Source organism: Onychostoma macrolepis, chromosome 22 (assembly GCF_012432095.1).
Source record: "Onychostoma macrolepis isolate SWU-2019 chromosome 22, ASM1243209v1, whole genome shotgun sequence".
In the NCBI taxonomy this organism is placed as follows: Eukaryota; Metazoa; Chordata; class Actinopteri; order Cypriniformes; family Cyprinidae; genus Onychostoma; species Onychostoma macrolepis.
The window spans coordinates 34,581,655-34,703,550 of NC_081176.1; the positions used below are offsets into that span (position 1 = coordinate 34,581,655).

Genomic DNA, 121,896 nt, shown 5'->3' on the forward strand with positions numbered 1-121,896 from the left:
TTTGGGTTCCTTGAAGACCAGTCGTGCCGCCGCATTCTGAATCATTTGTAGAGGTTTGACTGTGTTTGATGGAAGTCCAGCCAGAAGAGCATTGCAGTAGTCCAGCCTAGAAATGACAAGGGCCTGGACAAGAAGTTGTGCAGCATGCTCCGTCAGAAAGGGCCTGATCTTTCTGATGTTGTGTAGTGCAAACCTGCAAGATCGAGCAGTCTTTGCAATGTGGTCTTTGAAGGTCAGCTGGTCATCAAAGATTACACCAAGATTTCTGACCGAAGTTGATGGGGTAATTGTTGATGAACCTAACTGGATCGTGATGTCATGCTGTAGAGTTGGAGCGGCAGGAAAGACAAGAAGCTCAGTCTTTGCCAGGTTGAGCTGGAGGTGATGTTCTTTCATCCATGCCGAGATGTCTGACAGGCAACCTGAGATCCTTGCAGCTACCGTTGGATCATCTGGTTGAAAAGAGATAGAGCTGTGTGTCATCAGCATAGCAGTGGTAGGAGAATCCATGTGCCTGTATGATGGGACCCAGTGATGTAGTGTATGTGGAGAAGAGGAGAGGTCCAAGAACCGATCCCTGAGGAACCCCAGTGACCAGTGTATGTGCTTTGGATACCTCCTCCCAGGCCACCCTGAAAGACCTACCAGTGAGATAGGATTCAAACCAGCAAGTGGAATTCCAGCGATGCCCAGTGATGAGAGAGTGGAGAGGAGTATCTGATGATTGACAGTGTCAAACGCGGCAGATAGATCCAGCAGAATGAGGACTGATGATTTGAATGGGCTTTTGCACTGCAGGGCTTCAGTGACCGAGAGAAGCGCAGTCTCAGTTGAATGGCCACTCCTGAAACCTGACTGTTTAGCGTCCAGTTTGTTGTTCTGTGAAAGAAACAATGAGACCTGGTTGAAGACAACACGTTCAAGTGTTTTCGCTATGAATGGAAGGAGAGAGACAGGTCTATAGTTTTCTATAAGAGAAGTGTTTAATGTAGGTTTTTTGAGCAGTGGGGTTACCCGAGCCTGCTTGAACGCAGTGGGGAAGATGCCTGTGAGGAGGGATGTGTTGATGATGTGTGTGAGTGTCGGTAAGAGCGTGGGAGAGATTGCTTGCAGAAGGTGCGAGGGATTGGGTCAAGAGGACATGTTGTAGGATGGTTGGAGAGGAGAAGTTTGATACTTCAGCCTCCGTCAGGGGACAGAAGGAGAAAATGGGAGGTTTAGCAGTGGAAGTGGTTGGTTGGGGGTCCTGTGTGCGTGGAGATGAGAACTGATTACTGATCGATCTAGTTTTGTCTGTAAAAAAAAAAACTAATTAAAAACTAATTAAATGATGATTCAAAGTAATTTGCTGCTAAGCAATTGTAATCTTGTTTCACAGCAAACGTGTGCATTGCTGAATCAAAAGCTTGAGGTAGCAGATTAGTTTATGTTTTCTGCTGTTCATCGTGTTACCCATCATGCATTGCAGCATGAATAATTTTGTTGATTGTTGAAATTCATATGCTGGTTCTTGATGTCTGTGTGTGTCTAAATAGTACAAGACTTCAAATATCTATATATATTACTTACAGTAGAGTTAAAATTAATTCACTATAATTAGTAAAGCAACATTTTCCTTGCATGCTGTAATTTTACCGAGTTGATTATTCAAAATCTAAACAGCAACAAAAAGTTATTTTGAACATAATCAAACCAGCTCACGATGACTATCTCATCACATAAAAACAGTTAACAACTGCTCAATGCACAACAAAGACGTCACTGCTTTACAACACCACATGCATTGCTAAAAAGAGAAAAATATAACACAGGCATCAAGGGCCAAAAACCCAACTAAAGCAAACACTGATCTCCATGATGGTGGCATCATTTTAAGCAATAAAACATCAACATCTGATCCTCTGTGATTCTCAATAACTGCAGATGTTCATCACTAATGCACAATCATCATTTAATTAGTCTCTTAATTATCTCATTAACTTTAACTCTTTGAGGACTTGGGATTTGACTCGAGACTCGTTTGTGACTTGAAAGGAATGACTTGGTTCCTCCTCTGGTGAAATCAGCTGCTGAAGCTCATGGGTGGAATAAACACATGGCAGGACTTTTACTTTTTGACCCCTGGACTTTACACCTCTGTCTGTAATATATCTGCTTGTTTTACACTCTTTGGCCACCAGGTGGTATTGTGAGCAAATGAAGCTTCCAGAAATTAACCCTTTTGTGAACCACTTGGCTGAAAAGCTTAAAGCTTCATGAGGCTTCATCTGCCCATCACTACTAAAAAGTCACATAAAACAGCAAAAATAAAAGAAAATAGTAAGAATAAAAGAAATCACAAAAAGAATTCAGCTCATAATTTATTCATGCACGATGGGAGCTGTGGATTAGTTTTGATTGGCTACAACATATTTTTTTGATGGTCAACGTGGTTGTGATTCTTACGCTGATTCTTGATGTTTGAAATTAAAAAAAATATATATATATATTTGTCCGATTATACTGAAAACGTCACTTGCAGTATTGACATGACCAACAAAAAAAACCTAACTCAGTTATGCAGATGTCAAAATATAATCATCACCATCTGATAACTTTTGCCCTTTGTTTGTCTGTCTGTCTGTCCGTTATAATTGAGTTATAGCAACCAAACAAAATGTAATATTAAAAAGTCAAGGGTCAAGAGCCCAACTAAAGTAAACACTGACCACTATAATGGTGACTTTACAATTTTTGATTTTCTTCTTTGGTAATTCTGCTTGTTAACATCAGGTGTCTTCAATAATGGTCAATCATCACTCAATGAATTTCTTAATTACCTCATTAACTTTAACACTGCTTCAGTGTTACTTTTAACACTCTGTAGTGTGGACACATATATACACTCGGCAGTGTTAATTTGACACCACTTCCATGTTACTTTTAACACTCTGTAGTGTCTATAGTACAGTGTTAATTTGACACTGGGGATTTTGCTGTGCAGGAATTCACATATGACAATTATTAATACATTCAACATATACAAAATATGCAATCTACTCAACTTACTGCATATACAGTCCCCTCCATAAGTATTGGAACAGTAAAGACAAAATTGCTCTGTTGGCTGTGGAGTCAAGACATTTGCAAAAAAAGATGAATATGAGACAAAACTACAGAATGTCACATTTTATTATTAGCCGTTTCAACACATAGATGTTTTACCAAATAAAAAGAACAGCACTTTTAGAGTGCATCCCACTCATTAATGTGAGCATAAGTATTGGGACAGTTGAACATAAGGCAGATATAAAAGATTAAAAGACAGTAGATTGTCAGAGCATCACCCCAGCTTTCTGGAAGTTGTTGGTGATTTTACAGACACGTCTTTTAGGGTTAATTTTCACAGCTTTTATGATTTGTCTGTCATCAACTACTGTTGTTTTCTCAGCCGATCAGGTAGTTGTTGGTTGCTGGTGTCGCTGCACAGTAAAACCTCCAGTGTTAAATCAACACTCCCGGTGTATATATAATCCACACTCAGAGTGTTAAAAAAGTAACACTGAAGCAGTGTTAAAGTTAATGAGATAATTAGTTTAGTAATTGAGTGATGATTGAGCATTAATGAAGAACACCTGCTGTTAACAAACTGAACCATTGAAAGAAAGAGAAAGAAGAACAGAAAAAAAGAGACGAGACGAGCAGAAAAACAAGAACTACAACTGACTTCAGCCACAGCCTTAGATGAAATCAACACAAGATAAAAGAAGACATTAAATCTCTCAAGATCTCAGCAGAGGATTATTAAACAACTCCATAAACAGCATCACCAGCTTCACACGTTACTAACCAGATTGACTTTAGATGTTGATGCTTTAGTTTTGTTTAAATTACCATTATCGAGGTCAGTGTTTGCTTTAGTTGGGCTCTCGACCCTTGACTTAAAACATTACAATTTCTTTGGCTGTTATAACTGCGTGTTTGTTTAGACATGTTAGTTATGGCATTCGGGTGTTGATGGTTAGACTTCTATAAAGAAATCACCAGCATTTAGTGATTTCTGTAACTGATTTCATTCAGAGCATGTCATTGATTGATTACTTTTTTTTATTTTGATCGCATAAAATATGAAGCTTCATCCATCAGTTTTAAGATTAATTTGAAAGACTTTTAAAAGTAAATCAGCACTAAAGGTCCAAACTGCATTATCATACAGGCATCAAGACTCAGCGTATGAATCTCAACAATGGTGATAATCAACATATTCAGATAAAAGATCATCTGTGAACATCACAAAACACGCTACTAAAAGTCACAACAAAATAGCAAAACAAAAGGAAATAGTAAGAATAAAAGAAAATACTAAGACAGCTGCATAATTTATTCATGTCGCATTGCATGCTGGGAGCCATGGATGAGTTTTGATTGGTGCTCCCAGAATGCACTGCAACATGGAGCTTTATGTTGATTGTCACCATTGTTGAGATTCATATGCTGATTCTTGAAGTCTGTTTGATGAAGAAAAGTAAACTTTCAGTGCAGAATAAGTTTCAAGTCTTTTAGATTAATATTAAAACTGTCAGGTCTTAAACTACACAATCTCAAAATTAATTAATAAATCTACCAGTGACTATACTCGGAGTAAAACCAGTTATTCAAGCCACTATACACTGATTATGTCTTTAGTAACATAACCAACTCCTGATGACATTTTCGCTTGGCTTTTTTTCTTTGCGCCATAACTAACATGTCTAAACAAACACGCAGTTACAGCAGCCAAAGTAATTGTAAAGTTTTAAGTCAAGTGTCAAGAGCCCAACTAAAGCAAACACTGACCTCGATAATGGTAATTCAAACAAAACTAAAGCATCAAAATCTAAAGTCAATCTAGTTAGTAACGTGTGACGCTGGTGATGCTGTTTATGGAGTTGTTTAATCATCCTCTGCTGAGATCTTGAGAGATTTAATGTCTTCTTTTATCTTGTGTTGATTTCATCTGAGGCTGTGGCTGAAGTCAGCTGTAGTTCTTGTATTTCTGCTCATCTCGTCTCTTTTTTTCTGTTCTTCTTTCTCTTTCTTTCAGTGATTCAGTGATTCAGTTTGTTAACAGCAGGTGTTCTTCATTAATGCTCAATCATCACTCAATTACTACACTAATTATCTCATTAACTTTAACACTGACTCAGTGTTTCTTTTTTAACACTCTGAGTGTGGATTATATATACACTGGGAGTGTTGATTTAACACTGGAGGTTTTACTGTGTGGTGGTTTCCCAACTCTTGATTTCTCCATGTCCTTTGTTTTTGCTATAGCTATAATTGACTTCCTCTTTTAGCATCCAAATTGCTTGCTTTTCTCTCAAGGTCAGCGCCCTCATCTTCATCCTGTTTTGTGAGTGTCATCATTGATTGCAGAATTCAGAATGCAGAAGTAATGGATATAACTGATACAACACATTCCCTGCTTCTAATATCTGAAGAATTAATGCAACAAGACACAGCTGATCACTTAGAAAGACCTGTGAGGCAACTGTTCCAATACTTATGCTCACATCAGATAGGGGGATGAAACTCTAAAAGTGCTGAACTTCTTAGCTGGTAAAACATCTATGTGTAGAATCACCCAATAATAAAATGTGACATTCTGTAGTTTTGTCTTATATTCATCTTTTAATCATATTTGTAAATGTCTTGACTCCACAGCCAACAGAGCAATTTTGTCTTTACTGTTCCAATACTTTTGGAGGGCACCTTATGTGTTCTTTTAATTCAGCCAAGTGTTCATTTCATGGCGCATCGTTCTTCCATTGGTCACAAATCTTCACGTGATAGTTTACCAACTTGAATTAGTCATATTAGTATATCGTTAGAGAGATTGCGGGCAAAGTGTCCACTCAGGTCACTTCCAAATCAAGCAGTTTATGATCAATGTGGCGAATTTGCCTATTCAAATTTATGAACTTGAATCTGATGTGAAATCTGTGTGGGGAACAAATCCCTCTTTCAAATCCCAGATTGCAAAAAAAACTATTGAATTGTTTTCAAAGTTTTACTCGCCAAATTCGCCATTAGATTAGCTTGTGAGCAACGCGATAAGCTGCTGAATAATGGACTTTACATAGGATGTTGTGATAGGCATCATAGTCCTATAGGTGGACTTGCTAGCTTGACTGATGAGACCTGCCAGAACTAATGCTACACTTGATTTAGACTCAACTTTGACTCTTAAGTAACTAGTCTCAGTAATGATGGTTATCTCTTTCTCAGGTGATCAGTGCCGTGGGCCACATGAGCAGTCAGGCACTGTGTGCCATGATGAGTGACAGAAACGTCTCCAGTGCTAAACTGCAGCAGCTGCACACACAGCTAAGAAACGTCATTGAATCAACACTGAATTTCTCTGCAGAGCTGGTCAGTAGCTCACACAACACACAAGTCTAGCTCCATCTATTCTCCGTCTGTCTCTGTTTGACCAAATCACAACTTTCTGTCTTTTCCAGAACCCGCAGACGAAAGTTTGTGTCGCTGCTCTCTATGCTTCTTTGGACGATCTCACTGAAACAACCATCCACAATCTGCCGTTTGTTGAGAACTGGCTGTATTTGAAGTTTCTGCCTGTCCTGTCATACATGAATGAGGAGATTGTGACACAACTGAGCCTGATGAACTTCACATGTGGAGCCTTCCACATGATGTATATGGCATTTTAAACAAGAAAAAAATACATATATTCACATTTAAAAATTCCGCCATAATATAGTATTTTTTTCTGAATTAACAGTGTGAAAGTCTTCAGCAGGGAGAGATTGCTGATCACAGACAGAAAGCAAAAACTGGTCTTCACTCATCTCATTTACTCTTACCTGTCCAGGAAAGATACAGCAGGTACTCAGACATTAACTGACAAATGTACTGGAGGGACTTTATGGAGGATTGCATGTCACAGGTGATAATTGTTCAATTTCAGATCCAGGCTGCCTTTCAAATATCACCAAAAACAATGAATGGCTGCAGAGGAATTTTGGGGTCTTCTCTAAACATGCAACATTCAGACAACTGAAAACGCTCAACAGCCGTTTCACTGAGGTGAGTTGAGTTCTGAAAATTATGATCTTACAGCTGTTATGATGCACATGAGCTTTGGCTAATGACTTGTGTGCTTTGCAGCTGGATTCATTAGAATTAATGAGTCCATTTCTAGTGGCGGAGTACACTGTGACTTCTGGATCATTGAGCAACGTGAATCTGATCAACAACATTTTTGACCATCTAGAGGAAGGTGATCCTTTCCAGAACATTGAAGAGTTTTTCTGGAGACTAATTCAATTTGAGGTAAAATCATCACACTGAAGGCCCTAATTGGACAAATGTGATTAATTCTGTTGAAAGAACTTAACCTGAGTTCAGCCCACAATATTGCCAAATATTCTGAACAATTATTATTTTCACAGCAGTAGTTATTTGAAATATGCTATTTTTATGTCAAAATAAGGTATAATTCAAAACATTTACAAGAAATAAAACTTAAAACTACTATAGTTTTCAACATTAGTATGACTACATGCGGTTATGATGTCCATACAGAACACTTGAAATTAATAAATTCAACATACTTAACCTGTTAGCCTGCACTCCAGCTTTCGAAAAATCACAAGAAATAGGCATACCTAGTGCCTATGAGACTCGGACTCGTAATCCAAAGGTTGTGAGTTCGAGTCTCAGGTCTGGCAGGAATTGTAGGTGGGGGGAGTGAATGTGCAGTGCTCTTTCCACCCTCAATACCTGAGCAAGGCACCGAACCCCCAACTGCTCCCTGGGCAGCGCAGTGTATATGGCTGCCCACTGCTCTGGGTGTGTGTTCACGGTGTGTGTGTGCACTTGGGATGGGTTAAATGCAGAGCATTAATTCTGAGAATGGGTCACCATACTTGGCCATGTCACTTAATTTAATTAAGACATTAACTAAGGTGAGTATGTGATGTTTTCTTTGTTCACAAAAAAACAAGGTCTTTACTATCCATTGTGGATAAAGCTATGCTTATGGTACATGATTCAAAAAAGTATTATTTCGTGCATGACTACTTGAATTATTAAAGGAATATACAAAAATCCACATTACCTCATGCATGCATACAGGCTAGAACAGTATATCAATTAATGTGAGAACTAATGTTTTTCATTAAATATGATATGAGTTATCATCAGGGCCGCTGCCGGCCAAATGGGTGCCCTACACTCAAAAAAATTATTCGGTCTAAATGTACATTTTATGTAATTCAATTGCATAACAATTTTCCATCCATTTAAATTACATAGTTTTAACATAAACAAATCAATAAACTTAATGTGATTCATATCCATCAGTCATACGTGAATGAAACAGGTAAGATTTATGTAATAATTCACAGCAAAGTCCCCACACTGCTCAGTGTTCATGTGTTTCCACACTACAGAGTGTTCAAGTAGAATTGAAGCAGTGCTGGAGTTAAGAAGATAATTATGTGATGATTGATCATTAATGATGAACAGCTGCTGTTATCAAGAAGAATCACCGAAGGAAAGAGAAACACAAGAACTACAACTGACTTCAGCTACAGCCGAAGATGAAATCAACTGAAATAAAAGAAGACATTAAATCTCTCAAGATCTGATTAAACAACTCCACAAACAGCATCAGGTTGACTTTATTTCTGTCAGACTTCTAGAGAAGCTCTTATTGAGAATTAACAGAGGTTTAGATGCTTTATTGTTTTGTTTGAAATCACCATCAAAGAGACCAGTGTTTCCTTTTATTGGACTCTGGGCTCTTGACCCCTTGACACTTTGTTGTTAATATTACGCTGGTTGCTTTAATTGTGTGTTTATATAACACGCACTTAGCTTAGCCAGTAAAGCCAAAAAATAAAATAATTGTGGGCAGATGATCCATTGACCTCATTTCAAGTCCAATATCTGATTATGTGGATGTTGTATTGCTTTAGATTTTTTTTTTTTTTAGTATCTTCAGGTCTAGTAGTATTGTAAAATCAGAAAATTTGTATAATTTACAAATCACTTTGTGCACAAAAAGTTTTCATCTGTACCATTTCAAAGACCACAGACATCAAGAATCAGCGTATGAATCTCAACAATGGTGACAGTCAACAAAATGCTTCATGTTGCAATGCATGCTGGGTACCGGCATAGTACAAGACTCTCCCATGTATCCCAGCATGCATTGTAGCATGAATAAACAATGCAGCTGAATTGTCTGATTATTTTCTTTTATTCTTACTATTTTATTTTACGTTTGCTGTTTTAGTTGTGATTTTTAAGTAGCTTATGTTGTGATGTTCAGAGTTTTATCTGAATATTTTCTCGACTGTCACCATTGTTGAGATTCATACACTGATTCTTGATGTCTGTGGTCTTTGTGCACAAAATTTTCATCTGCAGCAATTCAAAGTGTTTTGAAAATTATTCAAATCATCTGATACAATACTGCAAGATATGAAGCTATGAAAAAACTTAAAGCGGTATAACAGCTATATGATCAGTAATTGGGCTTAAAATGATGTGGGTGGATCATTTGCCCACAACTCTTTTTCACTTGGCTTTGCTGGTTAAGCTAAGTGTGTTTTAAATGATCACACATTTAAGGCAACCAGCGCAATGTTAACACCAAAATGTCAAGGGTCAAGAGCCCAATAAAAGGAAACACTGGTCTCTTTGATGGTGATTTCAAACAAAACAATAAAGCATCTAACCCTCTGTTAATTCTCAATAAGAGCTTTTCTAGAAGTCTGACAGAAATAAAGTCAATCTGATGCTGTTTGTGAAGCTGTTTAATCAGATCTTGACAGATTTAATGTCTTCTTTTATTTCAGTTGATTTCATCTTCGGCTGTGGCTGAAGTCAGTTGTAGTTATTGTGTTTCTCTTTCCTTCGGTGATTCTTCTTGATAACAGCAGCTGTTCATCATTAATGATCAATCATCACATAATTATCTTCTTAACTCCAGCACTGCTTCAATGCTACTTTAACACTCTGTAGTGTGGAAGCACATGAACACTGAGCAGTGTGGGGACTTTGCTGTGAATTATTACGTAAATCTTACCTATTTCATTCACGTATGATTGATGCATATGAATCACATTAAGTTTATTGATTTGTTTATGTTAAAACTATGTAATCTAAATGGATGGAAAATTGTTATGTAATTGAATTACATAAAATGTCAATTTAGACCGAATCATTTTTTTGAGTGTAAGCAGCATTGTATTGTTGTGCCCCCTCCCTCAAATGTTATGGAAGTAAAAAGAAAACTATAGGGGTAAAAACGGAACTGTAATAAAATATAAAAGTATATAAATAAATTGTAATTAAATTGCATTATTTACAAATTTTAATTGTAGCTCTAGACAGTTACCTGTGGCTATGATTTTATTAACACAGTTGTCTGATTGATTTTATAGTCTCAAGCATTCAGATATCATGCAAAAGAAAATTAAGCAGTTTTACTACAATAAATCCATGGTTCATTTTTGTAAGGGTTGTGATTTCCACATGTTTTATGTTGAAGAAATTATAGAGGCTGTGTCATCTATTGCAAAAAGGTGGCCAAAAATGAAAGATTAAGTGGATATTTGGATTAAATGTTTGGTCAATAGCCTATTAAACAAGGATATGATCGTCCTGTAAGTGTAGCAGCAGCAATGACCAGGACTTTGGCTCCCTTTGCAAGCATTTGTAATAACATGTAATGTTAAAAAAAAACAAAAAAAACAACAACAATAGACACCATCACAAAATTTCTAATGGTTTTTATTGGTTATAATGGGACTTGTATTGGTTTTAATGGAAACTGTAAAGGGCCCTGTTGGTCTCTACTGGTAATTGGTCACCTTCTATTGGTGCCTTGTCAAAACCAATAAATCCTAATGGAATATGTCCCAAAACACACTACAGAAAACCTTTTTTTTTTTTTTGGTTAAAAGTTGATGGTTTGTAATGTTTGCAATGGTATTTGTGATTTATTTGTGGTTCATTTGTGATGATATTAGAATTTTCTGTGATGGTACTATTTTTTATTTTTTTTTATTTTTTGCTTTTTTCAGCAGGGTTGCCTCATTGTTTTTATATAATGCATTTTAAGTCATTTTAAAGGCTGTTGTTGGCTTAGGTTTGTTTTTATAACAAAAAATATTATCTTAATACTTCTTTGTAAATTATTATTTGAAGTAACAAAACCATGGTTAATTTGCTGTTCCCATGGCTACAAGAACCAGTATTTTTATTTACATTTTTTTCGCTTGTTTTATTCGTGTTAAAAAAAACAAAAAAAAAACATGGCTAACTTTCTTAAGTGAACATGGAAACTCTGAGAGAATATTAGATGCGTTGGTGGTGGTGAAATTATTACCGACATTAAAACACGTTATTAACCTCAACACCCAAAAAAGTTTCACAGGATTATGAATGTAGCCTACCTGAAAGTGACGCATGGGCTTCGTTTCCATCTTTTTTTATTTTTTTTTTTTCTTTTCTTGGCGGCAGATTGCTGATATCTTTTCACGGGCATAGTTGTCCATCAATTATGATCATTCACATTCACCCACGAACATGATGCGAGCGGTCGCGGGAATGGCTTGTCACTTTTTCTTTTTTTTTTTTGGAGCAACTGGGATGGTGCCCCCCAGGGAGTCAGTGCCCTACGCAAACTGCGTTCTCTGCATATAGGGAGCGGCGGTACTGGTTATCATGCATGTTCATGTCTTCTTCATAGTAGCCTGCAGGTAAATGAACAGACCCCAACATTGGCCAAAGCACATAGTATGTGATTTCTGTTAAAATCCATCTGTGCCCCTGGGTGCCACATAAGTGTTGTGAACTAAGGACTACAATGATGTCATCCCAAAATGGCCGCCCTCAACCTCTGAAACAGCCAATAGTGAGCCTGCTCATGTGAAGTCACACAACAGCAGCACAACACCAATTATTTAATGTAACTATCATAAAATAATTTAAGACACTGAAATATTTTAATATTTAAATGTATTTTAAAAAAATGGTTTGCAATATGCAAAATTATGACAAATTAATACTGATGCTTTGAAATCCTTTTCTATTGGAATGTCTCCTTTTTTTAAAGATGGCACAATGATGTGAACATGAGTTCAGTTATAACAGCCAAACAAAATATAATATTAAATAGTCAAGGATCAAGAGCCACTATAATGGTGACTTAAACAATTGTGATTTTCTTCTTTGGTGATTCTGCTTGTTAACATCAGGTGTCTTCAATAATGGTCAATCATCACTCAATGAATTTCTTAATTACCTCATTAACTTTAACACTGCTTCATTGTTACGTTTAACTCTCTGTAGTGTGGACACGTATAGACACCCAACAGTGTTCATTCGACTTTCATTCGGATTTTTCTGTATACAGTAGGGTACAACAGGGCTAAAGGTCCACCTTAAGAAAAAATGTGCTATTCACTGCACCTAAAATGTATAATTGCAGAACAAATATAGATGTTGTATTGAACATTAATGGAGCAACAGATTTTGTGTGAAAATAAATCAAGTTGTTTATTTTGTTTAAAAATCGTATAAATGTATGAGGTGGCAAGGGGGGGCCTTTTACCCCACACAGGGGGTAAAAGGCCCACCAGCATGGGGTAAAAGGCCCACGGTATTAATACAAATACTTCAGCTAAAATAATGTTTTTTGAATAATGCTAAGTTAATACTTGTTCAAAACAATCACTTTAGAAAAGTTTGTACTATTTTCTGCTTATTTTGAAAAACATTTTTGTTCAATAAATATACTGCCATTAAAATATTTTAATATAAAAATATATATTTTAAAATATAAATATTATAAATAATAAGTAAATATTCTGAAAGCATTGAAGGAGATCCAATAATACTTTAATATATATTTACAGTAGTAACAACAAATTATATTTTATTATATGATATGATTAATATCATGTTTTTAAATATGATGGTTTCATTCTAAACATGGTGATTATCTCTAATATGGACACCCAACATAATATATGACTTACCATCTGAATCTAACCATGTCATGTCAACAAATTGAAAAGTCAGCCTTCTATTAATTATCATGTTAATTACTGTGCGCCTTTAACCCCAACAGCGGGGCGCTTTTTACCCCAAATACCATACTTTTAAATATTCTTTCATTATTTAAAAACTGTTGCTTTAATTATCTTAAACAAAACTGAAAATCATAAAGACCACCTTTGTCTCAAAATCTATGCATTAATTTTAGTGATTCTCATTTGATACTTAAATCTACAACATTTTAAAAAACATAAAATATTAGATCAAGTAAGCACAGAATCAACTTTGCGCTGCTGCGCGCGATCACTTCAAGGATCAGACCGATATACACGTTCATATTGAAAAGCAGATGTTGCTGTTCGAGCATTAACAATATCTGCAAAATTACAACGCTGAAAGTTCAATGCAAACGGAGATATCTTTGAGATGTCTTTTTAAATTCTGGCAGTTTAATGCCTACAAAAACGACTGGTAAGGGACTACAACGAGTTACTTCCCGGGTCCGATGTTACGGACCCAGATAAACCCCGCCCTCGGGAACACGCAACGAAGGGGGCGAGGCCATGCTGCGCTGCTTTAGAGAAGAGGAAGAGAAAACTAGGGATGCACGTAAAAATCTATTCATATGTGAATCACGATTCTGTCTTTTATCGATTCTAATGGATTCACAAGTTTCAAAATCATATGTTTTAAAGCAGTGGTACTTAATACTGTTACTCACGTCGCCCTGCTCTACACACGCTCTGCATCTCTCTCTCTCTCTCTCTCTCTCTCTCTCTCACTCTCTCTCATTCAGATTGTCAGATCAGCTCCAACAAACTGTTCAGTTATACACTTCTTTTCACATAGCTATGAGAAGCGTTATACATGTGCAGTTGCCGTGCTGTATTAAGGCTTTAATTAGGATAAAACCGTGTATTAAAAGCTAACAGAAGCAGTAGCACTTACAAATAACAGAGTACCTAAAATTATGAACCAACAACAAACAAAAAAAAAACATTCCATTAAAAGCTGTGCTTGCACAGGTTCTGCGCAATCCTCTTCACTAATATTCTCCGGGTCTCAATCGGGCTCAAATTGATAAGCAATATAGACGACGCCATTGTTTACAATACAACCGGAGCACATGCGATGAGCTGAGGGGCGGGACGTTCAGACACGCAGTAGAGGCGGTTTAGCCATTCACAACACACCAGATAACCAATCAGAGCCTTTCACGTATTTCTGATGGAGGGGCTTCATAAAACCAGGAAATAATCGGGGCGTTTATCAGAGAGGGGACAGAGAGGTGTGAAATAAAGGTAAATTATGTGAAAAATAATGCGTTTTTAAAAAAAAAACTAAGCATGAACACATGAACACAAAAAAAAAAAAAAAAAAAAAAACATGAGGTAGAAAAATAGTCATAAAATAATAAACTACATAGTCTGAGATGGCACAATACAATTTCTTGTCATTTTACGGTGTCTTCATTTCATAGATATTTAAAAAATGTTGATTAAACTTTTTTTCTTTTCTTTTTTTCTAAGTGGAAAAGGCACCGATTTCGTGGAATGACCCTAATGCACTAAAAAAAATTAAATAAATAAAAATAAACTTTCACATCTAGTGTCTCAAGTCATAATGAAAAAGTAAGTAAAAGTGAGTTAATGTTAAGGAAATGACATTTTGTGATGGAAATATTGCTTTCTGTTTGTCATTTTCTCTAGGCTTTGGACATCAATCTTGTGGCAAAGGACATCATGATGAATCGAACCTTCACTGTCATCAGTCTTCATTTTGCTGACTTTTGTATCTACGACTGGGTTTCCTGGTTCACTGTGAAACTGATTCCAGTCTTGCCCGGTTTGACTGCGAAGATGCTCCAGATAGTGACATTAAACACAGACTGCAACGCCTTCAACGTCATGTACGTAGCACTCCCAAAATGGTCCCGCTGTGCAGCAATTGTTTTTCTCATAACATTGTAAATGAAACTGCAAGGACATTTCTTGTGGCGGTTTTGTGAGTGGTGAAAAACTAGCACCATCCTTAGCTTCATTTTAATTCAGTCTTTACTTTGTAGTGTTGAGGCTCTGAGCAGCGTCTTTAAACAGATGACCTCGCAGAGACGGCAGGAGATCACAACTGTTCTGGAGGACTACATGAAACTGAATCATGGATTGGGTAGGTTTTTTTATTGGTGACATTCCTCATTTGAAAACTATGAAATTTGTATTAAACGAATAGGATTAATGTTTTTAATTTTAGTTAAAAACTTTTATTTGGAAATATTATGGAATATTATGAAAATTTGAAAATGTTATGCAATAGTTAAAAACACCCCCTGACATTTATTGGGACAGAATGTAAAATAACTGTACTATGTAGTCTGAGTTAGAGGTGTGCAGCAGAACGAATATCTGTCTGTAACGCTATAAAAATTATTAATATCTGTACTCAGATAAAACCAGAAATGAGCAGGGCTTTAACCAGAAGTGCATCGAACAAATATATCTTGAATAACTCCTAAAGTAATTGTTTTAATTATTATTATAACATTTATTTAAATCAGGGGCGTCCAGTCCTGCTCCTGGAGGGCCACTCTCCTGCACAGTTTAGCTCCAAACCCAATTAAACACCTGAACCAGCAAATCAAGGTCTTGCTAAGCTTATTAAAAAATTCTAGGTAGGTGTGTTTAGACAAATAGGAGCTAAACTCTGCAGGACAGTTGCCCACCAGGACTGAGTTTGGACACCTCTGGCTTAAATATGTTCTAACTATCGGAGCCGATAGCCTCGTACACTGTTAGACATTTCAAAGGGTTTTTACAGTAACTTACTTAATTAAGTTACTGTAATTAAGATTTTCAGTAGCAAACTGTATTTGATTTACAGTTGCAAACTGTGCTGTTTTATAATAAATTACTGTAAAAAAATCCAATTCATCAGTATACTACTGTAATTCATTCATTTTAATATAGATGTCATTAGATTTGATTATTTGTATATAAAATTCATTTTATTTTTACTCTACATAGGTACTACTGGCATCCAATTAAAAGAGACACAATAATTACAAAATATCAAATTCTTTATTTAAACGCTTAAAAATATAGTCTTCCAATGCTGGAACAGTGCATCTTCATCATTTCTCCTGTCTTAGGACGTTTTGCAGTGCATTATGTTGTGTCCTCTGGATTTATCCTCACAAAAAATCTTTAGGCAACAGAAGCATAATGGGGGAAAAAACACAAACAGCCAAAGACAAACATCTGCAAAACCCAGGTGCAAAACATGGCCACCACCTTTGCTCACCATCCACTTTGTTAGTGACAGAAATGTCTTCTCTGAAAAACAAGAAGTAGAAATAACACACTTTTAAAAGGCAAACTCCATATAGAATACACAAACCTCTCAAAACCATAGTTGTTCTCTTACCATGAATTATGGGTGGCTGGCGCTGCTCCATGTCTTTCTTGATGCTTTATTGCAGTTGCCTTAAGTAAATCTTAAATTCCATTAAAAACTATAACAAACTAATTCTACAACTAGAAAAGGCAGCTAGCCATAAAACTTGATTAACTTAGCTAACATACGATTTTATTTCCTCAATAGGCTACTGGCCAACATTAACAACTAACACATGAAAAAAATGTCACATTAGTTAACCCAGTGGTTCTCAAACTTTTTCTGCCAGGCCCCCCTTCTGCAGAATAAAAAGAAAAAAATTAAGGCCCCCCCACCCCCACACATACACATAAACACACCTCCAGGAGGATTTGTTTGAAACATTGTAATTCATTAATGGTAATTAACACAAATTCAGTGTGTGACACTGACTTTTAGAGTAGAAGCATTACAAGTAAAGCATGCAGCTTCAACGTTTATTTATTATTATTATTATTATTATTAACTATGTAACAGTATTCATTGTTTTCAACAGATTTTCTCAAACTCGCCTCTGCACAAAAATCTAATTCTCATTTATGATTAATCAATTGCACCATCTAGTGGTCTGTTATTTAATGACAACAACCACTAGAACTGATAACAGACCGCTGCAGCAGGTACTGCGAGTCGTCTTGAGGTAATACAATATGATGAAGTTCATATTTTGTGCTCATTTATTTACATATGTGGCAAGAAGCCATAATTACCAATATAATTTCACAGTGGGGTCTTGTATCACCCTGAAAACATTTATTTTTACATAAAAATCTAGGGATGCACAGAAAAGAACATTATTGGCCGAAACCGATACAAACGGATTTTCCAATCATTAGAAGCAATGTAACATGTCCAGTGTAGTCAGTCCGAAGCTGTTGCGGCATTGTAGACACAGTCCAGGGCAAATTGTGTCAATGCAAATGTAAGAAATGAGGAAAATAAAACAACCTCAATAGAATGGCGCCAAAGAGCAATACAGCAAATACAGTAGTATACAGCAATTTAACAAAATACAGTAAGTCTCTGTATGTGGGGTCTGACGTCACAGAAAAATCCCATGATGCAAAGGGTATTACAGTTATTTACTGTAAAGGGAATTTGCAGTATTATACTGGGTGATATACAGTAAATAACTGCAGAAATTACAGAAATGTCTAACAGTGTAGGCAGTGCTTCAAGATTTAGTGCAGTTGTATAATATATATATATATATATATATATATGTGTGACCATGGACCAGTCATAAGGGTCAATTTTTCAAAATTGAGATTTATACATAATCTGAGAGCTGAATAAATAAGCTTTCCATTGATGTATAGTTTGTTGGGATGATATTTGGCCGAGATACAACTATTTGAAAATATGGAATCTGAGGGTGCAAAAAAAGCAAACTATTGAGAAAATCGCATTTAAAATTGTCCAAATGAAGAGTAACACTTCAGAATACTGTTCCTTTGTTAATGAATAACTACACAGGAACAAGTGACTAATGGACCATTAACATTGTAGTAACTACCATTATATAACAAGAAACTCTGATTAATGATTTAGTAAGTAATAGCGCTCAGTTGAAACTGGTACTCAAGTCAAGTCAAGTCACCTTTATTTATATAACGCTTTCAACAATACAGATTGTGTCAAAGCACTTAACAGTATCAAATTGGAGGATAGAGTGTCAGTAATGTATAATGATAAGACTAAACACTCAATTTTCAGTTAAAGACATTTCATTACTGAATTCAGATATGTCATTGTCTAGCTCAGTTTAGTTTAAATAGTATCTGTGCAATCAAATCGGCGATAATCGCTAGAAATTAAGTGTCCCCAACTGAGCAAGCCAGAGGTGACAGCGGCAAGGAACCAAAACTCCCTCTGTGACAGAATGGAGAAAAAAACCTAAGTAACCAGGCTCAGTCGGGGGGCTAGTTCTCCTCTGGCCAGACGAAACCCGCAGTTCAGAAGTTTATATTTCTATTTTTAATTTTGTTGCAATTTCTAACAATAGTAGTATTTTGTAGTTAGGTATTTTATTATATTTTTAGTTCACTATTAGCTAATCAATAACTACTATTTTTTATATATATCCCAGAGAACTTCTAAGAACTACTGTATACAGGTTCATAATTAATGTGAATTATGCATAATGTATAATTAATTCTAAAATGAAGATAATGGAATACACTCTCAGAAATAAAGGTACAGAAGCTGTCACTGGGGCTGTACCCTTTCAAAAAGGTACATGTTTGTACCTAAAGGGTCCATTTTGGTACTTTAAAAGTACATATTAGCAGAGGCGGACAATCCAGGGGTCAGAAAGTAAAAGTCCTGCCATATTTTTGTTCCACCCATGAACTCTGCAGCTGATTTCACCAGAGGAGGAACCAAGTCATTCCTTTCAAGTCACAAGCAAGTCTCAAGTCAAATCCCAAGTCCTCAAAGAGTTAAAGTTAATGAGATAATTAAGTGTCTAATTAAATTATGATTGTGCATTAGTGATGAACACCTGCTGTTATTGAGAATTACAGAGGATCAGATATTGATGTTTTAATGGTTAAAATGATGCCACCATCATGGAGATCAGTGTTTGCTTTAGTTGGGCTCTTGGCCTTTGACTCCTGTGTTAGATCTCTCTTTGCAGCATTACATGTGTTGCTGTAAAGTAAAGAGATCAGGGCTGCACAATGAGAAACCATGCTTTTACAGCTGTACTGATTGTTTGTTTTCTTATTCTTTGTGTTGTATGTTTAGGTTTTGAAAAATCAATCTTGTGAAATAGCGTGCAAGGAACTTGTTGTTCTAATAGTTATGATGAATTCATTTGAAATCGACTGTATTTAATGCATGTAAACACTTAAACTCTTCTGGTATTTAGACGCACGCAGACATAATGAACCAGTATATGAATCTCAACAATGGTGACAACCAACAAAATTCTTCATGCATGCTGGGTAAGACCATAGTAAAAACTCCCATCATGCACTGCAGTATGAATTATTATTGTCACCACCGTTGAGGATCATATGATAAGTGTTCATGTCTAAAAGCCTGAGCTGATGCTGTTCTTCCTCATATGTAATCACTACAGTAGCATTTGTTTGGTAGGACTTTTTTTTTCCTGAAATTCAGTAATAGCTGAATATCACTCAATAAACCAAAGCGAGACACCTTCATGATGCTCATTTAAATGATTTAAAAGCAGAAAGTGTAAACTAAACTGCTACATCAAGTTCTTGATTCAGCAATGCACAAATGTTTGTTGTGAAACAATATTGCACTTGCTTAAAAGCAAATTACTTTGATTTACTAAAAGGGTCAAGAGCCCAACTAAAGCAAACACTGCTCTCCATGATGGTGGCATCATTTTAACCAATAAAACATCAACATCTGATCCTCTGTGATTCTCAATAATAGCAGGTGTTCATCATTAATGCACAATCATAATTTAATTAGTCTCTTAATTATCTCATTAACTTTAACTCATTGAGGACTTGGGATTTGACTTGAGACTTGCTTGTGACTTGAAAGGAATGACTTGGTTCCTCCTCTGGTGAAATCAGCTGCAGAGTTCATGGGTGGAATAAAAATATGGCAGGACTTTTACTTTCTGACCCCTGGATTGTCCGCCTCTGCTAATATGTACTTTTAAAGTACCAAAATGGACCCTTTAGGTACAAACATGTACCTTTTTGAAAGGGTACAGCCCCAGTGACAGCTTCTGTACCTTTATTTCTGAGAGTGTAACCCACTAGTAATGACTCAAGAATAACCAAATTCTTCTAAAGGAACTACTAATTACTTGGATCAGTATTCTAAAGTGAAAAGCATCATAACTCCCTAATATTGCCTAACGTCATTGTAAGCTTTTGAGATACATGTAAGGTTTTGGATAGTAATGACTCGTGTGTTACTAAATCCTTCTGAAGAAATTACTAATTATTTGGATCAGTATTCTAAAGTGAAAATCGCGGTAACCCACAAGTAATTATTTAAGTGTTACCAAATCTAGCAAAATGAATTACAAACCAAAACCTTACAAAAACCTCAAAGGTTTACAATAACGTCCATAATTACTAGGGAGTTATCACAATCTTCACTTTAGAATACTGATCCAAAAAAATTGTAATTCTTTTAGAAGGATGTAGTAACACCTGAGTAATTACTATCCAATACTTTACAAAACTCTCAAAAGCTTATAATGATTTCAGTCATTACTAGGGAGTTATCATGATCTTCTCTTTAGAATACTGATCCAAATAATTAGTAATTCCTTCAGAAAAATTTGGTAATACTTGAGTCATTACTAGTGGGTTACCATGACCTTTACTTTAGAATTAATTATGCATTATGTATTATTCATATTAATTATGAACCTGTATACAGTAGTTCTTAGTGGGTCTTAGGGAGATATGAAAAAATAATAGTTACTGATTAGCTAATAGTGAACTACCACATTTGACTAAGCACTATCACTTACTAATTCATTAATCAGAGTTTCTTGTTAGTTACTAGTAGTTACTAAAGTGCTAATATTGTGTTACTTATGTGTTCTTGTGTAGTTATTCATTGATGATGGAACAGTATTCTAAAGTGTTACCAAATGAAGTTCTTAGCCATGCATATTACTAATCAAAAGTTTTGATATATTTACAGTAGGAAATTTACAAAATATCTTCATGGAACATGATCTTTACTTAATGTCCTAATGATTTTTGGCATAAAAGAAAAATCAATAATTTTGACCCATACAATGTATTTTTGAGTATTGCTACAAATATACCCCAGCGACTTAAGACTGGTTTTGTGGTCCAGGGTCACATATATATTTTCTTGAGAAAAATAAAACAAAGAATAAAGAACAAATTATTAAAAAAAATACATACATAAATGCTGTCTCCAAGAGAGACTGAGACAGAGAAATATCATGTAGCCTATCATATCGTATAAGTTTTAAAACATTAAAATGGTGTATGATTCAGAAGTCCAACTTAGTCAATTATTTCAATGGTTCTGAGAGATGCGTACAGAGACGGCAATGCAGCTGTTTGATTTGTGATTGTGCTTATTTCATTTATTCTGGTATCATATCATACAAGGTTTAAATAATTTTAATATACATATAGTAGAATGTGTGTCTAATGTAGTATTTTAGTTGTTATTACTTTTCGGTATAGTTTCACAGACAGGGTTTAGCTTAAGCCAGGACTAGGCTTTAGTTAAATTAGGATATTTCAGTTGCTTTTATAAAAATATCTTATAATAATCTATTACTAGTGTGCATCTTGAGACAAATCAATGGCACTGACACCGATACTGATACTTCAGTGCAAGTTATTTTAAGTTATGACTGCTCCAGCATGTAATTTATTCTGGGACTAGCCTTAAGCGTTGTCTGTGAAACCGAGCAATAAAGACTTATTTTTCAACTGTATGCCTTTATTTTGATAGGACAATATAGAGTAGAAAGGAAGAAAACTTTAATGTAAATTAATGTGTTATATATTTGTACCAAAGGTTGTGCCGTTTTTCCTACTCTATCAAACACAACTATTCCACCTGGTCTCACAACCACTGTTGATGCTACTGATGTATCAAGCGCAGCAGCCACTAACAGTCCTTCAGACACTACGGGCCATGCTCGTGCATCAAGTGCAGCTGCTACTGACAGACCTTCAGGAACCACAAGCCACAACAATGCACCAAGCTCAGGTGCCACTGATGGTTCTTCAGGCACCATGGGCCATGCCCATCCATCAAGCTCAGCTACCACTGACAGTCTTATACGCACCACGGACCATGTCCATCCGTCAAGCACATTTACCACGGCCAGTCCTTCAGACATGACGGGCCATGATGATGCATCAAGTGCAGCTGCTACTGACAGTCCATTAGAAACCACAGGCCACAACAATGCACCAAGCTCAGGTGCCACTGATGGTCCTTCACACATGACAGGCCCTGCCCATTTATCAAGTGCAGCTACCACTGACAGACCTTCAGGCACAACAGGCTATGCCCATTCATCAAGTTCAGCTGCCACTTACAGTCCTTCAGATATCACAGGCCATGCCCGTCTATCAAGCACAGCTGCAACTGACAGCCCTTCAGGCACTACGGACCATGCCCATCCATCAGGCGAAGCTACTACTGCCAGTGCTTCAGACATCACGGGCCATGATGATGCATCAAGTGCAGCTGCTACTGACGGTACTTCACACATGACAGGCCATGCCGATGCATCAAGTGCAGCTGCGAAAGACAGTCCTTCAGGAACCACAACCCACAAAAATGCTCCAAGTACAGGTGCCACTGATGTTCCTTCAGGCACAACAGGCCATGTCCATCCATCAAGTTCTGCTGCCATTGACGGTCCTTCAGACATCACGGTCGATGCTGATGCATCAAGTGCAGCTACTACTGACAGTCCTTCAGAACCGACAAGCCAAAATATTGCACCAAGCTCAGCTTCCACTGACAGTCCTTCAGATATCACAGGCCATGCCGATGCATCAAGTGCAGCTGCTACTGATGGTCCTTCAGAAACCACAACCCACAATAATGCACCAAGATCAGGTGCCACTAATGGTCCTTCAACCACCACGGGCCATGCCCATTCAACAAGCTCAGCTTCCACTGACAGTCCTTCAGATATCACAGGCCATGCTGATGTATCAAGTACAGCTGCCAGTGATGGTCCTTCAGACATCACGGACCATGACGATGCATCAAGTGCAGCTGCTACTGAAAGTCCTTTTGAAACCACAAAACACAACAATGCACCAACCTCAGGTGTCACTGACGGTCTTTCACACATGACAGGCCATGCCAATGCATCAAGTGCAGCTGCCACTGACAGCCCCTCAGGTACAACAACCGACAACAGAGAACCAAGCTCAGGTGCCACTGATGTTCTTTCAGGCACCACAGGCCATGCCCATCTTTCAAGTGCAGCTGCAACTGACAACTCTTCAGGCACTACGGACCATGCCCATCCATCAGGCGAAGCTACTACTGCCAGTGCTTCAGACATCACGGGCCATGATGATGCATCAAGTGCAGCTGCTACTGACGGTACTTCAGGCACAACAGGACATGCCCATCCATCAAGTTCAGCTGCCATTGACGGTCCTTCAGACATCACGTTTGATGCTGATGCATCAAGTGCAGCTACTACTGACAGTCCTTCAGATATCACAGGCCATGCTTATGCATCAAGTGCAGCTGCTACTGATGGTCCTTCAGAAACCACAACCCACAATAATGCACCAAGATCAGGTGCCACTAACGGTCCTTCAGATATCACAGGCCATGCTGATGTATCAAGCGCAACTGGCAGTTATGGTCCTTCAGGCAGCACTGGCCATGCCCATCTATCAAGCGCAGCTGCAACTGACATTCCTTCCGACCTCACTGGCCCTGCCCATCCATCAAGTACAGAAGCCACTGACGCTCCTTTAGAAACGACAGACAGTAACGATGCACCAAGCTCAGATGTCACAGACAGTCCAATAGGCACCACGGGCCACGCCCATCCATCAATCACAGCTACCACTGTCGGTCTTTCACACATGACAGGTCATACCGATGCATCAAGTGCAGCTGCCACTGTCGGTCCTTCAGACATCACAGTCGATGCAACAAGTGCAGCTGCCACTGATAGTCCTTCAGAACCCACAAGCCACAACAATGCAGCAAGCTCAGTTACCACTGACGGTCCTTCAGGCACCAAGGACCATGCCCATCCAACAAAGTCAGCTTACACTGACAGTCCTTCAGATATCACAGGTCATGCCGATGCATCAAGTGCAGCTACTATTGACGGCCCCTTAGGCACTACGGGCCATGCCCATCCATCAAGCTCAGCTACCACTGACAGACCTTTAGACATCACGGTCGAAGCCAATGCATCAAGTAAAGCTGCTACTGATGGTCCTTCACAAACCACAACCCACAAAAATGCACCAAGCTCAGCTTCCACTGACAGTCCTTCAAATATCACAGGCAATGCTGATGTATCAAGCACAGCTGCCAGTGATGGTCCTTCAGGCAGCACTGGCCATGCCCATCTATCAAGCACAGCTGCAACTGACATTCCTTCCGACCTCACTGGCTCTGCCCATCCATCGAGAACAGATGCCACTGACGGTCCTTTAGAAACCACAGACAGTATCGATGCACCAAGCTCAGATGTCACTGACAGTCCTATAGGCACCTCGGGCCAGGCCCATTCATCAAGCGCAGATGCAACTGACAGCCCTTCAGGCACTACGGACCATGCCCATCCATCAATCGCAGCTACCACTGTGAGTCCTTCAGACATCACGGACCATGACGATGCATCAAGTGCAACTGCTACTGACAGTCCTTTTGAAACCACAAACCACAACAATGCACCAACCTCAGGTGCCACTGACGGTCTTTCACACATGACAGTCCATGCCGATGCATCAAGTGCAGCTGCCACTGACAGCCCCTCAGGTACAACAACCCACTACAGAGAACCAAGCTCAGGTGCCACTGATGTTCTTTCAGGCACCACGGGAACCGCCCATCCATCAAGTGCAGCTGCTACTGATGGTCCTTCACAAACCACAACCCACAACAATGCCCCAAGCTCAGGTGCCACTGACAGTACTTCAGGCACCAAGGGCCATGCCCATCCAACAAGCTTAGCTTCCACTGACAGTCCTTCAGATATCACAGGCCATGCCAATGTGTCAAGTGCAGCTGCAACTGACATTCCTTCCGACCTCACTGGCTCTGCCCATCCATCGAGAACAGATGCCACTGATGGTCCTTTAGAAACCACAGACAGTAATGATGCACCAAGCTCAGATGTCACCGACAGTCCTATAGGAACCACGGGCCATGCCCATTTATCAATCGCAGCTACCACTGTGAGTCCTTCAGACATCACGGGCGATGACGATGCATCAAGTACAGCTGCCACTGACAGTTATTCAGGCACCACGGGCCATGACCATCCATCAAGCTCAGCTACGATTGCCAGACCTTCAGCCACCACGGCCCCTGCCCGTCCATCAAGTACAACTGCCACTGACAGACCTTCAGGCACAACAGGCCATGCCCATCCATCAAGTTCAGCTGCCACTGATGGTCCTTCAGACATAACGGGCCTTGCAGATACATCAAGTGCAGCTGCTACTGATGGTCCTTCAGAAACCACAACCCACAACAATGCACCAAGCTCTGCTGCCACTGACAGTCATTCAGGCACCACGGTCCATGCCCATCCATCAAGCTCAGCTACGACTGCCAGACCTTCAGATATTATAGGTCATGCCGATGTGTCAAGCACAGCTGCTAGTGATGGTCCTTCAGGCAGCACTGGCCATGCCCATCTATCAAGTACAGCTGCCACTGACGGTCCTTCAGAAATCACGGTCAATGCCGATGCATCAAGTGCAGCTGCTACTGACAGTCATTCAGAACCCACAATCCATAACAGTGCACCAAGCTCAGGTGCCACTGATGGTCCTTCAGACATAACGGGCCTTGATGATATATCAAGTGCAGCTGCTACTGATGGTCCTTCAGAAACCACAACCCACAACAATGCACCAAGCTCAGGTGCCACTGACGGTCCTTCACACATGACAGGTCATACCAATGCATCATGTACAGCTGCCACTGACAGCCCCTCAGGTACAACAACCCACAACAGAGAACCAAGCTCAGGTGCCACTGATGTTCTTTCAGGCACCACGGGCACCGCCCATCCATCAAGTGCAGCTGCAACTGACAGCCCTTCAGGCATTACGGACCATGCCCATCCATCAATCACAGCTACCACTGTTAGTCCTTCAGACATCACGGGCCATGACGATGCATCAAGTACAGCTGCCACTGACAGTCATGCAGGCACTACAGGCCATGCACATCCATCAAGTTCAGCTGCCACTGACGGTCCTTCAGAAATCACGGTCAATGCCGATGCATCAAGTGCAGCTGCTACTGACAGTCCTTCAGAACCCACAATCCATAACAATGCACCAAGCTCAGGTGCCACTGATGGTCCTTCAGACATAACAGGCCTTGCAGATACATCAAGTGCAGCTACTACTGACAGTCCTTTTGAAACCACAAACCACAATAATGCACCAACCTCAGGTGCCATTGACGGTCCTTCACACATGACGGGTCATACCGATGCATCAAGTATAGCTGCCTCTGACAGTCATTCAGGCACCACGGGCCATGCCCATCCATCAAGCTCAGCTGTCACAGACAGACCTTCAGACATCACGGTCAATGCTGATGCATCAAGTGCAGCTCCTACTGGCAGTCCTTCAGAACCCACAAGTAACAACAATGCACCAAGCTCAGGTGCCACTGACGGTCCTTCAGGCACCACAAACCATGCCCATCCATCAAGCGCATCTTCCACTGAAGGACCTTCAGGCACCATGGGCCATGCCCATCCATCAAGCTCAGCTACCACTGTGAGTCCTTCAGACATCACGGACCATGACGATGCATCAAGTGCAGCTGCTACTGACAATCCTTTTGAAACCACAAAGTACAACAATGCACCAACTTCAGGTGCCACTGACGATCCTTCACACATGACAGGCCATGCCGATGCATCAAGTGCAGCTGCCACTGACAATCCCTCAGGTACAACAACCCACAACAGAGAACCAAGCTCAGGTGCCACTGATGTTCTTTCAGACACCACGGCCACCGCCCATCCATCAAGTGCAGCTGCTAATGATGGTCCTTCACAAACCACAACCCACAACAATGCACCAAGCGCAACTGCCAGTGATGGTCCTTCAGGCAGCACTGGCCATGCCCATCTATCAAGCACAGCTGCAACTGACATTCCTTCCGACCTCACTGGCTCTGCCCATCCATCGAGAACAGATGCCACTGACAGTCCTTTAGAAACCACAGACAGTAACAATGCACCAATCTCAGATGTCACTGACAGTCCAATAGGCACCACGGCCCCTGCCCGTCCATCAAGTGCAGCTGCAACTGACAGCCCTTCAGGCACTACGGACCATGCCCATCCATCAATCACAGCTACTACTGTGAGTCCTTCAGACATCACAGGCCATGACGATGCATCAAGTATTGCTGCCACTGACAGTCATTCAGGCACTACGGGCCATGCACATCCATCAAGTACAGCTGCCACTGACAGTCATTCAGGCACTACGGGCCATGCCCATCCATCAAGTTCAGCTGCGACTGGCGGTCCTTCAGAAATCACGGTCAATGCCGATGCATCAAGTGCAGCAACTACTGACAGTCCTTCAGAACCCACAATCCACAACAATGCACCGAGCTCAGGTGCCACTGATGGTCCTTCAGACATAACGGGCCTTGCAGATACATCAAGTGCAGCTGCTACTGATGGTCCTTCCGAAACCACAACCCACAACAATGCACCAAGCTCAGGTGCCACTGACGGTCCATCACACATGACAGGTCATACCGATGCATCAAGTAAAGCTGCCACTGACAGTCATTCAGGCACCACGGGCCATCCCCATCCATCAAGCTCAGCTACGACTGCCAGACCTTCAGATATCACAGGTCATGCCGATGTATCAAGCACAGCTGCCAGTGATGGTCCTTCAGGCAGTACTGGCCATGCCCATCTATCAAGCACAGCTGCAACTGACATTCCTTATGACCTCACTGGCTCTGCCCATCCATCGAGAACAGATGCCACTGACAGTAATGATGCACCAAGCTCAGATGTCACTGACAGTCCTATAGGCACCACGGGCCACGGTCGTCCATCAAGCACAGCTGCAACTGACAGCCCTTCAGTCACTACAGACCATGCCCATCCATCAATCTCAGCTACCACTGTGAGTCCTTCAGACATCACGGACCATGACGATGCATCAAGTGCAGCTGCTACTGACAGTCCTTTTGAAACCACAAACCACAACAATGCACCAACCTCAGGTGCCACTGACGGTCCTTCACACATGACAGGTCATACCGATGCATCAAGTATAGCTGCCGCTGACAGTCATTCAGGCACCACGGGCCATGCCCATCCATCAAGCTCAGCTGCCACTGACAGACCTTCAGGCACCACGGGCCATGCCCATCCATCAATCTCAGCTACCACTGTGAGTCCTTCAGACATCACGGACCATGACGATGAATCAAGTGCAGCTGCTACTGACAGTCCTTTTGAAACCACAAAGTACAACAATACACCAACTTCAGGTGCCACTGACGGTCCTTCACACATGACAGGCCATGCCGATGCATCAAGTGCAGCTACCACTGACAGTCCCTCAGGTACAACAACCCACAACAGAGAACCAAGCTCAGATGCCACTGATGTTCTTTCAGGCACCACGGCCACCGCCCATCCATCAAGTGCAGCTGCTAATGATGGTCCTTCACAAACCACAACCCACAACAATGCACCAAGCGCAACTGCCAGTGATGGTCCTTCAGGCAGCACTGGCCATGCCCATCTATCAAGCACAGCTGCAACTGACATTCCTTCCGACCTCACTGGCTCTGCTCATCCATCGAGAACAGATGCCACTGACAGTCCTTTAGAAACCACAGACAGTAACGATGCACCAATCTCAGATGTCACTGACAGTCCAATAGGCACCACGGCCCCTGCCCGTCCATCAAGTGCAGCTGCAACTGAAAGCCCTGTAGGCACTACGGACCATGCCCATCCATCAATCACAGCTACTACTGTGAGTCCTTCAGACATCACAGGCCATGACGATGCATCAAGTACTGCTGCCACTGACAGTCATTCAGGCACACGGGCCATGCACATCCATCAAGTACAGCTGCCACTGACAGTCATTCAGGCACTACGGGCCATGCCCATCCATCAAGTTCAGCTGCCACTGGCGGTCCTTCAGAAATCACGGTCAATGCCGATGAATCAAGTGCAGCAACTACTGACAGTCCTTCAGAACCCACAATCCACAACAATGCACCAAGCTCAGGTGCCACTGATGGTCCTTCAGACATAACGGGCCTTGCAGATACATCAAGTGCAGCTGCTACTGATGGTCCTTCAGAAACCACAACCCACAACAATGCACCAAGCTCAGGTGCCACTGACGGTCCTTCACACATGACAGGTCATACCGATGCATCAAGTAAAGCTGCCACTGACAGTCATTCAGGCACCACGGGCCATCCCCATCCATCAAGCTCAGCTACGACTGCCAGACCTTCAAATATCACAGGTCATGCCGATGTATCAAGCACAGCTGCCAGTGATGGTCCTTCAGGCAGTACTGGCCATGCCCATCTATCAAGAACAGCTGCAACTGACATTCCTTATGAGCTCACTGGCTCTGCCCATCCATCGAGAACAGATGCCACTGACAGTGCTTTAGAAACCACAGACAGTAATGATGCACCAAGCTCAGATGTCACTGACAGTCCTATAGGCACCACGGGCCACGGTCATCCATCAAGCACAGCTGCAACTGACAGCCCTTCAGTCACTACAGACCATGCCCATCCATCAATCTCAGCTACCACTGTGAGTCCTTCAGACATCACGGACCATGACGATGCATCAAGTGCAGCTGCTACTGACAGTCCTTTTGAAACCACAAACCACAACAATGCACCAACTTCCGGTGCCACTGACGGTCTTTCACACATGACAGGCCATGCCGATGCATCAAGTGCAGCTGCCACTGACAGTCCCTCAGGTACAACAACCCACAACAGAGAACCAAGCTCAGGTGCCACTGATGTTCTTTCAGGCACCACGGGCACCGCCCATCCATCAAGTGCAGCTGCTACTGATGGTCCTTCACAAACCACAACCCACAACAATGCACCAAGCGCAGCTGCCAGTTATGGTCCTTCAGGCAGCACTGGCCATGCCCATCTATCAAGCACAGCTGCAACTGACATTCCTTCCGACCTCACTGGCTCTGCCCATCCACCAAGCTCAGATGTCACTGACAGTCCTATAGGCACCATGGGCCATGGCCATCCATCAAGCACAGCTACCACTGTGAGTCCTTCAGACATCACGGGCCATGACGATGCATCAAGTGCAGCTGCTACTGACAGTCCTTTTGAAACCACAAACCACAACAATGCACCAACCTCAGGTGCCACTGACGGTCCTTCACACATGACAGGTCATACCGATGCATCAAGTATAGCTGCCGCTGACAGTCATTCAGGCACCACGGGCCATGCCCATCCATCAAGCTCAGCTGCCACTGACAGACCTTCAGGCACCATGGGCCATGCCCATCCATCAATCTCAGCTACCACTGTGAGTCCTTCAGACATCACGGACCATGACGATGAATCAAGTGCAGCTGCTACTGACAGTCCTTTTGAAACCACAAAGTACAACAATGCACCAACTTCAGGTGCCACTGACGGTCCTTCACACATGACAGGCCATGCCGATGCATCAAGTGCAGCTGCCACTGACAGTCCCTCAGGTACAACAACCCACAACAGAGAACCAAGCTCAGATGCCACTGATGTTCTTTCAGGCACCACGGCCACCGCCCATCCATCAAGTGCAGCTGCTAATGATGGTCCTTCACAAACCACAACCCACAACAATGCACCAAGCGCAACTGCCAGTGATGGTCCTTCAGGCAGCACTGGCCATGCCCATCTATCAAGCACAGCTGCAACTGACATTCCTTCCGACCTCACTGGCTCTGCTCATCCATCGAGAACAGATGCCACTGACAGTCCTTTAGAAACCACAGACAGTAACGATGCACCAATCTCAGATGTCACTGACAGTCCAATAGGCACCACGGCCCCTGCCCGTCCATCAAGTGCAGCTGCAACTGAAAGCCCTTTAGGCACTACGGACCATGCCCATCCATCAATCACAGCTACTACTGTGAGTCCTTCAGACATCACAGGCCATGACGATGCATCAAGTACTGCTGCCACTGACAGTCATTCAGGCACTACGGGCCATGCACATCCATCAAGTACAGCTGCCACTGACAGTCATTCAGGCACTACGGGCCATGCCCATCCATCAAGTTCAGCTGCCACTGGCGGTCCTTCAGAAATCACGGTCAATGCCGATGAATCAAGTGCAGCAACTACTGACAGTCCTTCAGAACCCACAATCCACAACAATGCACCAAGCTCAGGTGCCACTGATGGTCCTTCAGACATAACGGGCCTTGCAGATACATCAAGTGCAGCTGCTACTGATGGTCCTTCAGAAACCACAACCCACAACAATGCACCAAGCTCAGGTGCCACTGACGGTCCTTCACACATGACAGGTCATACCGATGCATCAAGTAAAGCTGCCACTGACAGTCATTCAGGCACCACGGGCCATCCCCATCCATCAAGCTCAGCTACGACTGCCAGACCTTCAAATATCACAGGTCATGCCGATGTATCAAGCACAGCTGCCAGTGATGGTCCTTCAGGCAGTACTGGCCATGCCCATCTATCAAGAACAGCTGCAACTGACATTCCTTATGAGCTCACTGGCTCTGCCCATCCATCGAGAACAGATGCCACTGACAGTGCTTTAGAAACCACAGACAGTAATGATGCACCAAGCTCAGATGTCACTGACAGTCCTATAGGCACCACGGGCCACGGTCATCCATCAAGCACAGCTGCAACTGACAGCCCTTCAGTCACTACAGACCATGCCCATCCATCAATCTCAGCTACCACTGTGAGTCCTTCAGACATCACGGACCATGACGATGCATCAAGTGCAGCTGCTACTGACAGTCCTTTTGAAACCACAAACCACAACAATGCACCAACTTCCGGTGCCACTGACGGTCTTTCACATGACAGGCCATGCCGATGCATCAAGTGCAGCTGCCACTGACAGTCCCTCAGGTACAACAACCCACAACAGAGAACCAAGCTCAGGTGCCACTGATGTTCTTTCAGGCACCACGGGCACCGCCCATCCATCAAGTGCAGCTGCTACTGATGGTCCTTCACAAACCACAACCCACAACAATGCACCAGCGCGGCTGCCAGTGATGGTCCTTCAGGCAGCACTGGCCATGCCCATCTATCAAGCACAGCTGCAACTGACATTCCTTCCGACCTCACTGGCTCTGCCCATCCACCAAGCTCAGATGTCACTGACAGTCCTATAGGCACCATGGGCCATGGCCATCCATCAAGCACAGCTACCACTGTGAGTCCTTCAGACATCACGGGCCATGACGATGCATCAAGTGCAGCTGCTACTGACAGTCCTTTTGAAACCACAAACCACAACAATGCACCAACCTCAGGTGCCACTGACGGTCCTTCACACATGACAGGTCATACCGATGCATCAAGTATAGCTGCCGCTGACAGTCATTCAGGCACCACGGGCCATGCCCATCCATCAAGCTCAGCTGCCACTGACAGACCTTCAGACATCACGGTCAATGCTGATGCATCAAGTGCAGCTCCTACTGGCAGCCCTTCAGAACCCACAAGTAACAACAATGCACCAAGCTCAGGTGCCACTGACGGTCCTTCAGGCACCACGGGCCATGCCCATCCATCAAGCACAGCTGTCACTGATGGTCCTTCAGGCACCACAAACCATGCCCATCCATCAAGCGCATCTTCCACTGAAGGACCTTCAGGCACCATGGGCCACGGCCATCCATCAAGCACAGCTGCAACTGACAGCCCTTCAGGCACTACAGACCATGCCCATCCATCAATCTCAGCTACCACTGTGAGTCCTTCAGACATCACGGACCATGACGATGCATCAATTGCAGCTGCTACTGACAGTCCTTTTGAAACCACAAAGTACAACAATGCACCAACTTCAGGTGCCACTGACGGTCCTTCACACATGACAGGCCATGCCGATGCATCAAGTGCAGCTGCCACTGACAGTCCCTCAGGTACAACAACCCACAACAGAGAACCAAGCTCAGGTGCCACTGATGTTCTTTCAGGCACCACGGGCACCGCCCATCCATCAAGTGCAGCTGCTAATGATGGTCCTTCACAAACCACAACCCACAACAATGCACCAAGCGCAACTGCCAGTGATGGTCCTTCAGGCAGCCCTGGCCATGCCCATCTATCAAGCACAGCTGCAACTGACATTCCTTCCGACCTCACTGGCTCTGCCCATCCATCGAGAACAGATGCCACTGACAGTCCTTTAGAAACCACAGACAGTAACGATGCATCAAGTACTGCTGCCACTGACAGTCATTCAGGCACTACGGGCCATGCACATCCATCAAGTACAGCTGCCACTGACAGTCATTCAGGCACTACGGGCCATGCCCATCCATCAAGTTCAGCTGCCACTGGCGGTCCTTCAGAAATCACGGTCAATGCCGATGCATCAAGTGCAGCAACTACTGACAGTCCTTCAGAACCCACAATCCACAACAATGCACCAAGCTCAGGTGCCACTGATGGTCCTTCAGACATAATGGGCCTTGCAGATACATCAAGTGCAGCTGCTACTGATGGTCCTTCAGAAACCACAACCCACAACAATGCACCAAGCTCAGGTGCCACTGACGGTCCTTCATACATGACAGGTCATACCGATGCATCAAGTAAAGCTGCCACTGACAGTCATTCAGGCACCACGGGCCATCCCCATCCATCAAGCTCAGCTACGACTGCCAGACCTTCAGATATCACAGGTCATGCCGATGTATCAAGCACCGCTGCCAGTGATGGTCCTTCAGGCAGTACTGGCCATGCCCATCTATCAAGCACAGCTGCAACTGACATTCCTTATGACCTCACTGGCTCTGCCCATCCATCGAGAACAGATGCCACTGACAGTGCTTTAGAAACCACAGACAGTAATGATGCACCAAGCTCGGATGTCACTGACAGTCCTATAGGCACCACGGGCCACGGTCATCCATCAAGCACAGCTGCAACTGACAGCCCTTCAGGCACTACAGACCATGCCCATCCATCAATCTCAGCTACCACTGTGAGTCCTTCAGACATCACGGACCATGACGATGCATCAAGTGCAGCTGCTACTGACAGTCCTTTTGAAACCACAAACCACAACAATGCACCAACTTCCGGTGCCACTGACAGTCTTTCACACATGACAGGCCATGCCGATGCATCAAGTGCTGCTGCCACTGACAGTCCCTCAGGTACAACAACCCACAACAGAGAACCAAGCTCAGGTGCCACTGATGTTCTTTCAGGCACCACGGGCACCGCCCATCCATCAAGTGCAGCTGCTACTGATGGTCCTTCACAAACCACAACCCACAACAATGCACCAAGCGCAGCTGCCAGTGATGGTCCTTCAGGCAGCACTGGCCATGCCCATCTATCAAGCACAGCTGCAACTGACATTCCTTCCGACCTCACTGGCTCTGCCCATCCACCAAGCTCAGATGTCACTGACAGTCCTATAGGCACCATGGGCCACGGCCATCCATCAAGCACAGCTACCACTGTGAGTCCTTCAGACATCACGGTCGATGCCGATGCATCAAGTGCAGCTCCTACTGGCAGTCCTTCAGAACCCACAAGCCACAACAATGCACCAAGCTCAGCTCCATCCATCAATCCATCAAGCGCATCTTCCACTGACGGTTCTTCAGGCACCCCGAGCCCTGCCCATCCATCAAGCGCTGCTGCCACTGACGGTCCTTCAGGCACCACGGGCCGTGCCCAGCCATCAAGCACAACTGCCCCTGAAGGTTCTCCAGGCACCACAAGCACTGCCCATTCATCAAGTGCATCTTCCACTAACAGCCCTTCAGGCACCACGGGCAGTGCCCAGCCATCAAGCACAGCTGTCACTGATGGTCCTTCAGGCACCACAAACCATGCCCATCCATCAAGCGCATCTTCCACTGATGGGCCTTCAGGCACCACGGGCCATGCCCATCCATCAAGCGCATCTTCCACTGACAGTTCTTCAGGCATCACAGGCCATACCCATGCATTAAGCACAGCTGCCACTGACGGTTCTTCAGGCACCCTGAGCCCTGCCCATCCATCAAGCGCTGCTGCTACTGACGGTTCTTCAGGAACCACAAGCACTGCCCATCCATCAAGCGCAGCTGCCACTGCCGGTCCTTCAGGCACCACAAACCATGCCCATCCATCAAGCACATCTTCCACTGATGGGCCTTCAGGCACCACGGGCCGTGCCCATCCATCAATCGCATCTTCCACTGACGGGCCTTCAGGCACCACAGGCCGTGCCCATGCATTAAGCACAGGTGCCACTGACGGTTCTTCAGGCACCCCGAGCCCTACCCATCCATCAAGCACAGATGCCACTGACGGTCCTTCAGGCACCACGGGCCATGCCCATGTATTAAGCACAGCTGCCACTGACGGTTCTCCAGGCACCACGAGCACTGCCCATTCATCAAGTGCATCTTCCACTAACATCCCTTCAGGCACCATGGGCAATGCCCAGCCATCAAGTGCAGCTGTCACTCATAGTCCTTCAGGCACCACGGACCAGCTATCAACTATTGCCACACGTCCAGCAGGGCCAGGCGAGAAATTCATTATTCTGCAGCTCCGTTTACAGATACTCTTTATTGAAGCTTACAATATCCCTGCTTCTATGGAGTTCCAGACTCTGGCCATCAACATCACTACTGAGGTGCTTTAGGAAATATTTTAGTAATATTAAAAGTTTTTTTTTTAATTTTTTTTTTATTACTATTAATTCAGTTTATACTACATCTATAGAGAATGTAATTCATAGCTTATGTCTGTGTCTTTCTATGTGCTTCTGTAGCTGAATCGATTCTACAGGGAATTGTATCCAACCATCTTCCTCAGATCCTTCATACAGAGATTCTGGTATGTTACAAGGCTGTCATTTATTACCTTTCCTTTCTAGTCTCTTTTTCCCATTTTCTGTCTTAGTTGCTCATCTCTGCATAAAAATGTGATATCTTTGTCCAGTTCTGTGAAGTTTTCATCCAACATTGTCAGTACAGTCAAGTCAATAATAGTAGTTAAAGGATTAGTTCACCCAAAAAAAGAAAATTGTCATTAATTACTCACCCTCATGTCGTTCAAACCTGTGAGACTGTTCATCTTTGGAACACAAGTTAAGATATTTTTGATGGAATCTAAGAGCTCTCTGACCCTCCAGACATCAAGGGTTCTTCCCAGTCAACACGTGAGATCACGCGATGATCACAGTGACATCACACCATTCTCATACGGTGATCCTCACAGTGTGAGTAATATATGAGCTATATTATATTATATTTTTGGGGCTGCTGTAACTGTGTTTGAAAAGCCCATTTGTTATGGCAAGAAAGCCTGAAAAGAGACTGCAACCAGGTGATATTGGTTTGTTACTGATGATAACAACACAGTCATCACCTAGATTCAATATGCAGTCTTGGTCTTGGGAAGTCGTGGCCTAATGGTTAGAGAGTCAGACTTATAATCCAAAGGTTGTGGGTTTGAGTCTTGGGCCGGCAGGGATTGTAGGTGGGGGGAGTGAATGTACAGCGCTCTCAATACCACGACTGAGGTGCCCTTGAGCAAGGCACCAAACCCCCCAACTGCGCTGCAGCATAAATGGCTGCCCTCCGGGTGTGTGTGCATTTTGGATGGGTTAATTGCAGAGTACAAATTCATCATCAAGTCATCATTTATGAAGAATTACAAAAGCATACGACACAAACATTATTAACTATTCTGATTCCTGATGTTTCTCTTTGTGTTTAAACGACAGTGTATGAATCTCAACAATGGTGACAATCAAAAGCTTCATGTTGAAATGCATGCTGGGTACCTAGTGTCTGTGCAGTGAGTGCACTTTGACCTCTCATTAGTATGAGCACACAGTGAGGGCGCTGTGAGGTTACACTTTTAGCTCACTGTTACCTCACATTGTGACCTCATCACGAGTATCCTGTGAGATCATGGTGACATCACTGTGAGATCAAATTGTTGACTGGGTTACGCTATCAAGGTCCAGAAATGTAGCGAGGAGATCGGTAAAATAATCCATGTGACATTAGGGTTTCAACTGTAATTTTATGAAGTTATGTGAATACTTTTTGTATGCAAAGAAAACAAAAATAACGACTTTATTCAACAGTTCAGATCAGTCTCTGGATGAGATCAATAAGTAACCATTGCTTTCTGATCAGTTTGTCTTCTCACAACTTTTGCTATAACAAATTTGAATAAAGTCGTTTTTCTTTTTCTTTTCTTTTCTTTTGTATTCTCGTAGATTTGTAAAATTACGGTTGAACCCAAGATTCTACTTCTACTGGAAACTGTACAGCCACGGCTCATCTGTATGGGCAGATGGGGTAATAATATAGACCTCTATATAAACTGAATCAAATGTGTTTGGCATTTTACATATATATTAGTGCGGTTAAGTTAACGCATTAACGCAAATTAATTTTAATGGCACTAATTTTATTAACGCAGCGCGTATTTTCTGTTTGACCCGTGGCCTAACCCGTAGTTGGAAAAAACGGAGATGCACAGTGTTGCCAACTTAGCGACATTGCAGACCCCTTTAGCAACTTTTTTCCCTTGAAAAAAGCGCCCAAACCTTATTTAGTTTCTGAGAATTGCCGGTACTGCCACACGAGCGCGAGGTCTTGCTTTCCCAGCGCACGCACACACCTCTCTCTCTCTCTCTCTCTCTCTCTCTCTCTGTGCGTCTGCATTGTTCAGCGAGCAGCGGAGAGGAGCAGCGCTTTTAGTTAAACACAGATATTATGTTTCTTCTCTAATTTTACATGCAAGTATAGCCGAAATCACAGCACAGCGATTGTCTTTATTTTATGTGTATTTGATTTCATCAGACAACGGCTCGATGATCAGGATTTTTGTGCAGATTAACATCTTGGAAAGGAGAGCTGGTTATGTAGCCTAGTCTTAATGGGTCGCGTTTCAGTCACTATTTCATATTCATTCAGTTGTCTGACAACAGAAACAGTAAAAAAAAAAGTTTTATTGAGAATTTAGCTGCATCAAAATATAGTATGTGGGCACAGAGAGGGAAACAAATTTAATAATAAATAATATATGTACATTTTGCATGTTCAGAAGAAGAGCTGCCCTGTCGTGCAAAAATGTAAACAGGTTTGTGTAAGTAAATTGCTCAGTACAAAGAAAGAGAAGTAATGGGAACCTGGCTTGTTTTTTTTTTTCATGTGTCTAATAGACATGAACAAGTTCTTTGAAAAACATCTAGGCTATGACCTTTGAAACATGTCTAGTCTTCATGTTCTATTTTGACTATGGTTTCAATAATAATTAAAGCTGCAAGCAACGATGAACGGGCCCTCGCACCCGGGCTCACCGCCACCCCCTGGCCATGGAAAAACAGCAAACAGTGGGCAATATGCTTTTAAAGTGGTAAATATAGGTGGAATATGTAAAAGTCATTTATATATGCCAAATTTCCTGCAGCCAACAGGTGGTGCTATGATTATAACTGAATTTTGGCATGTAGAAGTCTTCAGGCCAGGACTCTTACCAAACATGTGAAGTTTGGGGTAGTTTGGACATTGCATGTTTAAGTTAGTGTAAAAGAAGTAATTTACTGTTGCCAGCAGGTGGTAGTATGATTATAACTGAATATTGGCCATAAGATGTGTTAAGGCCAGGACTCTTATCAAAGATGTGAAGTTTAGGGCAGATTGGACATTGCATGTTTAAGTTAGTGTAAAACAAGTCATTTACTGTTGCCAGCAGGTGGCGCTATAATTTTAACTGAATATTAGCCTTTAGATGTGTTTAGGCCAGGACTATTATAAAAGGTCTGAAGTTTGGGGCAGATAAGACATTGTATGCATGAGTTACAACAACTTCCTGTGTCATGGTATTAATAACATGCTTTAGCACTTAGTAAGTGTTGCTAGCATGTTTGACCATTATTCTAGCATGTTTAGCACACAATGTCATAATTTACAGTGTTGCTAAAAGTGCATCACTGTGTAAAACATGTCACTTCCTGTTGTCAGTTGGTGGCGCTATCACTGTAACCGAATGTGAGCATGTAGATGTATTCAGGCCAGGACTGTAATCAAACATGTGAAGTTTGAGGCAGATTGGACATTGTATGCCTAAGTTACAACAACTTCCTGTTTTATGGAGTTAGTAGCATACTTTAGCACTTAGCTAAGTGTTACTAACATGTTTGAGCATGTTGCTAACATGTTTAGCATACAATGGCATATTTTACTGTGTTCTAATAGTGCATCACAGTCTAAAACATGTCACTTCATGTTGCCAGCAGGTGGCGCTATGACTATAACCAAATACGGGAATGTAGATGTGTTCAGGACAGGCCTCTTATCAAACTTGTTAAATCTGGGGCAGATTGAACACTGCATGCCTGAGTTAAAGCAACTTCCCGTTTCACTGCATTACTAGCATTAATCTAGTAATGTGTTTGTGTTAGTTACATTTGTGATTTTTTCAGTTGCTTATAAACATGTATAAATATTGCATAAAACAATATATTGATTTAAAGATTCTAAATCACTTTTTGAGTAAAAAGGGTCTATGCGAGAAGGCGTCTATGTGAGAAGGCGTCATTCACACCTGAGAAGACAAAGGCCCGCATAATGAGCTGCATAAGGAGCTGCATAATGAGCCATTCAGTCAGGTTTGTGACTGAGAGGAAAGAGTTACAAGATTTCTGGATTTTTATGTCTCTCACAGTGGACATGCACCTACGATGACAATTTCAGACCCCTCTATGATTTCTAAGTGGGAGAACTTGCAAAATAGCAGGGTGTTCAAATACTTATTTTCCTCACTGTATATATAATGTTGAAATATATAAATGAATATCACATGCCTGGCATTTCCAAAGTGTTTGCTTATGCACTGCAAAAAATGCTTTTCTTACTTATGTTTTTAGTCTTGTTTCCAGCCAAAATATCAAAAAATTCTTAAATCAAAAAGGATTTTCTAGAGAAGTAAAAATTATTGTCTTGTTTTCAGAAAAAATATGTAAACATTAAATGAGCTTTTGCTTAAAACAAGCAAAATAATCTGCCAATGGGGTAAGAAATACTTAATTTTGACATGTTTTTTTCTGAAAACAAGACAATAATTTGTACTTCTCTAGAAAATCCTTCTTGATTTAAGAATTTTTTTATATTTTGGCTGGAAACAAGACTAAAAATATAAGAAAAGCATTTTTTGCAGTGTGTGCTCCAAGAAAAAAACCTGCTTCCAGTCAGTCAGTACACCGTATATAACTCTGTAATCTATATAAACCTACACATAGCAAACCTACTGAAAAAGTTGTCTTATATCACTGTAAAAAATTGCTGTAAAAAAAAACGGCCATATTCTGACAGTAACATCCTGTTTTTTCATTACAACAGTAAAATCCCGTAAAAAACAATGAATTCTGGGTAATATTTGTTGTTTTCGAGAAAGTAGCCTTCTGCAGTCCTGTGCATTAACAGCGCTCAGAGTCGACACTCAGAGGCTGTGTTTCAAATCACACCCTACACCCTCATTCACTATTCCCTACATGAGTTTACTAATATAGTCCACCTGACAGAGAGAATGAACACTAATGAGTGAATTCAGCCAATGATGAACAGCTGCTGTGAACAAGCAGAATCACTGGAGAAAAGAGAAAAATGAAACTACAACTGACTTCGGCCACAGCCTTAGATGAAATCAACTGAAATAAAACAGCAGAGGAAGATTAAACAACTCCACAAACAGCATCACCAGCTTCACACATCACAGTCTGACTTTATTTCTGCCATATATCAACAAAATTACTTGAGAATTAATAGACATTTAGATGCTTTATTGAAAAGGTTTCGTTTGACCTCACCATTATGGCGATCAGCATTTGCTTTAGTTGGGCTCTTGACCCTTAGCTTTGTAACGCTAGATTTTTTTCTTGTTGCTATAACGATGTTCGTGAAACACCTTTGTCATAGCAGCAAAAGCCCAAAAAAAAGGTAGTAAGAAATGTTTTTGGCTAGTAGTTATCATGAAGCGGCTTTCGTTGTTAACATTCATTCTTTAAAAAATGGTGTGTTTTTTGTTTGTCTCATGTATTTGATATGTACTATATTGCAAAATAACAATCTATTATGACAAACTGTAATATTTATGCACAAAACCTTCAGTATAATGGCATAATACAGACATCAAAAATCAACATATGCATCTCAACAATGGTGAGTCAAAAGCTTCATGCTGCAATGCATGCTGTGTACCAGTACAGTACAAAACTCATCCATGACTCCCCAGCATGCATTGCGACATGAATAAATTATGCCACTGAATTGTCCGCTTATTTTCTCTAATTCTTTCAATGTGCTTTTATAATTGCTTTTGTTTTTGTGTTGAGTTATATTAGCATGTTTTGTGATGTTGATCTGTTTAAATTATTTTGGTTGAAAGTCACCATTGTTGAGATTCATACACTGATTCCTGATGTGTGTGTTTCATAGCAGTTTAGATGGGGTTTTTTTTCTTTTTAATTGTCAGTACTCTTTTTAACAATCTTACATAAACTAGAGCAAAAGAGTGAGCAGGCTGTTATTAAATCATCACTTTGGTAACAGAAAAGACACTGGAACGTATCAGCGAGTATGGTGCTTAAATAATGGTTATGTCATTAGCAAAACATAATTAACAGTATTACAGCCCTCGCTTTGGTTCCTTTTGCCATAATAAATGTGTTTTAAAACACGTGTACAACAACCAAAGAAAAGTTGATTTTAAAAAGTCAAGGGTCAAGAGCCCAACTAAAGTTAACACTGATCTCCATCATGGTACTTTATATAGTAATAAAAAAACTTGTATTTCTGTGAACGTCTGACAGAAATAGCATCAGTCTGGTTAGTAATGTGTGAAGTAATGCTGATTTAGGAGTTGTTTAATCAGATCTTGAGAGAGTTAATGTCTTCTTTATTTCAGTTGATTTCATCTAAGCTGTGGTTGAAGTCAGATGTAGTTCTTGTGTTTCACTTTCTTCAGTGATTCTGCTTGTTAACAGCAGCTGTGCATCACTAATCCACAATCATCATTTAATTAATCACATAATTATCTCATTAACTTCAGCACTGATTCAGTGTTACTCTATCACTCTGTAGTGTGCACACATTATAAGTGTTAATTTAAAACTGAGGATTTTGTTGTGGGGTTTAAAGGGTTAAATATGTAAGACGAAATAAACAGCATGAAATATAATTTAACAGCAATAAACTGTAATTAATTTACGGCAACAAACTGTAGAAAAACAGTTACTTACTGGCAACAGTGCTGCCAGTAGATTACCGTTAATTCAAAGAAAAAAACAGCAATTTACTGTAAAAATTAACAGTCAGATTAACCAAATGAAAAAAGTTATTTTGACTGAAATATTAGTTATTAGTGAGGGTTCACAGAAAACAGTTATGCAAAGTCATGAACTGATAAGGAGAGTAAATATTAAACTGAACGGTATTAATGTGTTTTTGTACATGAGAGATCTGTTAGTTTAATTTAGTTTTGTGGGTCACCATTGTGCTGGAGAGTAGAGCCTGTGCTTCAGTCAATGATAAGACACAAATACTGACGTTTTGCTGCTTTATTTAAAGTTACTGTGCAGTTGCTTAAGCAGTAATGATCTTTTTGTTAAGTACTCCAGCATATACATGTGTTATAACTGATGATGAACTGCAATGATTTGAGTTAAAGACATGTTTTTTATTATTTAAAGTACTTGCAGTTTTATACTACGAAATATTTATTCTCAGTAGACTCAAATTATATAAGTTCACATTACTAATACCGTATGAATACTAATATTTGAAACTTGAACTGTTTGAAGCAATTGGAGCAGAGTTAATTTCCATGGTAGTATAACAGTAACATGCTGTAAAAATGAAGAGCTGTAAATTAACGGTAGATGGCTGTAAATTAACAGTACATTACTGGCAACTCTGCTGCCAGTAAATTACTGTTATTTAACGGCACAATTTTTTACAGTGTGTATGTGTATACACTTTACATATAACTAAAAGTACAATTTCTATAAACCCATACAGGAAGATTTACTTATTGTGTTATCCCAACCACAAATAATATTACCACATAGGCATAATAGAAGTACAATTACTATACGCTATATTGTGCACTTACTGATTGTGATTTTCCAGCGAACTCAAAACTGAACAACACTCCTTGTTCAGCGTGCCTTTCTTGTGCAAGAAGCCGGTGATGCAGCCACAGTCATAAATGAAAATTGAAACTGTTGTTAGCAATTGCCAGAAGATGCATAACTGATAATAAATCGCATCACTGATAAGAATGGACGCGCGTATATGTCTGTCGATTGGCCACAGATCGAGCGTGTGCATCGAGTTTACTCCAGAGCTTCAACTGCTCACTCCAAACCGCGAGTGTTTCTCTTCAAACTGTTACGCTATACAACTATACAACAATTTGATTCTTAATGAAGCAAGATGTCACAGTCCTGTAAAAAAAATTACGGTGCGATGTTAAGCTTCTTCCCCGACTTCTCTCCCGTGACGACAAAGAAGCGGAACTCCTTCAGTACAATACGAAAGGAATTGAAAGAGGCAGGTCTGCAGAAACAGTACCCAGTCAACAATTTGATCTCACAGTGATGTCACTATGAGCTCACAGGATACTCGTGATGAGGTCACAATGTGAGGTAACAGTGAGCTAAAAGTGTAACCTCACAGCGCCCTCACTGTGTGCTCATACTAATGTGAGGTCAAAGTGCACTCACTGCACAGAGACTAGGTACCCAGCATGCATTGCAGAATGAAGCTTTTGATTGTCACCATTGTTGAGATTCATACACTGATTCTTGATGTCTCTCTTTGTGTTTAAATGACGCAGTAGTTCAACATGTTTGCGTCTTATGATTTTATAATCCTTCATAACTGATTATAAGACTGCTGGGTTCTATACTGTATAATCACAGAGCTATTATTAAAAACTAATAATAATTAATAACTCCTCACAAAGACTGCATACTGAATCTAGGTGATGGTTGCACTGTTATGATCAGTAACAAACCAGTATCACCTAGTTGCAGTCTCTTTTGGTTTTTCTTGCCATAACAAATGTGCTTTACAAACACAGTTACAGCAGCCACAAAAAATATAGTGTTATAAAGTCAAGGGTCAAGAGCCCAACTAAAGCAAACACTACTCACCACGATGGTAACGTCACACAAAACAATAAAACATCATCATCTAAATCTGTTAATTCTCAATAAGCGCTTTTGTAGATGTCTGACAGAAATAAGAACCCCGCTCATCTTTTTGAGTTCACAATGAGCTCATATATTACTCACACTGTGAGGATCACCGTATGAGAATGGTGTGATGTCACTGTGATTATCGCGTGATCTCACGTGTTGACTGGGTAATTAGTTACACTACTAGTTACATTACTTTTTCTTCATGCCCCACAGAAGCTGTAACTGTGTATCTTCCAGATAAAATTCTTCTACAATATTACTAACAACATATTTCTGCCTCATCATTTGACCAAAATTCATATTGGATCGCAGTCAGAAGTTATTACAAACACTCAATAGTGATTGATAGTGACATTCAAGTAGAAGTGTTGTATTCATCTCTTTAATTGTCATGTGTAGCTTGAAGTAATTTTTCTGTTACCCATATGCGATTAAATTTCGTTATGTATTTGATCAAATCACATGAGTTTGTAAGAAACTGTTTAATTTTCAAAAAATATTTTAAATTATATTATATTAATATAATGTACCACATGCCGATAATGCAGTATTTCTATCTGATTTTCCATATTCCAAGCTTGCCTGCTGCACTGGGGACATCACATGCATGTGCGAGTCGTGAAAATTATGAAAATAAATCCAGGAATTATTTGATTGTTGGATTTTAAATCAGCGGGGTTGAGGCATCAAAAGTAACTAAGTAACTAAGCTGTTTTATGGAAAGTAACTGTAATATTATTACTGAAATATTGTTAGTAATTAGTTACACTACTAGTTACTGCAAAAAGTAATATTATTACAGTAACTAATTACTAGTAGCTAGTTACTGCCCAACACTGGTTACTGTCACTGTCCAAGACAGGGGAGGGCTGCAGCCTGGGGTTTGTTTTCACCCCAGTCTGCAAAAGTTCTATGGGGTGGGTTTACTTTATGTTAATGGACTTTTCGGAGAGGGAGGGATGGGTTAAAGGCAGACTTGAGAGAATTCATTTGCAGTGGTATTACTTTCTCTCATTTGTTCAGTTCACTTATTTATTTGATAGTAATGACTGAAACTTAACCAATGCATAGCCTCTTTTTCATTAGTAGATGCATGGCGATTAGTCAACCCCTCCCAAAAATCATATACATTTTTCTCAGCTAGACACAAATCTTATTCACGGATTGACTACATTTTTGCTTCCTCTTCCTTGACCTCAATGCTACTTGAAGTCGACATCTTTCCCCTTTCTCTTTCAGACCATAGCGGTAATGTTTTGAAGCTTTCAATTACCCATCAACCTTCGTGAGCCCCCAGATGGCGCTTTAATTCTAATTTATGAAAAGATTAGTTTTCTTTGTGATTTTTTACTTTCTTTCAGAAGTAAACTATGTGAATTTATTGACATCAATAAAGGCTCGGTAGATGACCCACAGATATTGTGGGAGGTGACAAAGGGCTTCATAAGGAATTTTTCAATATCATTTGCTTCCTTTCAGCAGAAAATTCACTGTAAGAAAATCTCTGACCTGGGGCCCCATTAATAAAGTGTGTGTATGCTCAGATTTGATCTTAGAGTGTGTGTATGCTTAAATCCACGCCAGCGCTCATATTTATAAAGACAGTCTTTGACGTGGAAAAGTGCTTAGTGTCACGTCAGGGTCTGAGCAGACATATGCGCTTTTTATTGCCGGAGTATTGCCGTTTTTTTAAAATGTAAGCTGTTCTTGCAGCTCGCTGTTCTAAATTATGATGATTGGTGATATTTTATATGTTAATGACCAGTGGCGGTTCTACATTGAATTACTCCCCGGGCGAGACCCCTCTGAGCGCCCGTCCCCCATTCGAGAAAATTTTTTTTTTAGTTTTTTTTTGCTAAAAAATTTTGCACAAACAGTTTTACTATAACAATATAAGTGTAAGACAAGCTTATATTTCTCAATTGCACAAATCCTTCAACATGAAAAACACAATTCTGTACAAAACAGTATAAGTTATCAGAACTTAAATAAATATACTCTATATACATAATAAACACTCTGTGTTTATTTGGCACTCGACAATCAACAGATTTCCCATCCCCCAACACTGTCACTCACGACCAGAAGTCAAGACTAAACCACAAAGTGAAAATAGCAGTATTCTTTAGTGATATGTTATTTACACAGTGCAAATAGCTTTAGATTCTATTTATTCTATGTTAAAATAAAATAAAAACATGGCGAAAAACATTATTAGAGAAAAACATTACTTATTGCAAAAATAGTGGTAATTATCTGCACTTCTGCATTGTAATACATTATAAAATAGTATGCAAGAACTTATTGAGTGTAATTTTTAATTTTATTTCTAATTATTAAATGGATGCCACCTTATTGGGACAAAAGCCCTCTACACCTACCCTAACCCTACCCGATACTTTATGTTCAACTCTTTGATTATTTCCTTCATTTTTATTAAAAATAAATGCTTTTCTGATGTGATGTGATTTGAAATTTAAAAAGGGAGAAAAAAAGTTCGCCAAAAGGCAGACTCGAACCCTGGTCGATCGTGTCGAAAGAAGTGTAACGCAAATTTTACCATCTGCATCACTGAATCTGACAGCTAGTAACCGTCTTTTGCATATTTGACTATCCCAATCATACATTTGTGGGTGGAGTTAATCTAAATAGCCTCTGCCAGCAACATAGCTATTTGCACTTAAATAGACACTCCCGATTTTTTTTGTTTTATATTCCCAACAATTAAACAGTTGCCCACATGAAAAAAACACTTCCCGCGCCCCTGGGTGTGACTGACTTTAGCCCACTTGTCCCACTAATTTGGGAGAGGTCAACTGTCCCCCGCGGCTGCACCCCCCTCCCCTTTCCACTTCTCACACAGCTTCTGTGCTCGGTACCTTCTCAACAAGCAGGGGCGCCAATTTGCCAATTCCCCGCACAGTTATATGATAGATAATATGATAGATAATAGAAAACCGCTTAGCGTCGCAGATTATTTTTTTTTTCCCAAGTGCTTGTGCCGCCCCCCACGTGTCATGAAAAAATGCCGCCCCGGGCGGCTGCCCCGTTCGCCCATGCCTAAAACCGCCACTGTTAATGACATTAATTAGGAGTAGTTTACAAGGCAGAGAGCTGAAACCATTAAATTGCGGGCAAGTTCAAGATCATTTGCGATTCATAGATTTCACATCTGAAAGAGACACATACACTCATTTTGATTCCGTAATCTCTCAATATATTTGGAATGGTAAACGCCCCCCAAATTAAATTATCTACTTTACAACGTAACAGATCAGATGGTGGCTAGTCCTTTCCCAATTGTAAATTATACGTTGACTCCTTTATACTCCTTTAAATTATACTCCTGACTCTTTGTGCACTGTCAGCCTGGTTTAAACCAAATGTGTCAACCTTATGGTGGGCCATTGAAGAGTCTCTTGTTTCTCCACACAATATAGAGCATTTGGTTTTTGCTGGTGTCTCACTTAGACAATATAAACTTCGTTTTGGCCCGATCATAACACATTTTATTTCTACTTGGAGAACGATGACCAGAAAGATCAAGCCAAACTTGAAGTGGCATCGTCATTCTCCTTTGTTCCATAATAATAATTTTTTATCGGGTAAAACCCATTTTACTGTCCACAATGGGTTAAATGTAAAGTAACGGTAAAGTAATGGTGACATTTATGATGACAAAGGCCTGAAATCATTTAAAGATATTGGGGCTCTTTTTAATCTACCGGGAACCTCCTTTTCATGTATCTTCGTATTAGGTCAGCGCTTCGCGCATATGGAGTTCCCTGGGATGCGCAATTACACTCTTAAAAATAAAGGTGCTTCAAAAGGTTCTTTAAGCGATGCCATAGAAGAACCATTTTTGGTTCCACAAAGAACCATTCAGTCAAAGGTTCTTTAAAGAACCATCTCTTCCTTACCTTTTTATAATCTGAAGAACCTTCTTTCACCACAAAGAACCTGTTGTGAAACAGAAAGGTTCTTCAGTTGTTAAAGGATCTTTATTGAACCATTTAGACAAAAAGGTTCTTCTATGGCATCGTGAAGCGCCTTTATTTTTAAGAGAGTACCTGTACATCCCTTGTGGAAAGAAATTCTCCCCACTGATAATTCTGTTATTTCTGCTTCAGTTATTTTCTCTTTTCTCCTCAAACAATCATACAAACCATTATCCATAACAACTGTCTGATCTAAGTATATCAGTGGTGACTTACAAACTTTATTTTCTGACCAAATTTGGGAGACAACCACATCATCCTCAAAAAACCCAAATCATCAGATGATCCATTTGAAATTACTACATAGACTCTATCTGTCCCCTTTAAAACACTTCTATATGCATGTGTCACCTTCCCCAAATTGCAATTTATGTCCGCAGAGGGCACTCTGTACATACTGTATTCGCTTTCTCTTTTCTGGACTCAACTTGCTCATGACATATCATTCCTATTAGAAAAGGATGTGGTTTTGACTCCAGGGGCCGAATTCACAAAACATTCTTAAGAAGAAATTTCTTCTTAACTGCCATTTTCTTATTATTTTTTAACTTGAGAAAAAAGTTGAGAATATTTTGTATTCCCAAAAATTCTTCTTAAGAATATTCTTATCTTTTTTTCTTAAGACTGTTCTTAAGACAAAACTTAATAAGAATTAAAATTATTGAAAAGAATCTTAAAAATCATTGTAAATAACTTCTTAAACATAAACGGTTTGAGTTACTCTAACTTGTTGGGTTTTACAGTGTGAGTAAACCGATTGCCTTAAAAACCTAACAAGTTAGGGTAACTCAAACCGTTTGAGGCAACTGACTGCCATAAAACATTTAAGTTTCATAAAACTAACAGTTATTAGTACTCTGAACTTATTTCAGTTGAGTTCACTAAAATAAGAGATACATTGCAGTTAAGTAATTAAGTGATTAATTAAGTGCTGATTGAGCGTTAGTGATGAACACCTGCTGTTAACAAACAGAATCACTGACAGAAAGATAAACACAAGAACAACAACTGACTTCAGCCATAACCTTAGATGAAATCAACTGAAATAAAATACTTTAAATCTCTCAAAATCTGATTAAACAACCCCACAAACAGCATCACCAGCTCCACTTATTAATAACCAGACTGACTTTATTTCTGTCAGACATCTACACAAGATCTTATTGAGAATTAACTAAGGTTTAGATGTTGATTTATTTTCATTTGAAGTAACCATGTTAGAGATCAGTGTCTGCTTTACTTGGGCTCTTGACCCTTGACTTCTGTGTTAGTTGTTTTTTTTTTCTTTTGCTGTTGTAACCATGTGTTTCTCAAACATATTTGTTACAGCTCAAAAACCCAGAGGAAATGATCAGTAGTTGGTTATTATAGTGGCAGTCAACTATTAATTAACTGATCTTGTTGAAAGTCTAATCTCTGATTAAATGGATGTTGTATTGATTATAGTAAAAGTGGTTCTAGGAGCCACTGGTTCTGTGACAGTCAATTAATATAAAGGACTTTCTAAACAGTTTGTCCACAAAGCTTTTATGACGTCTGTTTTTGATGTGTTCTGCTCATCCAATATAGACGTTCATGGAACGTCTGTACAAGGTTAAAAACTAGTTCAAATGTGGTCAATAGACATATTTTTAACATCATTTAAGGTTCATTTAGACATAATTTATACTGTTTCTGGACCAAATAAACACTCTCAGGATGCATTAAATTTAAACTCATGTTATTTCAATGTAATTTCCATTTGTAATGGCAAAGAAACTCACAGACACTGTGTTTGTCCAAATATCATGAAAATAAAAAAAATCTTCACTGAAACAGCATTCAACTGCAAATCAAAGACATTAAATCTCAGAAGTTCTCAGCAGAGAACGATTAAACAACTCCACAATCAGCATCACCAGCTTCACTCATTACAAACCAGACTGACTTTATTTCTGTCAGACATCTTTAGCTTTTATTGATAATAAATCAATAGATGTTGGTATTTATTTCATTTGAAGTCACCATTGTGGTGGATAGTGTTTGCTTTAGTTGGGATCTTGCTCCTCGTACACTTTGTGTTAGTTTCTTTGCTTGTTGTAACTGTGTTTATAAAACACAATTGTTGTGGTAGAGAAAACTGAAATCAAGTCTTATCATTTTTTTGTTAATGATGGTAAAGTCACAACAAAATGAGCATTTGATGTTGTGTTTTAATAGGTAAAATTAAAAGTATTTACACAAAAAAGCATGCACGTCATGTAATCACACGGAGACGTCAAGATTTTGCACATGAATCACAACAACAGTGAAACAAAAAAGTTTGGAAATTAAGGAAGAGTTTATACTATGAAGCCACCCATTATACATTGCAGCATTAAGCTTTGTTTGTTTTGATTGTCACCGTTGTTGTGATTCATGTGCAAAATCTTGATGTCTGTGTGTGACTACATGATGTTTTTACTCAAAATATCTCACACGCATGTATTTTGTTCATCTTCAGAATAAGTGATGATTTCAATGCTCTTGGATACTGTACTGAAGATTCATAAGTAGGGCTGCAATGATTAATTAACATTATCAACCCTGTCGACAATAAAAAATTATTGATAATATCAGTCAGCTTCAGCTTTGTGTATTACTCTTCATCGGGTCAGTAATTAGTTGTTGTTCTTTCTATGTGGAGTAGGGTATCAATTTAATGAAAGTATAAACCCATATGTTTAAACACGGTCATGTGAATATATTTTAGTTATTGTGTTTGTTTTATGTTTGAGAATGAGTTTCACTGGAATTACTCAACAACTTATAATATTCTAAAACAACATTCAGAGGCAATAAATACTACATTACGATAATTAAAAAATAGCATTATATGTGTGTGTTGTGTTTAAAAGCTTTTAATTAAAATTATAGTGCCACATAATGGAACATCTGCCAAAAGTGTTCTGAGTGTGTTTAGCGATTAAAATATAAAGCTTAAAATGTCTATCATAAACTAGCGCTAAGACCCAGAATCTACCCCTACCAATTTATAGTCAGAAGCTGCCACTGCAACTGTATGGTCCACACTTTATCTGTTGCCTCTTGCTGAAATTCTGGTACAAGACTTTAATATATCTTTATTTATTTTCTTTTCCTTTCCTTTGTTGTGTCTTTTTTAACAGTTTGATAAATTAGTCCCATAGCCAACTACTAACAGAGATATGAAAAATACAGAGTCGCTAAGTTCAATCAGCTTTCCGTCTGCGCCCGTGGATCCATCGGCCTCGTCTCCGTCGGTTGTCCAGCAACAACATCTTGGCTCCTCTCTCCCTCTTTTGTTAGAGTATTTAGTTTCATTGTATCCTTAATTCAGTGTCCGGTCATGTTTGCATTTGGTGTGTTTTCTTCTGCCCTACCTGTGGATTGTCATTAAAGATTGCATTTGAACATTCAGTCTGTCTGCACACATCCACACTTGCTGACAGTATTGTTGTTTCAATAGGCTGATTTGGGAGAAATGGTGGGGACATTTGTTATGCTGTTCATGTTGTTTATATCTTACACTTTTTGCACTCAGCTGAGTTCAAATGCTCAAGGGCTTTCCTCTCTGGCACCCCTTTGTATTATATATATATATATATATATATAATGTATGTATTGTATACATTTATATAGAGGAAACTGGTCATTGTCAAGATCGCTTTTTAGGGTTAGGGTTACATTTGTGTGTAAAGGCAGCCACATGTTGAGTTGCTGTTATGTAATACATATTTTAATGTTCAAGTAAATATTAAATCCCTGCGAAAAGAAAAAAATAATAAAATCAACTGCACTTTTGTTTATTAATTTTGGATTAATTTTTTTCACGAATAATATTAATGTGAAATATTATTTCTTTCCAGGCCTGGGTCAGTGGGTGTGGATACGCAACTTATTTTTACAAATGAGTCTGTTATACCAAATGCAATGAGCATTGAAGACAATCTTAAGACAGGAATTAATGAATTAAAAGTGTTCCTTGGTTCTGTGAATATTTCCAGTGTCATTGTTGGTGAGTTCTCATTTTCTCAAGCTGTTTTATATATATATATATATATATATATATATATATATATACATATATATATATACAAGCTGTTATATATCTTATATCAATAACATTCTTGCTTTCAGTGGCTGATTTACACTTGTTTTCATGTTGTTTCAGTGAAAGAAAACTCATCCTTTAACACCAGCACAATTGTTCCTCCTGGTACCATAAACACCACTGTCTCTACTGATCTGTCAAGCACACCTGTGTCTAATCATTTGGATACTACAATTTCAACCATTTCATCAATCACAACTGCTCCAGCTGACCATTCAAGCAGCACAGTTCATATTGATTTAACAAGCACAAGTGCTTCTACTGTTTTACAACCACTCATCCATCAACTACAACTACCACAGCAACCACTCATCCATCAACTACAACTACCACAACAACCACTCATCCATCAACTACAACTACCACAGCAACCACTCATCCATCAACTACAACTACCACAACAACCACTCATCCATCAACTACAACTACCACAACAACCACTCATCGATCAACTGCAACTACCACAAGTCCAGCAAGGCCAGGCGAGAGATTCGTTATTCTGCAGTTCCGTTTAGAAATAATATTTATGGAAGCTTACAGAAACCCTGCTTCCATGGAGTACCAGGCTCTGGCCATCAACATCAGTATTGAGGTGCATTAAGAAATATTTTAGTAATATTAAAATAGTTTTATTTGACTAACTCTGTCCAGACTACATCTATAGAGAATGTTATTCATAGCTTAATTATTTGCATTTCTATTTGTTTCTGTAGCTGACTCGAGTCTACCAGGACATTTATAGGACCAACTTCCTCAGAACCTTTGTGATGGGATTCTGGTATGTCACAAGGCTCTCATTTATTATCTTTCTTTTCTACTCTCATTTGTCCTCCTCTTTCTTTCTTGTTCATCTCTGCAGTAAATAGTGATTTCTTTGTCCAGCTCAGTTCAGTTATCATCCAACACTGTCAGTGCAGTCAAGTCAGTAATATATTTGTGAATATTAAGTGTTCCCAACTAAGCAAGCAAAAGGTGATAGGAAGGAAGCCAAACTAAATCAGGTTACAAAAAATAATAACCTTTGGAGAAAGCAGGCTCAGTCGCATAGTTCTCCTTTCGTCAAACAAATGAACATGGTGTGATTATGATTTCAAGCTGCATCACAAGTCAGATTGTGGATATTTCTTTCTTTTGCAGGGAAATAAATAGTAGATTTTTGTTCCCCATTAGAACAGGGGTTTTCAACCGCATTCCTTGATCACAATCATACTTAATACATTTGTGTGTTAAAAGTTGTAATGTTTCTCTGTGCGTTCGCTGAGCAGCTGCTATAAGACACTTGTTGCAGTAAGCTAGATTGATATTAGAATATCATATTAATAAAGCTGGATAACTTGTGTTGCTAAATGGCATGCAGTTAAGTTAAAACATATTGAATGATGGAGAAAATGTTACTACAAAAAAAAGATGCATCTGATTATGCTATGCTATCCCTGCAAACAAGCCTGCACTGGTCCTTTACGTGCTGCCAGCGCAGGGCCCCTGAGAATTTGCTCATTGGCAAAATGTTGGCCCCTTAGCACTGGCCCTGCACGGGCAGCCCTCACTTAGCCTCCAGGAAGCCTAAGCACTGTTTTATTGAAAATAATAAAGTTTGAAGTCAACGTTATGGAGGTAAGCGCTTGCTTTAGTTGGGCTCTTGACCCTTGACTTCTTAAGTGATAACAGTGCATCACAAAGCTTGTCAGATTTTACATGCGTTTCTAGATGAAACCCAACCAAACACTACTTGCAATAAAAGACTGAACTATGTAATGTAAGCACTATCAAGGGTTTTACCACAAACACAACTTTATACTGATATAGTAAGACCGCTTTTAACCTCAAGGAGTAATATCGTGAGAACTCGGGCGCTCCCGAAAGCCCGAAAAAATGGTAATTATTTAAAACGTGCAGCATTGTTAATTTTGAGTGAAAAGATTGTTTTTATCGAAAACAATATAATGTATGTACTGTATACATTTATATAGAGGAAACTGGTCATTGTCAAGATCACTTTTTAGGGTTAGGGTTACATTTGTGTGTAAAGGCAGCCTCGTGTTGAGTTGCTGTGATGCAGAGGTGGACAATCCAGGGGTCAGAAAGTAAAAGTCCTGACATATGTTTATTCCACCCATGAACTCAGCTGCTGATTTCACCAGAGGAGGAACCAAGTCATTCCTTTCAAGTCACAAACGAGTCTCGAGTCAAATCCCAAGTCCTCAAAGAGTTCAAGTTAATGAGATAATTAAGAGACTAATTAAAAGATGATTGCGCATTAGTGATGAACACCTGCTGTTATTGAGAATTACAGAGGATCAGATGTTGATGTTTTATTGGTTAAAATGATGCCACCATCATGGAGATCAGTGTTTGCTTTAGTTGGGCTCTTGACCCTTGACTTTTCTTCAGCAATACATGTGCTGTTATAAAGCAGAGGTATCAGTGCTTTGTAGTGAGTAACTATGCTTTTATAGCTGGGTTGGTTACATCCAAAATAACAACTTTTCAAATTACATCTGATTTTCTGTACACTGTAAAAAAAAATCTGTTCAATTTACGGAAAAATACCGGCAGCTGTGGTTGCCAGAATTTTACCGTGAAAAAGACGGTAGCAACATTTTAGGATTTACAGAACTGTTTAAATTTACAGTGAAAAACCGTATCTCATTAACTGATACAATGTTAATACACAAACCTTTCAGTTAAGTCATTTTATTAGCAGAAACCGACTACGCTTAAATTATCCAACTGCCATTTGTTTATAAACTAATATTTATAATGTTTATGTAATGTGAGCATAAGAGTACTGAGAACTATTTTGTTTAAGCCCAAGAAGAAAATTTACTGATTTATGCAAAGTCATCAATTCAACTCAAAACTCTTGCAAATAACAGCAGCACACACACACACATGCGTGATTAAAACTAGCAAGAACATTCTCATTACATCAGTAACTGCCTTTAAATAAAGCAACATGCAGCATAACATCAGTGTCTCTCTGTCCGTCCTTGACTTAAACACAGGCTCTACTCTCCAGCACAATGGTGACCCACAAAACACAACAGGAAGTTGACTGTTAGGTTTTACAGTATTTTGCTGTTTATTTTCTTGATTTTACGGTGAAATACCGGCAGCTGTGGTTGCCAGTAATCTACTGTTTTTTACAGTTTGTTCCGTAAATTAAATTTACGGTATATTTCTGTTAAAATTACGTTCCACAATGTTTTGTCATCTCACACATTTAACCCCTTTAATCCCACAGCAAAATCCTCAGTTTTAAAGAGCACTTCTATGTGTCCACACTACAGAGTGCTGAAGTAACACTGAAGCAGTGATGAATTAATGAGAGAATTAAGTGACTAATTAAATTAGGATTGAGCTTTATTGATGAACACCTGCTGTTAACAAGTAGAATCATTGAAGGAACGAGAAACAAGAGCAGAGAAACAAAACTTACAGCTAAAGCCAAGATGAAATCAACTGAAATAAAACACATGAAATCTCTCAAGATGTCAGAAGAGGGTGATTAAACAACTCCACAAACAGCATCTTATTACTAACCACTTTTACTTTATTTCTGTCATGTGCACAAAAGCTCTTATTGAGATTTTAGTTGTTGTACTTTCATTTGAAGTCACCATATTGGCGATCAGTGGGTGCTTTAGTTGGGATCTTGAATCGTGACTCTTTAATGTTGGTTTTTGTTTGGTTGTTTTAATTAGCTGTGTTTATTAAGCACAGTTTTTAAAGCAAAAACACCAAGTTAATCTGTCATCATCGGAGACTGATGTTTGTGATGTCAAAACCATCATGGTGTAGTTTAATTCACTGATTGTCTTGTGTTAAGTCTCTTGTTAAACATGTGATATGTTAATTGCACCATTAATTTATACAGTAATCAAATGTTGTGAAACAGTTCTAACCAGAATATGCATAAATAAATATATTGAACTACGGCAGAAATTAAACACACACAGACATCAGCAATCAGCGTATGAATCTCAACATTGGTGACTATCAAAAACTATATTAAAAAATTTTAAAAACGGTTCAACTCTGAACATCACAAAACAGTTTACTGAAAAGTAACAACAAAAACAACAACAAAATAAAAACAAATAAAGAAAATATTAAGAACATTCTGCTGCATAATTTATTCATGCTGCAGTGCATGCTGGGAGATTTGTACTGGCACCCAGCATGCTTTGCAGCATGAATTGTTTTTTTTATTATTAATAGTCACCATTGTTGAGGTTCATGTGCTGATTCCTGATGTCTGTGTGTTTCTAGATGGTGCTGTAACTCTGAAGGTTTTGTGCATAAAAGGTTTTTAAATTCTTTCAAAATGGTGTGTCAGCTTAACTTGTCAAGTAATATTACTACCATAAACAATATAAAGTTACAAATCACCCATATTATGCGACACTAGCTGAGATCAGCGATTCAGGTAATTAGAAGATGACCACCACTTTTAAGTTTTAACCAAAACTATAAACTCTCTTGGCTTTTCTTGTCATAATTAATGTGCTTTACAAACACAGTTATAACAGCCAAAGAAAAACTAACCTTAAAGAGTCAAGGGTCAAGAGCATAACAAAAGCAACCACTGATCGCCAAAATGGTGAGATAAAACAAAACATTTGAAATAAAATATAAACCTCTGTTAATTTGTAGATATCTGACAGAAATGAAGTCAAACTGGTTAGTAATAAGTGGAGCTGGTGATGCTGTTTGTGGAGTTGTTTAATCATCCTCTGCTGTTTTATTTCAGTTGATTTCATTTAAGGCTGTGGCTGTAGTTTTGTTTCTTGTTCTTTCCTTCAGAGATTGTGTTTGTTAACAGCAGGTGTTCATCAGTGTCTGAATTCACTCATATGTTCTCAATCACTCTGTCTAGTGGACTATATAGTGAAGTAATGTAGGACTAGTGAATGAGGGTGTAGGGAGTGGTTTCAGACACAGTCTATGAGTGTCGACTCTGAGGCTACTTTCTCGAAAACAAAGGTTAGATCTATTACAGTTATTCACTGTATATAGTAAGGAAACTTACTCTTAATCATTTAACAGGTTATTACTGTGGTATTTTGCAGTTTTTTACTGTTAAAATCACAATCATTTTTTACAGTGTAGTTCTCAATAACAGCAGGTGTTCATCGCTAATACACAATCATCATTTAGTTAGTCTCTTAATTATTCAGCATTAACTCTTTGAGAACTTGGGGTTTGATTCAAGATTTGCTTGTGGTTTAAAAAGGAATGACTTGCTTCCTCCTCTGGTGAAATCAGCTGCTGAATTCATGGGTGGAGTAAACATATGTCAGGACTTTTACTTTCTGACCCCTGGATTGTCCACCTCTGCTGTGATGTAATACATATTTTAATGTTCAAGTAAATATGAAATCCCTGCCAAAAAAAAAAATCAACTGCACTTTTGTTTATTAATTTTGGATAAATTTTTTCACGAATAATATTAATGTGAAATATTATTTCTGTCCAGGCCTGGGTCAGTGGGTGTGGATACGCAACTTATTTTTACAAATGAGTCTGTTATTCCAAATGCAACGAGCATTGAAGACAATCTTAAGACAGGAATTAATGAATTAAAAGTGTTCCTTGGTTCTGTGAATATTTCCAGTGTCGTTGGTGAGTTCTCATTTTCTCAAGCTGTTTTATATATATATATATATATATATATATATCAATAACATTCTTGCTTTTAGTGGCTGATTTACACTTGTTTTCATGTTGTTTCAGTGAAAGAAAACTCATCCTTTAACACCAGCACAATTGTTCCTCCTGGTACCATAAACACCACTGTCTCTACTGATCTGTCAAGCACACCTGTGTCTAATCATTTGGATACTACAATTTCAACCATTTCATCAATCACAACTGCTCCAGCTGACCATTCAAGCAGCACAGTTCATATTGATTTAACAAGCACAAGTGCTTCTACAGTTATTTCAAATGATGTAATTCCTACAGATGTATCAAATACAACATTTCTTTCTAGTTCATCTGGCACTACAGTATCTGTATCTAGTGCAGCTGCTAATAAGATCACCACATCTGTAATATTTGCGAACTCAACACACTCTAAAGTTATCACCACCTCAACCACGTCTTCACAGCCAACCAGTCTTCGATCAAATAAAACCACCACAGCAACCACTCATCCATCAACTAAAACTACCACAACAACCACAACAACCACAACAACCACTCATCCATCGACTAAAGCTACCACAACAACCACTCATCGATCAACTGCAACTACCACAAGTCCAGCAAGGCCAGGCGAGAGATTCGTTATTCTGCAGTTCCGTTTAGAAATAATATTTATGGAAGCTTACAGAAACCCTGCTTCCATGGAGTACCAGGCTCTGGCCATCAGCATCAGTATTGAGGTGCATTAAGAAATATTTTAGTAATATTAAAATAGTTTTATTTGACTAACTCTGTCCAGACTACATCTATAGAGAGTGTTATTCATAGCTTAAGTCTTTGCATTTCTATTTGTTTCTGTAGCTGACTCGAATCTGCCAGGACATTTATGGGACCAACTTCCTCAGAACCTTTGTGATGAGATTCTGGTATGTCACAAGGCTCTCATTTATTACCTTTCTTTTCTACTCTCATTTGTCCTCTTCTTTCTTTCTTGTTCATTTCTGCAGTAAACAGTGATGTCTTCATCCAGCTCAGTTCAGTTATCATCCAACACTGTCAGTGCAGTCAAGTCAGTAATATATTTGTGAATATTAAGTGTCCCCAACTAAGCAAGCCAAAGGCGATAGTAAAAAAAACCCTTTGGAGAAAGCAGGCTCAGTCGCATAATTCTCCTGAAATGAACATGGTGTGATTATGATTCCAAGCTGCATCACAAGTCAGATTGTGGATATTTCTTTCTTTTGCAGGGAAAATAAATAGTAGATTTTTGTTCCCTATTAGTGTTAAAAGTTGTTGTAATATTTCTCTGTGCGTTCGCTGAGCAGCTGCTATAAGACACTTGTTGCAGTAAGCTAGATATTAGAATATCATATTAATAAAGCTGGATAACTTGTGTTGCTAAATGGCATGCAGTTCATTTAAAACATATTGAATGATGGAGAAAATGTTACTACAAAAAGATGCATCTGATTATGCTATGCTATCCCTGCAACCAAGCCTGCACTGGTCCTTTACGTGCTGCCAGCGCAGGGCCCCTGAGAATTTTCTCATTGGCAAAACGTTGGCCCCTTAGCACTGGCCCTGCACGGGCAGCCCTCACTTAGCCTCCAGGAAGCCTAAGCACTGTTTTATTGAAAATAATAAAGTTTGAAGTCACCGTTATAAAGGTATAACGGGCTCTTAGTTGGGCTCTTGACCCTTGACTTCTTAAATGCTAACAGTGTAACACAAAGCATGTTAGACTTTACGTGGGTTTCCTAATAAAACCCATACAAACAGTACATGCAATAAAAGACTGAGCAATATAATGCAAGTGTTATCCAAGGTTTTATCACAAACGCAACTTTTTTACTGATATAATAAGACTGATTTCAACCTCAAAGAATAATATTGCAAGATCTTGGGTGCTACCAAAAGGCAGGAAAAATGGCAATTATTTAACAAGCGCAGTACTGTTAATTTTGAGTGAAAAGATTGTTTTTATCAAAAACAAAAATGAACGTGAATTTTTAAAAGGCAGTATATATGAAATTAAAGTACTTTTCAAGTACGTTTTCAAAAATATGGCTGTTTTCCAGGACTTAAATTTCAAAAAGTCAAATTCAAGCAATTTAAGCACCTTGTACGAACCCTGTTCAAAACTGTCGTGAAGTAGAGAGTAAAAGTTGCTAATATCTTTGATGCTCAGTAAAACAACAGAGTATCCAAAAAGAAACAAGTACAGTAATTAATTACATGTAAATGAAATACTTTACACCTCTGGCTACACTATTTCTATTTCAGCAGTTGTCTCTGTTCTTTTTGCCTTAATGTGTCAGCAGCAATGAGACATTTTCATATGAGATTAAATCATATATAATTTCAAATCACGTGTTCTTTTGCCAAATTGTGCAGGCCTAATTGAATCATAATGTAAAATTTAAATTATTTGAAAATAACCTTAAAAAAACTGATTTACTGTAAAGCATTACATATTTTTACTAAGTGAATATTGAAACTGATATCCAATTAAAAATCAAGAGAGTAAGCTAAATCACACCTGCACTTTCATTGTAGTAATTTAGATATTTTCATGTCAGTTTTGTTTTATTTACTTTATTTATTTTATTTTATTTTTTCTGCAGGTCTGGTTCAGTTGGTGTGGATACAGAACTTATTTTTAAAAATGAGACTGTGCTTCCAAAGGCAAGAGTTATTGAAAATCATCTTAAGGAATCAATTACTGAATCAAGAGGGATCCTTGGTCCTGTGATTCCTTCCAGTATCATTGTTGGTGAGTTTCTCCGTTTCTCAAATTATTTTTGAAATAAATAATGATTTGTTGCTGATTTATATTTGTTTTCTTATACTTTCAGTGGAACAGCAAGATTCAACCACCCAGGCACCACAAAATGTTCCTGCAACACAAATATCTTCTGCTGTTACACCGGTTCTGTCTAGTATGTTGTTCCTGCTTTTGCTTCTGCTATGGAATGAAACTCTGTAAACTCTGCAATATTTTTCTCCATGTGTCACATACTAAGATATTAAGAAAACTCTATTGTCTGGTGTTTTGAGACATTACCATTACTATTGGTTTTATGTTATGGAATTGTTGTGACCTGCATTCTTTATTCTGAAAATAACACTTTCAGGAATTTCTTGGGACAACTGGGGAATTTCAGCACTACTTTTGATGAAACAATGGCAATATCCACAATGACATTGCGTTGAATTGATTGTTGCTTTTCATTTATTTTTTTTGGATGTTACAATAAATTGGAAATGAAAATCTAAAGTGTCAATGGTTTTGATTTTAAAAAAATTGTACACAAAATCAATTCAAACTGAAATCAAAACACACTGAATGTCAAACGATCACACCACAAAGAAACAATGATGGTATTTATGACTTCACCAGTTCTGCAGAGGACACAGAAAACCATACTATATTATTAGAGATAGACATGGTGAAATTAAGCTTCATGAAGCATTAAGCTTGGTTCACGAAAGGGTTAATTTCTGGAGGCTTCATTTGCTCACAATACCACCTGGTGGCCAAAGAGTATAAAACAAGCAGATATATTACAGACAGAGGTGTAAAGTCCAGGGGTCAGAAAGTAAAAGTCCTGCCATGTGTTTATTCCACCCATGAACTCAGCTGCTGATTTCACCAGAGGAGGAACAAGTCATTCCTTTCAAGTCACAACGAGTCTCGAGTCAAATCCCAAGTCCTCAAAGAGTTAAAGTTAATGAGATAATTAAGTGTCTAATTAAATTATGATTGTGCATTAGTGATGAACACCTGCTGTTATTGAGAATCACAGAGGATCAGATGTTGATGTTTTATTGGTTAAAATGATGCCACCATCATGGAGATCAGTGTTTGCTTTAGTTGGGCTTTTGACCCGTGACACCGGTTTTACATCTGTCTCTGAAACAATGTGTGTGGTGTTTTTTTTGTGTCATTTATAGATTTATGTTTTGAATAACCAACCCTGTGAAACTACAGCATGCAAGGAAAGTATTGGTCCAATAGTTACAATGAATTAATTTTAAATCTACTGTACACAATGCATATACTCTCAAACTCTCATTCTAATTAGACACACACAGACATCAATAACCAGCATATGAATCTCAACAATGGTGACAATCAACAAAATGCTTCATGCTGCAATGCATGCTGGGTAACACCATTGTAAAAACTCCCATCATGCACTGCAGTATGAATAATTATTGTCACCACTGTTGAGGATCATATGATAAGTGTTCATGTTTAAAAGCCTGAGCTACAGTTATTTATTTTTTTCCCCCCAATATTAAAGCATTATAGCGGCACGTGTTTAACAGGACTTTTTTTTTTACAGTTCAGTAATAGCTGAATGTCAGTCAACAAAGCAAAGAGAAACATCTTCATGAAGTTCTTTCAAATGATTTGCAAGCGGAAAGTGTAAGCTAAACTCAATCTCAAAAGAATCAAACCTCAAGCTTTTAATTCAGCAATGCACAAATGTTTGCTGTGAAACTCTATTGCAATTGCTTAAAAGCAAATTACTTTGAATTTTTAAAAGGGTCAAGAGCCCAACTGATGCAGCAGCGGAAGGGATCATTTCTGTCATTTATTCTTACCTACATAGGTTAACGCGTTATTTTTACATAAACCTGTACAGATTTTACTAGTTGGGCTTTTCCTGAACATCTTGCCAAATGTTTTTGTTATTCAGATATTTTTCAAAGAACTTCTATTTGTTAAGCAAAGAAGGTTACATTTTTTACAAAAATGTTTAAGTATTACAAGGCTAAACTATTCACTGTAAAACCCGACAAGTTAGGGTATCTCAAACCGTTTGAGTAAACCAATTGCCTTAAAACATTTAAGTTTTTAAAACTAACAATTATGAGTGCTCTGAACATATTTCATAAACATATAAGAACCAACTACTGATAATTTTCTCTGGGCTTTTGAGTTGCAACAAATATGTTTGAAGAACACATGGTTATAACAACCAGAGGAAAAAAAAAAAACAGCTAACACAGAAGTCAAGGGTCAAGAGCCCAACTAAAGCAGACACTGATCTCTAACATGGTTACTTCAAATGAAACAAATCAACATCTAAACCTTAGTTAATTCTCAATAAGATCTTCTGTAGATGTCTGACAGAAATAAAGTCAGTCTGGTTATCAGTTGATTTCATCTAAGCATGTGTCTAAAGTCAGTTGTTGTTCTTGTGTTTCTCTTTCTGTCAGTGATTGTGTTTGTTAACAGCAGGTGTTCATCACTAATGCTCAATCAGCACTTAATTAATCACTTAACTGAACTCAACTGAAATAAGTTCAGCACACTCATAATTGTTAGTTTTAAAAACTTAAATGTTTTAAGGCAATAAGTTTCATCAAATGATTTGAGTTATCCTAACTTGGGTTTTTAAGGCAATTGGTTTACTCAAACGGTTTGAGTTACCGTGACTTGTTGGGCATATATCTTATTTAGTGAACTCAACTGAAATACGTTCAGAGTACTCATAACTATTAGTTTTAAAAAGCTTAAATATTTTAAGACAATAAGTTTCCTCAAACGGTTTGAGTTACCCTAACTGTTGGGTTTTACAGTGGTTTGGCTCTAATTGAAAGAATACAGAGTTTAATTTCTATTGTCTATGCTTTAAGGTTTATTGGAATTTTATGATGTAGCCTAATTAAAGATTTGAATAATTAAGTTACTTACTGAGTAACTAAATTACTTTTCAGACAGAGTAATTAGTAAAGTAATTTAAATACAATAGTGATGATGTAATTAGTAATAGTAATTAAATGTCACTTCACTTCACTTCACTAATTACATTTTGATAGTAACTTACCCAAAAAAGTTACTTATCCAAGATTAAATGCTGCGTTAAACAAATTTCAGGCTCTGCATACAAAAAGCAAAAAACAAACAAAAAAACATCTAAAGACTGTTTTGGGGTTATAAAAAAAAAAAAATTACCTGAGAATAACCATTAGGGAACATTCTGTATAAGTTATTTTAGGTTGTTTTAAAAATAACCATCCTGCAATGTTATAGCAACGTTATTTTATGGTTGCAAAAAGGATAACTTTTCACTGAATATTGACTTCTATCCTTTTTCTCTATCAATCCTCACTCACGAAAACTGTAGGTGTTGATCAAATACCATGCGAGTCTATTATTTATTTATCATTCATTTGTGCAGATAGGTTTCTTCACAGGAAAACAAATCAGTGCACCAAGTAATTTTCCCCGTATTTCCCTCTCGCCGCTTCACTCCAGTCCAGCGGGTGGCGCTAAAACACATACGTTTGTTTTCCAAACACCATTAAACCTTAGAGGAAGAAGTTTAGTTTCACCGCGTTCTCTGTTGTTTTGTCGTGATGCTGCCTTAATACAAACTGTTAGAAATGGTGTTTCTGTTACAGCTTTTGGATCAGGTCAATAAATACCTGTGATATTCTCATCTTCACAGTCGTGACTAACTTTGCAAGCAGGAATATCTGGAGGAGCATCAGCTGAACTGAGATCTGCTGCTGTGAAGATGGTGTTTGTTAAAGAGGAGAGTGAGGAGAACACGATTGAACCAGAACCCTGGAGAATAAAACATGAGGAACCAGAACCCCGGAGAATAAAACATGAGGAACCAGAAACCTGCAGAATAAAACAGGAGGAACCAGAACCCCGGAGAATAAAACATGAGGAACCAGAACCCCGGAGAATAAAACATGAGGAACCAGAACCCCGGAGAATAAAACATGAGGAACCAGAACCCCGGAGAATAAAACATGAGGAACCAGAAACCTGCAGAATAAAACAGGAGGAACCAGAACCACGTGGTATAAAACAGGAGGAACAAGGAGGTTGGTTTATTCTTCATTCATCCTTGATTACTGTTGGTAAAGTAAAGTTGGTTTTATATTGGCACATTCAGACTTCTGCATTCAGTTCCTTTTAGGGCTGAAACGATTCCTCGAGTAATTCAAGTAACTCGAATACAAAAAAATCATCGAGGCAAATTATTGTGCTTCGAAGAATCGTTTTAGTCCATTTACTACTTGGGTAAAGTTGGTTTTATATTGGCACATTCGGACTATTGCATTCAATTACTTTGTTAATCACACTACATTGGACATTCAGCGGACATTCGCAAGTAAGTATGACATTAAAACAATACTTGGCCATTTTGATCGATTGTGAAAAAAATGTAGGAGGTTGACAATGATGTTTCGCTGATTAGAATTTGCAAAAATTAATTTTATTGCACATATAATTAGAAAGTTATTGAACGCGGAAATGTGTGAATGTTGTGAATGTGCGAATATAAAACCAACTTTACCCAAGTTGATTTCAGCGTCTGCCATAAACACACAAACAACATCTCCAGAACTGCTCTGAGAGTCATTCATGAGCGTTTCATTTGAGTAAAACTAGGGTCATATCATATTCACACAGAAATTTAAAGGGCTCACGGCAACCCGTCAAAATAAAAGTCTGGTTTAATTTGAAGACATTGAACAATAGTAATATATTCCTGCTGCAATGTACATACTACTACTACTACTACTAAAATTATGAAAACTTTATTTTTTAAGGAATGATCACACAACATTTCTTCCATGTTTTAATTTTAATAGTAAATCCCCTTTGTTTGCCAAAAAGTTTAATTTTCAATAATTTAAAGATAAATAAAATTAATGTTTTATGCCTTCGTTTGATATTTACACACAGAATTTCTGAGGAAAAATAAAACATTTCATGAGGCTATTTTAAGAATAAATAACAATAAAACATTAGATGAGAGAAAATAAAACATAACTTTAAAATTGTCATTTTCTTTAATCATAGCTATAATTATAATAACACCTAAAATATGTTGCCTGTAAAAAGTGTTTGTTTCATCCACTTGAAGGGTGGGTACATTGTGTGCACAATGCACATGATCAGGATGGTACCACCTCCGCTGCATTTTGAGAAAGGAAAACCCCTGTTTGCAGGACTATACATTATTTGGATAATTAGTCAAAACAACAACAACAGTTATGTCTGATTCTGTTGCATAGAACTGAATAAAAATTAATACATTGATATTTAATATTAATATATTTTCTGTCCAATTTTCTTTCAATAAAAGTGTGGTTATTTTATTGGCTTGTTTTTTAAATTCCGTGTCATTAAAATTGAGTTAAATTAAAGTCTTACAAAACTACTTTGTAATAATTATTTATTTTATTCAATAATATAAAGCAGTTTCGGTTTTGGACCAAGCACATCCAGAATTCTCGGTTTCGGCCCAGAATTTTCATTTCGGGGCATCCCTGTAACTGCATGGAGTGCACTGTGTTTGCAACCACATGCTCCTTTAAAGGATTACACACACACCAGTATGCAGAGAGACATTTAAGAGGGTTTATTCTCCAAATAACTTTAAATTCATGTTGCTGAAAAATGTGTTAATAAATGTTGTGTGTATGGACTCTTGTTTTTGTTCCACGTTAGCTTCCTGCCCACTAATTTTTGCCTCTTACAAAAGCCACAAAGCCTTCTAAGAAGACAGTAAAGGCTTATGTCATGCCTGAGCTGTATAGTTAGGCTGAAACTTGAAAGTTAAGTTGCACAATGTTTAGGTTTTATTATTTTTTTATTACTATTATTTTGATTTATGACTTAGTTTTAGGTTGTACTGTGTTTACCTTTTTTAAAGTAATTTGAAATTGATTTTTATATTTTTATATATTTGTATTTTGAATGTAATATGGCAATTAAATGCACTAAATGGGTTTAGTTTTATTAATATATGCAATTTCAGCAATAAAAATGTACATTTTTCTAAAAAGGAAACAAATTACTTGTTCATTTTAAGAGACCTGTCTTATTTTCTCTTGTATATTTAGTATTGCTCTTTAATAAAGAAAAAGTTATTCTTATCCGATTACTCGATCAATCAATATATTTTTTTCTCCCCGGTAAAATACTCGATTACTAAAATATTCGATAGCTACAGCCCTAGTTCCTTTGTTAACCACACTACATTACTTGGGTAAAGTTGGTTTTATATTCGCACATTCGGACTATTGCATTCAATTACTTTGTTAATCGCACTACACTGAACATTCAGCGGACATTCACAAGTAAGTTTGACATTAAAACAATACTTGGCCATTTTGATCCATTGTGAAAAAAATGTAGTAGGTTGACAATGATGTCGCTGATTAGAATTTGCAAAAAAAACAAATTTATTGCACATATAATTAGAAAGTTATTGAATGCGGAAATGTTGTGAATGTGCGAATATAAAACCAACTTTACCCAAGTCACTACATTGGACATTCAGTGGACGTTCGCAAGTAAATATGACATTAAAACAATACTTGTTTGTTACTGTTAAATGGTAAATGTTGTAGGTTGACAATCGTTGGTTGTAAATATTATGTTGATGTTTAGAATTTGCAAACATTAACTTTATTGCACATATAATTAGAAAATTATTAAACGCAGAAGTCTGAATGGCCGAATATAAAACCAACTTTACCCAAGTTTACTGTTTGTGGTATATTAAGCTAACAAAGCCTAGCTCAAATATTAAAGTCCTAATAGTCTTAAATCAAGATTTCAAAGTTCTCATGGAAATTACTTGGGTAAAGTTGTTTATATTGGCACATTCACAACATTCACCCATTTCAGCGTTCAATAACTTTCTAATTATATGTGCAATAGTTATTTTTTGCTAATTCTAATTAGCGACATCATTGTCAACCTACAATTTTTTTTTCCACAATCAAGCAAAATGGGCAAGTATTGTTTTAATGTCATATTTACTTGCGAATGTCCGTTGAATGTCCAATGTAATGGTTAACAAAGTAATTGAATGCTATAGTCCTAATGTGCAAATATAAAACCAACTTTACCCATATGTACCCACCCTCCCTACATTCACCGTCCAAAGCCACGCTCCCTGAACACACATACGCTCAAAGAGCAGAATACCAGAGACAACATTAAATTACTACAATAGGCAACATCAACGGACTTGGGTAAAGTTGGTTTTATATTCGCACATTCTGACTTCTGCATTCAATTACTTTAACCACACTACATTGGACATTCAGCGGACATTCGCCAGTAAGTATGCCATTAAAATAATACTTGCCCATTTTGATCGGTTGTGAAAAAAATTGTGTAGGTTGACAATGATGTCGCTGATTAGAATTTGCAAAAAATAACTTTATTGCATTAACTATTTAATTAGAAAGTTATTGAACGTGGAAATGTGTGAATGTTGTGACTGTGCGAATATAAAACCAACTTTACCCAAGTCAATGAACACTGTGTAGGGAGCATGTCAATGAGAACACAGTTCATGCACGGAGCTCACTTCTAATGAGCTGGTTATCTGAATCAGGTGTGTTAACTAAGCGAGACATGCAAAATATGCAGAGACGGGGGGCGCGAGGACTGGAATTGGGAACCGCTGGGCTACATCATGTGTCATTCACCCGTGAGAAAACTTTACAGCACAGTTAGTAAAAGTACTACAATACCAGGAAGGAAGATTGGATTGTTGATGTTTGTCTGCCATTCTTGCTCTGTCTGCACGGCGTGCACGAATGCGCTGATGACGTATCCTGTCTGCGCGAACAGGGTGCGCAGAGGTGTGCAAATACATATGTTGACAGGCAGGTAGGAAAGCCAATTAAAACGTTCGGACCTAGCGTTTTGATTGGACGAACATTTCTTGGTCCTACACCTTCCACAGAGTATATAAATACAGGTAAATACATTTAGACCACTTAACTTAATGATTGCTATCAGAATGTGAAGAAACTTTCAACCAGAATAACAAAAACAATTTCTGAAGACAATCACCTATGGCACCTTTAAGATATAAACCTGACAGCATTGTCACAAGATGGAAGTAACCTTGTTTATTCTAATGCCTGATCTGTGATTATTGTGTAATTATTCAAGTTCAATCAATTTACACTTTTCATGACAGATGTAATGATAAAAACATAGTAAAAGTATTTGAGACTGTTCCACATGTAATACGTTTCCATTGAAGTCTCACAGCCGACATGCCCCTTCAAACAGAGCATTCAAATCAGAGAGTAAAATCAGCATTTATTTCTATGTAAAAACATTATATCAGTGGTGTTCCGTCCATATAAGCTGCGAATGCGCCGCATACCTAGGCCGTCTGAGAGAATGAGTTCACGGGCTAATGAATATAAACATGATTATAAGTTGATCTCTTGTTATTTGAGATGTGACTTAAAGCTTAATAAAGTGTTGGGAATAAGTATGTAAAATTATTTATTTGAAAAAATTGTCATTTTCTGTAAATCTACGTCAGTGAGACAGTGACAGAAGCTTCCGGCGCAGCTTTGGCGCCTCCGCTCTGTGGCTATGACTCGTCAGGATTGTAGCTTGTTCTCAGTGTTTAGCTGGTATGTGCTGATTTCATGCACGAGATAAGCTGTCCGCGAAGCGCTTGCCCAGGTGGAAAAATATGCTTTTGCTGCCAGATCTCGATTGCCGAGAATTACATTGTGTTTGATGCAAAACTAACCCGACGAAATCATATGAAAAAAATAAAAATCATAACTGTATATTTTCATGCTTTCTCAAGCAAAGCAAATTTTGAAAGTCCACTAAATACATATCTGGTCATAGACAATGTTGATGGCGTTATTGTCAACATGCCTAAGTAGTAAATAAATAAAAAAAAGTTTATAAAAATGTATACAAAATTTGAAATAATAACAAACATCAGGAAAAAATAGGAAACAATACTTTGTTTTCCGTATACTTGTGTCGCTTACAGTTAAAGTCCTTCTGTGATTTTATTGTTGTTTGCAACGTTACTTGGCAATATTTTAAATATATTATTATTATTATTTTATTTTATTTTTTTGTATTTTGCATGGTCTATTATTGTCATCCGGGTGGGAGTTTTAACTCCTATTCACTGGGAATAAAAAATAAATGGGAAAAAAAAAAAGATTAATTCAGTTGATGCAGAGACTTAGGCAGGGGAAATCCCCCATCTCCCCACGCTCTGAATATTACGTATCATAATGTAACTACATGTAAACGTTATTTGGCGGTTTTTACTTGGAAAATCAGCTGTTTTCTAGCATTCGAATAACTATGGATAAACCTGAAACGATAGAAGAAGGATTGGAGATGAATTTCATTTACAAATAGCCTAAGGTATGAATGTGCATACTTTTAAATCGACACCTGCCACGGTGTTTTCCTCTTTGAGTGTGTCCTAAAAGCGATGGGGTGGGGGTGGGGGGGTCCTTAATCTTAGCATTCAGCATACCCGGTTAAAAAAGTCACCGCTCGCCACTGCATTATAGGTGCATGAAATATTATAAATAATAATAATAATAAATGCAGGTCATGACCCCTTTAAACGTATTACATTTAAAGTGCTGATACCTGCAGATTCCCTGTAGACAGCAGTAACATCACACGCATGTGTATTATGTTCAGCCTACAGATGCGTAGTGTTTCTTTACAAAGGGAGATCGCCATCTACTGGCCTGACAGCATAATGCAGCATTTTTAGTGGTTTTCATGGATCTGTGTGAACATGGACAGTTTTGACAACGGTTTCATCTGTACACATATGTTTTCCTTTTATTTTCCAAATGTCTCAATTGATTTTCATCACCTTAATGTTTTCATTTTAGGCCTGATGAAATTGAAAGGAGAAAGACAAGAACTGAATGAGGTGGAGGAGAAACATCAGTGTAAGAAAGATCATGATGACAATGGAGAAAAATCAGTGAGTTGCAGCATTCAAATAACAGAAGTCCAAAGGCCTTTCAGCTGCTCTCAGTGTGGAAAGAGTTTTACACTGAAAGGACACCTTAAGGATCATTTGGTTAGTCATACTTCAGAAAACCCTTTCAGCTGCTCTCAGTGTGGAAAGACTTTCACACGTAAAAGATACCTTAAGACTCACAGGTTAATTCATGCTGGAATAAAGCCTTTTACCTGCTCTCAGTGTGGAAAGAGTTTTACACAGAAAGGAGACCTTAAGGATCATTTGGTAACACACACTTCAGAAAAGCCTTTCACCTGCTCTCAGTGTGGAAAGTCTTTCACACGTAAAAGATACCTTAAGACTCACATGTTAATTCATGCCGGAATAAAGCCTTTTACCTGCTCTCAGTGCGGAAAGAGTTTTATATGTAAAGGAATCCTGAGGAATCACATGGTAATTCATACTGGAATAAAGCCTTTCCGCTGCTCTCAGTGTGGAAAGAGTTTTGCACAGAAAGGACACCTAAAGGATCATTTGGTAACTCACACTTCAAAAAAGCCTTTCACCTGCTCTCAGTGTGGAAAGTCTTTCACACGTAAAGGATACCTTAAGACTCACATGTTAAGTCATGCTGAGTAAAAGCCTTTCAGCTGCTCTCAATATGGATATGTAAATGAGGATTTAATCATCACATGAGAATTCACACTAAAAGAGATGCCTTACCAGACAATTCACAGAAATTAAATTGTCTGTGCCTCATGTCTGTCCTGTTTGTGGCAGGATATTTCTATGGGTTTTAAAAGCTTGGAAAAACTGTAGGGATGGATATTGTTAAGGTTTTAAAGGCATTACTGCTCTTACTGATACTGCTGATCCATCTGGTATTTTTCTCTCAAAACTATAAAACTATGAAGTCGCTGCAAACAAGCCTGCACTGGCCCTTTACGGGCCCACTTAGGGCTGCCAGCGCAGGGCCCCTGAGAGTTTGCTCATTGGCAAAACGTTGGCCCCTTAGCACTGGCCCTGCACCGGCAGCCCTCACTTAGCCTCCAGGAAGATTAAGCACTGTTTTATTGAAAATAATAAAGTTTGAAGCCACCATTATGGAGGTAAGTGCTTGCTTTAGTTGGGCTCTTGACCCTTGACTTCTTAACTTTGTTTCTCTGGCTGCTGTAATTGTGTTTCTGAAGCACATTTGTTATAGCAAAAGTTGTGAGAAAATAAACTGATCAGATGGTGATGGTTACTTATTAATAATTCAATCATCATGTAGTGTCCTGATTCACTGATCTCATCCAGAGTTTGATCTCTGAGAACATTATTCAGATTTAATAATTTCACTATGTAGTAGCACTAGAATATCGCTGCATGAAATTTTGTCCTGCTTTAAAATTTTGAACATTAAGTTATGCAGAAATTATTTGGATGGGATCATGTAGACTCACACAGATATCAAGATTCAGCGTATAAACCTCAACAATGGTGACAATCAACGAAAAGCTTGTTTTGTGATGTTCAGAGTTGATCTGAATATTTTGTTGACTGTCACTATTGTTGAGGTTCATACGTTGAATCTTGGTATCTGTGTGAGTCTACATGATCCCATCCAAACCATTTCTGCATAGCAGCTTAAAAATTTTCTAAATTTTAAAGCAGGACAAAATCTCGTGCAGTGGTGTTCTAGAGCTACTATAAAGTGAAAAAATTAAATCTAGATAATATCCTCAGAGATCAAACTCTAGGTGAGATCAGGGAATCAGGCCAATACGTAACATCTGAATCATCAAATCAGTTTTTTTTTCTTGTAACTTTTTCTGTAACAAATGTGCTTCAGAAAAACAGTTATAGCAGCCAGAGAAACATTAAAGTTAAGAAGTCAAGGGTCAAGAGCCCAACTAAAGCAAGCGCTTGCCTCCATAATGGTGACTTCAAACTTTATTATTTTCAATAAAACAGCGCTTAGGCTTCCTGCAGGCTAAGAGAGGGCTGCCCATGCAGGGCCAGTGCTAAGGGGCCAACGTTTTGCAGACCGTAAAGGGCCAGTGCAGGCTTGTTTGCAGGGGTATGTTCAAGCTCTCTGAACAGTTCGTTTCTTGTTCTGTTTACATGTAACACACTGCTACACAAATAAATGTACTGTATAAATTCAAATGTGCATATTCTTTTTCTGTGTACAATAATATAGACTTTTCCCAGTAAACTTTTACCTACCATTGAAATCAACTGGTGAACACATCCATGTGGGGCCCAAATTTGTTGCACCTAGGGTCAATTTCATCCCATAAAAGAACACGTCATCTGCTGGCGATTTTAATTATATTTAATTGTGCAAAAGACATACTGAAAAATTAATCAAACACAGCAAACTTTTAGCAAGGTAGTAGTAGCAAGGTAACGCCTCGTTCACACTACAAGTGACACAAAGCGACACGATCCCTTTCATTTCAATGGAGAGCCAGCAATTTCTGGTGACATGAATGACAGTGACCATTAGCGACAGGATCCAGGCGTGTCCAGCCCCTACAATAGAGGAAATGTTAGTAGAGCTATGGCAACAATACTCCTGCATTTATGATGTTTCCTCGAGGGACTACTGCAACAGAGTGAATAAAGTGTAATAAAAACAATATTTTGCCTCAATTTCTCTTTGGAGGATTGACATTGACATTAGGTAGTCATTGTTTGTTTACACTCACCTTCTGTCTGTCAATAGGTTGTCTGCACAGGAAGTGATTTTTCTCCATTGGAATCGGTAGCAGAAACTCAAGATGCCTGTGTTTTGCATTGTTTATGGGTGCTCAAATCGGTCAAACCGAGAAAACACGAGGAGCTTTTATCATGTACGAAAATGTGTTGTTCATAAGGAAGGAAAAGTCAAGGAATTGACTGAAAAACGCAGGAAAAAGTGGCTTGTAAACCTGCATCTGCGGTCGGGAGGAGACGAGTCGGATAATGCTCGTGTGTGCAAATGGTTAATATAAGATGAAATAATATATTAAAAGATATTAATATAGGTATAAATAGATAACCTTGGGCTGCCAACTCTCAAGCATTCAGCGTGAGACGGCCAGAATTCACTCAATACTAAACAACACGTAGACACGATGTAAATAAGATATTATTTGCAGTTCAGAGAGCTTCACTGATTATAACGGAACATTGTGAGATTGTAATAAATTGAAGTGAGTGACAGCTTTTTAGTGATTATACAGAAGCACTTTTTACTCGCTTTCAAGGCTATAAAAAATTCAGAATCTGAAAAGTTTTGTTTTATGTGCTGCTAGCAGGACTAACGTACACAAACACTGTATGCAGCAAAGTGTCAGGAGTGACTGAAAAAGAGAACGGATGAGATAGAGGAAAGTCCGTACTGTACTGGTTTAGGTGCTGTAACAAAAGAAAGATTTCTTTCCTTCTATGAAAAGTCAATGTGGACCAGATACTGTTTGGTTACCCACATTCTTCAAAATATCTTCTTTTGTGTTCAGCACAAGAAAGAAATTAATACAGGTTTGGGACAACATGCGAGTTAGTAAATAATGACAGAAATTACATTTTAAGGTGAACTATCCCTTTAATGACAGTCGGCCGTATGTTCAGTACTGCCCCTTTAAGACATGCACGCATCTAATATACAGAGGCACGCATCCATTTTCTCTCAGCTGTTTACTTACTCATTTTAGACATAAACAACGGAGTCTATACATAAACCTTGTGTGTTTTGACAGTATTAGTGCACAAGATAACTTAGTTCAGTAATCAGGTGCTTTTTGACAGGCTTTAGCACGCTTTAGAAAAAGCGCACATCAGACCAACACGTGAATAAACCATTTAACCGGCAAGGCTTTAAAGCAGATCCGAATAATGTACAGTATATTGAGACGGAGGAATAAGAACTGCAGCTGATATAATGTGCGCTGTAGCACGATACTACGATATTTCTTCAAAAGCAGATCGTGGAGACATTTTTATCGTCCACGATCAAAAATCGTCATATCGCACACCCCTATCGCGGGTCAAAACACCGCTCTTCTGTTCTGATCAAAACATTAAACAGGTTTTCCCCACTCAGTGACGCACCCACTGAGAAACCTGATGAAAGTGCTCTAGTTATTGGCGATTCTATTGTACGGAATGTGAAAATAGAGACACCAGCCACCATAGTCCAATGTTTACCGGGAGCCAGAGCACCTGACATCTTGGCAAATTTAAAAGTGCTGGCTAAAGGTTAAACGTAAATTCAGTAAGATTGCTATTGACGTCTGCGCTAATGATGTTCGACTTCACCAGTCGGAGATGTTAAAGAGGTGTGTGAACTTACAAGTACGATGTCGCTTCACGTCACAGAAGTCAGTTAATTCTCAGCACATAGAGACTCTTTCACCTAGATATCACACTATAGAGACTGTGTCTGTTCCCCGAACTAGAAAATACAGAAAATATCCAAACCAAAGTAAGAGTAACAATTTAAAGGGTTCATATGATGCTTTTTTAAACACACGACACGCAACACTCCACATTTGAACAATCAATAGCAAATACTTAAACTAATAACAAAACATACTTACAGTTGCTGATTCAGAAGCGCCAGTTTGTCATAGCAAAGTCTGAATTACCTCCTCTCCTAGGTTCATGAAACGGTTGTCCATAAAATGCGTTGCTGTTCTGTTGTAAGTAATCTTAATGATTCCAAAATGCATCTACTTTCGAAAGGCCAAATAAAGTGCTTTTGCTTTTGCCTAGAAACACACAGTGTCTCCCTGTCATGGCTGCATCACTACTGCGGTTACTGAAACCACGCCTTCTTTCTTTGCGTGAACATTTGGGTGGCATTACACAAATATTTCCACATCGTGACGTAGACATGTGGGGGCGTGTTTGAATGAGCCGTTTTAGGGGGGCGTGGCAGAGTCTTTACTTTAATAAAGAATATCTCTTTGGTTTTGAGACTTAAGTCTTTGCAACTTCAGAGATCTTATCTATGCACAATCAGCTTGTAACACTCCAAAGAGAAAGGAAAACTTGAAATCGCATCATATGACCCCTTTAATTGTTCAACAAATAAAAAACAGATATAAAACAGATAAACAAATGATAAAGCTTGGCTTATTTAATATTAGATCCCTTTCTACAAAAGCACATGGGTCCCACTTTATATTAGGTGGACTTAACTACTGTGTACTTACATTTAAATTAATCATTTGTTACAATGCACTTATTGTGTACATACATGTTTTTACATTGTACTTATATTTTAAAAATACCTATATGTAATTACATCTGTAATTAATTTCTGTAATTACATTTATAATTACACTGTTGACCCATCCCTCACACCTTAACCCACCCTTAAACCTACCCATACCACCAAACCTGTCCCTAACCTTACCCATATCCCACCTCAATAGCAGCAAAAGTGTTTTGAAATACAATATGACAACAATAAGTACATTATACTTATTTTTTGATGCAAGTACATGGTAGTTAAGGCCACCTAATATAAAGTGCGACCAGCACTTTTTTGTAATAATAATAATTAATAATTAGTTACATTTATATACATTTATATTAGTTACATTTATTGAGTGCTTTTCAAGGCACTTAAACCGCTTTACATAAAAGGGGGAATCTCCTCAACCACCACCAGTGTGCAGCATCCACCTGGATGATGCGATGGCAGCCATATTGCGCCAGAACGCCCACCACACACCAGATTATTGGTGGAGAGGAGACAGAGTGATGAAGTCAATCAGTGTATGGGGATGATTAGGAGACCATGATGGTCAGAGGCCAATAGGCTAATTTGGCCAGGATGTCGGGGTTACACCCCTACTCTTTTTCGAAGGACATCTTGGGATTTTTTTAATGACGACAGAGAGTCAAGACCTTAGTTTAACGTCTCATCCAAAGGACGGTCCTTTTTACAGTATAGTGTCCCTGTCTCTATACTGGGGCGTTAGGACCCACACAGACCACAGGGTAAGCACCCCTGCTAGCCTCACTAACACCTCTTTCAGCAGAAACCTAGTTTTTCCCAGGAGGTCTCCCATGCAGGTACTGACCAGGCTCAACCCTGCTTAGCTTCAGTGGGTAACCAGTTTTGGGCTACAGGGTGATATGGCTGCTGGCAATGGTAAATTATATGATCACTGACCATAAACTAGATGTGCTTTGTTTGACAGAAACCTGGCTAAAACCAGATGATTACATTACATTAAACGAGTCTACCCCCCAAGATTGTTACAAACATGAGCCGCGTCCAAAAGGTAAAGGGGGGAGGTGTTGCTACAATTTATAGCAATATTTTCAGTATTTCTCAGAGATCGGGTTTCAAGTATAATCAAGTAATGGTCCTTCATATAACGTTACCCAAAGAAACAAGTGTTAATGATAAATCCCCTGTGATGTTTGTATTGGCTGCTGTATACAGGCCACCAGAGTATCGTACAGACTTTAAAGAATTTGCTGATTTTCTATCTGAGTTAGTGCTGGCTGCAGATAAAGTCCTAATTGTTGGTGATTTTAATAAAGTAATTGATTATTTAAATATATATATATATATTTTGTTGAAAATTTTTTTAAAGACTGAAATGTGAAGTTTAAGTCATAAAAAGGTCTTTGAAGATTTTAAATTCTATTTAAAAAATCCTGCAGATACCCGGTCATATGGTACCATTTGGAGTAAATATATATTTTTTTAATAAACCCTTTTTAACTGTCTTCTTAGGTTGTTTTGAGAATGTTCTGTAAGCCACTAATAAAAAGTAAGACCTCAGTACATTTGTTTGTTGCAAATTTACAGACAATGCAATTAAGATGTTTACATTGGCTTGTTGGGGTAATATTGCTGTCAACTGACAACAAAGTTTCCCTTCTGAATTAGCATAACTGCACAAGTGTTCTAGTTAATACTATCCTTAAAAACAAATTACATTAATTATACTTTGATTTCCTTCATCTATTGATGTAAAAGGTGTGTAGACGTGGATTAGCAATCTGGCCCCTTGCATTGTGTAACCTCCTGTCGCCGATCCATCGTTCAGTGTGAACACAGCAGCAACTGAATGCTACCCCAGATAGTTGTGCTGTGTGATCTCAGCATAACACTGCTTCAGTGTTACTTTTAACACTCTTGAGTGTGGACTCAAACTCCTGGGAGAGTTAATTTAACACTGAGCTTTTTGTTGTGTAGTCAGAAATGTACTGTGAAATCAAAGCATTCTGGGTGATTTTCTTACAAATGATTGTGAAAGAACAGTAGAATGATGCTAGCATCACAGTAATTTACTGCTCTTGTTTTACTGTGAATTCACATTATAAAGTTCACTGTAAACAAAAATGTCCCATAAACTTAGTTGCGAGTAATTTACTGTTAATTTTACAGTACTTCACTGCATGTTACTGTAAAAAATACTAAATTAAAAAGGTAATATTTTCGTTTGCAGAAACCGCTGCCTTAAATTGGCCAAACGCTGTTCAAGTTTATAAACTAATATTTATAATGCTTAGGTAATGTGAACATATTAGTACTGAGAACTTACAATTAAGCAAAACCTTTCAAAAATCATTCAACTCAGCTCTGTTGCAGATAACAGCAGCACACATGCACATGTAATTGAAAGTGGTGAAGAGATTCTCACTGCATCAGCAATTACACAGTAACTGCCTTTAACCCTTGTATGGTGTTCGGGTCTGTGGGACCCATTTTCACTTTTTGTCAAAAGAAAAATTATACAATTAACAGAGGTGGAAAGTGCAGGGGCCAAAGAGTAAAAGTCCTGCCATATTTTTGTTCCACCCATGAACTAAGCAGCTGATTTCACCAGAGGAGGAACCAAGTCAGTCCTTTCAAGTCACAAGCAACTCTCAAGTCAAATTCCAAGTCCTCAAAGAGTTAAAGCTAATGATATAATTAAGTGACTAAATAAATGATGATTGAGCATTAGTTATGAACACCTGATGTTACCAATCAACATCACCGAAGAAAAGAGAAACACGAGAACTACAACTGACATCAGCCACAGCCTTGAATGAAATCAACTGGAAGAAAGAAAAAAAAAACATCGCCACCATAATTGTGGTCAGTTTTTGCTTTAGTTGGGCTCTTGAGCCTTTTAGTAACTCAAAGAAATTTGCTTTTAAGCAATTGCAATATTGTTTCACAGCACACATGTGCAATGCTGAATCAAACCTTGAAGTAGCAGATTAGCTTATGCTTTTGATGAATGAGCGTTCTTAGTTTAAATCTTTCTTGTTTTAAAAGAACTCCTATTAAGAAAAGCAAATCCTGTTTAAAAGATTAGGCTTTTAGACATGGACATTTATCATATGATTCTCAGCAGTGTATATTGTATATTATTGTATGTATATTGTGTATGAATAATTATTCTATGTATATTGTATGACGCATGAAGCATTTTGTTGATTGTCACCATTGTTGAGATTCATATACTGGTTCTTGATGTCTGTGTGTGTCTAACCACTACTGGAATTGAAATTTTTGTATGCGTTACATAGATTTAAAATTAATTCACTGTAACTATTAGAGAAACACTCTGCGTGAATGCTGTATTGTCACAGGGTTGATTACGCAAAACCTAAACACATAAATGAAACAAGAAAACAACAGTTATTTTGGACATAATCAAATCAGCTCATGGCGATTATCTGATCACTGTAGAGCATTGATTTCTCTACTTGCATTACTACACATGCATTACTACAGAGAGAGATCTAACACAAGAGCCAAGGGTCAAGAGCCCAACTAAAGCAAACACTGATCTCCATGATGGTGGCATCATTTTAACCAATAAAACATCAACATCTGATCCTCAGGTGTTCATCACTAATGCACAATCATCATTTAATTTGTCACTTAATTATCTCATTAACTTTAACTATTTGATGAATTGGGATTTGACTCGAGACTCATTGTGACTTGAAAGGAATGACTTGGTTCCTCCTCTGGTGAAATCAGCTGCTGAGTCCATGGGTGGAACAAAAATATGGCAGAGTAAAGCAGAGAGATTAGTACTGTGCAGTGATCAGCTATGCTTTTATAGCCGGCCTGATTACATCAAAAATAACTTCTTTCTTTTTTTTTTATTTATATGTTTAGATTTTGAATAATCAATCCTGTGACATTACAGCATGCAAGGAAATTGTTGCTCTAATAGTTATAATGAATTAATTTGAAATCTACTGCATGTAACGCACATAAATATTTGAACACTTGTGCTATTTAGACACACACAGACATCAAGGACCATCATATGAATCTCAACAATGGTGACAACCAACAAAACTCTACATGCTGTAATGCATGCTGGGTAACACCACAGTAAAAACTCCCATCACAAAAATTATTGTTGAGGATCGAATTTGAATTATTGACAAGTGTCATTTAATCAAACTGAATATTATGTGGCATTTAACATAGTTCTGAATTAGATTTTTTTTTTTTTTACTTGAATATTAAACATTTGAAGTTTAACACAACTGAATATTTGGTAACACTTTAGAATAGCCAAGCAAAGCCTGCTCACGTCACATCTACTACGCCAAAGTCTCTTCGCATCATATCTGCCAAGCCAGAGCCTGCTCACATCATGCCGGCCACTCAAGAGCCTCGTCGCAAGCTGGCTGCTAGCCCAGAGTCTCTTCGCAAGATGGCCGCCAGCCCAGAGTCTCTTTGCAAGATGGCCACCACGGCCATCACGTCAGAAACTCATCATGTCAAGGCTGCTACTCCTGAGTCTCAACCTATTCTGACTGCCATGTCAGAGCCTACAGTCAAGATGGCTGCCACACCAGAGCCTTGTCATGCCATAACCACCTTGCCAGAACCCCGTAATGCCATGGACGCCATGCAAGTTTCCCCTAAGAATTTTTTTTGGGGGGGGGCTATAGTAGTGCATCCTCAGGAGCTTGGGCCAGGACTGATGAGATCGATTGCCAGACTGATGGATCTACCTCTGATGTCAGTGCGAGTGGCTGGCATCCCAGTGTTGTCTACACTTTCAAGCCTCACAGCCTCAACACACTCAAGCCTGGCGAGCATGCCACTGTCTACTGTCGCCATTTTGAGTGTGTGGGCTGCACACTGCACTCCTGAGGCCTCTTCTGTCCAAGAATCTGCCTCAGAGGCCTCTCCTGTCCATGGACTCACTGTCTCTCCTGTCACCACCAAGAGGGTCATCCATGAACTCTCTGCTTGTCCTGTTATGGTCATAGAGACCATTGTTAACCTCTATATGCGCTCTGTTCCAGTCCTGCCTGATCCACCCTGCGCCATTGGCTCCACTGAAGTGTTCATCTGCTCCACCATGGGGATCTTTGGTCCGGTCTGTTCTACTGTGGGGGTCTTCAGCAATGCCGGCTCCGCCCTGGATTTCTGCTCCGCCAGCTCTGACCTGGTGGTCTCCTGCTCCACTTTTCCACAGTCTGCCACTGCACCATGGCCCAGGTTCTCCACTGTTTCACAGTCTGTCACTACTCCATGGCCCGGGTCTGCCATTGCCCCATGGTCCTGGTCCATTGCCATGCTATGATCCAGGTCCGGTTCCACTTAATGGGCCTGGCACTCCATTCCACCCCCTGGACCACCTCCAGTCCTCCACCCTCCTGGTCTTTTTGTTGTTTGGGTTGGGTGTTACGTTTGGGCGTCAGGAGCCTCCCATAGAGGGGGGGGATCTGTCACGCCTGTTTTGGGTTTTGTTTCATGTTCATGTTTTTATGTTTTTTTTTTTTTTTTAGTTTAGTCATGGTTCCTGTCTAGTCATGTTATTCCCTTAATCCTCATGTATTTTTGCCTAGTGTATGTGTCATGTTCTGATCAGTTGTCCTAGTCATGTGTCTTGTTCCTCATTGGTTGGAATGTGTCATGTGACCCTTTTTGTTTGATATTTATAGCCCTCATGTTGCCATTGTCTTTCATCGACTATTGTCCCTAGTACCTCTGTTGGTGAGTTCTTGTTTTTTGTGTATGCCAAGTTTGTTCAAGTCAGTTCAAGTCAAGTCACATTTGTTTGTATTTTGGATATCACTTTTGTTTAATAAAAGCTGCACTTGGGTTCTTACTTGCTCACCACCAGTGGAATTTTTTACACCTAGATTGTATTTCAAGTAGCGTTTCATTGATTCTTCTATTTTCAGAAGTGAGAGTATCAACTTGTTTAGTAAGTGTTGCAACTGAAATCTGCAGCGATTTATTTTCTACTTGAAGTTGTTCAATTTGATTGTATGCAAAATTCAAGCTGGATTTATTGTCTTTTATCTCCAAATGTGCAGCCTCAAGCAAATCCAACTTCTTGTCGATGGATTGTAAGACACTAACCTCCACATCAGTAGTCAACAAATCTTCCGTATCTGTAGCAGAGTCTTTCTTTTTCCTATTAGACGGGTTAGTGTCTTCATTTTGAGAAGTGGTAGATGAGGCGCTTGAAGTCGGGATATTGTAACAGTTGAAGTAAAAATTGTAGATTTTAAATTTGCATTAATTCAATAGTTTAATTGCTGTTATTGCAGATAGAATTGAATTGAATTTATCAGAAGATTTAGAGATCGTAAAAGAGATGGCGGGTTGTGGTGAGAAACAACAGACTGTCTGTTAAATTTGAACTTGGAATGTAATTGTACCTTTTGATATAAAGTGGAAATAATAACCAAAATAATCTTCTCTCTTCTTTTACCCCAAAAATATACACGGACCGGTCATTTCAATGTCAGAAAGAAATAAAATTAAAAATAAAAAGATATGAATAAAAGATATAACTTCTCTCTCAAAATATCACAACTGTCTCAATAAACACTTCAGTGTCAATCAAATGGGTTATGGGTAACCATACACCATCAATAGTTCAATGTTCTGTAAGGTACTGATCAGTTTCTTCTCTTTTCTCGTTCTTTATCAATTCCCTCAAGGAAGGGAACTTAATAGTTCTTTAGATTTGGGATCGTCTTGCATTCATAAAGCAAGGCTGTTAATTGAAAGAAAGGATATTGTCCTCTTCTTTATGATGTGTCGTCCGTTTTCCTCTATAGCAGATTTGGTTGGCTCACCATCAAATGTGAAGTTTCACAGGATGTCACAGAAGATCACAGGAATGTCACGAATCCATAGAATCAAGAAGAAAAACTGAAAAAAAACACAAAGAAGAAGAAATAAAAATAACCATGCGGTTCACTATAACCGCTTAGACTGAAATAATCAAATTAAACAAGAACACATACAAATATCATTTTTACAAGAAATGATATATCAGTTATTTACCTCTATAATCGATTTTACTCTTACACAGGCTCTTACACACATTTGCGTGTGACCAACAATGGCGTCAGTGAACGGAAATGAACAAGTAATAACCACACCAGTCACTATGTCCACATTTTTAAACCACTTAGATTGTAATAATAAAATTAAACTAACACATATAAATATCATTTTTACAAGAAATGATATCAGTCTTTACCTCTGTATTCGTTTTTGCTCTTAAACAGGCGCTTCTCTATCACAGGCACGTGTGACCAACAATGGCGTGGGTGAACTGCAATGAACAAAAATCACGTGGTTCACTATGACATTTATATCTAGATCGAAATACAAATGAATAAGGGAAATAAACAAGGTTTACTGCAACTAAATATCCATTTTGCATCTTATTATGGAGTTTTTATACATTCTTCTTACCATTGATTATAATATGCTGACTCACCGAGTAAAATGTGACTCAACAATATTCAGTCGGCTTCTTCATATACTGGATAGCTCGAAAATTAATTATAATATTTTCGTACACTTTTTCGGAGGATTTTTAACCTATATTTCTTTAAATTAGATCGCGAAGATCAGATTACGTATTCTCTGTCTGGCTCGTCTCTTCTGTCATTGCGCATGCTCGTTGCCATGTAGGGCGCGCAACGACAAAGAGCTCTCATTGGTCAACAACTAATCTTCTAAATAGGGTAAATTGACTAATTTTTAAATGTTCTTCAATAACTTCTACATTTCTTTTCAACTTTTATTAGACAAATATGTTGTTACTAAACTGTGAATAAATTAAATAATTGCCTTCAATTATGCTTCATTTAACCGGGGTTACACGTTGACAGTTTTTCCTTTCGATTAATTAATTTTACCAAAATCTTGTTATAAAATATGATGCTGTATTGGCAATAACTAAACGCAAGATACCAGACTATAAGACTCTCATCATTTTGCTCAGAGTGAACTGACTGCATTTTGTCTTCGTTTTTTTTTTTTTTTTAAGCCCTGATCTGAACATTGTAGAGACATATGGGTGGGCTCTTTTGACTCAATCCATCAGCAGGCTTTAGGTATTGCCCTGGCAACTTCCTAACAACACCCTAGCAACCATTTAGAGCACCCTAGCAACCAGATATGAAATTAAAGATGCACTCAGCAAATTTTGCCAAAATATGTTGATATTTGAAAGCACCAAAACAAACACGCCCATACCCCAACAGGACCTCGCCCCTAATTTGATGTCTCTGCCCCACACGTGTGTACACTACCCTGGCAACGACAATGGCAGAATCTACTATGCCTGCCAGCCGAGGGTATGATGTCATCAATAAGTGAAAGCGATGTGTGTTACTACGGTAATTCAGGTCGAATGCATTTGATAGTAGTGTGCTTTCCCGCTCCTTGTGTTCTCTCCACTGAGTTATGCCATGGCAAGCACCAATCACATTTTCTTCAGAAAATATATGTCCAGTTTTTGTCCCTCCACCACTCCCCACTTGATCAAAACACGAGGGCGAGAAGGACTTAGTTTTTCCAAAGTATTTTTAATGCCAGTTCAGCCCTGCTTTATATTATTAGCAGGTATAAACAATGACCATTTTCAAACATTCATTCAAATTACAGCATTTGTCAATGCAATTATTTGTTAATTTTTTAAAATGTCTTTCATTTTTTTCCAGAATATGTGCATTTGTTTAAATGTGATAAACATGTTCTTTGTGCATTGCCATAATTTGCTTGTTTCTTCAAAATAAACACAAAATAATCAATAAATAAATCAATTAATATTTCTGTTGTAAAACTTTGTTTTAAAATTTTGCAGTAAGAAATTCAGATTTTTTAATTGATAACAAAAACCTTCAGTGGAGTAGTTAACAGTGTTATTAAAACACATTTTTTTACTCTTGCAGTAAGACCCTAATTTCATATGACAATGTCAGTCTTCCTAAAACTGGCACATCTGTGAAGCAAATACATCTTATTTGAATAACAAGTAAGAAGCTTTTAATGGTTTTCAACACCAAATTGTGATTTCTTTTTAATAACATGACCGATTGCTACTACTACTGTGACTAATGCTACTATGAATGCTAATATTATTCTAACATTACTGTATAAGACATTGGTTAATTTTTCCCAGATGACTTTTCTCTGGGTATGTCTATACATGGCATGAGTGTAGTATTTTCCTTTATTTTTCTCCACCATTTTATCTATCTTTTCCAGCAGTTCTGTGACCTGAGCCTGATTTGCTCTGTTTTCATTGTTAAATGAGTGATATTTGCCAGCACAACTGATAATAAACTGTCGTAGATCTTCATTCTCTTCTATATGATCCTTCAGTGTTTTTTTCCTCAAATAATCGGCATGAGTGAAGAGAGTAAAGATGTAGCGTGACGCTGCTTCTCCAAAGTTCAGCTGAACCCATTTGACTGTGTTCTTCTCTTCATCTGTGTATCTCTGATCTAGTCTGATGACCAGCAGGAACACATGAGGACCAGGAGCAGACATCTCCAGACACCTCTCTATTTTAGCCTTCAGTGTTTCATCAGTCACTTTGTCTGATTTCATACCACGCTTTTCACCCATCCATGTGTCAAAAACCCCAGGAGTGTCAATTACACTGACGGTCCTTGAGCCTTTTCTTGTGTCTTGTCTCTCACAATCTCGAGTAACTGATTCTGGATTGAAGTCCTCCAAAAATGCATCTCTGCCCAGGATGGTGTTTCCTGTTGCGCTCTTTCCTGAACCAGTTTTACCCAGGAGGACAATCCTCAGATTTCCTGAAAAGAGAGAGAGAGAGAGAGGACTACCCTAGTGAAAAAAAATTATATACTTAAGCACAATTTATTTGTATGTTACACTTCTAAGAAATATGCTAAACACAAGCATACTTTTAATGTATTTCTAAAAAGTATACAAGAAATACTTTGGTAATAAATATATGCTTAGTTTCACTTTTAAGGAATATACTAAACTTAAGCATACTGTTAGTGATGTTTTAGTGTATTTACAGTAAACACACTTATGTTACTCTTACTTAAAGTATATTTTATGTCTACTTTGAGTAAGAACATAACAAAATGATTACACTTTTAGTGGGTTTTTAAATGTACTTTATAACCATGTGTAGGCCTACTGCAATATATTTTAAATATTTATAATTTTAATATTTGGAAAAGTACGATATTTGAAAAACATTTTTTAACATTTACAATGTACAAACATTTGTCAACTATTATTAAGCATTGCAATACTTAAAATATGTTGTTTAATATGTTGTTCAGTTTTACTTAAAACATTATACTTTGGTTGATTAGGCTGTTGTCCATTACATGATACATTAATATACATTAATACATTAATAAGCTACTACTGAAATTCCCACAAGGATTTCAAAATCATATCTGAAATGCTTTAAAAAAAAAATCTTATGTTTACTTGTGTTTAAATTCAAACAACACACTGACTAAACCTGATTGGTTCCAGAGACACCTGATTGGTTCTTATGATAATGAGCTCGCACCGGCAAACTTCGTAAATCAAATGTGATGTGCGTGCAAATGTCCCTTGAATGTGAATATAAGTCTAAATTTAAATGAAGTTCACAACGCAGGTTCGGGAGGAGCCTAATCATCCAGTCCTGCCAATCATCATTTCGACCGTATATAAGCAGCAGTCATTGTTCTGTCCAAGCGACTATTCTTCCAGCATCCCTCCACCACCCCTTCTCCTCCTTTAAATCCCTTCTCTTTCATCCACACCGTATCATCATGGGAGGGGGGGTTCTTACTCGGAGCTCGAGCCGAGCCTCTGGTTCGAGCCTACTTTGTGGACAGCAAGCCAAGTTTGTTTACCATTATCTGGCAGGGCTGAATGGGCAGGCGAACTCGTGAAACAGTTATATTATATAGATCGATCGTGTATCTTTAGAGCACTTGGAGGAAACCATGCAATTTATATGGCTTACTTTAGCGAAGTTTTTTGCAATTAACTTTTTGAAACGTGAACATCTTTGGTGAATCATCTTTCATCGGAGGGACATAAAGATTTCATATAAATATCTCCACTTTTCTTTCGAAGATGAACGAAAGTCTTAGATGGTTTGGAGCATCTTAAGGGTGAGTAATGACAGAATTCAAATTGTTTTGGGGGAACTGTGAAATTAATTATAAAATATAGCAATACACAGTAAAACCTCCAGTGTTAAATCAACACTCCCAGTGTATATATAATCCACACTCAGAGTGTTAAAAAGTAACACTGAAGCAGTGTTAAAGTTAATGAGATAATTAGTTTAGTAATTGAGTGATGATTGAGCATTAATGAAGAACACCTGCTGTTAACAAACTGAACCACTGAAAGAAAAAGAAGAACGGAAAAAAGAGACGAGACGAACAGAAATACAAGAACTACAACTGACTTCAGCCACAGCCTTAGATGAAATCAACACAAGATAAAAGAAGACATTAAATCTCTCAAGATCTCAGCAGAGGATGATTAAACAACTCCATAAACAGCATCACCAGCTTCACACGTTACTAACCAGATTGACTTTAGATGTTGATGTTTTAGTTTTGTTTGAATTACCATTATCGAGGTCAGTGTTTGCTTTAGTTGGGCTCTTGACCCTTGACTTAAAACGTTACAATTACTTTGGCTGCCATAACTGTGTGTTTGTTTAGACATGTTAGTTATAGCAAGCGGTTGTTGATGGTTAGACTTCAGTAAAGAAATCACCAGCATTTAGTGACTTTCATAATTGATTTCATTTAGAGCATCGTCATTGATTGGTTAAAATTTTTGGTTTTGTTCACATAAAATATAAAGCTTGGTCCATCAGTTTTAAGATTAATCTGAAAGACTTTCAAAAGTAAATCGGCACTACAAGCTTAAAACTGTATTATCATACAGACATCAAGACTCAGTGTATGAATCTCAACAATGGTGACAATCAACATATTCAGACAAACGGATCAACTGTGAACATCACAAAACACGCTACTAAAAGTCACAACAAAATAGCAAAACAAGACTGCTGCATAATTTATTCATGTCGCATTGCATGCTGGGAGCCATGGATGAGTTTTGATTGGTGCTCCCAGAATGCACTGCAACATGGAGCGTTATGTTGATTGTCACCATTGTTGAGATTCATTCGCTGATTCTTGAAGTCTGTTTGATGAAGAAAAGTAAAACTCCATCGGTCCTCCGTCTGCGCCTTCGGATCCACCAGCTCTGTCTCCATCGGTCAACCCCCAGATGTCGGCAGCCACACCATCTACATCTTTCTTTGATTTTCATCAGAAGATGGCGCCTCTGTGTTTGGCACGCCGTCTGCTGTTCTCCCCGTCTTTGTTGTTTTTAGTACTTATGTTTTTATTTATGTCTATTTTTATTACTGGCTGTAAAATGGCGTTGGTGTATAATCGCCAAACACTTATGGACATTCGAATGGCTTTTGAAACAGCCAGGACCGACACCTGTGCGTCTCAACCTTCTCTGCCGCCTACCTATTCCTACTTCTCTTCACATCAGTACCGGCATGTTACAGACTTGCCGTGGAAAAAGCGTCGGCGAAAAAGAGGAAAGCGTGCTGGAGTTGCAGTTCGGTTGAGATCCTCTGCTGTTTTACTGTCTACCGGGCCTGGGATGATACGCGGATTATATCCTCACTGGCGATCGCTGGACTCAACGTATCGATGGCTTCGACCTGTTGTCCCTGCTGTCCCTGGCCCTGTCTCTCTGCGCCGCTTCCTTCCGCGTGTTCGTTGTGGTGGAGTAAATGCTTCCAACCTTCGATTGACCCAGAGATCTCGCAACCCCAGGAAGATGTGTCGCCATTTCACGTGGCTTTGATCAACGCCGTTCTCTGGTAAATAAGACATTTATATTAAATGACTTTTTACCCTGCACGCGCTGGACGCCCTATGTATCACTGAAACTTGGATTAAACCCGGAGACTTAAGCCCATTCACTGAGCTGGTGCCTCAGGGCTGTAGCTTTTAAATTCCCTCGGTTATCTGGTCGAGGTGGGGGCTTGGCGGCAGTGTTTAAAGGCTCGTATCTCTGTCGCAGTCTATCAACTGGGACTCATAGTTGTTTCGAGGTTATGCTGTTTCAACTTTCACTAGTCAACCCTGTGGTTTTGCAGTCATATACCGACCACCTAACGTAAATAGGGAATTTTTAAATGAATTTGCTCAATTTATGAGTGAAATCGTCACCAGTTACGACAGGATTTTAATACTGGGAGACTTTAACATACATGTCTGTTGTGATTCCAAACCACTATCCAAAGACTTTCTTAGATTACTTGATTCTTTTGACTTTGTGCAATGGGTATCTGGACCTACTCATGCTCAAGGACATACTCTGGACTTGATTTTATCCGTGGTGTGTCAGTGCTGGATATAAAAATTGTGGACGCTGGCATATCTGATCATCTACCCATATTGTTCTCTGTGTCTCTTGATGGAAATACTCCAAGTCAATCATCATTGCCATGTTGGACTCGTATATTTACAGAATGCTCAAGTAAAGAATTTGCTTCTAAGTATGAATTATTAGGTGCTACCCAGGATATGATTACTCTTACCGGTCACCTGGATGTTAACGAGCATCTTGGTGTTTTCAACAATAATTGCTCCAATATCTTAAACACTATTGCTCCATTAAAGATGAAAAAACACAAACATAATTCAATACCTTGGCATAATGATACCACTCGTTCCCTTAGGAAGACTTGTAGAAGTGCGGAACGTAAATGGAAAAAAGACAGGCTTCAAGTCTCATATGAAATCTTACGTGACTCTCTCTCTGCATTTCAGCGAGCTGCCAAGGCTGCAAAGTGTAGATACTTTTCAGAGTTAATCACACAAAATAGCCACAAGCCAAATATTTTATTCTCTACTATTGAATCTGCACTCCATCCAGCTGTTAACATTTTTTCCGAGGTATCTGTCTCTCTGTGTGAGAAGTTTGCTAATTATTTTAATGACAAGATCTCTCGAATCATGTTTGCTGTATCAATGCCGTCATATGAATTGGTTGATGTCCTATACTCTGGTTCCACCTGGTCTCTTTTCGAGTCTATTAACCTGAACACCTTAATCAAAACTCTGTCTAGCCTGAAACCCACAATGTGTCCTCAGGACGTTATTCCAACACGTTTTCTTAGACAGATCATTGACACTATTGGTCCTGATTTGTTGTCTATTATCAATAAATGTCTCCAAACTGGGACTGTCCCCCACGACTTCAAACTTGCCACAGTGCGACCACATCTTAAAAAACCTAATTTGGACTCGACATTGCTGGTTAATTTTCGTCCGATTTCAAATTTGCCTTTTTTATCAAAAATATTAGAGAAAATTGTCTCAAATCAACTCCAATCTTATTTGTCTCATAATTCTATTTATGAAAAATTTCAGTCTGGTTTTAAATCCTGTCACAGCACTGAGTCTGCCCTCTTAAGAGTTTTAAATGACGTCATGTTGACTACGGATTCTGGCCAGTTTACAGCTCTGGTTTTGTTAGACCTTAGCTCTGCCTTTGATCTGGTCAACCATGATATTCTTATATCTCGTCTTGAGGCATGTGTTGGTTTACGGGGCACAGTATTACAGTGGTTTAGGTCATATCTTACCAGTAGGAGATATGTTGTCAACATTGGGCACCATTTCTCCTCTGAGATGCATTTAAAATCTGGTGTACCACAAGGATCGATTCTTGGTCCAGTATTGTTCTCACTTTATATGCTTCCTTTAGGGCTTATTTTTAACAAGCACGGGTCTCTTTCCATCTATATGCAGATGACACCCAAATCTACATCCCCTTAAAGCGTGGCAATAAACATGGCATTAAGCCCATTTTGGATTGCCTGGAAGAACTGAAACTTTGGCTTGCAACAAATTTTTTATGCCTCAATGAGAGTAAAACTGAATTCATCATGTTTGGTCCCAATGATAAAAGTGTATATGATCTCGAAACTACTTCTCTGTCACCATACAGCACTACTTGTGTCAGAAACTTGGGTGTTTGGTTTGATAATAACCTCAAATTTGATAAGCAGATAAGTTCTGTTGTTAAGTCCTGTTTTTATCATATCCGGCTTCTCCAAAGTGAAATCATTTCTATCATCACGGATGTTTGAAATCATAATGCACGCATTTGTTACATCTAGGCTTGACTACTGTAATTCTCTGTACATTGGTGTTTCTCAGTCCTGTGTCTCTCGTCTGCAGTTAGTCCAGAATGCAGCAGCTCGGCTTCTTACTGGAAAGCACAAATATGAGAGTATTACACCGGTTTTAATTTCACTTCATTGGCTTCCAGTAAAGTACAGAATTGATTTTAAAATTCTATTGTTTGTTTTTAAATCTCTTCACAATCTGGCCCCAATGTACTTAACTGAGTTGTTACAGCCTCATACTTCGTCGAGATCTCTCAGATCCACTAATTCTGATCTATTGCATGTTCCTAGGACAAGACTAAAAACGAGAGGTGACCGTGCCTTTTCTGTTGTCGGCCCAAAACTTTGGAATAGTCTCCCCTCTCATATCAGAACTGCTCCAACCTTGTCGGTTTTTAAATCCACATTAAAGACCTATTTCTTCTCGTTGGCGTTTGATACTCCATGATAAATTGTCTCTGTCCTTGTGTTTGGAGTGCCACACATTCTTATAGCCTGTGTATATTCTGTGAATATCTGAGTTTTTTAGCTGTATTTAATTCTGCCTATAGTCTGTATAGTGTTGTAAAGCACTTTGGTCAACTTCGGTTGTTTTTAAACTGTGCTATATAAATAAAATTGTATTGTATTGTATTGTATCTTAGCTCCTGCTTCTCTCGACTCCGCCATGTGTTGTTTTCACTGGGATGCTATGGGTTTGTGCCATGTGCCAAACACCATCTAAGGGCATCATCGTCATTCTCCCATCACAATCCCTTTGCCACATACTGCTATTAGCCCACACTTTTACCTCTCACCATCTCCTTGTCCACCTCCAAAACCCCCTCCATTCCTCCCTATTCTGTTGCTTGAACTTTATCATCTTCAGTCTTTGCACATACATCTATTCACTTCTGCACTGTTTTTTCAGTAAATTTTTATTTAGTTATTTTCTCATCAGAAAATTGCATTGTAATTTTTATTTATTCATTGATGTAAAATTCTGTACTTTGCTTTTGAAAATAGTCCGGAAAATCATTCCATAGAAATTGCAAATTGTATTTTCAATTGCGTTTTCCACATGTGGGCGCATAAATTGGGACATAATCCAAAGGCAATTGCAAATCTTGCATTACCGTTTGCATTTTGCTTTCACGAACGCACAGTGACTGCCACATTTCAAATGAAAAAGCAAAGTCCATTTGCAACTGTATTTCCCATGTCTTACAAGTTATGAGCTTGTCATATTTAAATAGCAATATTAATTTCCACATTTGGTTTTTCACTTTCTCTGCGTCGCGCATGTAACCTGCCAAAACTCAAATGAAATCGCAATTCCTTTTGCATTTGAATTTCTGATATCTACACGGAAAGCTGTCAATCAATGTGAGGGGGCGGGACTATACTAGGGGGCGTGTTTGTATTGGGAAGTGACGTCACTCACAGACGGCCGTGCTGAAAGCTTTGATTAATGGAGGTAATCGGTAAAGGCTCCACTAAAGGCAGCTGTCAATCAGTTTGTGCCTGTGTGAACAAACAGACAACCTTCTTGGCACAATACATAATTCTGTCTTTTTTACCCCAAATGCAGTGATTATCCCCTGCTAACAGCGGGAGCCACAACGGTACGCACAATAGGTCAATATTCACTATTAACGAAACGCTTTTCACCTGTCTCAACATCTCTCACTCCGATTGACGCAAATGAGTAAACAGAGAGTGCAATTCTATACTTATTACAGTACATTTTATTCCTTTCTAGACCTGCCTCAATATTTTGAAGAAAAAAAAAACGTGCCAATCTATATTTATTTACCCATTTTCCACCTTATGTATATGTATGTGTATATATATATATATATATATATATATTTATTTATTTATTTTATTTCATGCTTTAACAGTTTTAATCCGTTATGGAGCACGCATCCCGTGGCACCAAAGCGTCGCGTAGGTCTCAAGATCTCTCACTGTGTATAGCCAGCCGACACTGCGATTGATGCACATGATTTTTAATATTAATTCACTTTGGCTGTGGCATGTTCTGTGACAGCTGCGCCTAGATCATTGGTGTGAAGACTCATCTAGGGCAGGCAGAGTAGGAGTATTTTCTGTTTTGTTACGTGCATTAATTGGAGTGTAAACAGACTGAGAGATTTTGAGGCAGGTGCTCTATTATAAGATAGGAATAAGATATAGGTGGCAAATAGGTAAATACGTGCAGATTTGCACTGTCTGTTTGTTTATGTGCCTTAATCGGAGTGCAAACAGTAAAAGATCTTGAGGTGACCCGCTCTCTATTACTTCGGAAGTTCTAAGCGGCCATGCATTTTTTTCCCTTCTTGTTTTCTCGTAACAAAAGTTATTTTCTAGTTATCACGACTGATTTTTCTCACAAACTCAACATAACAAAGGTTGTTCTCTAAATTACACAACTGTGCCAGCATTATATTATATATATATTGTGATTATGTGTACATCATGTAGATATTAAGGTATTGTTGAATGCACTGATCATTTTAGATTTTGAGCTTATGTCATGTCAGTGTTGTAATTTAGCAACGTTGGGTTAAAGGGGTAGCAAAATTTTCCTGTGCACCTTGCACATTACATGGATGTTTGTCTGTTCCATGTGAAAAAATACTAATAGAAACATTTTTGATCATTCACACGTTTTAAATGTCTTTTTTGTTACCATTTTGAGATTCAATCAAGATTTTATGATTATTAATTTACAAGTTCAATTTGAAGAATAAATTATTTCTCAAATAATTTGAAAGTATTTGTGTAGCTATATTTTAAACTAGCTGTATCTTATCATTTATAAAATGTATTTAACTGGTCCTTTGCTTGTTTGCCCAAATATCTGGTTGCTGCATGAGGGACAGGTGATAATGTTCTGGAATGTGGGGGGTATAAGTGCTATTAGTATGATAAGTAAAGGGCACAATAAGCTATCAGACAGTATTGTGTGAATTCTGTGAATGGGTGAATTCTTTAAAATGTGTAAGTATGTTTGGGATCAATTTGCACTGATATTTTTAGCCTGGAAAATAATCTTTTTTTTTTTCCATTTCAGAATGCCACCAGCCAAGAAAGATCGTCTCATCATATGGTGTATAATGAGAAATGATAACAAAAAAGAGGAGTGACTTTGAGATGGACTGTGATACAATAGAAGAAAGTTTTAAAGTCGAGTCATGAAGAATATTTTAAAGATTTCATTCAGTTCATCAGGTTTTGTAAACATAATCAGAACATATCATTTTGTAATAAATGTTTTTTTTTTCCTAAAAATGTCTTATTTTATTATTATTTTGTGATTATTAGGGTGTATATCAAATCAAATAAAAGATTATTTATAGAGCACTTTTTAAAACAACAATTGTTTACCAAAGTGCTGTACAAGCATAATCAAGATAAAACAAATTTTACACACAAAAAACAGATATTATCACTGACCAGATACATTAAACAACTCATACGGAGTTAAATGCCAGAGTATAAAAATAAGTTTTAAGACTGGATTTAAAAACAGCAAGTGTTTGGGCCTGCCTAACAAGTTATTCCAAAGTTTTGGTGCTGCGACAGCAAAAGCTCGGTCACCCCTGCTTTTTAGCCTTGTTCGAGGAACAACCAAGAGTAAACGGTCAGCAGACCTAAGTGCTCTCGATGGATCATGCTGCTGTATTGAATCAGAAAGGTAACTTGGTACCAATCCCTTTAATGACTTATAAACTAAAACTATATATATATATATATATACACATACGTATACATATATAAACTATTGTAATGGTGTTACAGAAGCATTTCACCCAGCAAATGAACCTTTAGATATTCTCTACATTTGTTCAGACAGTGAGTAAAATCACTGAAATTCTGCTACCCAAAGAGTCCAACGTTGTAATATTACATTTCCCTGAAAACTGACTAAAATGTCAAAAATGGGTGTGGGAGGATGCTGATGCAATTGGCTGCCACTTCTCTACCACGTGTTTGGTAGTTTGTCCACTTTTTATTCATTTTAGCAATATTAATTTTTTTTTTTTTTAGCAATATTTTACAAAGTTCTTGCCACTTAATACACTATCTTTGAAAGTTAGTGTGTTGGCTGCTTTTACTCTCTCCTGGCGTCCTCGCTGTCTCTGCTGTCCCTACTGCTTTGGCGTGGTTGGCCCGACACCTGTTATGGCCGGTTTGCATTGGTCAGCTTGGCACCTGTGCGCGTACACCCTTGGTGCACCATGGATCTGAGGCTGTGTGAATGCATGAATCAGATCCTGGCCTGATGTCACTGCTCTCGCATGTAAATAGCTGACTTTCACCTGTGACTCGGGATACATCAAGGTCTTTACTGGATTGGATATCATTATGCTGTTTCCCTTCGTGATATTTGTTACCTTGGGCTACACTCGAATCGGATTTCATGGAATACGGGAATCCAAACTGTCGAACGTCAATATGGTAAGGTACTCATTTTCTGAACTTCTTTCATTGGATCATCATGTGATTGTACACAAAATGCTCTGCGAGTGCTTCAACTGTTGCGACGGCCAAGATATTCACATCGGGGCTCTCGCCGGGGTTTATATGCTTCGCCCGGCTGATATAAATGGGCTCTGCTCCTACTCTCAGTGCTCAGGACATTTAAACTCACGTGGTATCTGCACGTCTAATCTATCTTATCCACAAATGTCTTCAGGGAATAAGTGCAATAAGACTGTAACATCTACAATCAGTCTTGCACAATTAAATGTATGGTCCATGAATTAGAAAACGGCATTGCTTCATGATGTCATCCTGGATAGGAAACTGGACATTTTTTGTCTTTGCGAGATGTGGCATCATTCGAATGACTTACAATCTAAACTTGGCCTCACCACCTGGATATACATATATCGATAGATCTTGTCTCACCGGTAAAGGTGGGGGTCTTGCAATTTTATATAAATCTGATTTGCCTGTTTCTGTAATCACCACACCTGTTATGTCTTCATTTCAGTGACTGGCGATGAAAATGAATGGCAATACTCCTGTACTTCTCGTACATATTTATCGTCCTCCCAAGGTTAATTCTGTTTTTTTTTCTGAACTTGCTGAATTGCTGAGTTCGAACTGTTCAGATATGCTGCTCATAGGGGACATAAATATACATGTTGATAATCCTGATTGTTTCCCAAACAGCTAACTTTATGGATGTATTGGACTGTTTTAATTTCATTCAGCATATTTATTTCCCTGCTCATAAATCTGGCCACACACTGGATTTAGTTTGTTTAAACTAAACTGAGCTAGACAATGACATCTTTTAATTCAATAATGAAATGCCTCTAACTGAAAATTGAGTGTTTAATCTTATCATTATACATTACTGACACTCTGTCCTCCAATTTGATACTATTAAGTGCTTTGACACAATCTGTATTGTTAAAAGTGCTATATTAATAAAGGTGACTTGACTTGACTTTGTACTACGGGTTTCGACATTGATCAACTTAGAAATGATGACAGGGCTCGCAAAATTTCAAAATCCCTGGTAGCCCTTCGGGCAGGTACTCTTCAGATTTTGGTAGCCCGAAAATTAATTTAACTAGCCCAAATTATTATTATTATTATTATTATTTTAAATATAGAAAATCAGATAGGAGTTTAAATGTCAATCAAAAATATTTTCAATACACAAATATCAACAAATATGAAGGAAGGAATCTTATTTCACTATATATCTGCAGAATTATTTTTAAATAAATTTAAGGCAATTTATGACCCATTTTAAGAGCTGTACAAGTAAAATGAACACAGAATGAGCGGGGTTGGACAATGTCTATGGTAACATACAGTATTGAGCCATAAAATTACATGATTTACAGTTCAGATACAGGTTTTCACAAAAACAAAAATCTTATACAACAGCATTTCAGGCTATAGACCGTTTTTATGAAAAGGGATAAATCAAGCATATAAATAATTATATTAATTTAAACGAATAAATATTAGTCTTAATTGTTTAAATTTTTAGAAGGCATAACTTCTTTCTCATTTACAACTCTATGTGTTTGCTGCGTAAAAAGTTGATATTTGCATTGATTTGACCATAAACAGCAAGAAAGGCTTATTGGAAATGCAGATTCATTCTCTGCCACGAGGTGGCGCTTTAGGAGTGCTGAAATATTGCGGTTTCCCCGGAAACGCTGTACACAAAGCAGCTCCGCGCTCATAAACGCTGCTTTATCAGGAATTATAGGTAATATGAAATTAAAATGCCAACAACACGTTTCTGAGGACAGTCGGTTCCCTTCAGATACATTCACATAAAGACATCCGCGCCGCGTTTTGACTTGAAACGTGCAGTGCTAATTATTTATTCAATGACATCATTGCCTTTTGAAGTTTAATCCTGCCGTATCGCGACTCATGTCTTTCCGTCCTCAACTGTAAGACCTCTAGAAATTATCATTAAGACATTTCTTATACCATTTAACGTATTTAAAACTTTTTATGGCCTTAACTTTGATACCACTCACTTTCAGAGTTTTTAAGGACCCGCGGGAGATCTGTATTTAAGGAGCCCGTCGGGCAGGCAGTGATACATTTTGGTAGCCCGACTGTAAAACACAATAGCCCCTGGACGTCGGGCTAGCGATTTTGCGAGCCCTGGATGAACTATATTTTAGTGATCATAAATTATTGACTTATGAATTTTCAATCTCTGCTTCCCTAAAGTCTACCAAGGAGCGTGTCATAACTTTTAGGAATATCAAGAACATTGGTTCTCAGCTGCTCTATAGCCTTGTTGCTAAGCTACCTGTGACTGATTCTGTGTACTGTTACAACTCTGCACTATCTTCTATTCTTGATATTGTTGCACCTTTGAAAGAACAAGCTGTTTCTTTCGCTAGGTCATCCCCATGGTACACTAAGGAATTGCGGGCTCTCAAAGCCGAGGGAAGGAAGATTGAGCGCTTATACAAAAAATCTGGTTTTACTGTCCATAAGTTGATGTTTGATAAGCAGCAGTTGAAGTATCATCTTGCCCTTAATTCTGACAGAGAGGCGTACTACTCACATATGATTAATGAAAGTGTTGATAATCCAAGAAAGTTGTTTAAAACAATTAACAGGTTTTTGAAGCCTCATAATCAAATCTTTAGTCCCTCTGTTGAGTTATGTAAGTAGAGTTAAGTTAAGAGTCATTTTGAGTTGAGTTAAGTATTTTACAGAAAAAGTTCAAGATATCTATAATTCCATGCTTGCTGGTTCTTCACTGCTGACCAATGAGTTCCATCCTACAAACTTATCTAATTTTTCAAATTTTGTGACTGTTAGTTCAGAAGATACAGTATCTTGAAATTAGTCATGTCTATGAATACATCAACATGCCCTCTTGATCCCATGCCCACTGAGGTTTTGAAACAGTGTGTAACATTCTTGTGCCCCTCTATTACTGCAATCATTAATAACTCTTTATCTACTGGAAAGGTTTCTTCAGCCCTCAAGTTAGCTGCCATTACAGTTCTTAAAAAGACTGGTTCTAATGTTGAGGATTTGTCAAATTACAGGCCTATTGCTCATCTTCCATTTGTAGATAAGGTTCTTGAACAAGTTGTTGCTGGCCACTTACAGCAATACCTGTCCATAAACAATATCTTAGAAACTTTTCAATACAGATTCAGATCAGGTCATAGCATTGAGATTTCTCTAATTCGTCTTACAAATGATTTCCTCATTTCTGCTGACAAGAGGCCTTTTAGTATTTTACTCCTGTTAGATATTACTGCTGCTTTTGACACAATATCTCACGCTGTCCTTCTTGAAAGATTGCATACATGGTTAGGCATCTCTGGTATTGCACTTGAATGGTTTAATTCTCATCTTACAAATCGCTATCAATTTGTTTGTTTGGTGAAATGTCAATCTGAACCAACATTAGTACAGCAGGGTGTAAGTCAGGGATGGGCAACTTTGATAGTGACGAGGGCCAGATTTTTTTCTCATTTATACCAAGGGGCCAGATTGCTAATCCACGTCTACACACCTTTTACATCATCTTACTCAATTTATTTTTTTTATTGAAGGAAATTTTTTTAAGGATTTTTCAAATAGAATTTAAGATCTTTAAAGACTTTTTTAAGACCTAAACTTCACATTTCAGTCTTTAAACAATTTTTAACAAAATAACTTTTTTCAAAAGTATCAATTACTAAATTAATTTAAACAATTATTATTAATCAATTATTATATTAAATTACATGTATCTTAGTGTCTTAATTGTTTAGATTTTTATAATGCATTACCTTCTTGTCGATCCACTGGTTCACATTTAAAAATATGTAGCAAAAATAGCAGATGGGCTTATTGAAAAAGCAAATTTGTTCTCTGCCAGCAGGTGGCGCTTTTGAAACGGCAGAAATATAGCGGTTTCCCCGGTAACGGCTAGACACAAAGCAGGGCAGTGCCTGACTTTGAAACGTGCAGCACTCGTATCTTTTTAGTGAAATCGTAGCCTTTTGAAGTTTAATCGACATATTAATCTACATAGCAATTCTTGTCTTTCCGTCCCCAAATTTAAGACATCTTATAATTAAGACTTTTTGTACCATTTAAGAGTTTTAATGGCCTTAAATTTAAACAATTAAACTGAGGACCCGCGGAAACCCAGGAACAGGAACCCCCTAGGAACCCACAGTTCAGTGCAAACATTTCTGGCATGCATTTGGTAAAAAGGTTTTGTTGACAAGGCATTTTACCTCTTGACAAGGCAAATGCAACTCTGTTGTCCCCGTTGTTGTTTGTGAGCAGTGGTGTGATGGCGATTTAAATAAAAATACAGATTTCCAAACAATCCAAACATATGGGTATCCCCTTGAACTTGGTAAAAAAATAATCTGTTTACCATCTTGACTGGAAAATACTGTTTTCATGGTCAGTTTTTCATTTTTTATTTGCTAATGTTGGTAAATGTTTACGTTAGAGTACACGTTCTACTGCGCTGTAATTAATAGGTGAGTGGTTGAAAACTAGCGACCTCTCCTGTTTGGAGACAGTATTAACATCATAAACTGAAAGCAATCTTTACATGACTTACTTTTAAATGTTTCAAAATTGATCATCCGAGTCTAATATAATCCAGCGGGCCGTACTAAAAGATATTGCGGGCCGTCAGTTGCCCATCGCTGGTGTAAGTACTACTTGCTTGGGTGAGATAAAAGCCTGGATGCACATTAATTTTCTCAAGCTCACTGAGTCAAAAACATAACTTATACGTGTATGACAGCGGCTTAACATAAATAAAATAGTTCTAATGTGATTACTGATTGTGACTTTGCTACCCCGACCACCCAAGTACGCAATCTTGGCATTATTTTTGACCCTCAACTATTGTTTGATGCACATATCAAAATGGTTTCAAGAACTGCATTCTTCCACCTGAGAAATATTGCAAGACTCCGTCCTTCTCTATCATTGCCTGATGCAGAAAGGCTTATTCATGCCTTTATCATGTTGAGGCTTGATTACCGCAACGCACTTTACGTTGGTCTCCCTGATAAGTCTATTAAGAAATTACAGCATATTCTGCCCGGCTACTAACATATTCAACTGCTTGTCAACATATTACTCCTGTACTGCATAACTTGCATTGGCTTCATAATCAAGCACGTATTGATTTTAAAATTCTGATTTTAACTTATAAAGCTATTCACGGGACTACCCCTGCCTATTTATCCAGTTTAGCTGTCCCTTATACTCCCGCTCGCCCTTTACGCTCTGCTGGGTCATGTATCCTTCAGCAGCCAGCATATAAATTAAACTCTATGGGTTGTAGAGCTTTCTCTGTCTCCGCTCCACGATTGTGGAATGCTCTACCAGCAGGAATTAGAGATTCTCCAACCTTGTTTTAAGAAATCTTTAAAGACTCATATTTCTAAAACTGTTTACTGTAATTAAGTATGTTTTATATTGTTTCTTTTTTGTGTTGCTTATTGTTGTATACTACTATGCTTGTTGTTGGGTTAAGAAAAGCGCATGATAAATAAAATGCATTATTATTATTGTTATTATAAAAAATTTAAAAGCACATTTATTTCTGTATTAGAGGCCTCCTACAACAACATTTAAGGTGAAATAATTTTTTCAAATTTTTTTTCTATATTTGGGTCTTTCGGGGTTAATCATAACAGGTTGACCAAGGATTCAACAAAAATAAATTACTGAAGTATTACTTTAATATTTAACAAATTAAATTGTTTTATTTGCAAATTGCTAATTTGCTGCGCTGTAGGCAAAAGTTGCGTTGGGAAATTCTGCATTTACAGGACCTGTTTGTAGAAACATACTATATGTTTCAATGCATACCTCTCATTTTCTTTGGTTTGCCCCAAAAAAAAAAAATTAAATAAAAAATTACACGGCATCATCTTTAAATAATTTCATTATTCTCAGATTTGAAATACATGGTGCGACTTGTCTTTAGCTGGAACGAGTTTCTAGACTCTAAATGTTTCTTCAGAAAAATATGCCAAATCTGCAACACAGATTCCCAACAGTGTGCACTCTAGTGAGTTCAGATGTTTAGCAAAAGTATAGCAAAACTGATTGTTGATGAATTTTACAGCTCGTGAAAGTTAGGTGAGGAGAATCTGACTTATCAAGCCCCCTTTACTGAACATACTGTAGCCTATATTTAGGCTAAAATCACATTATTACAATAATTAAGATACTTTTAAGGGGCGAAGGAACAAACAAACATCAATACACAGAATTTGATATTGTCTTTTGTGCCATAGTCTTATGTGAGAACTCATACAGCAGCCTTAATGATATAATAACAACATACAATACAAACAATCAATGGAATTAAGAACCCAGCCAGTGTACTTTCTTAAGGATGAATATAAATATTTAATCCTTCCCCAACATTTGTCAAAAGTATAGTATTTTACAAATTAATTTGTAGTGCACTAAGCTTGTGCTTGATGAAAGCATGAAATAACTACATTTAGAATGTATTTTCAGTTAGTTCAGACATGTCAATCTATTTTTAGTATACTTACCATAAAATAAATATATTTTAAATACAATTAAGTATATTCACTTTTTTCATTAGGTTAGTTTTATTAAATAGTATATAACATGCAGTCTACATCTGCACAGTTGTGCCCTAACTGCAGTATCCATTTCACAAATTGATTTATTCTTAGAATATTATCAGAAATCATGACACCACCTAAAAACTAAAGTGGAAAATTATTTAAGCATTACTATTTTAGCACATTATTTTAGCAGTGCAATGTCTTTTTCATTTAGTTGCTATGTTAGCATTTTGTTGCTGTTTGCAGATACAGACTCATTTACACCTTGATTAAACTGAACTGACCTGCAATAGTCGCCATTTCTGCACAAAGCCTTGTAATGATTTGTGATCTACTGTAGAATATCTTCACTAATTTTCCAGTGCTCTCTCTTTCTCACAGTGACTCCCGGGGCTCTGGTTACCTCCTTTTAATGGGTTAAGGAAATATGATCACATGACTGAAGCTGCAAATCTACTTTGATTTAACATTGATGCATTTTGAAAAGTGTCATCCATTTATAAAATTCTCTTTTTTTTTTTCATAGTAAGTAATACTTACTTTTCTGTAAAAATAAGATAATATTTAGCCTGGCTGAAGAATGAATAAAAATAAATAAAATAAAAACTTTAAAAGATGTACTATTTTTAAACATACACTGGTAAAAAAGAAAGGGTAATGATAAACTGGAGCAATGCAGACCTCTTGTGGTTATATACAGTAAACAGTAACTTGATAATGTATGTGCCTTTGTGTGCACTCACTACAACTGTACAGCTGATTGAATGAATGCACATTAGTTTGTATATACTGCGTGTGTGTCCCCACAGGGATGGCAAAACCATAAATCATGGACAGTTCATTTGAGTGTCTGTATAATGTTTCAGCTGACATGAAAAAAACTAAAACTAAAATTTTCTTATTTAAAGAAGTGCCTTCAAGAAATAATAATAATAAAAAAAAAAAAAATACTATAAATGTATTAGGCAATGTAAACTAAAACTGCCCACATAGCAAAATCCCCGGTGTCAAATATACACTGATGGGTGTCTGTATGTGTCTACACTACGAAGTGTTAAAAGTAACACTGAAGTGAATGATATAATTAAGTTATTAATTAAGTGATGATTGAGCATTATTGATGAACACCTCCTGTTAACAAGCAGAATCACTGAAGAGAAACAACAAGAACAGAAAAAAGAGAAGCACAACAACTACAACTGACTTTCAGTCACAGCCTTAGATGAAATCAACTGAAATAAAACAGAGGATTAAACAACTCCACAAACAGCTTCACCAGCTTCATTTATTACTAACCATAAACAATTAGTGCACATGCACATCATTAAGTCACTTATGGTTTACAGGCAGAAGGAAATTAATGTCAGTTCTAATTTAGTTCAGCTATTCCAAAACATTCACAAATTGTCTGTGGTTGAAGTGCTGCTGCAGAGATGGGTCATTGGCAGTGACTGCTCTGAGTTTGGATAAGTAAATGAATTCTGTCAGTTTTGTTCTGAAATGCATTCAGCATGTTGCTTGGAAGCTTATCTCTTAATATCTCTCAAGTTAAGTGTGTTCAGGGGACAGGTAATGTCAGTCAGAAAGGCCCGCTGTGTCCAGCATGGGTCCCAACGTCTCCTGGTCTCTGCTTCGACGAGGAAAAAAAAGTTTCCAACACTGTCACGTAACAAATCTGTTTCAAAGATAAAATTAAATGAATTGCTAATTACTACATTGCAATAAAAATGTAAAGCCTGTACAAATACTAGAAATCATGAATATAAATAATTGGGAATCATGTAAAAAATTACAAATAAATTAAAAACAGTGCACATTTCTTTTATCTATTATAACATTTAGTTTTGTTCGCTTGGCTGTTTCCTTATAAAAGTCCAGAAATTTGTCAAGTTTTTCGTCAGGTGTCCTTTTTAATGATATGAAGTCATCACATCGCTGTCTTGCCACCAGCCAATCGCGGTTTCGAGTATCGATACATAGCCCCTTTTAAACCAACCCATGAACACGCAATTATCTCAGATAACTCAATCCAGCCATACTAATCATCAACAACAATTGCAGTCGAAGAACCGAATTAGCCAGATCATGATTAGCGTGATGTTATCATCTTGGATGTGTCATTTGATCTCGGATGTAATAAGTGATGTACAAAGAACTGGCCCCTGCATGCAAACTCTGACCCATGCGTACAGACTTTTTGGAGACAGAGCAGTTTGGCAACACCTGATTTTGAGTCGAGGGACTGACGCCAGATGATGGAAATGAAACATATTGAACTTGAAAAGTTCTTTATAATTTTTTTATAAATTATAAATTTTATAATTTAATCAACCGTTCTCCCCCCGAGTTACGTCTTCTGCCATTTTGAATTACGTATTTTGCGTAATCAGCGTTGTTTACGTTCAGGAGGAAAGCGTGCGCATGAATGTAATCTGTGTATTAAGCGTTGTTTACTCTTAGGGGAAAGTGTGCGTATGCATTGTGATACTCTCTAAAATGGCGGACGACGTAACTCGAGAGAGAAGAATGGTTGAGTAAATTATGTTATTATTGTTTTCTTTGCGCAAAAAAAAAAGGGATTCTCGTAGCGTCGCCACTGATGTCACATGGACTGTTTTACTGATGTATTTACCACGTTTCTGGACCTGGGAACATCTCAGTTGTGTTGCTGTCTATGGAGGGTCTGAGAGCTCTCCGATTTCATCTAAAACATCTTAATTTGTGTTCCAAAGATGAATGAAGGTTTTACGGGTTTGGAACGACACGAGGGTGAGTAATTAATGACAGAATTTTCATTTTGGGGTGAACTAACCCTTTAACGTACTTGGGAAAATAAGCCTGCTTAGAAACATCGCCACAGTGTCTAATAACTTATTTCTATAATCCCACGATACTAATTACAAGCAGGTACATATCAAGTGCTTACCTTCAATATCAAGGATGCAGAACGATTAGACGCTGCAGTTCAAACCGCTCACAAAACTCAACTTCCATCTGGACCCGCGGGTGTTCCCGAACTTCCCGCCGCAATGCTGAGCATGCTCAGTGCCTCATCAGAGAGAGTTGTTGATATGAAGCACCTCAGTCTCATCGAATCAACAAGTGCAGATCTAATTCATTTGATTATTTCTTAATTTAGTTACAAATAACAAGAATGAATCATTTAACAGAAGCAAACTCCTTATATTCGTATTAATCAGACATATTTGTATTTTGCTAATCAAGCAAGTGGCTAGTTGACTTTTTTGAGTGTAGAATAATTAAATGTATCATTTTGATGGCGGATTGTGATCCAGAAAGGTTTACAAAACATGTTCCAGTTTTAAATGTGCTTCTGATTACAGATAGCCTGGGATTACACAAGATTTGTATTTTAAAGAAAACCAGTTCGAAGGGAGCATGATTTGCTTTTTGGGTTAAAAGAATTTGTTATGAAATTTGAATGGTATGACAATTAGATTAGACTGTACAGAAATTGAAATCTACAAACTAATACACACCATACTCAGTCACGTAACGCTGATGTTGTTCATTTGAGAATAAAGTACAACAATAATAATAATAATTTGCACGGTTAGATGTGATATGAGCTAACCGATCTTTAGATTAAATCACCATGGGTAGCACAATTTATGATAATGCTTTTTCCTCAGTTGGTCAGAACAAACATGACTGACTTGTAACTTACTTGTTCAGATGACATTATTAGGGGTCGACCGATTATCGGCCTGGCCGATTATCGGCGCCGATATTAAGCATTTTTATGATTATCGGTATCGGTCATTTTTAAAACCGATGTGCCGATAAAATTATTACATTTTGAAACGCGCTATTTGGCTCTGATGCAGCCTGTCAGAACTCACCACTCTGTGGCCTCGAGCAGTCTCCGCCCACCACGCATCTGATTTGTTGGGAGTCACGAGTCAGACCAATCAATGTGGAAGACTAAGGCACTCTCACTGAAAGCGCTTGCTACAGTTTCAGTGATCATCACGCATCAGTTGTCTCTCAAAGGCAGCAGCAGACGTTGCTCAAGTTGCAATGAATCACAATCCACTACACTGAAGTTGCAAAACACCTCAATATTATCTATTTATGGTTTCCGCGATGGGAAAACGCGGACGGAGTCGCGGAAGCCAGTCATATAAAAGGAATTTACTGTATAACGCGGAGTCACAGAGTTCGTCAAAGTTTGGATTAATTAATCAAAAGTAGGTCAGTACACTTAAATCGACTCGCGCTATGGACTAGTATCTGTAAATATTAAGCTGCAAAAAGACTTATTTAAATATGAATTCTGTATGTTCTGCTGTCTCTGTATATGTGAATGGCACAGACACACGGTTTTGATTACACACACACTGAAGTGCGCGACGCACGCGGTGTTTTCAGCATCTGCCGTCTCACTAAATGAGGACATAAATACATGACCAACATCCCCAGAACTGCTCTGAGAGTTGCTTCATGAGCATTTGACCGTTTCATTTGAGTAAAACGATCGTCATATCACATACATAGGTTATACAGAAACTTAAGAGGTCCTCATGGCAACCCGTCAAAATAAAAGTTCGGTTTATCTAGTACTACTACTACTACTACTACAACAACAACTTTTGTTTAAAAGAATAAATCACACAATACGCTATTTATTCCATGTTTTAATTTTAATGGTAAACCCATTTGTTTGCCAAAAAATTGAGTTTAACTCTCATTTGATTAAAAGATAACTGAAATTAATGTTTTATGGCTTCATTTGCACTGTACTGTAAATTAAAAGTAATCGAAATTACTGTCACATAGGCCAAGATTAAGATACTGTCACACAGGCCAAGATTATGACGACATAAATTGTGACATTTCAATAGGCTATTGAACCAAGTGTGCCTATAACAGGCTATTAGTGTTATAGTTTAATTAAAATAGTTGCAGTCTTCTTCACAACTTCTACAATGGAGCTATGAAGACAATTAAATTATTTACACTTTTATATTATAATTATGAGAGGTTATGCTACATGTAAATTATTGAAGCCAAATACTTACATTTCCCCAAGCTGTTTAGCTGTAGTACAGTATTCATAGGCTTAATCATGAAGCGTAAAGTGGCCCCACTTTTAACTCTCTCTTTATATTACCCTTATTGTAGATGGATGCATGGAGGATGACAAGAGTAAGAAGTGCAATCAACACCAGGGAAGGCAGTTTTTGTCAGAGCCCTTGTTATTCTTAATTTTGACATTAATTTTCATTTTTACATTAGACATAATATATCGGTTAAAAATATTGGTTATTGGTCTACTTGGTCTGTAATAATCGGTATCGGCATCGGCCCTGAAAAACACATATCGGTCGACCCCTAGACATTATCCGGTGAAAATTCTTATTTGGACCATATATTTTAGGGCTGAAACGATTCCTCGAGTAATTCGAGTAACTCGAATACAAAAAATCATCGAGGCAAATTCTTGTGCTTCGAAGAATCGTTTTAGTCTATTTACTAGGGATGCACTGAATTTTCGGCCGCCGAAAATATATGCCGCCCGCGCCGCACAGCAGTGTTCAGGTTTCACTCTCCTCCAGCCACGTGATGCTCTGTTCAATACCCAGTCAACAATTTGATCTCACAGTGATGTCACCATGATCTCACAGGATACTCGTGATGAGGTCACAATGTGAGGTAACAGTGAGCTAAAAGTGTAACCTCACAGCGCCCTCACTGTGTGCTCATACTAATGTGAGGTCAAAGTGCACTCACTGCACAGAGACTAGGTACCCAGCATGCATTGCAGCATGAAGCTTTTGATTGTCACCATTGTTGAGATTCATACACTGTCATTTAAACACAAAGAGAAACATCAAGAATCAGAGTAGTTAATAATGTTTGTGTCTTATGCTTTTATAATTCTCCATAAATGATTATGAAAGTGACGTGACTCAGAATTTGTGCTCTGCAATTAACCCATCCAAAGTGCACACACCCAGAGCAGTGGTCAGCCATTTATGTTGCAGTGCCCGGGGAGCAGTTGGGGGTTCTGTACCTTGCTCAAGGGCACCTCAGTCATGGTATTGAGGGTGGAGAGAGCGCTGTACATTCTCTCTCCCCACCTACAATCCTTGCCTGCCCAAGACTCAAACCTGCAACCTTTGGATTATGAGCCTGACTCTCTAACCATTAGGCCACAACTTGCCAAGACTGCATATGGAATCTAGGTGATGGCTGTGTTGTTATCATCACCTGGTTGCAGTCTCTTTTTGGGTTTCCTTGCCATAACAAATGTACTTTACAAACACAGTTACAACAGCCCCAAAAAATATAATGTTATAAAGTAAAGGGTCAAGAGCCCAACTAAAGCAAACACTAATCACTATGATGGTAACATCAAACAAAACAATACAACATCATGAGTGAATAATGAGTGAAGCTGTGGATTTGTTTATTTAAGTTGATTTCATCGAAGGCTGTGTCTGGCAGTCAGTTGTATGTTTGGAGAAGGTTCTTATAACAGAAATCTGTTAGCTGGGCGTGCACTCATGAGCTCATCATGTGAGAGCACTGTGATATCTCTGTGATAGTGTTGAGAAACAGGAAGTAGAATGTCCCCCAGCGACTGATATTTGAACTGCCTCCTCTCAACCTGCTCAACATTTTGAGTTCACAATGAGCTCATATATTACTCACACTGTGAGGATCACCGTATGAGAATGGTGTGATGTCACTGTGATCATCGCGTGATCTCACGTGTTGACTGGGTATTCCGCTCTATAATGTGCATTCTGCTCATTTACCGCTGATGCTCACCGGAAAAGCTAATCCCGCTCAAATAGCGCGTGATAAGAAATTTCTATGTAGTATACTTGTTCCCGTTTGCAGTAGCGTTACTGAGCGGTGACATGCTTTAGTACAGCTGTACTGGGCAACGCTGGTCATTTATATAGCTATTTATATAGCTGGTTTTTATATTCTTACACGTTTACTTGATATTTATGTTCACAGAATCATCATTTATATTCATTTCCCACTGATTTACGCGATCTGATGAGCGTTAACTCATATTACGCGATCATATCTCTGTATGAAGAGACGCGCGTTTTACACACACACACACACACACACACACACACACACACACACACTGAAGCACGCGTGAGGCTCGCGGTGATTTCAGCGTCTGCCGTCTCAATGAGGACATAAACACACTAACAACATCTCCAGAACTGCTCTGAGTCACTTCATGAGCGTTTCACCGTGTCAGAAATTTAAAGGAAATCACGGCAACCCGTCAAAATAAAAGTCCCGTTTAATTTGTAAAACATAAAAAAAAAAACATTTCATAAGGCTATTTTCAGAATAAATAACAATAAAACATTAGATCAGAGAAAACAAAGTTATAAAACATAACTTTATAAGTGTCATTTTCTTTAATCATAGCTATAATTATAATAACACCTAAAATATGTAAAAAGTGTTTGTTTCATCCACTTGAAGGGTGGGTACATTGTGTGCACAATGCACATGATCAGGATGGTACCACCTCCGCCGCATTTTGAGAAAGGAAAGAAAAACCCGTTTGCAGGACTATACATTATTTGGATAATTAGTCAAAAACAACAACAACAACAACAACAACAGTTTTGTCTGATTCTTTTGCATAGAACTGAATAAAAAATAATACATTGATATTTAATATTAATATATTTTCTGTCCAATTTTCTTTCAATAAAAGTGTGGTTATTTTATTGGCTTGTGTTTTTAAAATTCTGTCATTAAAATTGAGTTAAATTAAAAAGTCTTACAAAACTACTTTATATTATTGAATAAAATAAATAATTATTACAAAGCAGTTTCGGTTTTCGACCAAGCACATCCAGAATTCTCGGTTTCGGCCCAGAATTTTCATTTCGGGGCATCCCTGTAACTGCATGGAGTGCACTGTGTTTGCAACCACATGCTCCTTTAAAGGATTACACACACACCAGTATGCAGAGAGACATTTAAAAGGGTTTATTCTACAAATAACTTTAAATTCATGTTGCTGAAAAATGTGTTAATAAATGTTATGTGTATGGACTCTTGTTTTTGTTCCACGTTAGCTTCCTGCCCACTAATTTTTGCCTCTTACAAAAGCCACAAAGCCTTCTAAGAAGACAGTAAAGGCTTATGTCATGCCTGAGCTGTAGTTGGGCTGAAACTTGAAAGTTAAATTGCACAATGTTTAGGTTTTATTATTATTATTTTTTATTACTATTATTTTGATTTATGTCTTAGTTTTAGGTTGTACTATGTTTACCTTTTTTAAAGTAATTTGAAATTGATTTTTATATTTTTATATATTTGTATTTTGAATGTAATATGGCAGTTAAATGCACTAAATGAGTTTAGTTTTATTAATATATGCAATTTCAGCAATAAAAATTTAAATTTTTCTAAAAAGGAAACAAATTACTTGTTCATTTTAACAGACCTGTCTTATTTTCTCTTATATATTTAGTATTGCTCTTTAATAAAGAAAAAGTTCTTCTTATCCGATTACTCGATTAATCGATAGAATTTTCGGTAGAATACTCGATTACTAAAATATTCGATAGCTACAGCCCTAATATATTCCAAGACGTAGTCTAATCTGTGATTGTGAAGTACAGTAAATATCCACACCAGTGCGGTGACTGACTGCTACACATTCACCTCAAAACATTAGATTAATCCGCGCTGGAGCTGTGCCAGAAACAACCCCACTCAAGCAAGATAATTCCGCAAGTAACTGCAATTCCAGGTTTTCAAACATAGGCGGCAACAAAGAGGCAAAACTTACGGACTGCAGCTTTAAATAGAACATTTAGTTAGAAACGCAAGTAAATTGTTTGGTTGTCTAATATTTGTTGTCAGAATCATGGGAGAATCATGGCATAAAAATACATAGACTAACATATCTGGCATATTATTATTTACAAGTAAATCTCCATATTATGAGTAGGCTATCCTTTCTCTCCTTCGAATCTCCAGTGATCTCCTACACTCTCTTTCGACTCTCTAGCAATCTTCAATACTCTCCTTCGAGTCTCCAGCGATCTCCTATACTCTCCTTCGAGTCTCCAGCGATCTCTCTCCTTCAAGTCTCCAGCGATCTTCTATACTCACCTTCGAGTCTCCAGCGATCTCCTATACGGTCCTTCGACTCTCTAGCAATCTTCAATACTCTCTTTTGAGTCTCCAGCGATCTTCTATACTCTCCTTCGAGTCTCCAGCGATCTCCAATACTCTCCTTCGAGTCTCCAGCGATCTCCAATACTCTCCTTCGAGTCTCCAGCGATCTTCTATACTCTCCTTCAAGTCTCCAGCGATCTTCAATACTCTCCTTCGAGTTTCCAGTGATCTCTCTCCTTCGAGTCTCCAGCGATCTTCTATACTCTCCTTTGAGTCTCCAGCGATCTTCAATACTCTCCTTCGAGTCTCCAGCGATCTCTAATACTCTCCTTCGAGTCTCCAGCGATCTCCAATACTCTCCTTCGAGTCTCCAGCGATCTTCTATACTCTCCTTCGAGTCTCCAGCGATCTTCTATACTCTCCTTCAAGTCTCCAGCGATCTTCTATACTCACCTTCGAGTCTCCAGCGATCTCCAATACTCTCCTTCGAGTCTCCAGCGATCTTCTATACTCTCCTTCGAGTCTCCAGCGATCTTCTATACTCACCTTCGAGTCTCCAGTGATCTCCTACACTCTCCTTCGACTCTCTAGCGATCTTCAATACTCTCCTTCGAGTCTCCAGCGATCTTCTATACTCTCCTTCGAGTCTCCAGCGATCTTCTATACTCTCCTTCAAGTCTCCAGCGATCTTCTATACTCACCTTCGAGTCTCCAGCGATCTCCTACACTCTCCTTCGACTCTCTAGCGATCTTCAATACTCTCCTTCGAGTCTCCAGCGATCTCCTATACTCTCCTTCGGGTCTCCAGCGATCTCCTATACTCTCCTTCAAGTCTCCAGCGATCTCCTATACTCACCTTCGAGTCTCCAGCGATCTCTCTCCTTCAAGTCTCCAGCGATCTTCTATACTCTCCTTCAAGTCTCCAGCGATCTTCAATACTCTCCTTCGAGTTTCCAGTGATCTCTCTCCTTCGAGTCTCCAGCAATCTTCTATACTCACCTTCGAGTCTCCAGCGATCTTCAATACTCTCATTCGAGTCTCCAGCGATCTTCTATACTCTCCTTCAAGTCTCCAGCGATCTTCTATACTCTCCTTCGAGTCTCCAGCGATCTCCAATACTCTCCTTCGAGTCTCCAGCGATCTCCTATACTCTCCTTCAAGTCTCCAGCGATCTCCTACACTCTCCTTCGACTCTCTAGCAATCTTCAATACTCTCTTTCGAGTCTCCAGCGATCTTCTATACCAGGGGTCTTCAACTAAAACGGCTCGAGGTCCAGTAATGAACCCTCCCCACCAGACGAGGTCCGAACAATTATATATAAAAAAACAATTGATGGTTTTTGCCAGGCCAGGGTATCTGCAGGATATTTAAGCTTAAATTCAAGACTTTTAAAGACCTTTTTTTTTTTTAAGACCTGCACAAAAAAATTAAAATAAATTAATTAAATGACTGTAAAAAGCACGATTTACTGTTCAGATGCAGGTTTTCACAAAAACAATCAAGTATTATATTAATTAAATAACATATAAATATATTTTACTGCCTTAATTGTTTACATTTTATAACACATCTTCTTGTTGATCCACCAGTTCACATTTACAACTCTGCGTGTTTGCTTAAAAACATGGATTGATTTTCACATTGGCCTTTGATAACAGCAGACTGTACGGGCTGATTGAAAATGGAAAATCATTCTCTTCCAGCAGGTGGCGCTTTGGGAATGGCAGCAGTACACAAAGCCCAACAGACAGACTCCACAAAGCAGCGAAGCAGATGACTTTGAAACGTGCAGCGCTCATATTTATTCAAAGAATAGCGCAATTCTTGTCTTTCAGTCCCCACATTTAACACCTCCTGAAATCATAATTAAGACTTTCTTGTCACATTTAAGATTTTTAAGGACCCGTCAACTTTCCTAATTTTTGAAAATGCCATTGCTTTTCACCCACTGAAAGTTTCATCTGTGTGCGCGCAGCAGGCAGCTCTCTGCTCTCATCACTGCACGCACGACCGCACCCAAACGGCTCTAGAGCTGACCTTGATCTGCTAGATATAAATTTGATGTACTAGAAATTAGCGTTTGGTATTTATTTCATTATGTCAAAAGCCATCACGGATTCGGACCGGATTCCGCTACCGTAAAGACTACAAAAGCTGCGCCAGTTGAAACAGAAGCTAGGTCCGGGTCCAGATGGGACGGCTTCTGGGTCCGGACCCGGACCGCGGTCCGCCTGTTAGTGACCTATGTTCTATACACTCCTTCAAGTCTCCAGCGATCTTCTATATTCTCATTCGAGTCTCCAGCGATCTCTCTCTCCTTGAAGTCTCCAGCGATCTCCTACACTCACCTTCGAGTCTCCAGCGATCTCCTACACTCACCTTCGAGTCTCCAGCGATCTCCTACACTCACCTTCAAGTCTCCAGCGATCTTCTATATTCTCATTCGAGTCTCCAGCGATCTCTCTCTCCTTGAAGTCTCCAGCGATCTCCTACACTCACCTTCGAGTCTCCAGCGATCTCCTACACTCACCTTCAAGTCTCCAGCGATCTTCTATATTCTCATTCGAGTCTCCAGTGATCTCTCTCTCCTTGAAGTCTCCAGCGATCTCCTACACTCACCTTCGAGTCTCCAGCGATCTCTCTCCTTGAAGTCTCCAGCGATCTGCTACACTCTCCTTCGAGTCTCCAGCGATCTCCTACACTCACCTTCAAGTCTCCAGCGATCTTCTATATTCTCATTCGAGTCTCCAGCGATCTCTCTCTCCTTGAAGTCTCCAGCGATCTCCTACACTCACCTTCGAGTCTCCAGCGATCTCCTACACTCACCTTCAAGTCTCCAGCGATCTTCTATATTCTCATTCGAGTCTCCAGTGATCTCTCTCCTTGAAGTCTCCAGCGATCTCCTACACTCACCTTCGAGTCTCCAGCGATCTCCTACACTCACCTTCGAGTCTCCAGTGATCTCTGTCTCTCTCCTGCTCATTACTGCACTGGAGTGTTTATTTGAGCACTTCACAGTCAGTTTGGTTTACCTAGCTGCCTCAGTTTATCAGCTTATTCACTTCGCTGTTCATCCCACCATCGTCCACACCTGCGGTGTTGTGTTTTATTACCTGATTTATTTGTCTGCTGTGCCTTCCAATGTACAATTTCCGATATCAGCATATATCCAGATGCCAATAAATACGCTTCGGGTTCAATTAAACTAACTTGTTGCAATGCTTTTAGCAAAAGAGATTATCGCTGGTGAACATTTAGTATATGAGAAGCTAAACAGCCACACACATAAAACAAAAAACACAAAGGTTTGTGCTTATTAATATTAATTATTTTTTAATATTACTATTTTTTTTTAAATGTATTATATACCTTATTTTATTATGCAGTTTATTATTATTATTATTATTTACATGATGTCAGGGTCAGCAGTAAGGTACCCTGAATTAAAGTGACAAAGTAAAAATGAACATGGGTTGACACGGAATATAGTAATTTCACAATTATTCACAATAGATATAATTAAAGTAAAGTAAAGTCTACCATGTTTCGCAGTCAACAAGGAAAGGTGCACTTTTAGATAAACAAGGTAACATTATAGATGCACTTATGGAGGTAGAATAAAGTTCTTTAAGACCCGCAGGACTGCTTGAAATAAAGATTTAAAAGCAAAGGAAAGGCATGAGAGCCAACTCTGTTTCTGTCAGTTTTCATTTAAAATATTTGTGATAGCCTACTTTTAACTAAAGAAAAGTAGACTATATGCTGTGTTTAAATGTTTCCACTTGCTTGAGCAATTTAAACAAATCTAGATGTCAAATGCACTGAATAATACACTGTTTATATTTATTGAGTTTAAATGTGAAGATGTCTATGAAAGATTGTATTACTATACTGTGATAAAAAAGGATCAAAATGTTGAAAAATCATTTTCAGTAACAACGTTTGGATTCGAAATAAAAATAATGGATACAGGTTGTTTGTAATAAACAGCCGCGGATCAAGAGCAAACTGCGAACGCGCCCTGTGTGAAAGCTAAATGAGTCCGCGCCGGTTCTGCTCTGCATACGTGTAACGCACATGGACTGCATACGCACTACGTCAGGCTGGTAGAGCAGGACTAGATGGAAAACACAGCACAAACAGACAAGAACACACAACAAGACACCACTCAAGACCACAAAACATCAACTCAGCACAACACAAAGACAAACAACATGATGTAATAAAAGGGAGAAAATAACACAAAAAAGAAGAAATGAAAAACTAAACAATTAAAACAAATAAGTAAAGGAAATATCTAAGATTAGATGAACCATATCAAATCCAAGCAATAACGAGAATACAAGACTAGAAAGGAGACTGATGAAGAACTAAAGAAAACATTACAATTAAATATGAGCAAGATAACTGAAGATCAAGAGCAAAAAAACTAAAGTGAGAAATCAAGAGCAAAAAAACTACAGCAAGGACACACAATCACAGCAAATAACAGGTCAAGACTGGAAAACAGGAGCAGCAAGTCAGTTACTGTCACTATGGCACAAGACAAACCAGCCAACACAAGAGGAAGAAACAGCACAATATAAAGAGAGGAAAGCACACGAGGGCCAGGTGAGCACAATTAATGAAATGAGAACAAGACAAGGGTTAAATAAGAGAGCGTGACCAAGAGAAGAAAGGAGGTGGAACACATGGCAGACACAAAGAAAGACAAAGCAATGTGTTAAGACACAAGACAAAGAAAGAGACATTAAAGAGACAACACAGAGAAAGTCTGCCTCCCGCGAGAAGCTGAACTGGACCTCAACCGTCACCCACCGAGCGAAGCGTCACTATTGATCTTCACTGTCAGTGAGAGATATAAAGCAGGTATTCGCTATGGTAAGAGTGACTCAGCTGAGCAAGGGTGAGTGAGAGCGTCCCACCCCCGGACGCCCTGATCCTTCCCATAGATATGGTGTGGAGGGACACCACTCAACATCACCATCCAAGACAGCGATCCCGCGGGAAACTGAACACAGAGGCCCATTGGTCACCCACTGAGGTGCTTCATCAAGCTCTGTGATGAGTGAAGCTGTAATGCAAAGACTACCAATTCTCTGAGATGTTGGCTTCTGATAGGACGTCCTGTCAGACGCATGCAGTGTGTATACAGTGTTTCTTTTTTTCTGCACCCATGTTAACGGATTAGAGAAGGTGTGCCCAATAGGTCGATCGCAAAAGCAATGCTGGTAGATCACACATCTTTTAAACACGCATTTGTTTATACGTGATGTAAATAATATACTGATTGTGCAGTATCTGGAGATTCATTGATTGTAACAAAACTTATGAGATCACGATGAACAATTAAAAGGAGTGACAGCTGTCATCTCCAATAACGTTTTGGGAAGCGTGGCACATAGCGCAGTTGCGCTTTGTTTGTCCTGAGTTCGAGTCCCGGCTCGTGGACCTTTCCCGATCACACCCTGGTGTTTTCAATGTAATGTTAAAATTGAAGAATATTATAATTGAGCCAACACAAGAGGAAGAAACAGCACCATATAAAGAGAGGAAAGCACACGAGGGCCAGGTGAACATAATTATTGAAACGAGAACAATGGTTCAAGTCAAATTGGATAGATCATATCTACGAGTTAAACGCACATGAACGCCACCACAAAGTTGTTATTACGAGTGGGAAACTCAATTTTCTTTAAGCCCTGAGTTTCCGAGTTGTGGCCGTGTCAGTGAGAAAACGTGTCGGATGCAATCTATAGCCAAAGACTATAGATATGCAGCATCTGCATTGACGATAAATTTGTTGAAATGAATAAAATTATTTTTTTTGGAATGTACAATAAAACAATGTTACATATACAAAATATTATATTATCGTATAATTACCATAGAATATATAATGATTCAGTTTACATCAGTTTCATAAATTGAATAAAAACAGAAAAAGCAAAAACACAATGATGCACATTCTTTATTCATCATTTTCTAGATGTAGAGTTAATTTATTTTTTTTTCATTTTATGTAGAAAAATTAAATAGCCATCTTGTTCCAACCAAAGTGACTTTAACGCACCTGATGTTGTAATTATGACTTGTGAACTCGTAAGTACAAACGCAGCATAAGACAAAGATTAAACAAGAGAGCGTGACCAAGAGAAGAAAGGAGGTGGAGCACATGGCAGACACAAAGAAAGACAAAGCAATGTGTTAAGATACAAGTCAAAGAAAGAGACATTAAAGAGAGACAACACAGAGAAAGTCTGCCTCCCGCAAGAAGCTGAACTGGACCTCAACCGTCACCCACCGAGCGAAGCGTCACTATTGATCTTCACTGTCAGTGAGAGATATAAAGCAGGTATTCGCTATGGTAAGAGTGACTCAGCTGAGCAAGGGTGAGTGAGAGCGTCCCACCCCCGGACGCCCTGATCCTTCCCATAGATATGGTGTGGAGGGACACCACTCAACATCACCATCCAAGACAGCGATCCCGCGGGAAACTGAACAGAGGAGTTAAACTGTAATTCAAAGACTACCAAAGACTACAGATGCTGGCTCCTGATAGGACAACCTGCTTTTGTATTATTATACATATTATTAAAGCCATTATTGTATAAAATTAGAAAAGCATGAAATCGATATTACAAAAATTAGAATGAATTTTTAATTTTTGGATGAACTTTAATTAAATTTCATACTAATATATATATATATATATTTTTTTCATATTTATTATTTTTTATTGAAATGATAATCTATAAAAAACTGCCAGTAGGAAGCGGTAAAATGTCTTAATGAATAAATCATCAGGCATTTATTTATTCATTTGATTCTTTCAAAAACTGATTCATTCAGGAATGAAGTAAATCTTTATGAATGCTTAATTGAATTATTGGTTCACCCCATTGGTTCAAAATGCGGATTCATTCAGAAATTGTGTTTTTGTGTGCTTGGAGAGGCACAACACTTGTGATGTGGTTTTAATAGGTAATATTTGCATCGGCTAAGTGAGGAAAAAAAACAGTATTGTGTTTAAAATATAACACTATTTTAACTTATTTACTGTAACTCCTTTATGAAATCACTTTTGCACTCGCGCTATTGGGGACAAAACAGCACTGGTGAAATATAAATATGAGACAAAAATTCATACAACAGCATTTTTTTTTTTTTAGCATATCTTGGGGGCACATAACTGCATTTACGGACTACATAGTTGTCCTGCATCACGTTTGCAAACAGTCAACTGTAAGAAATATAAGATGAGGTCTAGGGGAGGGGCGGAGAGTTATTTGAATCCCTTATTTTTCAGTAACTAATTAATTAAGGTTGTTACAGTTCTTGCTGTGATCGGGCCTGACGCGAGAGCTTTCATTTAATACTCAAAAATGGCGCCTGCCTCTCTCTCGCGATGCTGATTGGTTGATGAGAATCGCATCTTTTAAATTGTCATGACCCCATTGTTTTGTTTTTTTAATCATTGCAAAATTCCTTGAGGTTCACATTGATGTTGACGAAACAAACCCTCATTATTATTGTTTTTAATGGGTAAAGTTAACTAAAGGCCACTGTTATGATTGTCTACATCATTCGATAGGAAGAAATATCATCCACTATATTAACCTAATTTACCAACACCCCATTGTGTTTTAATTTTCAAACATTATGCATACAATACATGGTCATTTACAGACAAAGCACTGTGAAATTGTTTACTTACTCACTGCAATGCAGCTGCTGTCAGATTCAATAGTTGGCTACTTCATCTTTAACGAATGTTTCTTCGCGAACTCTCCAGTACACTGTACCTCGTGTTCAAAACAATCTGTAGTCAAATACCTCCAACAATGGCCTGGGCAATTAAAAATAATCCACTCCTTCCCAATACTGCGATCCGAGGTCTGTACAGAGACTTCACAATGAACTGTGAAGCAGGCGCGAAGCGAATAAACACATGTGGGCGTGGCCTATGGTGGGACAATGTGATAAAATGATTGGTCGATGCCTTGTCATGTCCAAATATGGTCAAGTAGTGAGACGGGTCTGGCATGCACTTGCATTTTCAGACTTGGCCTGCGTCCCGATGTGCATACTATCCATCCTAAATTCTATGTGATGGTAGTAATTTTCAATATTATTGAGTGTGGATAGTATATTGGGACGCAGGAGGGGGTTCAGCGAAAAATCGGCAGCTGTCAGCAGGAAGCCAGTGGCAGCCAAAGGCACCTGCCATTAAAACCGGATGTCAGCTGTCGCTAAAAACCAGCGGCAAGAAGACAAATAATATATCAGTTTATAACAAATGTTAATACTTATTTAATTAAGTACATATTATTCAGTATTGTGTATTCTTTGATAAAAAGGTTTATCAAATATAAAGAAAAAATTATTTTGGCTAAACGTTAAATTCCAACTGTGTGTGTGTGTGTGTGTGTGTGTGTGTGTAATGTAGTATGTACATATACTGTGTGTGTGTATATATATATATATATATATATATATATATATATATATATATATATATATATTAGATTAGATTACATTAGATTCAACTTTATTGTCATTACACAAGTACAGGTACAGGGCAACGAAATGCAGTTTAGGTCTAACCAGAAGTGCAATAGCAGCAAGTGCAGGATATACAATGGTTGAATAAGTGCAGGACAAGGATATGTACTGAATATATGTATAAATATATATAGAAAGATGGTTATTACTATAAACAGAATTTACAGGTGAATATGTACTATCAATATAATATAATATACAGATGGCTATTACTATAAACAAAGTGTAAAAGTGCAGTGGAAGTGATTAGACGTACGGTGCAAAATGCAAATGTAAACATTTGATAATGTAAATAACAGTCGGCAGTGCAAATGAGCATAATCCAATTTAGGTATGGTAGTGCAAGATACAAAAGTAAACAGTTGTTACTGTAATAAAAATTTACATTCAGTAGTGCAAATAAGGCAGATGTGAGGTAGGAGAGAAGAGTTAATAATATATGAGGAAGTGGATCAACGGGGGTTAGAGTTCAGTAAAGAGACAGCTCTGGGGAAGAAACTGTTCTTTAATCTGCTGGTCCTGGTCCAGAGGCACCTGAAACCGGATATATTTTATATATATAAAAAAGTGTGTGTGTACGTACATACCCAGGTAAAAAAATATATATACTTAAATTGTGCTTTTTCACACAGACTTTATATATTTAAATTATGCTAAGTGCATATTAAATGTATTATTCTGAAACAATTTTAAGTATATTAAGTGTATTTCAAGATATGTTTAAGTTCAATTTTAATCTATTTGCAATATATTTAATATATTGAAATTGTGTTAAAATGGAACCACTTTAAGTATATTTAGTACAATTTAAGTGTATTTCTTAAAATACATTTAAAATGTACTTTTAATACTTCATGAACTACAGTTAGAGTATATTTGAAGCATCGTTTTAATGTAGTTCAAGTACATTTCAATTGTATTTCAGCTCATTAGAAATGCATTAGCATTACACTACTAGTATATTATAAAGCTGTTTTTCACACGTACACGCTTTGATATCTAGAAAACTTTAATGTATTATATATTGTTGTGTACATTACAAATATTCATAAAGTACATTTAAAAAAGTACAGCAGCATATACTGTATACCTTGGTGAAAAAAGAAAAAACATACTATTAAATGTATTAAAAATGCACTTGAAATACAAGTATGTTTATAGTATTTGTATTACTACTTACATACTCAAGTACATTTTTAAAAATTATACAAAAAACATAATAAATTTAAAAAGACTGAAATGCTATGGCAGAGCTATCTTATCGATTTGTAGAACATTTCAGTTATACCTGTATTACTGAAAAGTACAGAATTTTACATCAACGAATAAATAAAAGTTACAATGCAATTTTCTGAAGAAAAAATAAATAATTCACTGAAAAACAAAGTGCAGAAGTAAATAGCTGTGTGTGTGCAAAGACTGAAAATGAAGATTATAAAGTTCAAGCAACAGAATAGGGAGG

The 121,896-nt window shown here is 38.3% G+C and overlaps 3 protein-coding genes across 10 annotated transcripts; 2 read left to right on the forward strand and 1 right to left on the reverse strand.

Moving 5' to 3' along the window:
• The first annotated feature begins 53,296 nt into the window (after positions 1-53,296).
• LOC131530787 (mucin-2-like) lies at positions 53,297-61,466 on the forward strand. Its single transcript, XM_058761239.1, has 7 exons — positions 53,297-53,372; positions 53,494-53,558; positions 58,260-58,405; positions 58,517-59,169; positions 59,291-59,355; positions 61,054-61,202; positions 61,285-61,466. The coding sequence occupies exons 1-7, from the start codon at positions 53,307-53,309 to the stop codon at positions 61,413-61,415; spliced, it is 1,275 nt and encodes a 424-aa protein (XP_058617222.1). The 5' UTR covers positions 53,297-53,306; the 3' UTR covers positions 61,416-61,466.
• A 3,299-nt stretch (positions 61,467-64,765) lies between these two features.
• Positions 64,766-94,881, forward strand: LOC131530790 (gastrula zinc finger protein XlCGF8.2DB-like). 2 transcript variants are annotated; one of them, XM_058761246.1, is made up of 3 exons: positions 64,766-65,281; positions 71,120-71,214; positions 94,714-94,881. In XM_058761246.1, exons 1-3 carry the CDS (start codon positions 64,963-64,965, stop codon positions 94,765-94,767), a joined length of 468 nt encoding a protein of 155 aa, XP_058617229.1. In that variant the 5' UTR covers positions 64,766-64,962; the 3' UTR covers positions 94,768-94,881. The 2 variants fall into 2 exon arrangements, with proteins under 2 accessions (XP_058617229.1, XP_058617228.1); XM_058761245.1 differs by lacking the exon at positions 94,714-94,881 and having other exon boundaries at positions 71,120-72,179.
• LOC131530798 (GTPase IMAP family member 9-like) lies at positions 82,662-119,812 on the reverse strand. 7 transcript variants are annotated; one of them, XR_009268487.1, is made up of 2 exons: positions 119,587-119,812; positions 82,662-83,332 (listed from the first exon to the last, which is right to left on the reverse strand). XR_009268487.1 is itself a non-coding variant. In XM_058761266.1 (2 exons), the coding sequence occupies exons 1-2, from the start codon at positions 103,025-103,027 to the stop codon at positions 85,466-85,468; spliced, it is 795 nt and encodes a 264-aa protein (XP_058617249.1). In that variant the 5' UTR covers positions 103,028-103,133; the 3' UTR covers positions 85,050-85,465. The 7 variants fall into 7 exon arrangements, 1 of the variants encoding a protein (XP_058617249.1); XM_058761266.1 differs by lacking the exons at positions 82,662-83,332; positions 119,587-119,812 and adding exons at positions 85,050-86,244; positions 103,012-103,133; XR_009268485.1 differs by lacking the exon at positions 82,662-83,332 and adding an exon at positions 86,106-86,244.
• Positions 119,813-121,896: the final 2,084 nt, after the last annotated feature.

Bases quoted from the DNA above. Each gene is read 5' to 3' on its own strand.
- LOC131530787 (XM_058761239.1), top strand. From the start codon at position 53,307: ATGGAAGCTTACAGAAACCCTGCTTCCATGGAGTACCAGGCTCTGGCC. The intron at 58,406-58,516 runs GTGAGTTCTCAT...ATGTTGTTTCAG, and splicing joins GAATATTTCCAGTGTCGTTG to TGAAAGAAAACTCATCCTTT. The intron at 59,170-59,290 runs GTGCATTAAGAA...TTGTTTCTGTAG, and splicing joins CCATCAGCATCAGTATTGAG to CTGACTCGAATCTGCCAGGA.
- LOC131530790 (XM_058761245.1), top strand. From the start codon at position 64,963: ATGGTGTTTGTTAAAGAGGAGAGTGAGGAGAACACGATTGAACCAGAA. The intron at 65,282-71,119 runs GTTGGTTTATTC...TTTTCATTTTAG, and splicing joins AAAACAGGAGGAACAAGGAG to GCCTGATGAAATTGAAAGGA.